Source organism: Lineus longissimus, chromosome 9 (genome assembly GCF_910592395.1).
Source record: "Lineus longissimus chromosome 9, tnLinLong1.2, whole genome shotgun sequence".
Taxonomy (NCBI): domain Eukaryota; kingdom Metazoa; phylum Nemertea; class Pilidiophora; order Heteronemertea; family Lineidae; genus Lineus; species Lineus longissimus.
This window is the reverse complement of record NC_088316.1, coordinates 3,153,198-3,275,093: the sequence shown is the minus strand read 5'-3', so window position 1 is coordinate 3,275,093 and position 121,896 is coordinate 3,153,198. Positions and strand designations below refer to the sequence as shown.

The window sequence follows — 121,896 nt, the reverse complement described above, 5'->3', positions numbered from 1 at the left end:
AAATTTATATCTGTTGATCGGATATACAGTAGAACCGCTCTATTATGGACACCCTCAGCACTGACAAGTAGTGTCCTGAATAGAGAGGTGTCCTGATTAGAGAGGTCAAATTGAATGGAAACAAACCAATTTGGGACCCGAATCAGTGTCCTTAATAGAGAGGTGTCCGCTAAGGGAGGTTCCACTGTATTTGAAAAGGTGCTGGGTAACCTATCTGGATATGCTGGGTAACCTATCTGGATATGCCGGGTAACCTATCTGGATATGCCGGGTAATCTACCTGGATATGCTGTGTAACCTATCTGGATATGCTGGTTAACCTATCTGGATATGCCGGGTAACCTATCTGGATATCCTGGTTAACCTTTCTGGATATGCCGGGTAACCTATCTGGATATCCTGGTTAACCTTTCTGGATATGCCGGGTAACCTATCTGGATATCCTGGTTAACCTTTCTGGATATGCAGGGTAACCTATCTGCTGGGTGATAACATTTGCGATTGTAAAGCGCTTTGAGACAGTAGATAATACAGTGAAAAGTGCTTTATAAAAACTTGTGTTTCTACATATTTTGTTGATGCCTAGTAAAATAGATATAAACGGTACTCTAGTGCAGTTATCATGCACGCAAATGTGCTGAAACTTGGCATTTGAGCATGAGAACCTCAATATAAACAACAACATTGTTGACATTCACATAAATTTCAGCGTTGCATAGACAGATAAGCAAATACTATGCTTACCAAATTTCAGCAAAGTTGCGTGCATGATATCAGCATTACGGCAATGTCAATAACTGCATTTCTGTTTTCCTGAGCCATGTCAAAATACGTCCCCATTTGATAAAAACTAACCCAATTGTTAACAAGTTTTCTCTTTTGTACACCTTGTACAATTTGGAGGTAGGCAGATCCGTCTAGTATATAAAATGGATTTTGTAAACATCATCCAGAGTGATTTTTTCATCAAGCTTTATTTCTGGCTGCTCCACAAGGTTGCAAAAAGGGCGAGAGAGATTACACAGTCACAACAAGGCCGAATTGAAACTGGCAGCTCCACAAGGTTGTCGAAAGGGTGAGCGAGATCAGACAGTCACAACCAGGCCGAATCGAGACTGGCAGCTCCACAAGGTTGTCGAAAGGGTGAGCGAGATCAGACAGTCACAACCAGGCCGAATCGAGACTGGCAGCTCCACCGGGTTGTCAACAGAGCTATAGAAATGGGACAGTCACAACCAGGCCGAATCGAGCCTGGCAGCTCCACAAGGTTGTCGAAAGGGGCGAGAGAGATCAGACAGTCACAACCAGACCGAATCTAGACTGGCAGCTGCACGAGGTTGTCAAAAGGGCTGAGACAGATTGTGTCGTGAAAGATGTTGATTTCGTTTCACTGTCAATGTCAGCCAAGATCAGAGCAAGATCATGACACATGCGACTCCGTTGGCCCATACCATTGATAAAAGAATAATACCTGACTTATTGGCCCATCCCGATTCAAACCATTGTAATGATTGGGGGTGAAGGCTCATTCTTTGTATTCGAGGTTTTAGAGTTGCATCTTGGTTATAAGATACCAAAAACGTACAAAAAGAACGCCTTGGCATTTTCAAACCAACCATTCTGAACACCAGGTCCAACACCATGGCAGTCACGTCTAACAGACCAAAACTTATCCATATCGTTGTGAATTTGCGGCGTGGACATCATGGTCTTATTATTCAAACCCCGGCATACCCCACACATCACGTCTATTTTCTCCTGGGATGTTGAAACCCGAAAATGTTCCCTCCATCTCAAGAACTTATTATAAAGTTCAGAGTCTGATCCGACCTTTTTCAAATACTCCGCCAGTTGTTTTGGTGAGGAGAAGTCGTCTGCGTAGATAAAAGATTCTGGCGGGAGGAGCGCCTCATAATCATTCCGACTGTGGCCGCCAAGCACAACGGGAACTAAACCAACAGCCAGCGCGTTATTCCAGAGTTTCTCCGTGATATACTCAAAACATTTTGAATTCTCAAAAGCTAAATAAAACTTGTATTCCTTTTCAAACAGGTTGAAGTCACAATTATCATTGTTTGGGCAAGGTTTGCCGCATTTTCCGAGGACATCCACATCGATGTGCTTTCGGAGGTCTTCGACAAGGTCCTCTCGTCTGCTCCACGTATGACAATGACTCATCAGAATGAAAGCCGTCTTCGTTTTCTTACGCAATTCTGTGAGACTTTTCCGCAATTTCATCGCAGTACTTGGTATTTTTGCGTATGTACCATAAGGCAGATGGATATCAGAAGTTGACAAATATGTCGCCGTCCAGTTGAATATCCCATTGAGACGATGTGAGAACCAATTCGTCCGCGAAACAGGCTCCTTTCCGTAATAGATCCAGACCTGTTTACGGCGGTTTTTTCCGCCACCCGTGAACAAAATGGAGGGATATAAATCCCAGTGATGGAACACCACAGCATCCGCCTTACTCGTGTCTCGGATTGGGATACAATTATTGAAGGCGCACTGCGCATACGCATCAGATTTCACGTATTGCCTTATCCAAGGTTGGAAAAAGTAGGGCGTGCCGTACGCGACCGTGAAATGCTTTCCCTGCGGGATTTGCACCGCTGTTGGGTAGGTCTGTTGCTGGGAAACAATCATTCCAACCACGAAGAGCAAACCAGTACTCCCCAGGAAGAATACTCGCACCCACTTCTTTTTCTTGCAGGTCGGCCAGGACATCATCTGAAAGAATCGATATATTGATTATCGATAGTAACATGTTGCGAAGATAATTATTCACGGGAGCAGAACATGGATACATCTTATCACCAGGGATAAGGCCAGGTAGAATTGAAAAAATGATTTTCGTCCCCACCCACGTGCACCCAATTCCCAGACACACTAGAATAAAAGAAATCCCAGGAAAAAGTGACTGACTTGTCGTATGTTCTGACGGATTTTTCCTACCATAGTATAGACGGGAGAATACCTATGTTCCCCTATGCCAATTTTCCCCGGTACCTATATTCCCCGCTACCTATGATCCCCAGAAACAGGAAAACCTTCTTTTATAATTACTGCAGAACAGAAAGAAATTCGCGTGCAAGTTATTTTCGCGAATTTCGCGAGTATAGACACGTTTTACCACACCTAGACGAATGGCTATTAAAGAGACAGCGCAAGGTCGCAACTTGACGCGAAAGAGGTTTACGCGTGCACGTAGGCGTTTGCTCTGTGTGGTTGCTCTTGCATTCGCAAAGTGTGTACGTGTACACCTCGGTCAAAAGTAAATGAACTCTTGAAATTTCCACATGATATCTCCTAAAATATACACTTCCCTCCAAAAATTTGGGAACACCTACGCCACATGTACACTGCATTTTGTATTCCCCATACAAGTTATATGGTTCGGTTGGATATCGTAGTTTGGTATGGGGTCAATTAACACTAAACCGGAAAAGCCATAAACTATTGAAGCTTTTACTTTCACCCTTTTGATCGCTTTTTTATTCGTTCTCTGTGTATGATTTTTATTGCATATTTGTGTTGTCTGCTCCTTATTCGGAGGTTTTTTACAATAAATTATTATTATTATTATTATTATTATTATGATAATTCGCCCTAACAAACACAAATTCCACAACTCTTGAATGACTATTGCATAATTATTAGTAATATATACCTATCTTTCTGTGCTATATTGGCGTAATTACCCGACACAATGAGACCTGTTGACAGTGGATTTGAGTTTTATAATATTATAGCCATCCAAACTGCAGCGCCTATTCACTGAGAGCTCAATTTAAATTTCATTGGAAAAAATATCTTAATTTAAATTCAATTCAATTCAAATTTCATTAGAAAAAATATCTTGATTAGCGAAAATATTCTGCCGCGAATACATCGAAAATTTTCCGTTCTACAGTATATAGGGGATCATAGATACCGGGAATATAGGTACCGAGGATCATACCTCTTGGGAGAATATAGGTACGGGGAATAAAGGGACCGGGGAACATAGGGATGACCCCCAGTAGACAGCTAATGGGGGGAAACAGAGAAAAACACGGTTCTCTCCTCCAGTGTTCCCAAACAATGAGAGGAAACGCTAGAAACGGAAACACTCAAAAACGTTACACCGTGTTCCCAAACTAAATCTGGACCAATCGTAGAGGGTACAACTGGTCCTATCTCGAAGTGTACAACTGAACCTGTCTCAAGTAGTACAACTGTACCTATCTCAAGTAGTACAACTGTACCTATCTCAAGTAGTACAACAGATCAAACGTAGTACAAGTGGGCCTACATTTATATCTCATCTCTAGTTGTACAGCGGGACCTATCTCAAAGAGCGCTGGTCCTATATCAAGTTGTCTCAAAGAGTACAACTGAACCTATCTCAGTTAGTACAACTGGACCTATCTCTAGGTGTACACCTGGCTTGTCTCAAAGAGTATAACTGGACCTATCTCAAGAAGAACGACTAGTCTTATAGGCCTATCTATAGCGCAACTGGACCTATCTGAAAGCGTACAATTGGTCCTATCTCAAGAGGTACAACTGGCTTGTCTCAAAGAGTACAACTGGATCTATCTCAAGTAGGGCAGAGACATGTATTCATCCACAGGGGGAAGTGACACATAGTCCGTACTGAACTGTGAAGCTGTGGTAAATGCATGACTGTGATGGGTGAAAGTGGATTTATTCTTCAATCTTTGGTGGATTCTCAATCTACAGAGCCAGGCCATAACAGGGATATACTTTTTGATAATTAATTTAAGGAAATATTGTCTCACTGGCCAGTTTAGAACTTGTATTCTATAGGCCCATATCAGTCCGCGAGTGACGATTTGATGGCAATGCTGTACACAAATCAATTTTCCTCAGGCAATCGGTATTGGAATGTTTTGAATTTTTACTATTATTTTGATAAAATCCTCTTCATAACACATATAAAATTTGGTGGGAATTAAAGCACTGTGTACTTTTTTTCACCAACCTATATTCATTAAAATGTACACAGAATGTACACGCTGGCTAATACAGGTCTCTGGCCAGTAGCACAACTAAACCTATCTCCATTGCCCCCCCCCCCCCCCTTCCCCCGCTCACCAACTACGCCCCTGGCGAGAATGCTAACAGCTAGCAGGACACATTTCCACGTGGAACTATCTCTCGTTCTATAGCCTTACCCCGTTAGGATGTCGAGCAAATGGCCGATTGAAAGCAGTTGGTACTATCCTATCCTCAAGTCTTTGTGATCAGGTATGCACATTGGCAGGTGGCATCAACCATGCGAGAATCGATAAGTCCATGAGCCAATCTAATCGTTGCGTGCCGTCCCTCGACAGTGCGTGCACACCTAATGCTTAGCAACAGTTCGAACGGTTTATTTATTCTCGAATGAGAAAGTCAATAGACTCATGCCAGTGAAAGGAAACTCGAACAAATCTAATACACATTATGACACAAAAGTTTACAATGAACACGTATTACCATCGATAATCAAAGTTTGCCTGGTCCGCCGGGGCAGATCGAGTAAATATAACTTTTGCCCGTAGTTGGCCGGACCTCGAGATTAGAAGTCGCTCTTATCATCGTTCTAGGAAAGCCTTTATTGGCCTTTAAAGAAAAGATATGATAAAAGACGGGCCATTCAATGGTATCATTATCATAACTGATTAGTATGTGGGCCAATCACGTCGCATCATTCGCCGTCACGTGCCATGCGATATTTTTTATTATTCAATGGCATTATTCTACTGATGACATCATCGCGTCATTGTCGCGTTATTCTATGGGAAGAAGCTATATCCGCAGTAGTTCGCGTATGCTCAGGAAAATCTAATGAATATTAAATGAGGTCTAAAAATAGTTTTAGGAATACCATTATTATGACGTCAGCGATGGAATTTCCTGGTTGGACTTCGGAAATTTATGATGAAATGACTAGGACTGTGGACTTGGGGGAGGGGCCGTCCCTTCCCTTACTTCGTTACTTCGTGATTGGCTATAACCACTCACAGTGGAAAAACTGATGATTCGTATTTTTGTCACATTCGCATCATCTGCCATTTTGCTTAGTAAACTAATTAAATATTCATGAGTATTATGGTAATTTATTCATGAGCGTACGCGAACTACTGCGGATATAGCTTCTTCCTTATTCTATGTGGCGGCTGGCCGTCCAGGTGCCGCCTCGACTTAAATTATAATGCGCCGTACTTATTAAAACGGGTATGAGGCAGCCTCGTGAAATAATGTTTTTACCGGACAAATAATTTTGACTATTCTATGGGTTGACGTGCAATATTTATATAATATCAAACACTCTGCAATACTATTGTAAGTCTTTTTTTGTTTTAAACTTACCGCATACTGTTGCGAACTCGTATGTATAAATGTATATGTTTATTTGTACTAACAGGTACAGCATATAAAAATTTCGTGCAGTACATAAAACGACCTGGCTATAAAAATACGCAGCAATTACTGGTTAAATCCACCAGGCTTTTACACTGGCGAAGTTATTTATTGAAGATCAGCAAAGTACACTGCATAGCGATGCCAAGTTGCAGCGAATGGTGGTGACCTCGGGTACTATTCTTTGTCCCACTAGATCTCACATTTTTTTGCTTTTAAATGTCCTGAGGAAAACTCACTGCGTTGAAATATTGCTGACCCCATAAAATACACGTTCGATGTTGCTCAACTTGCAACTTACGAACACATCTCTCAATTAAAATAGTTTCGTAGGGTGAACGTATAATTCGGAGGGAGTCTATCAAATTTTTGAGAGTGCAGCTAGCACCGTTCCCCCAATCGTCACAGAAAATGCCAGGCACATGATAAGGAGATTCTTGCAGCCCTGTAAATAAATAAAAGCAAGTAAATTAAAGGGAGACTATAGGCCGGTGCTGGGAGGTCTAATTGGTGGTAGTCCACAGGAGACGAATTTTCACATTTTAGGAACAAGAAATGTTTTGACTAAATGATACAGATATTCATCGGACAGCGCGGCGTGTCAAAGTGCCAATGTCGTGTGAGGGGAAATAGTAGTGACACCTATCGGTAACTTCCAATACTTAAATCTTAAACCAATCTATCGATAAAAGCAGACGCTTGTTGAAAATGCTGCCACCTGCATGTCCTATTCAACTTACTGAAAACCATTTCGGCCTAATTGAAAATACTTCATTCGAAAACTTGGAGCAAACTGAACATACTTTGGTAGAATTTAAAAAAACAACTAAGTAACAGTTTAGACCATTACTTAATCTTTGGACGCCTTTTGGACGAGGCTAAACTACATTGGGAACTTTGTAAAATAAGGAAGGAAATCAATTTCACCTGGGAGGAATTTTTAACGAAAACCTTTGGGATATCATCATCCTATGCACTAAAACTTAAAGTTCTTTCTTCAAAAATATTTGACTTCCGAAAAATGCATAAACTGCAAATGCCCATTAGACAAGCAATAGATAAGACTGAAATGTTCACATTATTATTGGCACCAAACAAAATAGAATACCGACAATTTTGTATAACAGTTTAAAGCACTTGAACAACATCCTTCCAAAGACCGACAGCCAGACTCCACTACGTTGTTTACTTTCCTTAGCAACGCCAAGAACACCGTGCGGGGCGTTACTAGGCAGCCATTGCAATCAATAACAATGCTCTGATAATGTTCGAGACAGGATACTTGTCCGAATAATCAATAAAGAATAGATCCCTCCCCTAGTGCGTCACCTAGTGGCAATATCTCAAACTCATAAAGACGTTCAAAGGCCCCAAATCCCTGCCCGATTTTCCACCTAATTAGTTCAAGCAATTACCATCAGGTGACACCAGTTCACAGGGTGGTTGATTTAAAATATGGCGATGGATCAAGTTAGGGGATTGAAGAACGTGTCGTCCTTTTTAAGAAATTAAGTCGTTGATACCCGTCTTCATCACCCTATGTCGCGAACACGAAAAGTATGACGTCTAAGGAGCAACCACCGGTCAAAAGAAATCGTGCTAATACAGCAGGCAAGTCAGTACCAGTGTCTCAAGTTGCTAGTTCGAAACAACGTGGCCAAAATGTTACCGGCGTACAGGGCCAAATACATGGTGATAAAGCACAGCAAGGCTCGACGCAGGCTACCAGTACACAAGTGCAGGGTGTGTTTGTGGGCGGAAGGCAATTGTCCCTTCCTGAGGTAATAGCAGACATGTACACCAAATTGAACAAGCTGGATACAATAGAACGCAGTGTACAGTGGATCGAGAACGAAATCTCTACTTTGAAGGCCGATGTCAGTTCTACCTCGAAAAAGTGTGACGATATTGGGCGGAAGGTTGATGTATTGGAAGTAGAAAATCGCAAATTGTATGACACGATTGGTTCACTACAGGAGCAGGTTTTGGATGTTCAATGTCGCTCGATGATGGATAACTTACTTTTCGATGGTGTCCCGGACGGCCAAACCGATACCGAGGACTCAAAGGAAGTGCTGCTTAAAATTATCGAAGAAAGGCTTGAAATACCGAGAAACGAAATTGATATACAAAGGGCTCATCGAATAGGGAGACCAAGGAAACCTTCTGAGCGACCGAGAGCAATAGTGGCAAAGTTGGTGAACCGTGATGACCGAAGGAGGATACAGCGTGCAGCGCCTAAGTTAAAGGGCACAAACATATATATCAACGAGCAATACCCTAGATTGATCGAAGAGAGGAGAAAGAAACTAAGACCATTCGTGAAGAAAGCAAAGAATATGGGGAAAAAGGCTTGGATTAATCGTGACAAACTGTATATTGACGGCAAACCGTGCGAGGACCCACAACACGTGTTGGAAGGGAGGCCCATTCGTGACTATGGACGTGAACAGACTACTGTCATGGAACATTAGGGAGACGCTGAGGTGCATGATATAGCACCAGTACAGCGGGAACGTGACTTTTTTAAACTGTTAAATCTTAATGTATGTGGATTAAAATCGAAACTTATCGCTGAGGATTTTGAGGAGTATGTAAGTGACTTTCAATTTTTGTTTATTACCGAGACTAAGCTTAATGATGTTGATGAAATTTCGGTACCAGGTTTTAAAATGTTTGCAAAAAATAGACAAGTGTGTTCGGCTCACCCATCTGGGGGAATTGCTCTTTTTGTGAAAAATGAGTTAACAGAATTTTGTGAAGCTGTGAATAGTGAACATCAACATATTCTGTGGTGTAAAATTGATAAAAAGTGTCTATCCCTAGATAAAGATCTATTATGTGGTGTCGTATATATTCCGCCGGAAAACTCTAGGTATTCAAGCATAGATTTATTTGATAAGTTAGAAAGTGACATTGTTGATCTGAACGCCAGGTATGATTGTTATTTTTGCATAGGGGGTGATTTTAATGCCCACACGGGCGAAAGCCCGGACTTTGTTTTGGAAACTGATCTGTCACGTGAAGAGTTTGCACTGTCAGATCGTGTGTCACAGGACGTGAAGAGAGTTTGCAATTATGGAAATAGGTTACTCGAACTTTGTTCGGGTCTGGGTATCAACATAGTGAATGGTCGTTCTGGTCAAGATGAAGGTGTAGGAAAAACCACCTGCGCTGATTGTTCAGTCATAGATTATTTTCTCCTCACAACTGATTTATTTAGTTTTGTACAAGATTTTTTTGTCGGCGATTTTAACGGTATGTTTTCTGATAAGCATTGCCCTGTAAGTTTGGTTTGTAATTGGTGTGGCGATTATAGGAATGAGCAAAATTTAGCTACAGAAAGTGATGAAGTCGTTCCAAAACCATGGTGTGATGAAAAAAAGGATGTCTTTATGCAACATTTAGACAGGAGGGTGATAGACGAAATAACCAAATGGACCCAGGATGTTGGTACTGGTGATTTAACTGTTGATCAGATTGACAATGTGCTAGAAAAATATCAGTCAGTACTGATTGGTAGTGCTGTTGAAACATTCGGTGTAAAAGGGAATAATAGGAGACATAGACCTGACATTTTAAAAAGGAAACCTTGGTATAATGAAGAGTGCAGATTACAGAAAAGTGCTTTTAATCGTGCCCGGAAGCGTTTTAGAAATGTTAAGTCGCATGCAAATAGGACCCAAATGAAAAACGAGAGAAAACAGTACAAGAAGTTACTAAAGACCAGTTTACATAGGTATAATCTGAGTAGAATAGAGGATCTGAAACAGTTGAAAGACCACGAGTCTCACAAATTTTGGAAGATGTTGAATGTTAGGGGAAATGAACAAGATAGAATACCTGATAATATGCTCGACACTTTACAAAATCATTTTAAAGAATTAAATGCTGGGAATGTGGCCGACGAAAGTTTCGAGATGACTACTGAGCAGATAAACAGGGGAGATGAAGTGTTGAATAGGCAGATAGAGAGGGGGGAAATTTTGACCCAAATAAGAAAATTGAAGCGGAGAAAGGCCAGTGGAGTTGACGGTATTACAAACGAACTTATCATTAACACCGGGGAGTATTTAATAGATTTTTATTATAATTTGTTTAACAGAATTTTGGACAGTGGATGCATACCGACAAATTGGATTAATGGCATTATAAAACCAATCTATAAGAAAAAGGGTGATAGAACAAAGGGTGAGAATTACAGAGGTATTACTTTATTAAGCTGTTTAGGTAAATTGTTCACAGCTATTTTAAATAGCAGGTTAGACGAGTATGTGAATTTACATGAGGTATTAGGTGAAGAACAAACAGGTTTCAGATCAGGTTACTCTACCATGGACAATGTTTTTGTTCTGAAGTGTTTGATTGATTTGTATTTGAGTAAGGGCAAACGCTTATATGTGGTATTTATTGATTTCAAACAAGCTTTCGATAAAATATGGAGGTTAGGACTTTGGCGTAAACTTATTGGAAATGGTATAAATGGTAAAATATTGAATGTCATGGTAAATATGTATGATAAAGCGAAATCGTGTGTTCAGATTAACAATAATAGATCAGATTATTTTCCGTGTTCCATAGGGGTTAGGCAGGGCGAAAATATGTCGCCACTCTTATTTGCGTTATATCTAAACGATTTTGAAATTTTTTTGAACGACCATGGTTTTAATGGTCCTTCTGATTTACATATCAATAGCCGATGTGAGTTTTTAGACAACTTGGAGATTTTTTTGAAGCTGGCAATATTATTGTATGCGGACGATATGATTCTTATGGCAGATGATCCTAACGAGTTACAAAACGCCCTGAACTTATTGCACGATTACTGTGAGGAGTGGCATCTGATCGTAAATATTAAGAAAACCAAGGCAATGATTTTTTCTCGGGGAAAGCTTAGAGTAAATATACCGGAATTTAGATATAATGGGGGTAGGGTCGAGTTGGTAGACCATTTCACATACTTAGGCGTAACATTCTCATATAATGGAAATTTTGCGAGGGCAATAAAAGATAGATATAATAAAGGTATGAAAGCCATGTTTGGTGTACTGAGAGCGTGTAGAAGACTTTCTCTTACGGTCGAATTGAGTCTAGACATATTTGACAAAGTAGTCACACCAGTTTTGCTATACGGTAGTGAGGTGTGGGGTAACCAAAACACCGAGTTGCTGGACCGTGTACAAGTTAAATTTTGCAAATATTTGCTACGATTACCGTTAAGAACTCCTACAGTAATGGTAATGGGAGAACTTGGGCGACACTCTTTGAAGATTCACATAGCCGTGCGAATGTTATCTTTTTGGAACAGACTCAGAATTGGAAAAACAGATAAATGGGCTTATATCTTTTATAACATAACTAGGGAGCATTTAGACAAGGGTTATTTAAACCAAGGCTGGTGTAAAAGTGTGAAAACTGTTCTAGACGGCTGTGGCCTCACTCAAATTTGGTATACTCCCGAGGTTTTGTCCCTACGAGAACTGAAAATTGTAGTTGAACAGATAATGAGAGACCAGTGTGAACAACTATGGAGAAACGAGGTAAATAACGATTTCAGATGTATAATTTATAGAATGTTTAAACAAAACCTGAATATGGAGCCCTATGTTAAAAAATTACCATTATATCAAACGGTCAGTATTTGTAAATTTCGTACTGGAACTATAAAATTCCCAGAAACAGTAACCAGAATGTATAGAAATGAAACGGCAGAAAATATTTGTGGTCTTTGTGACCAGGTTTGTGTAAGAGACGAACTTCATTATTTTATTACGTGTCCGTATTTCCGTCACATGCGAGTAAGGTTGTTTCCAAACTTAAAAGAATTACCTCAGGTTTTTTATCATGAATTTTTCCATCGCATTATGACTAAATGTTCCCGGGTAAACTTAGACAATATTCATAGTTTTTGTAAAGAATTCATCAGCTTGGTCCACCATATGTAAATGTTAAATCATGTAACCTCTTATACCCGAAAGGGTTTTTTGGAGAGAAATAAATTATGTTATGTTATGTTATGTTATGTTATGTTATGATTTAGCCTTGCATGAACTACAGTCTCCATCTACTGAGAAGACCGCAAAACTGAAGCATTGGAGTGTTAAGCTGGTAATATTAATCTGAAATGATCTTGAATTTCAGTTGATCATGGATATATATTGTGTGAAATGCAGAGCTTTCACATCAAAAACATGTAAAATAACCCGCCATAAAACTGCCACTGGTCATGGCTATGTGACAGTAAATGTGATAGATGTGGGAACAAGAAAAGTAGTTTTGTTAAGAGGTAATGTAATAAAATATCATTATGTAAATATGGAGAGGATGTACGTACCCTTAAAAGAGTATTTTAACAGACATGAGAACTAATGGGGTCCTGAACAGTGTTGGATTTGTCCTAGGGATGTCACTGGTATGCCAATCCGACATTGTCGAATCGGGCAACGTCCTGACGGACAACGTCCTGAGAGCAAAGCTCGAAGTCCTAATGTGCCTATGAGCCCTACCCCTGATGTGCCTATGAGCACATTACCAAGAATGAAACAGTATGACACAAGCACTGAAACTGATGCCGTATTATGCCACAATTGTAAAAGATGGACGAAGTTTTCTTAGGCTATTTGCGCAGATATTATTCGTTCCAGGCGTACTCTCAATTCACATCTACTTGGTTTGCAGAATCTGAAGTGACTCCGATTGTCTTTGTCAAGTGACATAGAACTTACCTGAATTTCTTTGAACACGAGAACACCCCACAGTGCTGCGACCAGACAAGGGCCCTGGAATTTGAATAGGAAAAGAGGTCGTGAAATTAGTGGGATGCTAATCCGGTGGTTTCAATGTTATGCTCACGAGGCATGCTTCCATTGCCTGATGTGCAGGTAAACTTGTAGCCGGTGTAGTATCCGTGTTAGCAAATGCCGCCAGAAGTCACCAACAAATTAATGTGTTTATGACCGTGATTTTGGTCGAATAATTTCAAAAAGTGTCAATCCCCCCCCCACCCCCTCCACTGAAGACTAAAAAGCTAGCTTCACACTTTGTTTTTGTATAAAGTGAGTGTTTAGGGAAACAATAAGAAAACACTGAAAGATGGGAAACACTGAGAGATGTACACCAAATCTACTTACTGTTGTTATAATAGGAAAACTGACTGGCTCGGACAGCGCCGCATTGGCGACAAACCATCCTGTCTGTGCAACAGCCCACATGACGCCGCTAGCAATTCCGGGCAGGATGGCCCGCGGGTAAACGTCAGGTTGATTTTTCTTCACCATACAGTACACAAGGAAGTAAAAGACGGCTGTCGCGTAGATCCCGCAGAAATGGTTGAAGACATAATCTAGGCCTAGAAAAAGCAGATTATTTCTTTTCTTTTTTTCTTTTCTTTTCTTTTCTTTCTTTTCTTTTTTCATTTTCACGATAACGTTTATGCTTTTTTAAACACCTAGTCACTGAAAAAACGATTTGCGGTTTTGTTTCTTTCTCCAGATGGATTTGGGTACCTCAATGTCTGTCCATTGCACACTTCGTAGAGCCGACACAACTGATCATGTACCCGAGATTAAACAAGTCAGCGAAGGACTGATTGCGGCTGCGGGGTTTCTCTACCGCAGTTGCAGGGCACAGTTATCTGAGATGACGCTTTTCTGAGTATCAAATGAGCCTGCTAAGTATAAGAGTCCATATTGTGCATACTTTTTGTTGTTGTTTTCTTATCCACAAACGACGATAATTTTTCGAAAACGATTGTTTTTCTCGAAATGAGCGTTGTGTGCGACTAGCTTTACTCAAAATTTCACATACCATTTTTGCTGGCTCCCTCGTAGTTTTCCTGAACGTAGATGACAGGAGCAAAGCTGAAGCCATAGAGACATCCCGACACCGCCGACAGGAGAAAACCGCTGAAAAGATGGCACGACACCAGAATCAGTGGGAGACTATGTAATAGCCCGGCCAGATTCGAAATCGGCGGCTGAAATTTACGGGGCTACTCATATGACAGAAAACGCAAAAGCCTTGTGACGTCAAACTATTTTTACACCGAGGGGTTTTCCTGTTTTTCATCATGGCTTAAGCTTAAATGCGTTTGGGCTAGACATCCTGACATCCTGATGCCTCTTCGATTTCAAAATGGGCGAAAATCTAAACTTACATGATGCGTTTGGTTGTCGGCCCTATCGAATCAAATCGGCTGACTTCACCTTCCAGTGAGTATGGCTTCAGGGTTGATGTAGACAGGTCCGTGTTCACAGACTTAGAATGAGAATGAGACGCCGTATTATATCAATTATGCATACTTCTCAAACTGAAACGCAAAGCTTGCTCAAAGCGATTATCGAGGGGTCTCTCGACAACGCCCCCTAGGGGGTCAGTTCTTTAATATGGCAGTAAACACTAGCCAGAGTACATGTAGCAAAAATCAAAATGCCAAAAGTGCCAGGAATTGGTCTTTACCCCGTATATCGTGATGAGCCGACTAGCTTCATTGTCTACTGGTAGGCCTGGAGGCTGGGTGTGGCTCGTGTCATCCTTTGTATCATTGAGGGTCGGCTTGACGAACAAGAAGATAAATGCGCTGGAAGAGATGCAGGAGATGCTGTATGTCGTCATCCAAACGAATCGGGAATAGCATTGTTGACGTCACAATTATGACAGCCGATCAAACGTAAGATTTTCCAACTTGTCAAATGACATAGAGAATTGCTATATTCAGTTTTCATTAGATGTAAAGGGTGATGACATATCATCGCTTCGTTGTCGGAATGTTGCGCATCATTAGTCGCAACTTTTTTATTCGGAATTATTATGGAGTAAAATGGCGATGATATGCACAACGTGCGGATGATATATCGACAGACGCTAGGTTTTTACGTCACTCACCTAAATGCAGCTAAGCCAACACCTGCATAGTTCAAGGCTATGTTGTTCGGCACTTCCGCCTCAAGTCCAAACCAACCAAATCTGTAATGAATGCCATGAACGAGTATGATTCCTATATCAACGCCGTTCCATTTTTCAAGGTTAGACCAGTAACCTTTCCAAAATCAACCTGGCAGTAACCGATATTTCCAAAGTAGGCCTACATGTACCTAGCCCAATTTTAGACTTCTTACTTGAAAATCAGTCATTGCACGGACGTACATGTAGAGCAATACATTCGTGGTTATTACATGACCATCGTGAATCCCCGCACCTCATTGGACAAACAACGTCATGTGGTCAGTCTCACTATATTGTGGTTACCTTCCACTGGCCCATCCGCACATCAGATTAAAGGTCCCCCAGATTAGCATCCCAAGACTGAGACCGAGAGACTTCAGGATGGGGACGACACAGATGTTGCCTGAAACGAGACAAAGGGATTAGCATCAAACGACTGAGACCGATGACCATGACACGATACAGATGTTGCCTGAAACGAGAAGGGATTTGCATCAAGCAACTGAGACCGATGGCCATGACACGACACAGATGTTGCCTGAAACGAGACAAAGGGATAAGCATCGAACGACTGAGACCGATTGCTATGACACGACACAGATGTTGCCTGAAACGAGACAAAGGGATAAGCATCGAACAACTGAGACCGATGGCCATGACACGACACAGATGTTGCCGAAACGAAACAAAGCGATTGGTATCCCGAGAGTCTAGATCTTCAAGAAGGACACCGCACAGATGTTGTCAGAAATTGGTTATTGTTACCTGTGGCCCAAAAGACTCCACCTAACATAGCCAGTGGATAGAATGGTGGAAAACCCTGGATGGCGTAGACTACCAAGCCAACAATCCAAATGCCTGTGGTCATGACCCATTGGAAAAACATCCCTGCAAGTAATTCAAAAATAATTTTAAGAACCAATTTGCCAAGGGGAGGGGCACCGGTATCTGCTTCATCGATAGAGTGATCATTTTGAGATGGTCCGCTAAGAGAGGGCAATCAAAATTGTCCCCTTCTATATATAAAGGTCAACTTATCTGCTGGTTCTTCTCAGAATAACAAAGAATTGATAAAGCCTGTCTAGAATACATTATGACAGCAACAATACGTTTCGTTTATTCAAATCTCGAGATGTGCTCATTGCTCGGCTTCGACTTTACCGTCTCCGGTCTCGAACTTCTTGATGGGGACAAAGTTGCTGCCAAAGCAAACGACGGCGATCCCAGCCCAGATGAAGCCCATGGTCAGGGAAGTGGTCTCGGCTGGCGGCCCGGTGGTGACATTGGTCATGTTGGTGGGGTTCCATGTTGTAATGGTGGTTGGAAACATCGTTGTTGTGACATTTGGCGTGGTCATAGTAGAAGATAGGTTGTTCGCTAATCCATCCATTCAGAATTGTTCCAAACTGCTTTTAGTGGCTGGAACACTTCTGTTCTAGAATGAAAAAGAAATATCCCACACGTTGAGCGAGGTCGAATTTTTGAAGTACTACAGTTTTAAAAACCATAATAGACATCAAAATCGTGAAGGCAATTGTTTTCAACCATCTAAAGAAAGAACCCGGAACTGCATTTGTGGTAGTCCTACTGTTAGCGTGCCTGTTTAAATCATACTGCAGTAAAATCACTTTGATATACTATGTACTGTGATCGTCCCTACCACAAAATTCCACACGAACAACCTTATTGTCACCCGGCCATAGTTCAAATATCAATTTCGTTACTTCATCGAGTCATGCTTTGATATGTACGTCACTTACAATCTGATATTGAGCTTACATGAAAAGATATAATTATGACACCGTATATGACCTACTGGCCTATCATAGTGACTTCCTAAGGGATTGATACCGAACTGGCGGTAATAGTGAGTTTTCGCAAATCTCACGAATAAAAATACGAATTACAAATTGCTATTTATCCGAGAAAAAGACCACAAGATCATTGGTTTCTGAGCTGATCAGCGTCCGTTACCCTTTGAAGGGTCACTCGGGATCCAAGTTCTTTCACCAATCCACTGTGTAATTTCTAAGACGCAGCGAGTTTTGGGTCTGTGCAGGCAGGATATCGGATTAACCATACCCAGGGATTGTCCTTGCAAATACATAATGACCATAAAGACCATAATGACCAAATGGCAACTGTTGACATTGTAAGCCTTAGAAAATAGAATCTCAACTGTGACTGTTTTAGTGCTGATCCCAACCAAGCATGCAAGGCATTAACATTACTTAACATTACTTCGCATGTTAAGGTCAATCGTAAGTCATGGCTGGTTAACAGGTTACATTGTGGCAAGAACTTGACTCCTAAAGCAATCAAGAACTCTTCCAGGACGACGTGATGGTGGGAGTCTGTTCTTTGTTTGCCAAAGAACAGCCTTCAAGGTTTTAAGTTTATTTTGAGGAGTTCTAATTGCTGTAGGAAGTCATGAATTCGAGCCAAAACAGTGGCACCAACGGTCAACCCTTAAGGACGTATATATAATCTTACAAATGATCCATCCAGAAAATGGCCCGGGTCTATTAAACTTGGCACCATGCATTGGCCTTTACGGGTGAGGTAGTAAGTGAATAAAGGGAATACCTGCAGTGGTATAGTCCCTACAGACCCTCGGCAAGAAAGGGCATATTCTCCGAGATGTCTTCCGTGCAAGGAGGGGCGTCCATCAACGGAGATGTTGAGAGCCCGCCAGCTTCGCCGCCATACGGAAACGCAAACACCAAACTGATGGAGACAATCGTGACGGCCAGGACTGCATTTCGAAGGGGACTCGGTAGGGGACAGCGCAGAATGGAACTCGTCAAGCCATCTAAGCTTACGGAGAAGGCGAAGCGACGGTGAGTAAACTGATAAAGTATGAGATATAGGGGCAGGCATATAGAAGTTATACACGTTTTATCAGAGGATGGTAACTGATTATATCACTCTTTTTTGTTGTTTTTTTGGTTCGCACCCAACATTTCCCAACACCTTTCTAATCAATAAATTCTTGAAAGACGCTCTGATCTAATCAACTTGGAGAATGCTTGGGAGCCTTTGGGTCGGGGATGAGGCTAAAAGTCAAAACTCTCCAATGACCTCTGACGTCGGGAGTTAAAAAATCGTTTTTTAAAAGCATAGAACCGTGTTTCCAGCAGGTTCCTAATACAATACATAAGCAGAATATGTGTGGTTTGTTTGGCCGACTGCTTTGCAACGCGGTGAGCTCATTTTGGACAGCCAATCCTATGCCAAAAGGAGCATACAGGAAACGAAAACACCACGAGAGAGAGAGGTGTCGCCAATTTGCTGATGGTTCGTTCCAAGCTGGAATTTCTGTACATGTTTACATATAGGGTAGTGCATTTTAGAGGTGTATTATACACCAAATTGCCATACCTGAACGATGGGTCATTGGGCAATGAAATTTTATGACTTAAATGCAGGGCCAAAAACCTTTATATCGCCGGCTAAATGCGGATAATTGCCGAGACAGGATTTTTCACGTGGTGAGATCTTCGCCTCGGAATAAAGGGATAAGTTTAAGTGTTCTACCAGACGCGAAAAAAGTGCGAAATTTTCATATCAGTTGTCTGTTTCATCCATTAATGAGTGTAGCCACCTTTGGCAATCGCGAGACAGACTCGCCGGGCAGTTGGCCTATTAAATGTAATACGGCAAACAACTAAATATACGCGTTTCCTCTTCATTTCAGCTCGTCACTCATATCAGCAGTTTGTGTTGTCTACTGTATATTCTTCAGCGTCCTTGGGGTAGTGTTCCCCATCAGTGGCGCCCTCTCGACTGGCAATGGCGGAACCCAGGATAATCAGACAGAGGTAAATGGCAAACATATAGTTACTGTCCTAAAAGCGTTGCCCACGCCACCTTCCCTAGCGTAGCTCGAGGCCTGTCTGTTAAAAACAACTTTTGTCACCAGCGATTGTGTTAATATAACTTAACTGAAGGAGATAGCGCACTAAAGGATAGAACTCAAATGACGCCAGTGTTTATGTCAAAATTCGTCTCGAGGAACTGGGCCAAGGATTTTAAAAAAATGGTGCTTAAAATTAAGTGCAAGTCCTTCTTGTATTGGAATAAATTACGTATACTGGTGTCGTGTAATTGACATACAATGTAATTAAAAAAAGCAAGATTAAATTGACCAGTTCATTCATCCGCCAAATGTATTATCTTCCATACACGTCCCCCTCTTTTTACTCATATTCGCAAATGCACAACGCATACAGCTCCGCTTTCTTGATTCTTGATTCTTCTGCCAAATGTATTATCTTCCATACACGTTCTCTTCTTATTACTCATATTTGCAATGCACGAAACATATACATGTAGTTCCGCTTTCTGGATTCCCTTTCTTCATTCATCTCCCATGTATTGTTTTCCTTGCATGTTCCCCTCTTTTTACTCAATTCGCAAATGCATTAATGCATCTTTTTCCGCTTCCTGGTGGTGAAGGTCAGTCATCTAATGCTAGAAACCTTGATGTTTCGGTAGGTTTTAGGGTGGGAAAGGCAATTTAAATGGTAGTTTCGACTTGAAGGAGTAATTTTTATCGGACATGTTTTCCTAGTTTTCCTAAACTGTTGGCCTAATTGCGTTGTTGTTTCGATGCTCATTTCAGATTTTTCACTGCATCATGCATGTCACGTCGATCATAATCCTACTGTACATGTTCTTCGTGCTGCTGTGTAACTCCCGGGGGTCCGAGGCGAAGAAGACCGGCCTGTCCTGCGTGGACGGAGACGAGGAGCAGCAGGAATTGCGTGATTTGAAATCGGCGCCCGAGCCGGGTGACTTCCCTGCTATCACTTATACAGGGGAAGGTCTTAACTTATACCTCAGACTCGGTGCGGTCGGTAAGTGTGATCAAAATAATTATCTTGATACAACTGTTCTATAAAAGATCATGACCGTCGATGCCACTGAAATTACCAGCGCGCTCCCACAATAGAGTCCTTTTCCCCCCAGACACTTCTTCCTAAGATATTTCACCCTTTTTTCGATTCCATAAGTTAGCAGTATCTTTGTCCCCTTGCAGGATTTGGCCTGGTCGGAGTGGTTTACAGCGGCTTTGAGATCTCCATCGTATTCAATGGGGATTCTTTCTTCGACTGCCACAAGCATATCTACGGCGCAATCAATGCTGTGGCCCAGGCTATATTCATATTTCTCCAAACATTCTTCATATTCAAATATCACAGAGTAAGTTGTTTGTACGTTATACTACAGTATTTGACACTCTTGAAGTCTTGATTTTAAGTATCGGAACCCTTAAGGTGTGATCAACAGAATTTTAACAATGGCAACAAAAGTGATGTCCTTATAAAATCCTGGCGTAACTAACATCCTACACATTTCTAGAGAGATTTGTGGTAAGTTGGAGACATAAGCACTTTAAAACTAAGAAACCGGCATCATCATGTTACGTTACAGGTTGTGATCAACAAGCACAAGGTTGTCGTCCGATTCTGTTTTATGCATCTTCTTGCGACGAACCTGGCCGTCTGGCTGGCAACTACTACCGCCGAGACCGCCCACGCGCTACGGGAGGCTGCAGGCGAACATGGTGAAGAGGCCAGCCTCGGGAGTGGTCATGGAGAGGAAAGTACCAGCTCTGAGGTGATGGTTGAGGTGGTCACCGGTAGCGTGCTGACCGTGTTTGGCAACATAACCACGCCACATTATTATGGTGAGCTTTCATGCATATTTTGAGTTTATGCTGGCATGGACGCAATTGCCACTGCAGCCTTGTTTTACCGGATATTTGTTCGTCTCTTTCATCGTGTTCATATTCATGATGCCACCATGTACATTTTTACCTCAGAGTAACCATGCAGTCTGGATACTCAAGGGCTAAACTTTCATGATACACTAATTCTTCTTCTTACTTCTGCGTTCGATGTTGGCCATCATGCTCTCAACTCTGTGGTAGTCACAAGGACGACGGTGTGGGCAAGTTCGTCCGGCGATCCCCACAGCTTGTCTTCTGCTCTTACACGACCAGCCCACGTCGCGTACAGAGTGAGAGCCTTCTGTATAGTAATCCATATGTTCTCGGTAGAGTCTCATTGTCTTTATTAAATGGAGAACCACCCAATGCACGTCTTGCAGTGTCAGATAAGATTTTCTCCACATAAAGATCGACGTTGATAAAGTATGAACCAAATCGGGCTAATTTCGGAACTCTGTGATGACTAATCAATGCATGGTGTGCCTGAGATATGGTCCAGAAAAGAGTGTTGTGACGTTTCCTTATCATATTTCAGAGGCTGATGAAACTCTCACCGAGTGCGCACACCGAACAACAATCATACAAGGTGTCTCGCCCTACTTGTACCCCTGCCTCATTGAGTACAGCCTCATCGCTGCAGCAGTTGCCTACAAGATGTTCCTTGATATCGGGAAGGTGCCTGTTGTGATGTTCCACCAGGAGGAAAAATTACTCGTCCAGGCACAGCGTACTGACGACGGTTGCCACAAAGCGAATCGTGGCCTATTCTTAGGATTCCTGCTGCTGATTCTCACAGTCATCAGCATCATCATGTTCTTCGTTTACGAGGAAGAAAATCGTTACACAGCGAAACTAGTTTTCTTTAGTACCGACGCCATCTTGAATACCGTCTGTCTCGGCGCCACCATTGGTGCAATGGTTAACATGCGCAAGCTCTCTTTCGTGCCGCTCGATGATGATAGTTTCGACGACAGTCTCTTACTTCTCGCTCAACTGGGGGTCTATACTTACGATACGTTCATAGTAGTCTCATCAATGAGTGGAATTGGCCAAAATGGCGGCGTGGAAGCAATTCTGTTCCTGGGGTGCGGTATTTTGAATTTCGCGCAGACGACCGTGCAGTCGGTTTTCATAATGACGGGGCTCCGGAAATGTGCTGCATCCGATGATGACGTCAGAAACAAGCCTGGCCGCTTCTTTGTGACTTTTCTGTTGGTTGTCAACCTGGCCACATGGGTTGTTGTCACGTTTGAAATGGACAAGGCGGAATCTAAAAGTATGCATAAGGATTTCTTCGGGAGCATCGGTTGGAATATGATCCTGAGATTGACCCTTCCGCTTGTGATCTTCTATCGGTTCCACTCAACCGTCTGTTTGGCAGAGATTTGGCACAAGGCCTACCGAAAGCAAAAAGATGAATAACGTTCTCTTTGGCTAATAATGATGTACGTTTGTATTTTGCTAATCACGGCATTTTAATGTTTCCCATTTTTAATATGATGACAGAAAAAGGGACAGCAGGTTATAACATGTTCCCTTTCTACTAATCTACTCATACAGAATCCTTAATTTGAGAGCCATCGTCTTATCAGTCTTCTTGTACAGTGATGCGCCGGTCACCCAAGCTTTGGGATTGGGTAACACGTCACCGATTTCTGCGTTGGGCGTCCACTGCTGGTCGCCAATGTAATGAGTACCTTCTGTTTGCCCCCAGCCCTGGGGAAGCTGCCATTTACGGGGCCCAGACATCTGAAATACATCATTTAGTTTTGTAGAGTATGTTTGACATTTTATTCAATTTTAACATACCGGTGATGAATACTTTAAGTTTCCTCTCTAAGAGGACAGTAATCGGGCCTTTGATATACATGTACTAGACATACGCCGGATCATTGACCACGAAGGCCGCGAATACATTGAGTTCACGTTTTCAAATGTAACGTGTGACTGTTCACTTTTCATGCGTGACATGAGGAACGAACACGTTTTTTAAAGAGCGGGCTACATACGACTTTAGTCCTTAATGAAAGGGTGTTCTTATCAGAGAGGTGTTCGCTCAGGGAGGTTCCACGGCCGTAACTTACCAATCCTGTATTGAAATCAATTTTCCTGTATTGCAGCATGATGCCAAGTCTGTTGTTGTATTTGTGGAAGGCCATGCCGGTCACGGCACACCCGTCAGGGATGTGAGTCGCCTGGAGGTGGATGAAGCTAAAGTCGCGTACCGCATGGTAGTAGTCGACGTAGATGACGCCGCCCCAGTCCCTGTTTCTCTGTAAAAATGGATGGTATTTGGAAATCAGGGTCTGCGTGTTCAAAATCCAACTTTTGTCACTAATGCTGGCGTTAACTTAATTTGGCGTTATCTCTGGCGTTGTATAATCGCAAATGGAATTCTGGAATCTGGAAAACGGTCAATTGCATGATGATCTGGAATTTTGGTGTTGTCCAATTTTAGAAAATTGCCCCTTTCATTCACAACGAGTCAACCTCTGAGCCCTTCAAGATCTCAAAATCCTGTGCTACCTACCGTCCATGAGACAGGGGCGATTATTCTGTTCTGTGATTGGGGTGTCGCTTCTGCTATCTCCATCGAGAGGCGTGGGGTGCTGCCGCCTTTTCTGTACATTCTCACCCCTGAAAAGCTCATTGCATGATATGATAAGAAAACGAGTCTGGTTTCACCACGTGAAAATATAAATTGGAAATAAGAATAACGATGGGTTATCGTATCATTCCTCAAAAATCCGCTGAAGATGACGTTTTCTCTGGTTTCATTACGACATTATGATCCATATCACTTTCATGGAACTACATGTACCATCAAAGTAAATAGGTGGCGCATGCCTGCAATACAAACTGTCGACAGATTTCAATATAATTGATTGAAATACTGTTTAGTAGTTCCAATATTACCCACCCACTACGACATTTCCATCTTTTGCCTTCACGTGTTTCAAATCCACTGCATGGTTACCCTCGTACATGTTGTAGGTTGGTGTGCGCGCCTTTGGTATGTACCAGTTGTCAAGCTTATCCAGGAAACTATATGAAGTAAAAAACAAAGATTTTAAGTCACCTTGGTTTCGATGGACCACAGCTTACAATGCATAATCACAGACTGTAGGTATGCCCTTGCATCTCCCTGTGCAATGTACAGTCTTTGGACGCATAATGCACACTGGGCCAATGCACGCTGTGCCTTGTTTTTACGGCACTGCATGGTAAGGCAGCATTGAAGCATTAAAAATCACATTGCGATGTTGAGTTTGAAGTGTTTTAGAATATAAATTGATACCCCGTTGTCGGTATTGGTTGTCTTGGGTCAAACTTCTTTTTTGTCTCCGGTGGAACTGTCATTTTGCCTCAAACCTCGGCCTACATTTTCGTTCCACCCTCGCCGGCGGTGTTTGGTGTGACAACCAATGCCTCCAGTTCGGTATCAATACATCAATGGAATGGGTTTAACCACTAATGGAGTTACTAAATTTAATGAGAGCCGAAGTTGACCTTGAAACAATGTTATTCCTCAATTCAGAGATTACGGATAGTGCGTGTGTGCTGCTCGCCTCGGATGAATTCTGAAATAAGTCGTCTTACGAGATACTGAGGTCCGTCTGCTTGGTGAGTTTCTCGTGCATGATGGTTCTCAATGGATACGACTTCTTCTTCAAGCTGTAGGCATTGGCGACAAGGAGATAGCCTTTTCCCTGGAGCTCAATCAGAGCGCTCAGGTAGTGGTTCACCGTCCATTTGGGGGACTGGCTGACTGACTTGGAGCTGAAACATATCAAATGTTCTTCATGCGTTTTAAAAAGTGGCAGGCAGGCTCTTGTACATGTATATCAAGACTGATTGTTGGATGTTGCAATGAGATGTTTCATGAAACAGGTAATAACTATTAGGTCCATATATAGCGATTTTTGTATATTTGCTTTAAAATACACGTAGTTTTTATAGCAAAACTACTTATCTAATACTTCAGCCGAAATACTTACATGTGCTTTGTCCCGTCAGCCAAAACAGTTACTTTCTGCCAGTAAAAATACTTACTTAGTCCTGTCAGTATGACACTTCTTTATCCTGTTGATAAAACACTTTCTTTGGCCTGACAGTAAAAACACTTACTTTATCCAGTAGTGTCAGTAATAGAGTAAAAAATACTTACTTTGTTCTGTCAGTAAAAAATGCTTACTTATCAGCCAAAATACTTACTTTATACTGTCAGTAAAACACTTACTTGATTCTGTCAGCAAAAGTCTTTATAAGAGGTGGCGATCCGAAGACAGATGTGCCCATCATGATGTCATGAATAACCTCGAGACCGAACTCCACTCCTTAAAATAAACAAGATGCATTCTTCTGGTTCAGCATGTTTTTCTAGTATTTGTTCGACATCGAGACTCAGATTATAAGCCTGAGAGAACACTCCATGTACATTGCAACACATGCTACTTGGTTCTGATTGTATAAGAATGGTTTGGGGTCCCCTTCAATGCCAGAAGTCTAGAGTTCGAATCATAGGGGACACAGGCGGCTCTCCGCCATCTCTCATTTTGGGGCTTTCTGATACATGTATGTGAATGACAGGGTGATGACGCAATAAGTCCTAGAGCTACAGGAATCTTTTATCTCTCATTTTGAACCTTGATTCTAGCTGGGGACCCTAGGAGAGTAACAAAAACTTTGGAAGACAGATCATGGACAGAAGAGGCCAAATTCATGATGGCGTCCAAGATGGCCGACATCACAAAAATATACAAATGGCGAACGATCATTTCACCCTAGATGAATAATTCTGGTGTTTGTACTCAGGTTAAAGGGGTCAGCCTGTCCAATGAAACTAAATACTATATTGAAAATGCATGCCATCATAGCCAAATCCAAGATGGCCCCCATCCAACATGGCTACCGTAAGTAATCATGGCCGAAATCGTGTTTCCGGTCACAGTTTTTCAGACATGTCTGGGCAGTTCCTGTCTTTTTCTACTCCAGCACTGTTTTGTTTTTGTTTATACAGGTAGTCTAGCCTAGTTCTTCCCTACCGTTTAATGGGTCCAAAATGGCGTTGGCCAGTTCAGTTGGGTCATCATCGATTCCGAGCGAGTACAATCTGTCGTAGAGAAAGTCGATTCTCTCCACGTGCTCATGAGCCTGGGCGATGACGCTGTTCCATTGGACCTAAAATGGGTACAATGGGTACAAATGGACCTAAATGGGTACCTTTATTCTGACGACTGAGGCGGAGATTATGTAGCAGCAGAAAACTATGATATTTTGGAAAGTTTAAATGTTGGTCGTGCTACTAGTCAAAAGGTAATCACTGACGTAAAAGCACTTTTTGGCAATCGATAGAGTGGTACAGATTTTGATCCGAAAACGAAAACGGAAACGAGAAGATTTTTTTCTCTGGTTAAGTCGATTGTTTTGTATTACCGTTGCTAGGCATACCTAAGGACAGTTTCATAGCATTTTGGACGACAGGCACCGCGGTATCCGCCGTCAAAACGCCACCTCGTTCTCGTTCCCGGATCGAAATGAGAACCTCTCGATTAGTTTGCCTACCTCTCTGAATATGATGCCCAACTGCTGCATGATGATAGCGTGGTCCATGTGAAGTATATCCAGTTGAGTGGTCATCGCAGACTGTGCCACCTCACCCTGTATCACCTTCTCAACGATACCCGCGAGGCTGATCACAAAACCTGAAAAAGAGATGAATTCGCCTTTGGTTATTTTGAAGACGAGCTGCTTTAGAATATTCACTTAAGGCGGACACAGACTACCATCTATCTAAAGTGTTTTAATTGATACCATCCCTTCAGGTAACTTCCATGGCAGTGTGTCTGGTCCACAAACCTTTCTTTGCAAAGTAATTTGGTACCGGGAGATAATCTGCCAAGTGTTGGCCGCCGAGGGAGACTGCTCTATTCTCATCAAGCAATTTGTTTATCTTGGCCTGTTGTTGACAGGTGTGTTGGTATTAAAGAAGGAACACAAACTTACCAAGAACCATAGAAACGACAGTCCCAGGGTCCGCCATGTTGATGTCTTCCTCTCACTTTCCACCTATAGAGCTCTTCGAGTCTTGAGAGAATGCTAAACTGACTTGCAAATGGTATATTATAAATATAGCGAATCGACTACGAAAATATTAAAGGAGTTGTCTCATGAAACGGCTTTAAGTACCAGCAGTTTAAACGGCCCGTCGAGATTTATCAAACCAGGTAGCAGTCAGCGATAAAGTAAATTCCAAGTGCTGTAATAATGGACTGTATCGCTGTGTATGAGCGTACAGTGCTATACAGAGACAGAAGAAGAGTCCCATTGGTCATTGTATTCTTTGTCTTGCAGCATATAGCAGGCTTGTCAATATCAACTGAATCGGTGCATTTATGAACGATACAAAGGCCTACTATGGTAGTATCGATGATTCCGTATAAAAAACATCTAAGAAAACTCGCAATATTTACAGTAGCACCCAAGGATTTATAAATGACTCTGCAAGTTTTCAGGCAAACACAATATACAGAGGTTTTTCAGCGAAATCAAAAAACAGAATCTCATGAGGTTTTTTTTTACTTTGCTGAAAAAACAATTCTGAGTGCAAATTTGTGTTGGCCTAACAACCTTTAAAGTCTATTTCAAAAGCTCAAAAGCCTTTATTTCTAAGAGTAAGCAAGGGCAGTAAAGCGATTTACGAGATATACGCTTTAATACGATTTTGATAATAAATTTATCAATTTATAAACAAGATTGCTTCCAAATTCACACTTGATATCTCGAAATACGACGCGAGATCATTACCAACAAATGCTAGAGTACCACGAGGATTAACCAGCGAGGTCGCGTGACATCAGGTCCGTTGAACTGGAACAATCTCCGCGCAGCCCATGTTGATCTGGATCAATATGCATTGCCGTTACTGGCACAGACCATCGCTGCTTGGAGGTTCCAGCGGCAACTAGTTTCATCGTGAGGGCTGAGAGAGCAAGTTTCTTAGTTTATTTCCGCGGATTCATTTTCTTTGGGACATCATTTTGCTTCCACCAGCGACTGTGTGAATTGAGCTTTGGGCTTTGTTTCCACGCTCGTCAGGTATAACCGGATGCGCGGGAAAATTAAGTCCAGCACATTTTTTACCAACAATAAAAAATAACGTCTGAACCTCAGAAAAAGTACTTACAAGTGCGTATTTAATGAAATAGGCACAGAATAAATCCTTTTTCATGGAAATGTTTTGGGTCTGCCACATTCAACTTGCGTCAGCTGCCAAGGCACGAGGCCTGCTTAGGTTCATGTACCGGCGCCCGTCACCACTGAGGATTCCCTAACTGATTTACGTAACCGCTGGTTTATAAACTCAGTCCAGGCCTGGTTTTCCACATTACCGAAATAGTACTACTGACTGAAGCATAGCTATCTAAGATCCAACGTAAGTAAAATATGAACAACAATATGGCTAGAAGTGATAGCCCCTTCGATCTGAGTCGCGACTACTTCACCGTTTGGCGAAAGGAGCGTGGATTTCTGCAAGATACAGAAGCTGACCAAGGCCGAGTCTCGGGAAGACGGTCCCCGGCTCCCGATATCGACCCAGATTTGGTAAACAAACTCCTTACTTTGACGGAGACTACGGATGATTGGCAGCCAATTCGAGACTTCGAAACCAACGGTAAGACGAGCGATCTGGTTGAAGAGACCGAGACTGAGATCAGCTTCGCCTTGGCGTTGAAGTTAGCTGAACTCCGTAAAAAGGACATTCTGTGTCCGTTCTGCCGCCAGAATGGTGAAAGTGAGGCGGTGTATCGGAGCCATGCCTTACGTGACGCAAATGGACGCATCAGCTGCCCCGTCCTGCGAAAGTATACGTGTCCAATCTGCGGCGCCACTGGCGATAACGCTCATACCAAGCGGTACTGCCCACGATCGACCTTGGAAGTCCTGGAGTCGAGTACCCAACTGTTACCGAAGCTCGACTACTCGCCACCACCATCTCCGACCCTGTCGCCCTCTCCATACATGCATTACGTCCAGGCGTTTCCGTGGACCTACGCCTGCCACTGTCTGATCTCCACCTCGCAAGTGAATCATGGTCCTTCGTACCCGTCTCCGCCAGCGTCGCCCGTTGCTCCAAGCTTCCCGACGCCGCAAGTGCCTGCTCCAGTCACAAGGCCGAATGACTGTCAGAACGGCCAAGCTGCCACCTGCTGCCGTGCAGTCAATAATACTAGCATTTGGTAAGTAGCAATGCCAATGTGTACTTAAGGTTTGCCAGAAGGCAGCAACACTTTTGCTAGAACTTATACACTGATGTACAATGTACATGTATACATTTATCACTCTATATATTTCCACGTGAATTCCTTTCTAGGTCCTTCAATGAGTAGGATTTTTCGGACGCAACGTGACTCGGGGCCTCGCCTTATAGACGTCTGAGGATCGAGGTTCGTGACCTTCTGTAAATGTGAACATTGTACGCCTGATATGCGAACTTTCGGCCACCCCTTAAGGCCTCCCGCAGTGGCACAATTTCAATACTGCCGATAGCTCCAAAACGACCAGTGATTTTGAATCATACCGTCTGAAAAATAAAAGAACAACACAAATTTGCACACCGTGGAGGATTGCCACCGAAGTGAAAAAAACCCTTGGAACCTCAGAGGATTTCAACCTAAAAACAATAGGTTTTTTTTTCATTTTAGCAAAAACCTCTACGGGATGTATATTTTTGTTGGCCGTAAAACCTTTCAATGTTTTCTTTAGATGTTCAAAACCTTTATTTCCAAGAGTGCAGCTTTCATAGTAAATTTGATTTGATTGTCAAAACAAATTATTAGAAAATATTTCAAAATTGGAGTCGGATTCAGAAATTTCGATAGCCGTGTATAGTAATTAACGCGGCTACATTTACAAACTATCATTTCATCAAATCGTTTCAAAATTTGGACAGAGTTGAGGTAATGAGGGGTATTTGTAACCCCGAGGTAATTGTACCCCCCTGAAAGACCATCAGTTTTGCATTGTCATAAAATAACACATAACATGTAAAAGACTGATGTGAAAACGATTGATGAAATTTGTAATTTATAGTCTATTTATAGCATAATATATAGTATTATACATTGTATTGTATCATCCATGGCTACTTTATTGTATTGCATTGTATTGTATATTGCATTGTATGATTGATTGACTGTCGATTTGCCCGATTTAGTAAATACCGTCCTCCCGTGAGAAGCGAAAACGTTTTGTTAAGTTTTGAAGCCATAGATTGGTCCGGGTTTGTTGTTGGTCATCTGTAAAAATCAAAATGTAAGTTATATTTTTTGGCCTTAATCGTACGGCGTCGATTTCGCTCCTATATTTTTGTTTGGCATTTTATTTTTACTCATCGGTCAGGTGACTCGGTGTAATGCATGCCGGGTAAAGTGGTCGGTGACCCTTCCTTGCGCTATCTTTAATAAGTTAATTTTAGTTTGCTGTTAAACCTTATTATGTGGCAGTACACGTACATGTAGTTCGATATACATCGAGATGGTAAGACGTTATGTAGGCCTATGTAGTTAACAGTGAGGTCAGAAAGAGAGACAAGTGACGCTGTAAAGCCTGACATGAACAAAATGTGTATCGATGCCGATACCTTGAGGGATGTGGTGCAGCAAGTCACTACAACTAGCCCCCCAGTTTACGAGGTCAACTTCTCTGTTAATGGGGGCACCCCCCCCCCCCCCCCCCAGTTAACGAGATCGATTTCCCAGGTAACGAGATCAGCTCCCTAGTTGACGAGGTCAACTTCTTAATAGTTAACGAGGTCATGTTCTTAGTTAACGAGGTCATCTCCCCAGTTAACGAGGTCAGCTCCCTAGCTGATGAGCTCAACTCCCCAGCCTACATATGCATGTAAACCTACATGAATGAAAATCTGACAATACGTTAGAACTTTGAGAAATATTATTGGCGAGTCCTCGTGAAGTCCACCACTGTTACAAGCCAAACTATACTTTCTCCATAAAAATGGCCATGAACGAAAGGTTGCCGTTGTGATGTGATAAATAATATGCATGCCATGCAAACTATTTGCTGGTGTTTCTGTAATGCATCCTTTCAATTAAACTGTATTTTACATGAAAATGTATGCATTTTGATGACCTGTTTTGTATTGTAAATGTTTTCTACATGTATCATTGCGTGATAAAATGTATTACATCCGTTAGTACTGTTTACGTGTAACAATTGGCATGCATTCATAAAACTGCACCAATTTCACAATTATTATCGCGATTTTTAATGTACTTGTTTTACACTTCGTTAATGCAAAAATATGTAAAATATGTAAATAAATGTTGAGTTAATTGCATGAACAGCTATTTTCGTCTATATTTTCTTACGATTACACGACTGCATGGTACCTTAGGCGAGGTTTATGAACGGAAGTGTTTGAACCTTATTTGGTCTCCAACTGGGCACAAGACTACCAGTCTTTCCTGAAACATGACTGTAAATACAGAGGGACAACAGAGGGACAGGTACAGCTTCTAGAACTTTGTCGAAATCTGCATTTTGGCTCCATTTGACACCCACGATAACGTTGTTAGTGATATTTACGAGGGGAAAAGACGGTCACGTTTCTTGCTGTACGTGAGGCAATACCTCCATATCTTTACCTGTCAACTCGGACCACTGGTGATTTTGGCCATCGGAACACCAGATAGCGGGTTTTATCAATAGCGACATGTTTAATCAATAATATTATTTTATTTCACTAAGGCTTCCGAATTGGTCGAAGTAATCAGTGGCCCTAAGTTGAGAGTAAAATATAGAGGTTTTACTCCTCGTGCAGTGAAAACATCATGTATGGGTATATATCTACATACAAGTTTGTGTACCAACACCTTTTTCAAAACTTCGAAAGAACCCGTCTCTTTGCCGTGTCACGTCTCAAAGAATGAGTATGTTCGTTTATCGCTTCCTGACATGATACGATGGTGCCGAGTAGCACCGGGCGAACCCTGTGTCGATCGCTCTTTAAAAATGACTTGGCCATTCTTGTCATGAATGACAGGTGAACAGACATGACAGACACGCGTTAAATTTTAGGGTTGGTTGATATAGGCACCACCTTTTTTGGCTAGAACTTGACGTCCTAAAGCTATTAGAACTGCTTCAAAACAAAGTGAATGCACATTTCAAGGGTGGAAGTCAGCTGTTTGGAAAACAAAGAACAGAATCCCACCCTTGAAATTGGCAAACACTTTCGTTTTGAAATAATTCTAATTGCTTTAGAATTTCAGGTTCTGGCCAAAATGGTCGTCCCTACATGTATATCGTCAACCCTTAAACGCAAGCTCTGTAATAAATAATACAAGGCCTTTAATCTGTTGTAGGAATCTATGCCTATTAGAAAAGTACTCTACAGCGTCACGAATAGGCCCTCGCAGTTGACCCTCGTCAACACGCAATAGGCCTTTAGAGCTTTATGTCCGTAAGCGTCGTAAGAGTACATCGTACTTTTACAAGAGACCAAAATTCGCAGGCCGTCACATAACGAATGCGGGGACAGGAGGCGTGCAGAATGGACTTGATAACAGTTTAGGGTTATGGCATACATGTATTTATTGGTGGATTTAACCAGAAGGTAGGGCAGCTGCTACTATGCTCAGCATCTAAATTCTCGTTTTGAAATATTTCCCCTCGGCGTGACAAAAAGCTGGCGGGAAACCATATCCAACCCGTCTTTCATGCTACTCCAACACATAAAATCACGTGGTATTAAACTGGGACTGGTGCAAAACGCACCAGAATATTTCGAAATCTAGTCGCTTGACATTTTAACTAAGGATTTTTCGCGCCTTAAGCTAGCCTTCTGAACAAGTTCTAGCTGTTTAAGAGTTCAGTTTTGCCGTAGATGGCCAACGCGTCTTTACCCCACCCCTCACCTAATTCAGGTAATTCATTCATTTCTTCATCCCTGCTGGCTTGCCGCCCTTCGGCTTCATCGATCCCGAACGGTCTGGGAAGACCGGGGCTTTTCTCAGAGTACAAGACGGCCAAATGTTGGGCAACTTCATCATTTGTTTTCAAATTCAACTCCTTCCGTATAACTTTCCATATCGCCAGCGTCTCACGCGAAATCCATAGCCGGTGATCGGCTTTTGAGACCTTTTTTGGTCGCCCCATTCTCAATAATAACAAATTGAACTGCGCATGCTCGGGCACTGGGGGCGGAGCTACAAATCTGAACTCGAACAGGAAGTTGGAAGTTTGACTTTCTCGGGTGGTGAAAGTCGAAAAGTTGAAAAAATCGCTCGGCGGTTCCAGTTCCCTTTAAACAGGTGTCAGTGCATTTTCGTGGGCTATGTAAATACATATACCCGGTGTAAAAGAAATGCAAGTCCCCCCGGAATCTAAGTCTAGTCCTTTTGTTAAAGTGAATAGAGTCGCCGAGTTCCTTTGTTGAAGATTATGTAGCTAACCCTAACCAAACCATTCACCACATTCGTTGACAATACACGGCTATTGTATGGTGTCCTGCATATCTAGGACGTCCATTCCCTTTTACACTTGGCGCCGTCCGTTTTTTTCAACAATAGGGCTACCTGAACACAATAGCATTTTTTGTAATGGAAAGACGTATTGGTTCAACCGTGCTGTGTTGCAAGGAAAGAATTACCAAGGTGTTCAATTGTAATTTCGATTCGTCCCAAATTGGTCATTTGGGGACAAAGTCACAACCAGATTGCAGGGACAAGTTCACTTTAAATCGTGTACATGTGAGAATTGAAACAATATATACATGTACTTCATTCGACAAAGTTAGAACTAACAATCATTGTGTGTTTTTGCACTATCATGACTACTGTGATCAAAGGTCTAATCTATATATTGCGCGGGAATGCATGTATGAGCAAAACAGGTTATTAAAGAGCAATTAACTATCAAATTATTTGCTTTCATAACGCAAACTTATGTATCGTTGTATCAGATAGCTTAATTCCCCGCTCAATCAGTGATTTTATCAGATTCTGCACAATCAATCCACTGAATAAACTATGGCAACTTTATTCATATGACACAATTTCTTGAGACAAAGTGTCTTATTTGCTGTCTGGATTACTGTACTATTTGACAACTGGTGACATCCTTTTCAGATGTGACAGGGATTGTAGAAAAGAACCGTCCGATAGCTTCCAACATGGACCTCGAGGCTCCTGATTCTCAACCTGGCTCCAAAACGGCATCCCCGGTAAACAACTGGGTGGAATTCGACGGATACGACCGCGGCAAAGATGGCTTCGTTTCTGATGAAGAGCCGTACCTTCCCGGCCCTCAACCTGAATGGCCGTCCGACGTGTCGGATGAGGGTTACTCCGAAGTTATAAAATTGTCAAAATTGGCTGACGCCGACCCGAATGATGGTGTCTACGTGACGGTTGCCAGCTACGGCACAGGTATGGGACCATCGCGAACAACGGCTAGTCCTTTGTTGGGGCTCAACACGATGATGGCGAATGACCCAAACCTAGCAGTTGACCGGATGCTAGGTTATGGCGCAACGGACACGAACGACGGCCAAGTTCCAGAAACGCCAGATGCCGGTAAGTTTAAGTTTATTCACAGTGTACAAGTGCGTCATAAGAATACCCTGCTATATTACCAACATATGAAGAACATGCCAATGGCCCAATTCTTTGTTGTATTGGGTGGACAAATGCACATTTTGATGCCGCTGGGGTCTAGCCGATTGAAAAAATACCCAATTAGCGCTGAAATATCCTCCATAAGAAAGAATATGATCAATTGACTCCACTTCCGGGAAGTATAGCTCTGGTCGTTTGTATACCAGAGTCAATATCAATAAAAAAATAATCAACAGTGTTACTGAGAAGTTTTCATCCAAACAACTCTCCATCTTGCCGTGGACTTCAATCGTTGTGGCGGAATTGCAAATTTTCAGTGGAATATTACGGGAAGGTTGAAGTGAAAGAGTGTCTTGCGAATTTTGTTGAGGCCCCTAAGCACAAGATGGTGATGATGGTTCGGATGATAATCGTGATGATACGCTTTTGCCAATGGCCAATGACGATGATACGGTTATCATTAGATAATTGTAAATACTTTTGAAAGATTTCACTGAAAGTGTCGCAACAACCAACTGATTTAAGCGGCTTATTATAAACCGCGGGATGAGAAATCGCGAAATCGGGAGATGAGTAATCATTATTTTGTTCCACAAGATTTTCTACTTCCCTGGACAATGACAATCAATCACCATTTCTGATGCTGCTGTCGACTTCTTTCTTCAATGATAGTAGGGCCGAAGACAATACAAAGGCTACATGCAACTGCATGTTCATCTTGACCACAAAGTTTTTTGCAATTTATCAAGATATACTGCGAGTATAATACCACGAGGTTTAGGATGCTGCATGTATCAAGATTATTTTCCCGTTACGCCTGGCGGCACAAGTCATCATACACAATGATTGACCGATAACACAGGGCATGCACTTGGTGAACGTCTGGACATCCCTAAAAATAGCGCGGGATAGTCTGACCATCGGAACTAGCCTATAAATTAGGTAAAAATTCCACACATCGGACAGCGGAGTCTATTTCAATGGGCCAATCAAAACAAGGATAGCTCCCAACTACAGCCTCGGTCTCGTGAATGTTCGCCTTTTCAGGTTTAATATTTACAATACATCCTGTGGCGCATGGCACTCTCCCCGAGGTTGGCATCTCGCGATTTCGCATTCCGCATCTCGCGGTTTATAATAAGCCGATTTAAGCTGCAATCGTATCCTCTTACATACACACACATGCACATGTACATCACAGCTTTGAGCTAGAATTTATTGAAGAAACAGTGCGGCCAAGAACATCTATAAAGACAAAAATGTTAGTAACCTTATGTTAGAATACAAAGCATTCTTCTGCTGTCTTTGAAATAAGGGTCCTTCAAAATCATTCCAGAATTTATAAATGCCTTCAAAAATGGCGAGACTGGAAACAAATTTATCAATTTAATTGCCACATTTTTCGCAGTCTTACACAAATACATGTATTTTGCAACAACAATTCCATGATACAGAATTTCAAATAATGATCAGGAGGTGCACCAAATTCATACAACTTTAAACGTAGTGCACCCAAGTAATTTCCAAAAGGAGGTCAGGCTATAATTTGCTCCGTCCAAAAAGTACGCGACTAAGTTAAAAATGGGTCAGTCGATGGCGATGCTTGGAGATTGGCACTCCACGTAACAGTACCTAGCCTCGCCATTAGTGATTCTTGCACCGTGAACTACAGCGTACTTTGGCTCCGCAGCAAATGCTCGGTATCCTCTCATTGGGAGTTTTCATCATGACACTTAATCATGTGATTGCGTAACATAGCCAATTATTCCAGTCATATATGCATCCGAATATTCCACCCTTGATGCCCTCCTTCCCCCTAGAAAACGCCCCCCCCCCTGCTCTTCCCCTATCCTATAGTGAGGGATTAAGGTATGGTTCTATGGAGACCAACGACCTTCAGAGAGATTAAGTTTATTGTCACCGGGAACGCTATTCTAGGACAATTAAAACTGTTACATCGGCCTCTGTTGCGCTCTGTTATCATTCCAGGAACCCTCTTTGACGAATTTGAAGAATCAAGGTGGCCGTGTTGTGGATGTTTCCCGAAATGGTTCAGGAATGAGCTTTACGAGGTCGTCCATTTGTCGTGGTCGTTAGTAAGTCTATCTTTTTCATTCTTGTTTCCACTGCAGCCGGAAAGGCCGGCTGACGCGGGAAACCGCGGACCCTTCAGCTCTAACTAACTGTCTGTTCCTTGCACTGAAGACACACGCCGCCGTTCGTGTTTATTGTATTTTCTTGTGCCCCAGGTAATAAATACAATGTAATCTTTATATCCGTGATAGAAATAAACCTTGTCTTATTGCCGTTATTATGCACGCAAATCCGATGAAACTTGGCACTCATTGTATTTGTAAATCAGTTGACACAATGGCATTTACAGTGTTGAAATTAGATCCAGTACGAATTTTCACAACATTTTAAACTTTTCGAGCGGAGTGGGCATTTGAAGCATGGCTGTGCACTGTCCGCTGTCGCAGCTCTTCTTATTTGATTATTTGCATCATTTATACAATCCGTTAATCCCCTTCACCGGTTCGGAAGCAAATGTTTGCCATCCATTCGGCTGGATCTGTCATTACTTGTCATTGTTTGAGTCCATGTTAAATATTTGGTCGGCCGCTGGGATCATACTAGAATTATCGTTGTCACTTGTGAGGCAAGACCACCACTGAATAGTCATAGGTTGGAGACCTATTTATTAGACGCGAGTATGTTTTTAGCTGTCAGGTGCATATTTGGAGAGGTATTGGAAAAATCTTTGGTGCGACAAGTCTACAGATATAAAGAAATTATTTGATGAAAAAATGAATTGTGATTTTTGCTAATTTGGCAATAGGGGGCGTTTTTTGAGATTTTTCTGCGATTGGCTGAAGAGTGGAAATATCAACGTCTCTCCAGTTTCTCCAATTATCAAAAAATGTCCGTGGTCAACTACCACTTTACAACGCCACGCAGTATTTGATGCGACGCGATCAGTCTAACATTGACAATTTACTGCTGAAAGGCTTAAAAATCAATGGTGGTCTTGTCTCTTGTAGCATGTCATTCTCAACTGCTAACAAATCATTTTCCGATCTGAAAGTGGGCTACAAAGGATTCACGTGGGGAGGTGACATATGACAGGTGACAACGTGAATCGTACGTAAACCAGGCCTAGTATGGGCCTCTTTACATGGAAGCTCAATACACAATCATACAACAGTTTTTGAAAAGTTCCATTCAACTGAACATACACGTATAAATGTAAAAGATACATTTTGACCCCAACTATCGCTAGACAAAGAAGTCATAGTTCACCCGGCAAAATTATCGAATTGTCCGCTCTTGTGTTTTCGGCTGTGTGGGTAATGTAATCAAATAGAGTATTCTTCAAATTCTATTCTATAGTTTTCATCTCCACCACCTTGCAGACATTTTGGCAGAATATCCCTCATGCCGTAAAGCATGAACTCGTATTCGTAACATATATTACATTTTGTTATGGTCTGAACCGCGTGTTTACTACCTTCAATCTTTCCTACCTCCAACGAAAGAAGAGCTATCAAGAAATTCAAAAGCAATATGACCACAATGAACACAACGTGAAAATGCATTAAGACCAGTGCAACTGGCGCTGATTGGTTTGTTGACAGGTCACGTGTGCTTATCATATTAAGCATGATCAAAAAGGTGGAATAGTAACAATCATATGTATAGCCAATTTTCTCCAGACAGTAATACATGGCCACTGATCTCATGCCCTCGGCAGATGCTATGAAAAAGACAAAAAGTATCAACAAGAAATTCACGAACACACCTAGGCATCTGAATGCAGCAATAACTAAGTGTCCTATGCCTGGTATCAGCTGAACATAGTAAAACATACTCCACCAAAATTGCATCTGAATGCCAAGTCGAAGTGACAGCATGGTGGTGCTCCCCGATCCCGATTCGCGCCACCCTGGCCACCCGAAGTCGACAACGAGATACACGATTAGAAGTAGGTTTCTGAATGTGTACAGCCAAATGAACAAGAACCTTGTCACAACGATGCTCCCTTTTGCCTGAATGTCCGCTGGTCGTTGTAGGTGATTGAATCCTGCTGAGTGATACATCTTCCGCCATCCTCTATACACGGTAGACAAGGTAAACAAACTGTAGATCACGTTTACTGCCAGAGTGAAATAGCAAACGATGTATTTGGTTCTCAGTGATATTTCGATGTTTGTAACATTGCGAGCACAAGTCTCCGTGTGGCCGTAATCATCCATGATCGTTATACCAAAGAGCATGAGAACACTGACAAGACACTCGAGCATTAAGACGGGCAGGCATCTTCTGAATTTCCGATGGACCCATTCCTTTATTACGGGGGACTCCAGCGTCTCAATTGCGCCGCTTTTGTCAAGGTCACCTTCTACGACCCGTCGGAGAAAGTTCAGTGGTGAGTGGAGTCTTCTTTTCTCTCCTCTCGTTTCGTAGTCTGAAACATCGTACTCCACCGTCTGACCGACAGGACATTCAAATACTATATGTTTGTAGATTCCTACTGTGTTAAATATTTCATGCATTATCATAAAATTTCCGAAACTAGCCGCCAACTCGACTGGCCTGAGACCATCTATGTCCTCTGCGTGAAGGAGCCTGCGCTTGTTTTCAGTGGTATCAGCGAGTTCCATAATCCGCCTGAAGACCAGGCAGAGACTTGCCTCACACTCTGGTCTGTAGCCTGCCGCCCAGCATAACGCATGAACAACACCGTCACCCTTCCTGTCAATGGCGTATAGATCCGCGCCTTTCGCGAATAAAATGTTAAGAATTTCTACCTCGCAATGTACTGCAGCTAGAATGATCGGGAGAGTGAACCTAAATCGGTACCGTGAGGTGTTCGCAGATTCCAACGGCGGAGGCGGTGCCTCGGCCAAGGGTTCGTTCAGCAGTTTCGCTACTCTCGTATCTCCAGGAGAATCCCTCATTAACAATTCGACCCCGTTGATGTGACGTTCCTTGATCGCCTTCAGGAGATCCTCCCTCCATTTGGTGACTTCGATGTCTTCGTCGGAAGTCATGATATACTTTTAGGACAGCTTGCTAGACATGCAGAAAGAATACCTTTACACGAAGACCCCGGAAATGTTAGTACATGTGATCTGTAACATCAGTCTGTCTTATTTGGAGTAACCAGCCACAGATATGAAACTTGAAAACACCATTGAAAGCACGCCAAAGTCTATAACCTGGTAAATCATCACAGGAAATACCCTTTCAAACCGACTGCTTTCTCACAAGTGACGGTGTCTTACCAAACATTTGCTGACCTCGCGGTTGTGATAATCCAGCGCGAAGAAAAATCCGTATCCTGCCGTGAAACATTGTTATTGACAGGCGTACAAACCGTGATGATGGACTGAATTTCTTGCTCCTCACTCATATCAACGGTTAATAGATGACATTTTTTACAACTCCACAGCTTACTGCAGATCGCCAGCTTCAGCAGCAAAATGTCCCCCTGCAATGGCTTTAAAATAGTATGTTTACAGATGCTGAGTTGTCCTTTGAAATTTAGTAACACGCAAAATTGCGCTCACCCTAAATTAAATATTTACTGTCCATTTAATATTGCGATATTTCATCCAGCGACGTTATCGGCTGATTTTACATCACAAAAATGAATGTTGATATTGCCATTATGAAAATTGCACCTTTCTATTATGGTTATGATCCGTGTGCCCGGTGTTGATTGGTTGACCAAGTCACGTGTGCTCATCATATTCAGTATGATCAAAAAGGTGGAATAGTAACAATCATATGAATGGCCAATTTTTTCAAGGCAGTAGAACATTGCCACTGATCTCATGCCGAAAAAGACATTGTCAAATAGTTGCATAACCATTCGGTCCATCCCAACCGTGACACGCTACTTGAATCAAAAAAGCTTTGCAAGAAAGTTTACATCATAAAACATTTTTGTACATTGCCTTACTTTAATTATAAACATAAAATCTATGTGAAAAACAATACATTTTTCGTACACAAACTACGGACCTAGATTTGGATAGACTTGATCCCCTTGTGCCAATTCGAACCATCCTACGGAGTGGCCCGTCTCGAACGCCTGGAATCGGTGTGCACTTCAGTATTGGTCGGGTACAGGGATCTCGTCCCCAGTTAGTCCCTCTACAGTTTATAATTACCTAACGTATCCAACTATTTTACTCATTAAACGAGGTGATTCTGGAAAGATATCAGAAGAACCACCACCAAACAAGGGTGAAACAAGAATGAAACTAAGCGGTATCCTGGACACCACTGAACCAGGGATCGGCCAAATCATGGCTAAATTTTAAGAATGCGAACTTCTTTATTTTGTGTTGTTCGAGAATTTGATTTGGTCACGCTAGGCAACAACTCTTCACAATCATGCCCTTTGGGGTGGTATACATTTTTATCAAACGATCTCCCTGAAACAATTGGGTGTCTCAACAGAGGAAATGTGCATTTTGGAACAATGTTACGAAACAAGACCAGTGATAAAATACTACACGACTTACGGTTGACAAAATGAGGTCCAGATTATCATATTTTCCGCTCTTTCTGTTTGTTTTGAAGACGCAATCAAACAGAGTATTCCTCGACCTCTACCAAGAACCTCTCGTCTTCATTCAGCATACATTTTGGTAGTAGATCTCGAATCCCGTAATACATGACCTCACATTCAATGCAAACGTTACATTTCGTAATGGTATGAACCACGTGTTTACTGCCCTCAACCTTTCCTACCTCCCCCGAAAGAAGAGCGATCAAAAAATTCAAAAGCAATATGACCATGACGAAAACAACTTGAAGATGCATTATAATCAGTGCGCCTGGTGTTGATTGGTTGACCAAGTCACGTGTGCTTATCATATTAAGCATGATCAAAAAGGTGGAATAGTAACTATCATATGTATAGCCAATTTTCTCTAGGCAGTAATACATGGCCACTGATCTCATGCCCTCGGCAGATGCTATGAAAAATATAAATAGTATCAACACGAAATACAGGAACACACCGAGGCACCTAAATGCAGCAATAGCTAAGTGTCCTATACCTGGTATCAGCTGAATAAAGTAAAACATACCCCACCACAATTGAATCTGAATGCTAATGCGAAAGGACAACATCACAGTGCTTCCCACTGTCGTTTCGCGCCATCCTAGCCAAGCAATGTCGACTATGAAATACACAATTAGAAGTACAGTCCTTAATGTGTACATCCCAATGAATAAGAACCTTGACACTATTATGTTCCCTTTTGCCTGAATGTCTGGTGGTCTGTGTAGGTGTCTGATACCGCTTGAGTGATAAATCTTCCAAATACCACCATACATAGAAAATAAACTGGCAAATGTATAGATCATGTTTACTGCCATAGTGAAATAGCTAACGATGTATTTGTGTCTTAGTGATATTTCGATGTTTGTGACATTGTGAGCACAAGTTTCAGTGTGACCGTATTCATCCATGATAGTGATTCCAAAAATCATCAGTACACTGACAAAGAACTCCAGCGACAAAACGGGTATACATTTTTTGAATTTCCGTTGGACCCATTCCTTTAGTACGGGGGACTCGAGCATCTCAATTGCGCCACGTTTTTCAAGGTCACCTTCTACGACCCGTCGGAGAAAGTTTAGCGGTGAGTGGAGTCTTCTTTTCTCTCCTCTCGTTTCGTAGTCTGAAAGATCATACTCCACCGTCTGACCAACAGGGCATTCAAATACTATATGTTTGTAGATTCCTACTGTACCAAATATTTCATGCATTATCATAAAATTTCCGAAACTAGCCGCCAACTCGACTGGCCTGAGACCATCTATTTCCTCTGCGTGAAGGAGCTTGCGCTTGTTTTCAGTGGTATCAGCGAGTTCCATAATCCGCCTGAAGACCAGGCAGAGACTTGCCTCACACTCTGGTCTGTAGCCTGCCCCCCAGCATAACGCATGAACAACACCTTCACCCATCCTGTCAGTGGCGTATAGATCCGCGCCTTTCGCGAATAAAATGTTAAGAATTTTTACCTCGCCATGTATTGCAGCTAGAATGATTGGTAGAGTGAACCTAAATCGGCATCGTGAGGCGCTCGCAGCCACCCACGGCGCAGCTGGTGCCTCCGCCAGGGGTTCGCTCAGCAGTTTCGCTACATCTCCCGGAGGATCACTCGTTAACAATTCCACCCCGCTGCTGTCACGATCCTTGATCGCCTGCAGGAGGCCTTCCCTCCATTTGATTATGTCGGTGTCCTCGTTTGTAAAGGTGTCCAATACCATGATATCAGATGCGGAAACCTTGTTAGACATGACACGCCGAATACCCGTGGCGAAAGTAGAATCCGTCGAAGAAAAACAGAAAACTTTATCCTGTCGCTTGTCCTGGCTTACGAGTTGAGTAGAAAACTCCCAAAACACTTAAGGCCAACTACATGTACGTCAAAACCTCATACTAGGGTCGAAATCCAGATTAACAAAAACAGCGGTTTTCCAAGAACGAGAGCGAAAAAATGTGTCTCATTTATCTTCGAACACTTCCACTAAGTTGCAGGTTTCAATTTCTTTTCAAACTGCCACTTGTTAAATACATGTATCTCTTTTAAACACTTCCACAAAAATTGTACTTCATTTCCAAACATCCCATTAGCTTCCACTGAAATACGTGTATGTGTCTTCAAACCCCTATTACATCCTTGTACCCTATTGCATCGCCTTCACCTCTACTGTTGGTCCTTCACTCAGACGGCTAGCTTTATGCTGCCATACGCCGGAACGATCACGCAAAATCCAGAAAGCTATTTGTCTCCCCAAGAACTGAACGATGATTTGTCGCAACAGCCTTGCTACCGACGGTTTCAGCGAATACAACACTTTCCCTCGCGTTATGGCCTTCATGTTTGATATTTGACTCATATTTACCGGAGCGGTCACATATCGTGTAACTGTAGTAATAATGGCCCGTATCATTTGTCTCTTCACGCCAAATATTTGCTATTCATTTGGATATGGTATAATTTTATTCCATAGATTCGTTCATTAGGCTAGTAAATAATTAGATTCGTTCATTAGGCTAGTACATGGTTTTGAAATCCGAACGAACGGCAAAGTACCCAAGGTCTGTGGTGTCTCCATGTCCCATGCTAATTCATGAAATGCGCCACACTCGTAAATCATCTTTTATTGGCCTACTTAGTCTTAGGAAGAAAGGATGAAATGTTGAAAATAATCATCGACAAATTACGTTTCCATTCTTTGTACTTCGTCGTTCGTAAAATCGTATAGCTCTTCGTAAAGCCCGTAGCACACTAGCCGCCAACTTCGGCGTTCACAGGCGTTTTTTGCAGCAAGAGTCCTGAACGCCTGAAAAATCCCTAGTCTGCTACGAACGGCGTCGGCGAACGCGACTTGCCGCCACTTGCCGCAACTAAACGCCAAATATCTAACATGTTTGATTTTTTAAGCGTGTCGCCGCGTTTGAACGCAAGAAGAAGCCAGGCGTGCTACGGATCGCCGCCTGACTTGGCGTCGGCGGCGAGGCTATGGCCAATCAGCTTGCGTCTTGATGTCACATGATTTGAAAATGGCAGCCTAAAGTGGCGGAAAAGACGCTACTGGACGCCGATTCTGGGCAGGTGTGCTCTGACCGGGATCCACTGGCCGCCAACTTTGGCGTCAAGAGGCGTCAGCCGAACGCTTCTTGTCGCCAAAGTTGGCGGCTAGTGTGCTGCGGGCTTAAGTCTTGCGAAACCTGCCTTTGAGGGACAAGTCGGACAATGTCGGATTTCTGTCGGATAAATCAGGAAACAGTTAGAGAAACCATTAAGAAGTCGGAAAAAGCCTCCTACTGATGATACCATGGTTAGCTGAGTGATAACATCCATGCAAATGTTAAAGTAACACTTACACTAATTGCGCTTTCGTGATTGTTTTGCTAAGAATTTTTAATCAAAACAATATTTTTCTTGTTATTCTTTCAGATCGTGCTCTGCATATTCAACTATCTCATCTCGCCTATTGCGATTGCGTTCGTCGGCCATCTTGGAACAAAGAAACTCGCTGGCATTTCACTTGCTTGCACGGTGAGTTTGGCAAAGTGCAGTACCGGTCGTTGCTTTAATCTGATTGAAAAGTGTACTGATGTGGCTCGAAAACTTGTGTCTAGGTCAATTTTGGCCGACTCTTTGTAACATATGGCCGGAGGGTTCACGTTGTCACTTGTCATGATTCACTTGTCACGAGTTTACTAAATTAGGCTTGAAAACTCGACGCAAGAGCGAAAAGTGACCTCGTGAATCGTAAGTAGCCCGCTCTTCGGAAATGACTTGTTCGTTCTTCATGTCACGCATGAAAAGTGAACAGTGACACGTTACATGTGACAACGCGAACTCTATTATAATTGGAGGCGTTTAGCAGTTTGGAGAAGAGAAGAGTTGTCAGACGTGAAGCTGTTTCGTCTCGGCCGCCGATACGTTTAATTACTCGTAGCCTATATTAGAATATAGCTACTCAAAATTAATTAGCAAAAACAACTACTTTAGCAGATCCTTTTGCATCAGCAGTGAAATTAGGCGCTATGCTAAAACATGTTAAACATGGACATTAAAGTGGGTAAAAATAACTATTTCGATAGTTAAAGCAACTAGTTTAGCAGTCGGTGAATTAGGTTTCCAACAATTCATGACTGAGTTATGTTGATTGTGGCAGGCTTGAGGTGCAGCTAACCGCCCCCCCCCCCCCCATACTCTATGAATGCTTGTGTATTTTTCCTGTCAGGTTTTCAATGTCACTGGAATATCGATTGGTATCGGACTATGTTCCACATGCGGCACCTTCTTTACCCAGGTATGTTACCTTTATTCTGATATGTGAACCAGTGCCTTACATCGATCGAGTGCGCGGCTACACCCGTCCCGAACTGTCCGTTATAGAAAGGACGTCCAGGCTGTGTCCGCTGAGGGAGGATCCACTTCTACTATCTATAGATGTCACAATAACTAATCAATTTATCTCGCTTTCTAGTCTTATGCAACAGTGCCCTCCTCACGTCGACAAAGTTTGATTCGTATAGAAAATAGTGCATGCAAATACCAGACATTCCGGAAAATTGCTTGAATTTTGGGTGACATTCTGCAAAATTGCTTGAAATGTGGGTGGTGATTCGCCGTGTTTGCACCTCTCTGTCATGCAGCGCACCTTCAACATCCGCGCGTAGAAGATCGCTGTATGGCGAGCAATTGGAGGAGAAAATACAATTATGGTGATAATTCCGTCGGATTTGTCATTTTTGGCCTTTTGTGTGCAATTTGGTGATTGAAAATACTTAGGCCTACTGTATGAACGATGACTCGGCAGGTAATAACGGCGCTAATAGTGTCATTATAAATTGAAATTAAAAGACTTTAGAAGTTCAATTTTTTCATCCTTTTTCCAGGCCTTCGGAAGTGTCAACAAGAAGCAAGTCGGTGTTTATCTTATTCGGGGCATCATCATTATCGGGCTGTTTATTTTCCCTTGCTATGCGCTACAACTCAATACAGAGGTTTTCCTAGTTTATATTGGACAGGATCGAGAAATAGCAAGGTAATGTATTTCCTAAACATAACATTATTTTGTCAAGAGAAAAAACAGTAAATTGAAATATACGAAAACATTTGAAAGACTAGTGGAAGTCGCTTTCCTGTCCATCCTTACGAGTCCGAGCGGGTCGAATACGGCGAACGGTTGAATGGTATGACGTCACTCCCTCGTTCCCATTTTAAAAGTCAGTCGATTTTAACCGTCCTATTACCATGGTGAGACTTGTAGAAGTCTATTAATACTACGCAATAACTTGTTTTGAAAATGTGATCCGATAGGCTTTAAAAGATATTTGTTTAAATGCATATACTACTGAATTTCATTTCAGTATCGCTGGCGAGTATATCACATGGTTTATGCCGGCACTCCCGGTAAGTTCAGTTCGTATTTCATTACTTCTCCAGGGAGGCTGGAGACACTGGAGGCCTTCAAGTCCAAAGCTTGCCTCCCTCCCCCAGCCTCAAGAGATGGCTACTAGTTGTACATGTAGCTTTTATCCCGCACGCTGGCAAAGTTTTCTATCGCTCCGCAAGCGCACAACACCACGTGATTAAATACGCCCCCAATATAGGAGCCAAATCACTTGGAAGAAGAAGAAGAAGATGGGACTACTGATCTTCCCACTGTATAGGTCGATGATAAATAAAATTTCAGCAAATCGATACCAAGATATATTTCCGTTCTGAAATAGATTACTCCCGCTGCAGTTGGGTGTGTACCACTCATTGAAGCCGTTCTGATACAGACCCTGTCATGGGTCTAAGCTCCTTTTTTCGCCCGAATAAAAAGCACCATAAAACTTTGTCAGCGATATCAAAAAAAAAAAAAATTATTCCTCAGACAAACCGTCATTATCAAAAAGGTTTCAATGGTAAACATATCTTGAATTAAAATGGTTTCGTGACATGCTATCACACATTAGAGTACAAAATGCCCTCTTTTTTTATTTCCAGGCAGTTTTCATGGGGGAAATCCTCATGCTGTACCTTCGCTGCCAGGTAAGATCAAAGTCAGTAACCGGTGAAGAAAATGGATTAATCATAAAAAACGAATAAAGAATCGGCCGAATTTTTTTTTGACGCCCAGTCTAATAGATCTAACAGATCGAATTCTTGTGACATGCTAAAAGATGTCAGAGATAAAGTCCCTGTCTTGCTCGTGGTAGGCTTCGGCCTATTTTCAAAGCTGGGACAAACAGAATGAGTTCAATGTCTGTTTTTTTTGCAGAGGTCAGTGAAAATCCTAACGCCAACAGAAAAACGAACAATCCTGTTTTGGCATCAGTTGCCTGAGGTTGTTTCAGTCTCGGACGCCACAGTGCCCAAAAACAAAACGTTTGCTTTTCTATTGTATAGGCGTATCCTCGGATTGCTTCCTGATTTAGACGATATAAGTCTAGCAGATTGTCGCACTGAGACTCGACACCCACATACTTATACAATTGTAAAAGGGCCGAGTCAAACACTAGATGTATTGGCACAACCGAAATTAACTTTTACAGTATGTTTTGTATGTTTTTTCTTCTTCTTCAGAATATCATCAGGCCCACAATAGTAATAGGAGGTATAAGCGTCGCATTTGATGCTGGACTGCATTACCTCTTGCTGTATGTCTTTGACTATGGTATAATGTAAGTTCTAAGCAGTGGCATGCTGGGGAGGTTTTTGCATGCTTATACCCTCATTATATAGTCAACGGGCTGAATGAAGAAACCTTTGTTTTAACATATTTTTGACAAATCTTTGACCTTGTAGTTGTACCCAAGATTACATGTAGATTTAGAAAAGACTGGACTTCGAAGAAATCGACCCACAGTAGTAGCAAAAAAAAACTTCAAAGAAATCGGCCCAGGAGTTTCCGCACAGTGACCTAAAATATCGTTGTTTTATGGAAAGCTCATTAACCCCAGCGAGGTTTTTACGGAAAGCTTACCGATTTCCATTCCAGAGGTTCCGCTCTAACCCAAGTGGCCACGTTCTACGCGATGTCTCTGATGCTGATTGGTTATATATTCTTTACTGGAATGTATAAGGAAACATGGGGTGGTAAGTCGTGTGATGCTGCTTAAAGGGGCACGCCGTTCGCACTGGAGGTCACGTCCAGGAAACTAGAAGTGCAGTTATACACAATGCCGTAGTGCAATTACATGAATCATGCATACCAATTTGCTGAAACGTGGGTGTTTTAATATCTGTAACCAAATATATTTGTATTCACCGTTGATTTCATTCCTCGCTGGCAGTCAAGCAAAGGTCGAACAGCGATTGTCGCCAATTTGGGCGAAACGGGCGAAACTCCCCGATTCCGCTATTTATTGGAGATAGCACCGTGTCCGCTTTATAGTTAGATCAGGCATGTCAGGGAGTTCCACATAAACAGCTTGACCTAGAGTGTAGCTGTACCGACACGTGGCCGATTGTATACAGCCTTCTACACATATATAAAATATGCGATGTCTCACTAAATCTTACCGAGTGACAACTTGACAGAGAAAATTGGATTTGGCGAAAATCGTTTTGGGGACACCTCGGGTATCCTTGTCTTATTGAAAAGTGAGGATCGAGAGATTGAATTTGAAGTCCTTGGCGCGAATCGACTTCATGATAAGCAAAGGTCGAACAGCGATTGGTTTTGGCGAAAATCGTTTTGGGGACAACTCGGGTATCCTTGTCTTATTGAAAAGTGAGGATCGAGAGATTGAATTTGAAGTCCTTGGCGCGAATCGACTTCATGATAAGCAAAGGTCGAACAGCGATTGGTTTTGGCGAAAATCGTTTTGGGGACAACTCGGGTATCCTTGTCTTATTGAAAAGTGAGGATCGAGAGATTGAATTTGAAGTCCTTGGCGCGAATCGACTTCATGATAAGCAAAGGTCGAACAGCGATTGGTTTTGGCGAAAATCGTTTTGGGGACAACTCGGGTATCCTTGCCTTATTGGAATGTGAGGATCGAGAGATTGAATTTGAAGTCCTTGGCGCGAATCGACTTCATAAAACGACTGTTTTATTTTAGGTTGGACGACAGAAGTGTTTCATGACTGGGGTTACTTCTTTCGGTTAGCTCTAGCCGGAATGGCGATGCTTGCCATGGAATGGTGGGCATTTGAGATAGGGACTGTCATAGCCGGTTTGCTTGGGCCAGTTCCTCTGGCTGCACAGGCCATTGCGTTCCAAGTCATAGCATTTGTGTTTATGGTAAGTTACAATTTTCTGTTCACCGGTCAAGATCGAGTAGAGAATGACGGCGGCTGAGCGGTGGGTGACAGCCGCCCGATCGGGACGGTGATAGCCGCCCGATCGGGACGGTGATATAAATGTTAGGCAAAGTTACCTGACTGGTAAGTTACAACATGCTTTGCTGGCCATGATTCCATGTGTCACAAAGAAAGTTTCGCATCTCTTCGACGTTCGTAGCTCTTTGTATAAGTGTTGTGAACCCCAAAATATCTTAGTTACAAAGTAACATTTTAGTAGCGTATAGTGCACTGTGCCTAGTTTTGGCCGCGGTGCCTAGTTTTTGTTAGACGGCCGTAACCGCTTTGGTTGGTAAAAAGTATTCAAATTACACATATCAAAATCACACCGCAGTGTAGAGTTTGATGTGTTTTCTAATAGAAAGTGATGCATCACTGTCGGTACTGGATGTTTCACCACTTATTACTATTTTCAGTTACCACTGGGTACTGGACAGGCGTGCACGATCAGAGTAGGACAGCTACTTGGTGGAGAAAAGGCTCTCCAAGCTTCGCGGTCAGCGAAGGTTGGTCTATGTTTAATAGGTAAGTGGGGTATTACCGGTATTATTTTTGGGAGACTTCTGCACAAATTACATGTACATATTTATACAAACTGCTAGCGAATATTGACGTTGAAAAAATCAGACTCTTCCTAAAGCCCAGGACTTGCCAGTTCAGGCCTGGCATCAGCGCTGTAGCAGTGCTGAAAAATTAGACTTCCATAAAAACCTCCCTATAAAAGTTAATGAGGTTTTATAGTAAAACCTCGCTACATGTATTAAGGTTAATGAGGTTGACATGAAAATCTCGCTAAGGCTAATGAGGTTTTCGTATAACCTCGCTAAACTTTCATTTCAGCTGTATCGGGCCTCACTATGTCGGCATTATTGGCATCTCTCAGTTCTGTGATTCCAAGATTATTCACAGAAGACGAGTAAGTGTAGCATTTGTCATCTTCTCATCTATAAAATAGGCCAGTGATTCTTAGGAAGAGTTTCATTTGCAAGTAAAGAAGCGCCCGCCGAACAGCCGATCGTCAAAAATCATTCTCTACCGCGGCCGTCTTCAGTCAGTCAGGATCCCCGTTTTGCGAGTTGTCGCTACTTCTGGCTGTCGTTGCTACATTCTGCTGCGCCACTCATGTCCAGGTCATATTCGCCGGAGCTAGAATAGCGAGTTGGCCCAAGATTTGAAAACTTAAGATTTAGCTGTGACTTTTCTAAAAATGGGTTTGCGCAAAAAGTGCATATCTGCTCGTGTCCTTGTTGGTTACATCGAATACCTCCAAGTTTTCTCTGTCAAACAATTGCCGAAAGCTCGCACAGTGGGAATCCTTGCCGGACTGGCGATGTCGGCCGGGTACATTGTAGTGATCATCTGCTGGAAACTCCTCGCTCGACCTATACATGTATAGCTGGTGCCAAATAGGCAGTAAAACGGTATTGCGCAAAAATGCATTGGGGTCACACGTCCTGAGTTCCTGAGTGGTCTAAATAGGGAGTTTTCGAAAATGCCCGAAACAACAACGCGAACGCGACGGGATATTGTTCGGCATCATCATCAGCAAAATGGGATAGGCAGGCGTTCGCGAGGTCGTTTCGGGGATTTGCCTGCCTGATAAAGCGTTTCCGATTAGCTCAACTGGTATTTTAAACCACGTACCTGATCATTATCTTATCTTCTGTTTCAGAGAGGTCATTGCGTACTCTAAAAACGTTATTCTCATGATTACCGTTTTTCATTTCTTCGACAGTCTATCGGTATGTCAACAACATAATTTACACATGAGGGAGTTTTCGGCACAAAGTCCCCGAAACGCAAACGAGAATACCTGTCTCATTGTTCGACGTTTCGGACGCTTTGCGAAAACTCCCTGCGCTACCTGCGCTACCTACAAAGCTCCACGCCAACGAGGGATTCACATCGTAGCAACCTGCGCCAATCGCCGCTACAAATGTATGTGCGACCAAGGATCTCTCGTCTACGGGTAAAAGCCGTAATCGCATGGTTTGATGATAACTGGGAGGTTGACTACCGAAAAAGAGCGATAACCGGTCGCATGTGATTTAAATTGTAATTCGCAGCAAATTAATTGATCGCTTGCGGGGCGCTTAGGTTTATCAAGACCTAGTCCGCACAATTTACCATCAACTGGTGCATGCTAAATTAACCAGGTTTATTCTGAGAGGACTACGGTAACTTGTGATATGCATAAGATTAGGCCTCAAATACAGGACCCACACGTAGCATTTAGCTTCAAATGCCTGGGTCATTCTCTGAAAAACTTGATAGTGTGATAGAATTTGAAAATTTACCATTGCGTAAAAAGTTACTGAATATAAATTCTACGTCATCGTGTACATGTAACTGCAATTGTATTTCCTGAGCAACCAGTGATATGAACGAGCAACCAGTGATATGAACGGCGTACCCCTTTCCCTTTTAGAGGACCTGCGACATCTTTCTTTTTCTTTTCTTTTTTCTATAGGGTGTTATGGCCGGCATTATCCGAGGATGTGGTCAGCAAGTCGTTGGAGCAGTGACCATCTTCATAGGGTACTATGTGATAGGGTTGCCTATCGGGTTCTCGCTCATGTTTCTGACATATTTGGAAGTCATTGGTAGGTGGCCGAGGATAGCACAGCATTCTCCCTAAGCATCTTCCCTCAGTAAAGTCTCTACTCTCAGTATCACCTCTTCTGTCCTCTCTCAGTAAAACGTCTTCTCTCAGTAAAAAGCCAAATTTTGTCTCCTCTCAGTAAAACCTCTCCTGTCTTTTCTCAGTGAAGTCGCTTCTCTCAGTAACGCCTTCTGTCTTCTCGCGTGATCATAACCTATTCTGTCTTCTATCAGTAGACCCTATTCAGTCTTCTCTCCCTAAAACGTCTTTGTCTTCTCTATTAACTGTCTTCTCTCAGTAAAACCTCTTCTCTCTTTCCGCAGTAAGTCTCTTCTGTCATATCTTCTGGCATCTCTCAGTAAAAGTTGAGTCAAAGGTGACAATTGGTTCCCTGCGTTCCTCTTAACACACTTTTTCCTGATGCGCGTGCGTTGCCAACAAGATTGAAGATGGGCGTGGAAGCAAAGCTGTAACATTTGAGGAACTTGGAGTTGTTCAAAAGGACATGGATGCCCTAAGATCTGGTGATGCCACGGAGAGCTGTAATATCCTCTTTCAAATAAGAACGGTCAAAGATCAGTTATTGTACTGAGTACCGAATTACCCTTCAGTCTTCGCCTAACTCATACAATACCTCCTTCTCCAGGTCTTTACATGGGGTTGTCTGCCGGCTTGCTATTCATCGCTCTGGCTTTCGCGGTCTTCGTCTTCAGGTTGGATTGGGACCAACTGGTGAGACAGGTGAGCAGCTCAAAACTGTCTTTTTTGGTAATTTTTGTCGGTTTGATTGGGCGATTTGGCGGCAGAGAAATCGCCTCATCGGTGAGCGGTGTTGGCAACCATGCCGACGCCAGCCTGGTGCCATGAATTTGAAAATCGAACTGTTGCTCGTTACCGTGCCTTGATATAGGCAGGTTTCGCAATCCGTACGAACGACGAAATAGAGAGGTGTCCTGATTAGAGATGTCAAATTGAATGGAAGCAACCAATTTGGGACCAAAACTAGTGTCCTTAACAGGGAGGTGTTCGCTAATGGCGGTTCCACTGCTGTATAAGGTCCAAATATTTTACCATGCGTCAATTTCGATCAGATCATGACGCCTGATATCCAAAGAGGACCCCAGCTCCCGTTCCCCCGCGGTATCGCCATGGCCCGTGAAGTAGCTAGTTTAGCAGGTTCCGATGGAAAAAGTGGTCTTTCTTTTATTGTATGGTGCCGGAATCTGCTTGACACTCTCGAAGATCCCTCCCACACCAAGCCTTATTAGTTTCTTACTCGTCACAAGGCTATACATTTATTACTGCAGGCCATGGAGAATGCGGGAACAGCTGATATGCTCCCTGAGGAAAAAGTGTCTTTGCTTGGTGGAGGAGGAGAGTACAGCCAGGTCGATACCACATCGGATGGAGAGTACCTTAGCGCTGGGGAAACCAGTAAGTCACAGGAATCTATAAACATGGGAGTGTTGAACATCCAAAGAGTCAACAGTATTTAGTGGGAAAAGTGTTCAATGATAAACCTGACACGACATGTTGGGCATCATCCTGGCACTCGTGGTTTTCAATATACTCCGCCTCTCGATATTTTGTAATGAGGAAGGAGGGAAAAAAACTAAATCTCAGGATGGTGGGGTACTTGAAACTGCTATCAGGTTAGAAGGCATTAAAGCTGGATAAGCCTACACGTCTATAAAATTGTATTCCTTTTACCAAAAAGAAATGAAAATCAGGTCATCGCTTAACTGATCATATTCACAGGCTTTGATCGCCGATCATATCAGATATTTCTTACTCTTCCAGCTGTCCTCATAAAGCGGCACCGTCGCAGAAGCAAGCGAAGTCGTCTTCGTCACGGTCACCACATGTCGAGGAGCGCCAGCCTAGCCAGTGTTAGTGACCAGGGACTTTACAAGTCATCAAGGCCTACAAACCAAGAACTCCTCCTTAGACGCTCAGCTCTAATTCTCATCATGATAATGTTCTTTGCAATAGGATTGTTCGTCAAATTGACAGTCGAGCTACCACCTATGGAATGGACTGAGTTGTGTCTACAGAGAAACTCAAGTTTAATCTCCAATTCTACTGGAAATGCTACATTCTTGGCGATTTGTCCCGAGAATATCAATGTGTCATCGCCATTGCCTTGATACTCTGCCCAACAGTTTGGTTCTTCTCATGCCTCTCCTGTCGTCTCCAGGCAAGACTATGGTAAAATGGCCGTGCTCAGAACCCATGGACAGTCACAATCAGGACATCTCTACTGTTGTCTCCACAATGAGACACCATAGGTATAGTCACAACCGCTATAAATCACGTCCTCTTTACTTGTCACTGCTGGACTGTAATGGTCACCGCCAAGAGACAGTCACAACATGGAGAAGTCTTCACTTGTCTCTGCAAGGAGCCGGGCTAGTTTGTAATACGCTCAGCCAGAAGCCAATCACAGCCTTGCACTTCACTTGTCTCCAGAAAGAGATGAGACTAGTCTTTGATTGTCAGAAGCAGAGGACGATCACCATCTTGAGAAATCGTCTCTTCGAGGAGGCAGGTTATTTTGTTATAGTCTCGGCCAGAAAACAATCACAACTTTAAGAACTTTCGACTAATCTCAACAATAAAGCAGGCTAGTGATAGTAATAACCTGGTGACGATCCCAATGGTCTGTCACTGAGTAGTCGACGCCACAAATGTAACCATAACCTACGGGAGTCACAATCGGAACACCTCTTCACTGTCTCCTGCAATAGGTAAGGCTAGTCTGCAGTAGTCACAACCTGGAGATAATCGCAGCCTTGAGACCTGTTCGCTTGTCTCAACGAGGAGGCAGTCTTTTTTATAATAATAACAACCTGGTGACGACCCCGATGGTCTGTCACAGAGTAGTCGACGCCACAAATGTAACCATGACCTGCGGGGAGTCACAATCGGAACACCTCTTCACTGTCTCCTCCAATAGGTAAGGCTAGTCTGCAGTAGTCACAACCTAGAGAGAATCACAGCCTTGAGACCTGTTCGCTTGTCTCAACGAGGAGGCAGTCTTCTTTATAATAGTAACAACCTGGTGACGATCCCAATGGTCTGTCACAGAGTAGTCGACGCCACAAATGTAACCATGACCTGCGGGGAGTCACAATCGGAACACCTCTTCACTGTCTCCTCCAATAGGTAAGGCTAGTCTGCAATAGTCACAACCTAGAGAGAATCACAGCCTTGACACCTGTTCACTTGTCTCAACGAGGAGGCAGTGTTCTTTATAATTGTCACAACCTGGAGATGGGCACAACCTTGAGACGATCCAGACAGACTGTCACAATCTGGAGGAACACCACAAATATATATTGGTATTTCAATACGTATACAGAGAATAAAATTCCTATCTGCTGTTCTGTCTGCCCTCGTCACAAATGATAATAGTCCACATTTCATTACATGTAGTAGTGTACCTTCCAACATTTCAAATACTAAAATGCGTAATACGGGATTTCCTCGTGAATACCAGTAGCCTATCCTTTCTGTACTATAAAAGTAGGACCATAAATTTCGGAGGTCCACAAAATTTACCAGTCGGACTAAATTGGTCCTGGTACCTCCTTCATTGTGATTTGTCATGCACAATCAGCAAAGTGCCGCTTCCCATAACCGCCCTGGAACATTGACTGATAAAACATTAGAAATACCCGCTGGTGTGGCTTACAGATCTTGTCAATGACTGTGACGACCTGTGCATACAATAACATTCATATAACACTGTTTGTGAAGTATAAATAGCGAATTATAATACATGCAATATACATGCTTCCCGAAATTGGTGGCTTGCATTGGAACTAACTTTTTCCCCCTTGGACGTCATTAAAGGCATTCAAGTGTGTTGGTCAACCATGACCATCTCCTTTGTCCCTCCACCATAAGGCCTAGTTTCCCCTTATGACATCACTATTTCGGACACTCAGCGCCCCATTTCTGGAAAGGTGTATATGGCACCCCAAGAGGCCTCTTCAAAATGGCACCCGATACCGGTATTCATGAGGACAACCTGTATCACCCCAGCTGTAGGGCTGTACATTCCCATTCCGGTTAAATGTGTACGTACAAAATGAACAACTGAAATGTACTAACAACAACACATTATTGTAAATAAAGATATATTAACATCATATTTACAAAACACGTTGTTTTTGCAAAATAAATACATGTACAATAAGATAGAAATTACAATGGACGGACTTCTGAAAAAAATTTGACGGGGATATGATGGAAAATCATACGCTTCCGGAAAACAAAAATTGAAAGTGCATAACTTACAAAGCCTATCGGTAACAATCTAGATTCATCTAAAATGATTATTTTCCAACTCATCACAGTAAAATGGACGAATGGTGTGTCCATGTCCAAGTCAGTCTGTCAGTTCTTAAATTCCTTAAACACACTAAAAATCAGGCTGACTTTATTATGACTGGTGTATTAAGTAAATTGAGTCCCCTGGGAAAAAGTCCTGCCCTATTGATATGTGCTTGATTAAGGGCTTTATCAGAAGACACTGACATACATGTAGGTCATTTTTCATATAATAGTATATGGAAGTTTAAGAGCCTCTGAGTGTAGTACATGTACATGTAATCATAGGTCAATCTCTAATCTCCAGTTCAATGTTGGACACCTGCTTGTCTTGCAAATTAAACAAACAACAATTTTTAATGGCCTGCATAATATAATCCAATCTGTCAGGCCAAACAAAACATTCCTTTGGTTCAGGTCAAATGGGTTGACAAAATTAGGGAAGTTATGTCAGCAGGGCTTTGAGTGAGTGTATTTCAGAACCAATCCAAAGGCCTACCAAGGGTGGATGATTTTTTAAACAGCCCAGAGTCTCGCAAATAATATATCTCCCTTTATTCAAATTCTCTTCCTCAAAGTTTCTTGTAATTTGATGCTTCTATACTGTCCGTTTTAAGCAGGCTGCCAGGTTCATGAATCAGATCGACGATGTAATTTTTCGGTGGGAATTTCGGGTTGCTGGACTGAAAACGAAAAGAAAACGACCTATTACAAAAAACGCTCGTAAAAATGGGAAATTTCCAATTGCCCAGTAGGCCTACAATATCACAGGAAAGAAGAAAATGGCTTATATTTATAAAGAGTAGTAAATGCTTTTACTACAGTTTTCTACAGAGATGGCTAGTGTAAATGTACATGAAGTTTAAAGTAAAAGCATTTACTAGTCTTTATAAATATCAGCCCATAGGTGTCAAGTTTTCTAGGTATTGGCAAAGTACGGGAAGCATTTACTAGTCTTTTATAAATATCAGGCGATGTGTCTAATTGTTGCATTTTCAGTGCCATTTTCTCATGAATGGACTGCAGTCTTCATTCAAGGATAAAGACATCTCCTTATTTCAGTCCTCAGGCCGGAAATGATATTGTCAAAATGCTTGTTCCTTCGTCAAATTTGACACTTACCGAGTCACTGTCCTCAGCTAGTAAGACTTCATTCCAGGCTCGGTTGTACTCGCCTCGAACCAGGGAGCAAGGCACTGCCAGTCTGTCAGCCAGAGCCTGGAACAAGAACCATGAAACAGTCAGTCACTAGATGAAATTCACACCCCGTCAGTTCGTGCGTGCACACCTTGGCTTTCCTCACCCTTCTCACACGGACCCCATCTCTAAATGTTTTCCCAGAGCCAACTTTGACAACCTTCAATAAAAATTCATGTCCGTTTTCCTCACAGGTGTGAGGAGTGCCAACATGTGCGAAAATATCCTCTCTGAATTTATCAATTTGAATTTTGTCTATACCTAGCAGTGTCTGCTGCATGCTGATGTTGAAAAAAAGAGATGTCAGAAAGAGCTATCATACCATATAAGACAGTAACCAATGCTATTCACCACATTACCATTCAAGGTCTGTCAAGGTATGGAAGCTTCCTGGTAATTGCCGCTAAATGGAATTTAAATTGCATGCAACAAGAATTGCTCGTTTGTAGTGTCATCTCAGGTCACAGTAATCTTCGAATCAATGTCAAATGTAGGGATTACCAATTTTATCTGCAGACAAGTGATTATATTGCCGTGCAGAGCAGCGATTATAATCGCAGGTATCTGCAATTTAAATGGCTCTGCACAGCGCTTATCAAAGATCCACCTACCTTGAAGAGCAAAGCCCTGTGGTAGTGTATGCCAGTTGTAATCATGCCAAGTGGAACGACGTTCGATTTCAAGTTGAACTTGATCTGACTGATCGGAAGCTCAAAGCTGAAGTTGGACACCTGGCCACGTTGGATGCTGCCGCCCATTTTATCCGCTACAAACCTGAAACGGGATTAAATCGGTTGTACAGTAGAACCTCTCTATTAAGGACACCGCAGGACTGACAAGTCCTGTCCTTAATAGAGAGGTGTCCTTATTAAAGAGGTCTATCTGTGAAAATAAAATGCTTACAAAAATTAGGTGGTATCGACCTGACTGTACTCTCCCCCTCCACCAGGCAAAGACACCTTTTCCTGGGGGAGCATATCAGCTGTTCCCCTATTCTCCCTGGCCTACTTACTCAGCCAGTCCAACTACTTGTTCCTTCGTCGTCGGTAGAGGCATCACTTTCTCAATCACCTCCTCGATGTATTTCAGAAGCGTCGGATCTGCTGGTGGGGTAAACACCTCCTTTTCGGAGTGACCCTCCTGCTGTTCCTCTGCTATTTCCTGTGCCTTTTTCTGCTCCTCAGCCACTTTCTGTGTCCGCGATTTGCTGAAAAAGAAATCGAAAAGAAATGACGAGAAATTCTTTAATTTGTAAAATTGTGACCCGTCACAGCAAAACCAGGCGCATGTCGCTCTGAGCTTGGCAGGTTGAGACAGACTGTTTGTTCATTTCTCTATTGTCTGCCTTTTGTGAAATATGAGCACACCTATTTCTTCCATTATCTCCTGGTGTCATTTAGGCTCATCTTCTGTGCGACACACGCCTGGTTTTGCTGTGACGGGTCACAAATGGTAGTAGCCTGGCCTTTACCATATAAAAAGACAGGCTCAGTTCCCGGGGGAGAATGTGGGGTCACTCTTGAAGAAGGGGAGTCAGTGAGGGCCTTCAATCCACACCTCTTCATTTTCAGCAGGGTGAGAACAACAATCTTTTTTTGTTTTTTCTGCCTCGAAAAAAGACTTTGCCAGCTTTTTCCCGGACACGTATACATGCCTGCCCTTTTCTAAGGGAGTGACCCCCTGGGCTAAATTCCATTAAGTCTGAACTTTTCAGGCAGTGGTTGAAACAGACAGAGACGACACAGGACAATATCTTTTCTTTCCCAACAGAGACGTTTCTTAGTGCTGAATATGCTGAAGGTTTCATCACGACCAGGACTCAATTCACACATCACCACAGCAAAAACCAAAAATGGAAAAGTCAAAGCAAAATGATAATTTCATGTTCATATATCTATTTCCCAGGGGATTGAACTTAGAAATGAAACTCGGGCTTTGAATTACATGGACTTCACTACGTTTCAACTAATGCTCAAATTAGGGGGTCAAATAACCAAATATCCCCCCAAACACCAAAGCATTTTTTAGACATAACAGTGCTCAAATCTATAAATAAAGGCCTTAAAATATATCGAAAGGACAAATGTTTAAAGACTATCACAGAAAATACAATGTCACTATGAAAAAAGCCTGCACCGCAATTAGAAGTGCCAAAATGTTGAAATACAGGGTGTACCAAAATTCATGAAACTGAAACCCTGAGTACACACACAGAAAATTAAATTGTGATCACTCGCAGCAGTGTCATATAAATTCAATACCTCTGCTACTCACAGAATTGATCGGAAAGGATTTGTCAGTAGGATAGGTCTGGTGAAGGAGATTAGTACATTTATGATTGGTGAACTACTGGGGAGAGGAGCTAGGTGTCCACCAAGTGTGCCCCAGAAAAACTATGCAACTGAATTAGTATTTAAATACAAGTGGTTTCATAATCTGCAAAACGTCGCTTGCATTAGATATCTTCTGAAAATGATTATCAATGTCGCGACAGTGATGCTATCTTCGCCAAATTTTCAAAGAATTTTTTTCAACACCTGTTCTTCCTCAGGAGTGAAATTGTTGCTCAGCAGAGGGTTAAAATGGACAGATCTAGATATCTAAAAACTAATGTTGGGAAATAGTGCGCTAAGGAATAAGGATTTTAGAAGGATAATGTGAAGAGGTAAATATTCGCCAAGGTCTATCAAAATCACGACATCCTGCTCCCGTACTTTGCCATTACCTAGAAAACTGAACACCCATGGGCTGATATTTATAAAGACTAGTAAATGCTTTTACTTTAAACTTCATGAACATTTACACTAGCCATCTCTGTAGAAAACTGTAGTAAAAGCATTTACTCGTCTTTATAAATATAAGCCATTGTCAGCTCGGACTAAATTGATCCCAACTATGTAATGTATTTTGATATGTAGGCCCAATGCCCATGCATTGAGCTGTTTCTAGGAATAGCTGTTTTGATTAGGATATAAAGCTACATCCCAGTGCTATTTTTAGCGACTACCATACCTGACAGCAAAATCAGGTGCATGTCGCACAGAAGATGAGCTTGAATGACACCAAGAGGAAGAAATTGATGATCTCAGATTTCACAGAAGGCAGACAACTGTGAAATGAGCAAGTCCATCTCGACCTGCCAAGTTTAGCGGAACATGCTGTGTCAGGTCACATATGTGATTTTACAAATCTACCAATGACATGTGTTCCTGTGAATAAATCAACGCAAACTTTTGTCTTATTTCAGCCTGGCGAAAGAAAACCTTCCCTTTCAACCTCGCACCAAGCCCCTCTTGTGATAGGGACGGGCATGACTAATCAAATTAAGACTGGCAATCAGGATCAACTTAATCTGAACGACTCTTGAGGGAACTAAAGTGTGACCTTATATTATGAGAGGAGGAGTGATAACCACACTATGATTCTGATGAAGCCGCACAGATTAACTGCTGGGACTAGTTAACTGCGGGAACTAATTAACAGCTGAGATTAGGAATGGTAATCACACTGTGATGTGACGCAACAGCACTAATTAACTGCTGCGACGGTGTGAGGCCAAAATCTACATAGACTGGTGATTGACACATAAAGCTAAATTGAATTGCCTTGAGTTTGGATGTTCTACTTCCCTGTCAAAACAAAAGTCAAAGCTGGGCTAAATATAAATACCGGGAGTATTTTTCAAACGCAAAACATTGTAAGGAGCAAATCTGTAAATTAACTAATTAATTAATTAATTAATCATCTAAAATTGTATTTACAGTAATGATTTACACTTGGTTAGCATGTAATAAAGTAGAAACGAACTGGACCATTCAATTAAACAATAAGTTGCACCAAATCTAAATGTCAAATTTTAAACAGAATGTGATCGAAAGAAATGGTAATGAAATTTTCTAGTCGCAACCTATTGACATGACCATTTGTAGGAAAGCTCTCGATTAGCACTATCCGGAGGTACCATTTGTACACCTATTGACATGACCATTTGCAGGAAAGCTCTCGATTAGCACTATCCGGAGGTACCATTTGTACACCTATTGACATGACCATTTGTAGGAAAGCTCTCGATTAGCACTATTCGAAGGTACCATTTGTACACCTATTGACATGACCATTTGTAGGATAGCTCTCGATTAGCACTATCCGAAGGTACCATTTGTGAACCTATTGACATGACCATTTGTAGGAAAGCTCTCGATTAGCACTATCCGGATGTACCATTTGTAAACCTATTGACATGACCATTTGTAGGAAAGCTCTCGATTAGCACTATCCGGAGGTACCATTTGTAGACCTATTGACATGAACATTTGTAGGAAAGCTCTCGATTAGCACTATCCGAAGGTACCATTTGTAAACCTATTGACATGACCATTTGTAGGAAAGCTCTCGATTAGCACTATCCGGAGGTACCATTTGTAAACCTATTGACATGACCATTACATTGTAAAGCTCTTCATCAGCACTTTCCCACTGCAACATTTGCAAACCTATATTAACATGGCCAATTGTCCAAAAGCTCTTCATCAGCACTTTCCCACTGCAACATTTGCAAACCTATATTAACATGGCCAATTGTCCAAAAGCTCTTCATCATCACCTTCCCACTGCAACATTTGCAAACCTATATTAACATGGCCAATTGTCCAAAAGCTCTTCATCAGCACTTTCCCACTGCAACATTTGCAAACCTATATTAACATGGCCAATTGTCCGAAAGCTCTTCATCAGCACTTTCCCACTGCAACATTTGCAAACCTATATTAACATGGCCAATTGTCCAAAAGCTCTTCATCAGCACTTTCCCACTGCAACATTTGCAAACCTATATTAACATGGCCAATTGTCCAAAAGCTCTTCATCAGCACCTTCCCACTGCAACATTTGCAAACCTATATTAACATGGCCAATTGTCCAAAAGCTCTTCATCAGCACTTTCCCACTGCAACATTTGCAAACCTATATTAACATGGCCAATTGTCCGAAAGCTCTTCATCAGCACTTTTCCACTGCAACATTTGCAAACCTATATTAACATGGCCAATTGTCCAAAAGCTCTTCATCAGCACTTTTCCACTGCAACATTTGCAAACCTATATTAACATGGCCAATTGTCCGAAAGCTCTTCATCAGCACTTTTCCACTGCAACATTTGCAAACCTATATTAACATGGCCAATTGTCCAAAAGCTCTTCATCAGCTCTTTCCCACTGCAACATTTGCAAACCTATATCAACATGGCCAATTGTCCGAAAGCTCTTCATCAGCACTTTCCCACTGCAACATTTGCAAACCTATATTAACATGGCCAATTGTCCGAAAGCTCTTCATCAGCACTTTCCCACTGCAACATTTGCAAACCTATATTAACATGGCCAATTGTCCAAAAGCTCTTCATCAGCACTTTCCCACTGCAACATTTGCAAACCTATATCAACATGGCCAATTGTCCGAAAGCTCTTCATCAGCACTTTCCATCAGCGATAGTACCATTCATGTGATTTAGATGATTGGTAAACAATTTGTTTTGAATTCCAGATGTTTTTTGCCCCAAAAGTCGGCCCAGAATTCCGTTTAATTCAAACAAAGGAAAAACAGGCATGACAGGAGAATCTTATAAAGGCCTACGCCGTTCGTTAAAAATTAGGAATTTGTATTTGAATTTTAAAATGACCAATTGTGGAAATACGCACTAAATATAAATTTCAACATTGCCGTTGTGTAGACTGCTATACAATTACTATGAATACCAAGTTTAAACAAATTTGTATTCACAATAACTGCACTACGGCATTGTGTATTAGTGGATTTCTATTTAACTGGACCACAAGTATTACCAACGGCGTACCCCTTTAACTGTAAGTTACAACAATATTCACACTTTGAAAACGTGACAACGTTGATATTTTCAAGGATACGTACGATTTTGAGTCGCGGCCGGTTCTTGATGTCTTCCCCGAGACAGCGCCTTTTGATGATGATGAGGCAGCGACGTCTGCATCTGATGGTTGAGGAGTTGGCGGCTTACTGAAAGTGATGACGCCGTTCGCTGAATTATTCCCGTTAATTCTGTTTGATCCAATGAAGAACACGTCATTTCTAAACATTATCGAAGGGTCACTATAGGCAGCAGCTAGGTAGGCAAGATAAAGTTAAGTGAATTCGCCAATAGGGGTCTCTCCCATCTCTCAGGAGGTCAAAACTATTCACCATTGTACGAAGAATGTATTAAGTGCTGTTTCAAGCATGACCCAATACACTTGCTGTGCATATCAGCAACCCAAAGGTGGCCAAGTTGACCCCCTGCTTCTGCCTATAGTCCCCCTTTAAGATAATCTAAGCTAAAATGTATTCATCCGAAGCTGGATAATTCATATTGGACTTTGACTCAACGCCCTCAGGAATGGCTCAAGCAGTAGGACTATTTGTCTACTCTCTTGTCTATTTTGAAATCAAATGTTCTAAAAGCATTTCACCTCGATCTAAAAAATATAGCTGTAAAAGCAAACATAACTCAGTAGAACCTCTCTATTAAGGACACCCTCGGGACGGACAAGTGCTGTCCTTCATAGAGAGGTGTCCAGATTAGAGAGGTCAAATTGAATGAAAACCACCACTTTGGGTCCAAAACTACCGGTAGTGTCCATAATAGTCCGCTTTAGGGAGGTTCAACTGTGATGTAGAATCTGCTGACACATTTTTCCAAGAAAACAAATCTAAATTAATAGTTGAACAGGCATGTGGCCAAATTGTCTATGACACTCTCTAAAAAGAAGCATAAAAGAGACTAAGTTCGATTGCTAGGCCTGGGAATAGGGACAAGGGTAAGGTCGAGCCAAAGCGGACAGATCAGAAAACCGTCACTTCAAATACATACTCTGGTTTGGGCTCAGGATTCCTGTGAGAGAGATATCAATTAAAAACGTGGAGGAATTCTTCAAAATACATGTGCATATAAACATCATTCTGAACCATTAAGGTCTGTGTCCACTTGTGCGTTTTGCGCTGCGTTATCACGGAGCGTATTACGCATAGAAACTGCGCATTGTAAAGTTCAATGGCTTTTCAAAGAACCCTGTCCTTTTGTGCATGACACGGTCTGCACTGCGCTACGTAATACGGCCCATAAAGAAATTTTCTTTATGAAGTGGATCACGCAACGTAGTTCTGGTCCGTGTTATGTGATCAGCGAATAGAAACTGACCATAGGCCTAGGATATGAAAGGGTGGCAATATGTGCAAAGGGATCAAGGAAGGCATGCGGACCAATGGACATAGTATTACGCCCGTATTACGCAACGCGTTACATATGCGCAGTGTGCTGCATGATAACGCACGTAATAACGCACCCAGTGGACACGGGCCTTTAGAGTTACTCGGGAGTCCGGGTCGGGGGAGTGGATCCAAGGCTTGAGGGTCAAGATGTAAAAAAATAGGCTGAGCCAAGGAGGTCTGATATGGTTCAAAGGAAACTGGTCGATTTGGCAGCAAGGGGAAAACTGTAATTTCGAACCTTGCTTTCAAACCCCAAACAGTCCAGTCAACAAGCTACCCGGTACATGTAAATCTACGCTGGGTTGTGCTAATTATGTGGGAGGAAAACTACTTGTACTTTAAATGAGGAACCGGCGTTAAGATAAATGCCAGTGGCGGCGCCACAATCAATCGTACCTTCTGACGCCATGACGTCATTTTCTGGTCTGTTGACGTCGCATGAGGTCAATCACGGGAAACCATTGCGTACATTTTTGCACAGGGTTTCAACAACAGAAAACGTGCCCAATAACTGGCATTGCGCATATTTTCCGCAAAATTATCTTCAGAAACTGATAGCTCAATAGATTTAAAACAGGAAGATGCAAACGTCGCCGAAATCGTTCGAAAATAAGCGATCGTTTTCGGGCTCAGAAATAACATGATAATGCATTGGAAATGGAGAGTTTTGGTGTGATCGATTGCAGCGCCACGTGGCGGATAAATCACGCCGGTTCCTCATTAACATCCCAGCAATGCTTGAATTGGGATCAGGTTGAAAAGCAATGGCCGTTTGTGGCCGGTGTACATTGTATTCAGACCCCCCAGGGTGGTGAATTTTGGCTATAGCAAGACTGACGACTGTTTGTCAGAAATTGACAACCCTAAAGTGTTTTGTGCAGACTATGATGACCAATTACTTGAAACTGGATACCTTCCGCTTTCATCCTCAATATCAATAGGTTCCGGACTGGAAATTAACAGTTCAAGAAAGCAAAATGTACACAATTATGAGGACGGTTGGAGGGGGGGGAAATTATGCTGGAACGGCTCAAGAAAACAAAATGTACAAAATTATCAGGAATAATTAGATGGGGGTAGGGGGTACGCTATTCTGGAACTATGCAACAGAGGAAAATTCATTTGATTATGGATTGTGATTCAAAATCAAAATGAAAACTGATTAACACTCGGTCTGTACCACAGGACCCAAGTTAAATGGTCGTATTCCCACAGTGGTCATCAAAGAAAGACAACAGTAGGCCCCAGCAGTTTGATAATTACCAGCTTGAGTGGTCATTGCAGAATCTTGAGGATAATTCCGTTTTCCCATGGTGGAGACCCAAAAGGGAAAACATCCCACTGGAAACAGGCCTCTAGACACAGACAGGACCAAGGACAAGGTTTGCCAGGCCCCTACATTATGGATATGGACAGTAAAAAGCAGAGCTATTTTTATGCTTGGTTTTCGTAGCCAATTAAAAAATTGGCCGGGTCTATTTGGCAAGCCGCTAGCCGAACAGGCATCTTTTTTGTCCTGTTTGGAGAGCCGCTTGCCAAACAGCACTAAAAGCCACCCTGTTCGGCCAGCCGGGCTTGCCAAACAGGTAAAAAATCTACCCTGTTTGGCGAGCTGGAGACTTTACTTTAATATTAATGAGTTCGGCTCTCTATTCAGGACAAGAAAAAGTCGCTGTTTGGTAAGCCGGGCTTGCCAAGTAGTCACTTCCTAAAAAATTATGATTATGATTATCTATTATGATACTTACAGTGGTTTGGCATTGATGAGTAGAATGGGCCGTTTCTGGTTGACAGTCATCTTGCAGTAGTCTTCTAGGGTGACGAATTTACTGCCTTGTCGAAGCTGGCCGGCATCGAAGAAACCATCAGTAATTATGTTGTTTGGACCTGAAATACAGCGGAACCTCCCTTAGCGGACGCCTCTCTTTTAAGGACACCCTCTTGGTTAAAGAAACTACTTTTGGTCCCAAATTGGTTGCATCCATTGAATTTGACCTCTCTGATCAGGACACTTCTTTATCAAGGACAGGATACATGTACGTCAGTCTGAACGGTGTCCATTGAATTTGACCTCTCTGATCAGGACACTTCTTTATCAAGGACAGGATACATGTACGTCAGTCTGAACGGTGTCCATTGAATTTGACCTCTCTGATCAGGACACTTCTTTATCAAGGACAGGATACATGTACGTCAGTCTGAAGGGTGTCCATTGAATTTGACCTCTCTGATCAGGAAACCTCTCTACCAATGACAGGAAACATGTATGTCAGTCTGAAGGGTGTCCAAACAAATATTTTTATTCTTTGGAAATATCAATCATATTAGTCAGATTATTGAGAAATCAAAATATCCATGTGGGCACAGTCCATATGGGAGGTATTTGATCTGAAATGACACATTTTCCTGTGCTGTATTCGTATCATAAACTGTTGGGAAGCATGTTTAATAGTATTAATAAGTTGTCAATCCTTACAAAACACTCCAATCGAACAGAAACTGATCACAGGAATTAACTAGCTCACCTAAATACCCCGATAAGGCATACTTGGCCGCCAGATTACAATCGAGCATTTTACACATAGCAGCATCGGTGAATCTGTTCGCCCTCGTCCCCGACATCTGTATCTCTTGAAGGATCTCCAGACATCCGAGTTTACTGAGCTCCAAGGCGGTCGGCTCATCGACACAGACGACCGTGATCGCCCATGATGCACTTCTCCGCACTTCGTCATTGTTCGATTTCAAAAGCTCGGTCAGTGGTTCGATTCCATTGGCCAATCGGAACTCCTCTCGGGCATCGGCGTCCGATACGAAAGCTGCAGTGGCAAGAGCAGCTTTACTTTGAATCGTGCAACTCCTAGAAATTGAAAAAATATATTTCAAAACGTTGAAAGCGTACCGGTAGACAACTCCAACTCACTTCAATTCCATACCTAATACACCACAAGTCCATATTGGCTTTCATCCAAGCATTTATGACAAAAGGAATATTTTTTTCCGAATGGTTGGTCTGATTTCAAATAGAACTGATAGTCAGTATGCGTTCTTAAATGGCTTTTATACTACTATACTACACGGAGCTGAGACCGTCGGAACACATCCTGACAATATCAGGTTATTTCACTCGATACATACATACTCCCTCAATGAAACATGCATAAGGAGAAGTCGTGTTGTAGGCCCTGTTTGCCAGAGGATGGTCAGAACACTGCCGTTCTCACTACTAGCATTAGCCCCTCGAGACTTAATTCCATTATCAACTTACTCAGATTTGAGAGGTCCAATCAGAGCGTTGATAATTCCCAGCCTCTGTACCTCAGACCTCATCACCTCGTCCAGGGCCAGGTTTGTCAGCACACATGCGGCATTGGCAACGATCGCTTCGTGACTATCAGCCAACAGATTGATCAAGGGGTCGACACCATTTCTGTTCACAACTTCCCTGAAAGGAGAATAGCGTTATGTCACTAGGGCGCTAAATAGCATTCTAAAACACCAAGATTACAATGACCTACAGTTTGCAGAGTGTCAATTAACTACGCTCCAACTGTGCCTTGTTTTGACGGGAGCGCTTGGCTTGGTGTAAAATATGGAAGCAGTCACCATCAGATTTCATTGTAAGGTTCAAGGTTTTTTGAATGATAATGAACACCTCACTGTCGGTATTGTCTGTCATTTTACCCAAAATCTCGGCTGCTGCCTTGGTGCGGTTTTAGCCTACATTTTCGTCTTGTTCCACTCTCGTGATGTTAGCTGAGACAACCAATACCACCATTTTGGTATCGATTCCTTAAACCAGTAACCACGTGCAGCACCTCATCACAACCACACATTGGGTGATATGAATAAAGACTAGCAAATGCTTTTATCTAAATCTCCATGTACATTTACACTAGGCCTTTCTGTACAAAACCGGAGTAAAAGCATTTGCTAGGCTTTATTCATATCACCCATTGGCAGGATGACATGTCACATCCTGTGATTTGACAACATTGATGCAACTCATCAAGATGTGATGTCTGCTATCCACTAAGATCAACTCTGCAACAAGCCCAATGCAGTGCACAGAGTCTTCTCAAACAGTGACAGCATCAGATCCTTACACAGGAGAAGCATCCACTCTATCTCTCCATTTTTCACCATTTTGATACTGAAAATTGGTAAATGAGACATGTGTTTTCTATTTCCCGAAAACTGACGGTCAATGTTGAATGAAAACTTACTGGCAATTGTTCATATTAGATGTAGTCAGATTGGCCAATGCAAGGGTGACAGCCTCCCGCAAATCAGGGTTGTCTATCTTCAGCAGTTTGATGAGGGGATCAAAACCCTCTGAAATGGAAACATGGGATGGATTAGAATTAATAGAAAATAAGAGGTCTCGCCGATTTACTGTAGACCGTGAAATCAACGTGCCTCTAAAATTTGGCGAATTTGTCCATTTTCACAAGATGACTGATTGAAAATTGCGTTTGTTAAGATCATGTGAACAGGGTTCTTTGTTGGTATCAGTTCAGGCCTTTCAATTACGTGGAGACCCCTACACCCTGTATTTTTTTAGCCTATTTTGGGGACATGTTTTTTTGCTTTTTAGCTTAATTTGGGGACATTTCAACGCGCCAATTTGCCTGAACAGCGACGTCATAAATCAAAGTTAGTGACTGATATCACCACATACACCAGAAAAATCATAATTTTAGGGTAAAACTATAAAATTAGGCCATTTGGATGAGATTTGGTTATGTTAGGGGTCAAAAAACGCTTCAGGGGTTCATATTATTTTAAAAAAAAGAAAAAAAAAAAGACCTAATTTGGGGACATCCTGTACGGCCTACACCGTTATACAGTGTAGGAATCATGTAATTGAGAGGCCTGCAGTTCCGCTTGGTATGCTCACCCCATTGTCCAATGGATTCGCTACTGGACATATTCTCGGCCATGACAGCCAGTGCCAGGGCAGCGGCGGCCTGGACGCTGTGATCTTCGTGCCCCAGCAACAAAATCAACATCTTCTCCGTTTCCGTTTCGTGGAGGAGTTTACGATTCTCGGCTGAAAGTCAATGATACAGTTGTGAAAAGCAGTGAAAGCGAAACAATTGGATAATCAAAAAATATTAGTCTTAGGAGTTGACGTGAGATTATGAAGACTTTCATCGCCAAGTGACAGATCCATTTTTGCCACTTTGAGAAAAATGATTTCAAACAAGGATTCATATGAAACTGCTTTCAGGTACATGTATTTTGATCACAATATTTTACTGCTGGCCTGACGGCTAAGAGATTTTGAAGCCAGGTGGGGTGTTTTAATAATGGGGGTTGGGGGCGGTATAGCCCCCCTCATAGAAAACTTAGGGTAGGGGCTAAGCTTACCGTTTCTTGCAGCCCGGGCGATAGCTTTTGCAGCATGTTTCTTGACCTCTGGGAGGGTATGTGACGGCTCACCAGCCTTGTGTTTATCATCTGAAGTTAAATTTGGTATCTTTAATAGTATATACACAACGGCAATGCTGAAATTTATGTTTAGTACGCATAATACCCAATTGTAACTTTTCAAATTCAATAAAAATTTTCAAATTTTTTACGAACGGCATACGCCTTTAACAATGTACAGTAGAACCCCTCTATTAAGGACAGCCTTGGGACTGACAAGTGCTGTCCTTTATAGAGAGGTGTCCTGATTAGAGAGGTCAAATCGAATGGAAACAACCAATTCGGGAGCAAACCAAGTGTCCTTAATTGAGAGATTGTCCTTAATAGAGGTGTCCTGATTAGAAAGGTCAAATCGAATGGAAACAACCAATTCGGGAGCAAACCCAGTGTCCTTAATTGAGAGATTGTCCATAATAGAGAGGTGTCCACTTAGGGAGGTTTCACTCTAGTCCCTTATACTTACCATCCTCTTTTTCGCCCTTCTTTCCCTTCCTGCTGCCCGACTTCTCCTTCCCTCCCTTCCCACCTTTACCAGTCGACTCCTCCTCTGGTGGAGTCTGGTCCGTCACGAAGGCAATCAACTTCACCAAACCACCTGTCTCTTTGATCAACTGAAAGTAGAATGCCAAGAATTCATCAAGTCAAGACAGGGTGACTCAAAAAAATGCAATGAATGAACATGTCGGTAAAATCTACAATCACGCTTGTTACAACTCCAACTTTTAACTTTATTTGCACATCCGTTAGTGTCTGTGAACTATTTGAATATGCTATCTATCCAGTTGTAAATTTCACCTCTCGATTGTGACTGAAATGCTGTAGCCATTTCTCAGCTGACAAGCTCACTGATTACAACTTCAACTTTTGCACGTCAGTTAGTTAGTGTCTGTGAACTATTTGAATACACTTCATGTACCTATCCAGTTGTAAATTTCACCCCTCGATTATGACTGAAATGTTGTAGCCATTTCCTGGCTGATAAGCCCAGACTTCTTGGTTAGATTTCGGTGTTTTTCTCTCCTCAACTGGTTACCAGGGCTGAGGAGGCCAAGTTCCCCAAGATCAACAGTTTAATAAAAATAATAGGTGAGATTTCAACTTTTAGAATTCAGACAAGTCTTACCTGCATACTTTCCACATCTTCCAAGCAGTTTGACAGCACAGCGAGAGCATGGACATGGAGATCATTCCATTCTGGATGACCAACAAAGTTGACAAGGAGAGTCAGAGCTTCAAGTTCACGCAGGGCGGAACGATTCTCAACTGGAAGCAAAGACAAGGAAAGTTAGCCAACTTGAAATTGGTAACCAGCAAAAACATTACAGTCTGGATTGCTACTGAACCAACTCTATATACAGATGTCTAGAACAGATACTTGGCCCAAACATTCTCTGTGATACACTATAGAAGTGGGATTGATACACTTTGGAAGTGGGATTTTTGCTTATTGCCAAGTGTTGAAGAATCAATCTATCTGTCACCAGATCACGCGAGAGGACTGATTTTCTCCGGTCTGAAAGCTTGAGACCGCATTTGACACTGCTTACCATCTTGTGCAGCTCTGGCCAAGGCAACAAGTGCAAGTTCCTGGATGACGGCATACTCCGATTTGGTAAGGTCTAGGATGGGCTGAAGGCCATTCAGTTCACGGACGGCATTTCGGCTGTGGTAGTCCTATAGAAGACAGAAAATCAGTTAGCACCTGCACAGTCGCGCTTGTTAAACTATTAGAGACAACTGTTTTATTTCTGCCTTTAAGATAAGACCAAGCACATCATATTGTTATCTCAAAGTCTTGCTTGGCCCCCTAAACAGGCACTTCGAGTCATTCAGGCGAACATCTCACCTGACTCAGTCATACTCAATTTTGTACCCAAAGGCAGAGATAGAGGTATCCCTCTAAACTCTGCAGTACAGTGGAACCTTCCTCAGAAGAGACCTCCGATCTTCATCAAGGACACCCACTCTTAAGGACACTGCATTTGGTTCCAAATTGGTAACTTCTTTTGAAAGTTACTGCTGTAATCAGGACACCTCTCAATTAGGGACATCATTTTCTAGTCTCAAGAGTATCTTTAATAGAGGTTCTACTGTACACTTAATCCCCTATCATGAATTAAAAAAAACAAATAAGGGCTTCAATTTTGCCATTCCTTTCCATGGTATGTTCTGTTCTGAGATGGTCTCAAGAAACTTGACCAATAAGCCATCTAAGAGCTAAATCTACCAACCTGCATTAGGAGAGCCAACGACTCAATTCCATTTTTCTGAACATCAGGGTCGTGGGAATACAAGCACCGAATCAAGGCCTCCACTCCGTCTTGCTCGTAGATGGCCACCTTACTGCTGAAGTCGCTGCACATGAAACTCAAGCAGAGGGCGCTGAACTCATGGACTACTGTGTCCTCTGAAAAAAAGTGATCAAAAACCCATCTTAATCATAAAGTAGTAAGTAATAATTGTACATCCTGCCGCACCGTTTTAATCCGTTCTAGAAATCAGTCCGACCGCAACCACCCCAGAACAAGGCCAGAGGTTACAACATGGGAAGATTTATCAGTAATATCACACAAAATTTCTACATTCTTGGAGAACAATTGCAAAAATGAGAGCAATTATATGCAACATTTCTCAACATCGTGGAGCAAACTATAAGTTCACATTTTTCGACGTCTGCACCTCTTCATGGGATTGGCAGAACAGGTCCAACTTTCTTACCTTCGGGAGCAAGCAGTTGAATCACTGATGGAACACAGTCTTCCCGCTTCCTCAGCAACTTGCGGACATCGGCTGAAGATTTAGAGGATACAAATTGCAATCATAGTCAACCACGGAAGTAAGACAGTGAACAAAACACTATGCTGACAACAGTCTTGTCAAGCAGAAGGGTGTAATCTGCACAGCCCACATAAAATTTATGACATCTTATTCTTGATAAAACAGTAGGCCTAAAGGGTACATTAACTGCTTCTAATTTTAGCTCTCAGACCCCTTGAAAAAGCATATTTGGCCCTTGCATTTCTATTTTTCCGCAAAAGATTCGACGAACCCTCCTTAGGTCCTGGATCCCCCATTCAGTGCTCTGTGGGTGGGGCTGTACCCTCCTTTTCAAAATTCTACTCTGCCACTGAATGATCACGTGTCTCATGCAATAATGGTCACAGGTCGCTGGAACAAAGATCTCTTGTTTGCCGAGTGAAAAATTCCGACCTACCGTGAGCTGCCATAACACCTAAAGCCATGCAGGCATTCCTTCTGATGATCCTGTCCTCGTTCTGAATCAGCTTCAGCAGCTTATCAACAGCCCCGAGGTCCAGAAGTATTTTCTTATTCTCGTCACCTATCATGACAAATTTGTCAGGTCATGTAAAGCATAGTAAATAACAATTCTTATAGCTACCTACTGGGTCACCTTTAAAAAAACTTTCACAGTAAAAACCCCGGCTCAGCACCTATTACCCAAACTTTTGGGCAAATATGTTTTTTTCAGAAAGGCAAGTTATGACAAACAATTTTATTTCCTGTCAATAGTATCACTGTTCTCTCCTTTTCCTAAAGATGTTATCATTTTGTAATTTTTTTGTTGCCTTATCAATACCGACACTGTTGTAAGTTTTCTTTACTGATGTGTTCTCCAACTCACATTTGTCAACAAATTTGTAAATGGCTTCACAAGCCTTTGCCAAGACGTCATCCTCAGGGCTGTCCAACATCAGAACGACGGTAGCAGCTTGTTTGGATTCCACAAGCAGAGTGTCAAACTGTAAAGAAAAACAAACTATATTTATTCATCGTTAAAAAATTGGCTTATACAGCACAGCCAGAACTTAAGGAGAAGACAGCGTTCGTCTGGTATTTTTTATATCTGTTTCAAAACTTTGACATTTTATGATATGGGGCATGAGAGTTGAAATGATGTTGTATCCTGATCACCCCAAGAGAAAACAGATTCAATCTGGGTGTATGAGTAACAGCAACTAACCGACTAGACTCAGCACTGATTGTCATTAAAATACAGCAAATGTAAAGAAGTTCTACTTACCACGTCATCAAGTTGTGGCTTGTCATCCTTCTTGATTTTCTTGCCCATGTTGGAAATTTATTGTGGACCGGGGACAACCTGAAAAATAAACTCATGATATCTAAATGTGTACATGGTATCCACCAGCAATGTAGCTTTAATTTACGCCCAAGTCATCTAACAACATGCTCAATAATGCTTATGAAAGGTTGTTGCCGCTGGTCAAATAAATGAAATTCTTCAGTCAGGCCCCTAGCCTAGCCTAGGGTAGGCTAAACCACGTTTGAGGTAGGGCCCACTGAGTCACTTGCAGAATCCCTGACAAAATCCCAGCTAACCCTAACCAAAACCATAAGTGGCAAAACTGCTGCACTCCTGCAAATGCTCTTGCATGTAGATGTATACATACGATCGGCCCTATACGATTATCATACATAGCCATAGGCCTAGGTGACGTACATGTAGTATGTACATGATTGATACGTCTGATGATACGATACGATGTACGCGAATGTAAATTTTTCACTTTACGACTTGCAAAACTGCCATTTATTCACTTATCCTTTTAAGGAACGACACAGGCGCGTTGTTTATGATCATCTTCCTAATGTAGAAAACATAGTTCACCGACAAAATTGAAATATTTTACCTCAGATAGAGTTAGAAAGGGCAAAAACACCACGAGTTTATGATTTGTTTCGATTGTTGTTGTGAAGTTGCTAGATGACGTCATGATAAATTGTGTACTTTGTCATCAAAACTTGGATTAGGAAGCGCCACCTTTTGTGTATTATTAGTTATGCAACAGTAAACAAACGCACGTGCTCAGTATAGAAATGAGCAGTTTCTCACTGTTTCTGGCCGATTTAGACGGTTTTGGTTTGCTTATGTCATGATGTGTCATATGAAATCTAATTCTAAGAATCCTGGCCCTCGGACAGCAGGTCTGAAATTAGTGTGGCCAAATATCAGAATGGCCTCAATGACAATGGATTGGATGGGGCCGGGGGGGGGGGGGGGGCTGACACTTGACAGCTAGAGCTATAATAGTGTATACCTCACTGGCCACACCCTATCCCTAAGAACCCAGTCCCGGATGACGCATGTGATGTCTGACACGGGGAGTAATTGCCATGCCATTTTAAGGCCCTAACTTGCGGTGTTGAGCAACCCGCCTAACAGCATGCAGCGTACGTGAGGGGGGGTCACGGGTAGCCCGGCTGTAGCCGCCCGATTGAACAACAATAATGTAGGTTAGGCCCAATAGAACAAATGGTGGTATCAACACCAACATAGCAATAGGCCCTATCCTCGGATCCTGCATGGGCTCATTGGCCCGGGCCATGGACGATTTCGAAGAAGTTCATTTGGGCGCTGACAGTGTGACAAGTCATGCATTTCACCTGGAACAAAGGGTCACGTGGCTTATGGTGTCGCCCAAAGTTGGCTTAGGCCTTCAGATTCGGACTGGTTTGTGAGTGACATTTTTAAAAGTGCGACCAAAACACAGAGGGCCTAATCGGCACAGGCGATCATCCCTTCTGCAAGGCTGTGCCATGGTCCAAATGGCATAGTCTCCCGTTCTCAGTCCTATGGTGCAATTTTTAACACTCCTTCAATTTAATTTCAACAGTGTTTGGACAGTAACATTATGGCAGAAGACGACATGAAGCCGACGTCAATCTATTGGTTCAGGAAAGCCCTTCGTCTCCATGACAATCCTGCATTACTAGAGGCAGTTAAGAACTGTCGGGAGATGAGGCCGATATTTATCCTTGATCCTTGGTTTGTCAAGAATGCTCACGTCGGCATTAATAGGTGGCGTTTCTTGATGCAGTGTCTTGAAAATCTTGATGTCAGCTTGAAAAAAATTAACAGCAGGTAGGCTTTAAAATACGAGTAATCTGAATCTGATAGCCACCTTGGACATTAAAGGCGTAAGCCATTTGTTAAAATTTGAAATTTGTAATTGCACTTATTTCTCTCCCATCTGTCCTAGGATTCAAATGAGCCCGCACAGGATTCACCAGATGAGTGATACTGGGCGCTGCCGATGGTGCAAGCTTGTGTCATGATTGATTGGATTCAAACCAAACTAACTCAGTGATTCAATCCTCAGAAAAATGTAGATTTGATCAGATCTTACCAAAGTTGGTCTGTGACTGACATGTCATCCACTCATCTTCAACGAAATGATTTGACGGATCAAATGAGGAAATCCCCGGAGTCTGAGGCAATGGCGTTTTCTCAAAATATTTATTATTAACTCTTATCTTTCTAGATTATTTGTGATTCGTGGCAAACCTTGTGACGTCTTCCCAAAAATCTTTAAGGAGTGGGGCATAACCAAATTAGCTTTTGAGACGGACACGGAGCCGTATGCTAAGACTAGAGATGGCGAGGTTGAGAAGATTGCCAGGGAACATGGAGTCGAAGTCATTCAGAGGGTTTCTCATACTCTTTATGATGTGAATAGGTAAAAACCACCCTGGCGAATCTATTCACCAGACTGGCAAAATCAGGCAGGCCTTCCACTAGCCGAGCTGGCCTGGTCTGGGAAAGGAAAAAGTTATTCAATATGGAGTATAAAAAACTGTGTTGTTGCAGTCTTTCAACAGAATATTGCTGTGTTCATCTGGTAATTGGGTTCATCAAGCATGATTTGCATCATATACAGATAAAAATGAACTGCCCATTTGTCCTATGAGGCTATCGATAGCGAACAAATTGGAAAAAATTGCAGGGATCGATTTTTTGCGTGCACCACGTCGTCTGGTAATTTAGTATATATGATGTTATTTTGTTGCTAGAAATCTTTGTTTCTTTTCCAGGATCATTGCGAAGAATGGTGGAAAGGCACCACAGACGTATCAAAAACTACAGTCATTATTATCACAGATTGGAGCTCCACCGAAACCAGTCGAGACACTCGGTATAAAACATATGAAAAGTATGTGAAAATCAGTTTAAGTTCTTGCATATACATGTACCATACCAGTTCAGCCATGAAACATCTTCCAAAACCAGCCAAAAGATATAGACTAGATCCTTTCCAGCTGGATTGTCACTTGGATATCTCGCACTCTGGGACACCCAGTAGCTCACTGCCCTAGATGGAAGCATTGTTGAATCTTCCACCCAGCGAACAGTGCATGCTAGTTCCCCCATACAACAGACCAAGGTGATGCTGGTGAAAATGATCTATTGTTTTTCTTCAGACTGTGTCACACCAGTAGGAAATGACCATGACGATGTCTACGGCACACCGACATTAGGGGAACTAGGTGTCAACCCTGACGATTTGGGAGATGACTTGTTCCCTGGGGGTGAGACGGAGGCCCTGGCCAGGATGGACAGGGAGTTATCAAGAACAGTCAGTATCATTTACGATAGGTTTGCATAATAGGCCGACAGTAGGCTCAATATAGCACTCAAAATATGATAGATACAATTTTATGGTGGTTTTGTGTGGTATTGGGTCTTGTGAACAAAATATCAAAAGTTTAGGAAAATCTAGGCCCCAGAAAGGGTCAAAATGTCACATCAAAAACAAGATAAGCGCCACATCATATTTTAAATTTTCGATGATTATAGGTTATAATATTCTCCTAAAAATGGCCTCTAGTGGAAAATTCAAAATGCATTGAGGAAATCTGCAACCAATTTTAATATTAAGGTGCACTCAAACATTTTGTCAAGAGCCGACCTATGGATAAACTGAAATTTTTGTCAAGATAAAAAAAGGGGCGAAGATTAATCATGTCTGAAGATATTGAAACATACTACATCGCTTATTTGATTGCTGAGATGGCTTTAAAGCCCATGTCGTTTCTGTTTGCGATGATCTAATACAAAGATAAAAGGCATAAATGAATGTTTACAGTATTTTCTTTGTAATTGACTTCACTCAACTTGTATGCTGTTTTCCAGGGATGGGTCTGCGCGTTCGAAAAGCCAAAGACTGAATCAAACACTCTAAAGCCCAGCACTACAGTATTGAGTCCGTATCTCAAATTTGGCTGCCTTTCTGCTAGGACGAAATATTATGCTGTAAAAGAGGTTTATCAGAAGGGAAAGGTGAGCCAATTGTTCTTGTCACCTGTGAGTGATAATTTTTTCCAGCCATTGGTGATGACTTTTCAGAGTTTCATAAAACTTTAAATTGCTTAATCCACCACTAGGCTATGCTGACAGAAATTAGGTATTTCTTGTCAGGGTAAAGCAGCATTGACTCGACAATATAAGGTAAGTTTTCACAATGTTGATAGTCTTCATACCAAAATCAAAAGACGATTACAAACCTACTAAATGAACAGCCCCTTCTTCTTCGGTTCTAGAAGCACACAAGCCCACCAGTGTCACTCGAAGGTCAACTTCTCTGGAGGGAGTTTTACTACACCATCGCCTCCGATACACCAAACTTTGACAAGATGGTTGGTAATCCTGTCTGTCGGCAGATTCCCTGGGAAAAAAACCAAGAGTTTTTGGATGCCTGGAAAAATGTGAGTAATTTGAATTGATGGTGATTTAAGCCCAGAAAATAATAGGGTCGAAAATCTTCGCGTGCGTTTTAATTTTTGTTTTAGTTGCGACCAGCAAAATATACGAAAATAATTTCACATATTTTTGTGATGCCAGATGTTCATCGTTCACTTCTCTCATCATTCGAAAATTCACTCGATTTGAGGAATCGACTCAATCTTCAGGACAAATCCACCATCGATGATGTCATTGCGGACTGATATTATTATTTCAACCCCAAATCTCATTCCCTGGTTAACCCTCTAAGGTAACATTGTCATTTTATATTTTTTTGGTTCTATCTAACTGCAGGCCCGGACGGGTTATCCTTTTATTGATGCGATCATGACACAGCTGAGACAAGAGGGGTGGATTCACCATTTGGCCAGACATTCTGTGGCTTGTTTCCTGACCAGGGGAGATTTGTGGGTGAGCTGGGAAGAAGGACAAAAGGTGAGTGTAAAAACATCTGTCAGGCATCTGATGAAAAACAGGTTATGCTCAAAGTCTGGGTACAACTGATTGGTTGCTAGCTATAACTGTGCATAATACAGTCCAAGTCACAAATGACATCCATTCTGCTTCGCGTACACACGTATTCCATGCCAAAGACGCACCAGTGATGCGCTTATCTCTATGTTGTGCGTAAATTATGCGTGTCCTACGCGCTGGGTAGCATGCCAATGATGCGATTTTATGGGATGTCAATTGTGATCTGGACTGTAACTGTACTACAGCATTGCGTATAACTGCATTTCTATTTTCTGAGCCAACAGTAAATATAAATATCATACCCCATAACATCCATGAAGAAAATGTCAGAGTTTTCTTTTCTCTATTTTAGATTTTTGAGGAGTTGCTCCTGGATGCTGACTGGAGTTTAAATGCTGGCAACTGGATGTGGTTGTCAGCTAGCGCATTCTTCCATCAATACTTCCGGGTATATTCGCCGATTGCATTCGGGAAAAAGACAGATAAGAATGGCGATTATATCAGGTGAGCATAAAGTGGGCAAGACATTTCTGTGGCGACAATGGACGGCTGCTTTCCAAAGGCAGTCCTTTTGCTGTCAATGGAAAACCGTCGTTACAAATCAGAATTTTATGAGGTGAAAATGTAAGAGTGGTAAGTACTTCTTTGAGGCCTTTTTATAATCAACACCATGATAGCAGAATAGGGAACAAGATTTCCAGATTTTATCTTCACTAGAAAAGTTTTCGAAGATTATGAACCTTTCGTTTTCTAATTCTAGGAAATACATTCCGCTCTTGAGCAAGTTTCCAACCCAGTATATCTATGAACCATGGAAGGCACCAAGGGTTGTGCAGGAGAAACTTGGGTGTGTGATAGGCAAGGACTACCCCAGGCCAATCGTAGACCATGACGAAGCCAGGCAGAGAAACCTCAAGAGAATGGCTGCTGCATTTGAGGCAAATAGATCTGAAGATAAGAAAGGTTGGTGTGCCATCTTTGCATGATTCTTGTTGACCCTGCTTTGGCCTAACCCTCAGACTTTTCTTTAAAAGGTGGTCTATTTTGAGAGAGAAAAATCGAAATCTTTATTAACCCTGGATAAGTTTAACCCTCCTTTTTTGGCAAATAGATCTGAAGATAAGAAAGGTTGGTGTGCCATCTTTGCGTGATTCTTGTTGACCCTGCTTTGGCCAAACCCTTAGACTTTTTTTGAAAACATGGTCTATTTTGAGAGAGAAAAATCGAAATCTTTATTAACCCTGGATAAGTTTAACCCTCCTTTTTTGGCAAATAGATCTGAAGATAAGAAAGGTTGGTGTGTAGGCCTAACCCTCCTTCTTAGCAATTTTTGTGTCCTGCCCTTTGCAATATGCAATCAATCTGGCCCGAAAAGGCTTGGGATTGTAGGTCTAAAGCCTGCACTACACGGTGAAAATTTGCGTGATACAAGTGACACGCGTGCATGTTGCGACAGGCAAATTCTCACTGTGTGGGGTCGTTTTTTGCTGCGTATCTTCCCTCGCGAGTCGAGACGCAGCCGATCTAGCATGTTTGATATTTTCTCGACACGCGAGGAAGTTAATCACCGTGTGGGGGCTACCTGCAGCAAAGTTGCGCGAGTTCGACGAATCACAACAAGCAGATCGGTCACATGATTTATAGGTCAGTCACATGATACCAAAATGGCAGCGCCCGGGAACTGTCAAATCCTATGAGAAGTATTATGGACCAAGAAGACCAAATTGCCCTTATTCTCCTGCTGTTACTCCGTCGGAGGCGGCGGCGGAGGCGGCGCCGCGTGGACCGTAGTCTTTGGACAAGGCCATGGATTCAGAGAAGAGAGGATAAGGGGGCCTATGCAAATCTAATTGCTGAATTGCGGGAGGAGGACCCCATGAAGTATCGCCAGTTCCACAGAGTGCGGGTCGAGGAATTTCAGGAATTGCTCGAGATGGTGGGGCCGCAGATACAAAGTGACTGACCTATAAATCATGTGACCGATCTGCTTGTTGTGATTCGTTGAACTCGCGCAACATTGCTGCAGGTAGCCCCCACACGGTGATTAACTTCCTCGCGTGTCGAGAAAATATCAAACATGCTAGATCGGCTGCGTCTCGACACGCGAGGAAGATACGCAGCAAAAAACGACCCCACACAGTGAGAATTTGCCTGTCGCAACGTGCACGCGTGTCACTTGCATCACGCAAATTTCACCGTGTGGTGCAGGCTTAAGGCATGTCTGCATTGTGTGTGCGTGAAAATTGTAAAAAAGAATCAGGTTTATAAGTTTGGAGGGTAGGCCTAAGCCATGTGCATAGGTGAGTTTGTGTACATGATAAAACAAACACCAGGTTTATAAATTATATGAAATCCTTGGTGTAAAATCAGTAACTGAATTTCTTCTGTATTAATTGTTGTAGGAGGAGGCAGTAAAAGAAAACAAGACATTCTGGACACACCGCCAGCAAAGAAAGCCAAGAAGGCTACCACCAATAAAGGTTCTGGCAAGGTTAACAAGAAAATGACTGACTTCTTCCAAAAGTCACCTTGAAAGCTTGTAAATATTTGATATGGCTTAAAGGGAACTGGAACCGCCGAGCGATTTATTCAACTTTTCGACTTTCACCGCCCGAGAAAGTCGAACTTCCAACTTCATATTCGAGTTCAAATTTGTAGCTCCGCCCCCAGTGCCCGAGCATGCGCAGTTCAATTTGTTATCATTGAGAATCATGTGAGAATCACGTGAGTCATGCGATCTTTCATTCATGAGTTTTCGTAGTAAATTCCATAGTAGTGACGTCACTCAATGATTGACAGCTAGGCGCCATGTTTCATTCATGCCTCGTTCTGATCACCCGATACGCGGGAAATGAAAACGAGGTCATACGAACTGGCTCGGCGGTTCCAGTTCGCTTTAAGTCACCTCGTGCAAGCTTTGCCGATTTACATACAGAGGTGTTTTTGCTTATTAGTTGAAGCATTGCAGTGGGGGATGATCTCATTTCTAGTCAGATCCGATTTGGTTCCTAACTAGTCTGTTCCATTGCATTTAACCTCGATCTGTAATCGGGGTTCCTCTCAATTAAGGACTGTATGCAGTCTAAAGGGTGTCCTTTGATTGAGAGGTTCTACTCTATAAGAGTTAAATAGTTAAGCTAAGCTGCCTCGTTAAGTTAAGCTGCCGAAGATTTGTCAGGACTTTTAATAATGTCATTGTCAGCAAAAGGATGTCAATTTGACAATGTCGTATTGGATGAAATTATTGGATTTGTCTTCAACTGTAAAGTTCACCAGCTGTTAGATAGCAAAGTTGACAAAAGTTAACAGGGTCATGACAACAACGGCCATTTTGTTTTTAAAAACCACTCTTCAGCTGAGCGCCAGGCCCTTGGGCCTCTTATTATGTCTACTGAAAGGTTCTTCCCAACATATCAATGTGCGGATTAAAAGTTACGACAATTCGTAAATTGTTGATGAAATGCTTGTCAAGTTCAGAGAGGAAATCACTTCCATTTTGATGTGGTGTCAAATCTTATCCTGTGTATATGACAGGATCTCATTTTCACAGATCTGTTATCTTTATTTTATACATTGTCACTGTCTCCATGTCCGTGGAGAGACTATATTTTGAGAGGATAGGCCTACTATAAGCTGAGTACGAAAACAGTTTTGATAACTTTTATTGCGAAAATAAATTCAGGTAATTATTCAATTATTGGCTTTTGTCTACTTCAGTTGTGATAATGGAAACGATAATGGCTCGAATTGCCAGTAAATGCATCCTGAGAGTATCAGGTGTTCTTAGCGCTAGATCCTACGTCCTTGTGGTGAGAGAGCAACGAATCCTAAAATTTCTGATATTCTCAGGATGAGTAAATGAGTGGATGATGCCATGTGGGCAGCAATCACATGGCATGGACGTTAAGACAGCAATACAACATACAAAGTCATAATAGTGTCGCGTCCACTACATAAAACGCCGGTGTTGGTCCGGAGTTTTTGCGCTTACACCTGTTAATTTTCCCCTCGAAAACGCCTGCGCTAGAAAACGCCGGTGTTTTCTTGTCACGGCGATGGATTCAGGGCTAAATGGGGGCTAAATTAAGCACGGCGTTTTAAGTAGTGTAATCACAAAAACTCCGGTGTTGGTTAGTTGTTACCACTGCGCATGCATGAAAAGGTAACAGTGCAGAAAAACCATGCTATCTGTCGCCGTGTTCAGTAACTACTTTGTATGTGGTGTAAGTCCTCGCCGTGTCTTCTCCGGGCTTTTTCTGGTTCGGAGTATCCCCGGGGTTTAAAAACGCCGGCGTTTTCCATGTAGTGGACGTACTACTAATATGTGTGTTAAAATGGCATTGTGGATTATTCAAAGAATTAATACGTACCAATTAGATTAGTGGGCCTAGTTTTTTTAGTCGAGGGTATGTTTGGGTACCGGTAGACTGAAAATGCAGTGGATGTGATTTGACGTGTCCCCAGGCGACTTTGAGTACAACCACCTGGACCGACATTAAGGTAGCATTAGGTAACATTCGTTAGGTACAGATAGGGATTTTACCTTATTTGACAAGGCTGGCGTGAAAAGTCGGAAAATGTCAAGACTGTACATTCCGGGAATGGACTGCTCCCGTTTCATATAAAAGGTCTCGTGCGCACGCTGATTTGAGAGGCGGCATTTTGAACTAAGGCCCCTAAGATACCTACGTACTGGGGTGAAGTAGGGTGTGTGTGTGGGGGCGGGGGGGGGGGGGGGTGATTCAGTATCGCACCTGACCTGCTGACGCGACCTCTGTATTTCTCCTCGAGGAATAGTCTGTCAGATGAGTAACGGGAAGATGACAAGATGATGGAAAGATGATGGAAAAGGAGGAGGCTGAACGCTATATATCTTATAGTAATTGTGTCAATAGCGTGTTTAGTTCATTTGTAGTTATATTTGATCATCATCTCCAGTAGGCCTATACCAGTCTTATGACGACTGGGTATAACCTGAAATGGAAGCAACCCCCATCCCCGTCTTCCTTTGTCATGCACGGTGCCTTTATTGCCTAATAGCATTCCGCGAAGATGACGTCACTGCAGCTGCTGCCCTCTATTTCCCCATCGCTGAATTACAGGCAATGTCGGACAAACATGCGGTTTCGTAATGGATTCAGGCTTTCTAGGTCAGTTAGATTCAATCTGGCACATGTCCGAGTGTTGGAAATACTACATAATTGTTCTGAATATTTCTCTCTCTGACTATGGTATCATTCATGCTAAAAACAATGCAGGGCCAAAGATAATTGACTTTGAAATAAGCTCAAATGCGTAGAAATAAGTGTCGATGTCCGACTGTCACGTGACTAAAACGTCATCAATATCTTATGCAAATGACCTTGTGAGCTATAAATAATAACTTCACGGAATGCTATTGCGTTCGGTCCTTATTCTGGCGGATTATGGTTGTCATATATGGTTGTAGAGACGCCAGGATCGTTAATAACTCAGAGATCAAAGACGCATAATAGAAATCTTTGTTCCCGGACATTCTCAGTATCCTAGGACTTTTCAAAAATGTCCCCCTGGAAAAAGTGCCTGGCCCTATCGTATTTTGGTGGGTCATATTATGGTGTAATAGTTCACTAGAGAGGCCGAACGTCATCATAAATCGTCGTTATCCGATTCCCCTTAGACATGTAACGTGATGTGTCAACAGAGGTGTGATCAGCGGATGTTGTCTCGGCAAAGAAGATGAGACGATGAGGCCGGCGGGAATCGGTGATCTGGTATACCAGGTGAAACAAGGCAACAGCGTCTCAACCGGACCCCAGCCTTTTTAAATGCTGTGAGCAAATCGTGTTTGGTCGCAAAGCCAAGATCGTCAATACAAAAGAGAAAGGGCAATTGATAGAGTGCAACCAGATAAGTGTATTACATGCACGTCACACTACCGATTATTGATAGCGGTTTGATCTTGTGAGCACCTGTCGGCGTCTCGGGACAGTACATAAGCTGAATTGCTTTTGCATTGCACGTTGGCCTATGCCTTCCACTAGTTTTTCGAATTATTTTGTTAATTTCAAAAATGTTTGGCTACAAATAGAGTGTTACCAACCACGCTTGCAGGGTTTAGACGTGCGAACATGGTTAAAAAGCGCCCCACAAGCGAGTGATTTTTAACGCTGCGACCTGCGATCTCGTTCCTCACCATAAGGAGAGCCAATTGGGATGATGCAATGGACTGCCCAGGGAGTCCACCTGCGATCACCCAAATATCTCGGTCGCAGATACAATGCCGAAGGATATACCAGCATGGAATAATGGTTTATGCCTGTTTCGCCTATTCCTGTTTCGCCTATTCTTGTTTCGCCTATTCCTGTTCCGCCTATTCCTGTTTCGCCTATTCCTGTTTGGCCTATTTCCTGTTTGGCCTATTTCCTGTTTCGCCTATTCCTGTTTCGCCTACTTTCTGTTTCGCCTACTTTCCAGTACCCCTACAATAAATCGACTCTCCCACGGGGAACCTTAGGGATGCATGTCCATTTTATGGGGAAAATGTGAGGGGACAATTGGATGATGTTAACGATGTGATGACAATTTGACTAATCAAATGCCATCAACTTTGTTAACAAACCATGCCATGACCGTTTTGAAAGAGTCACCTTGAAACCGGGGACAGTCCGGGACTTATTTGACCATAGGACCATACTGACACACAGTAAAAACTATAGATTAAGTAGAGTAAAGCAGTCGTTTATTTTATAAAAACAGGAATTCATGAGGTTTTGATAAAAATACATAATACTGTACATTCTCATAATTATTTGATCAAAATCAGCTGTAAAACCCATGTCATAATATACATGTAGGTACAGCACATATCAAGTCAAACAAGGTTGAAAATACATATCATGATATATGATTTCACGTGCAGCTTATGACGATATCGTCATTCATCAGACCATTTATTGTCGCACCAAAGGGCATAGCACAATGACAAATAGAACAAAACTTAAGGATTATCATTCGAATTAGTGAATTCTTTAGGACTATAGTAAGGGACGGTTCATATTCCTACGTCTGTGGGGAGGTTAGCAATACATTTGAATAGGCGAAACAGGAATAGGCAAAACAGGAATTAGGCGAAACAGGAATAGGCGAAACAGGAATTAGGCGAAGAAGGAAGTAGGCGAATCAGGAATAGGCGAATAAGGAATTAGGCGAAACAGGAATAGGCGGAACAGGAATAGGCGAAACAGGAGTACACCGGAATAATACCTCCATGGATATTGGTATATCCATGGAGGTGTTGCCGATCACGACTCGAAAACTAGGTCGACAGTTTCCGGTACTTTCCGACTGAACGCGCTCGGCCGTCCGGGGTAATTAATCAGCGAGGTATTTCGAAAAAACATAATTTATTGCTGTGCAAACATCGGAAGGATGATTGTGTCCCGATCACGACTTACAAAGGCCGTGGCCTACATTGTACATGTATACTGCTATATTGGATGACTTTGCGCCTGTACAAGAGGCCTATATTATGCGTAGTAGGCCTATGTGAAACAGACGCAGCTAAACCGGCAAAGTAGCGCTAGCTGGAGCCTTGAACTTGCAACTACATCACTGGGCGCTGCTGATGCCAGTCTGTCAGACTTCCAATAACCATTCATTAAGTTCCAGGCCTATACATAAAACAACATGGAGAGATGGAGCGGACGCGTGGCTCTTGTTACCGGTGCATCGTCTGGCATAGGGGCGGCTATTGCCGAGAAGCTGGTCAAAAGCGGGATGAAGGTATTTGCTTGTGCGAGGAACATCGGCAAAATTGAGGTGAGTCGTTTGACGCATAAGTAGGCCTAGGCCTATACTGTACTGTATGCCGTACAGTATGCCAGTGGCCCTACTATTAACAGGAGGTTTTGCATGAGAATAAGCCAGGCTCGTGTGACTCGTGCACGTAGTGAACCATTACATAAAGACTGGACCTACTTTGTGTAGGTTTTTTTCCACTCAGTAAAACTCTGTTTTCTCAAGATGATGATGTTGTTATCTCTTCGTGATTTGTGTTATGGCCTCAGATAATGATTGGTATAAACAGGTGCACTGTCACTTCAAAGCATTATGCTGATAAAAACGAGTACCGGTATTGCTTGTTGAGAGGGGTTATAAATGTTATTTTAATTGATTCGTTTAAAACCATGTCGCCAGGGTATCATGTCGTGACGGCTGAAAGCAAACTACATTTTACATTTGTCTATACAACAACACAGCTGTGTTAACGATGATATCCGAATACCGGTACATACTGATTTGATATTTCATAATTCGAGTACCGGTAGCTGAATACGTCTTGGGCGGCCTCTACTTTAGTTTCTTTCAGGAGATGAAAAAGACACTCGCCAAAGACACCACCTGCAAGGGCACTTTGTTTCCAATCAGATGCGACCTGACCAAAGAAGAAGATATACTTTCAATGTTTGCTACAATCAAGGAAACGGCTGGAGGCGTTGATGTCTGTGTGAACAACGCTGGTCTCGGTTTCGCTGGGGACAACCTGATGAACGGAAAGACGGATCATTGGAGGACCATGCTGCAGGTATACACGTGGTGCTCTGTTGAATTCCACTTCAATTTTCAACTTTTGGCCCGCATATACAGTGCATGGTTGGACGGCTCTAGGGAGTACATGTATAATGCATCACTCCTCCCGTTCATAGCACCTTATTGCGTCTGTGACATGTTTCTCGGCCATGCACCTATCAACCGACAACCACTTTCGGCGTTGTTTAACTTCGGTGACGGGGACGAACGCTCCAACTAAAAACCCTTCAAAGGAAGTTCCTGTAGTGACTACTGTCCACGTGTTTGCTTTTGCAGACGAATGTGCTTGCTTACGCCATTGTGACCAGAGAGGCCATTCAGTCCATGAAGAGCCGGAATGTGGATGATGGACACATCGTGTATATAAACAGGTGCGCGTACCAGAAATAACCAAGTCCATATAGTTAAAAGTATTTCACCAAGAAAAACACTGTTCGGCAATATGTGCTGCTCGGCGGTCATGGTGGTGCAAGTTTGGAACATAATTCCCCCGGCGTGAACACTGGATAAACTTTACTGCTAAATGTCAATGATTTCAATATTTCCGACAGTCAATTTTTTTCCACAGGGCCCTGACGTTCTTCTTGTAAATGGGGTGGGCGGGGGTTCTTAATACTAACCTTCATTCCAAATTAAACGCGAAATGAGGTCATGAGAAACGCTTTTACAGTGGTGTTTGCTTCTGGCTTAAGAATGTTCAGAGGGCGCAAAGGTCTGGAAGCAGGCCCATTAGTCAAATTTCAACTTTATTTCCAGTGATTCGGGGTACTACACACTAAATGATCCGACCTGGCACTTCTACGAAGGTACGAAGCATGCTGTGACGGCGCAGGCCGAGGGTTTGAGAAGGGAGCTAAGACTCGCAAACACCCACATCCGTGTGTCGGTAATTATAAGTGTACTTATTTAAGTTGGTCGCGGTGGGTAATTTTGCCCTGTGGCTTGTTTTATGTGAGTAGTGTAGTATTGGACTCAATCACAAGGCTAATTGATGATTCTGACCCATATGCAGAGATTAACTCAATTTTGTCCCCATTCAGCATCCAAATTGCACCGTAAGCGGTGAGGGTTATAGTGCCGCCGATTAGTGACGAACTTCGCGACCTGTCATGCAAATTACTTGTATAGCATAGTGATACACTTTGCCTCATGTGTTTTGACAGCATGCAAATTATAGGCATTGCCGTTACAAACGTTTTACCGTTGTCAGAATGCAAACATAAGGCAAGCAGTGTAATGATAAACTTTTCGTCAGTCTTGTCAGCATGCAAACATTAGGCAAGCAGTGTAATGAGAAACGTTTCGCCTTGTCAGCATGCAAACATTAGGGAAGCAGTGTAATGATAAACATTTCGTCTTGTCAGCATACAAACATTAGGCAAGCAGTGTAATGATAAACGTTTTGCCTTGTCAGCATGCAAACATTAGGGAAGCAGTGTAGTGATAAACTTAGCGCCTTGTCAGCATACAAACATTAGGCAAGCAGTGTAATGATAAACGTTTCGTCTTGTCAGCACACAAACATTAGGCAAGCAGTGTAATGATAAACGTTTCGCCTTGTCAGCATGCAAACATTAGGGAAGCAGTGTAGTGATAAACTTAGCGCCTTGTCAGCATACAAACATTAGGCAAGCAGTGTAATGATAAACGTTTCGCCTTGTCAGCATGCAAACATTAGGGAAGCAATGTAATGATAAATGTTTCGCCTTGTCAGCATGCAAACATTAGGGAAGCAGTGTAGTGATAAACGTTTCGCCTTGTCAGCTTGCAAACATTAGGGAAGCAGTGTACCCGGTAATGATAGTAGGCCTACTGTTTGCCCTAATCGGCATGTAAGTATTAAGTTTGTGTAAGTGATCAAGCCAACTCGGTGTCTGGAATCCTGACCATTTCTTTTATTTTCTCTCTAAAATAGAATTGTTGTTATTTTCTCCAGCAAGTTTCGCCGGGTTGGGTTCAAACAGAGTTCGCAAAGCGGGCAGGCGGTGAAGAATTCCACAAGCAGTGCTTGGAGGCAGGGAACAAGGTAAATACCAGCACCTCGTAAGACAAACCCCACCGTGCCACACAGTTCCGATTTCATAGTTATTTTGTGACTTTGTAAGCAAATATAAATGGCCGGGTCTATTTGGCAAGCGGCTCGCCGAACAGGCATCTTTTTTTGCCCTGCTTGGAGAGCCGCTTGCCAAACAGCACTAAAAATCAACTCTGTTCGGCAAGCCGGTGTAATGTTTTTGAGTGTTTCTGTGTTTGAGTGTTTCCCCTCATTGTTTGGGAACGCTCAAAAATAGATTGACAGGTTTTTCTGTGTATCCCCCCTATTGAAAAGTCGTGGTCTCTAGCTGCCTATTGTTTGGAAACACTGACACATGGGGAACAACCACAGATGTTACACCGGGCTTGTCAAACAGGGCAAAAGTACTACCCTCTTTGGCGAGCCGGAGAGGTTACAACATGTTGGCCAATCCGAGAGCAGTGACGTCATATTCGAATTTATATGCGCATATTTAACAATGGCCGACTTCCCGCTCTCGGTTCAATTTCTGTTACTGAACTCGGGTTTTTGTCAATAATCCATGAAGAAGCATGTACATGTACATGACTGTATGGATTTACAAAAAAAGTCATAAACGTGATTTAACTGATAAGCATGTTAAATGCATTAGTGTGCATTTCTAAAGGCGTTTCACTGTAACTCCAGTGTTGCTGACCGTGTTGCCACGAATGATAGGCCCCTAATGAGCTCATGGTTGAATATGCATGAGTTCGGCTCTCCATCTAGGGCAGAAAAAAGGCGCTGTTTGGTGAGCTGGGCTTGCCAAATAGTCACTTCCTAAATACATATTTAACGTGTTTCAGCCTCTGCAGCCCGATGACATCGCCGATGCAGTAATGTATGTTGTGGCAGCTCCACCTCATGTCCAGGTACATTCATCTGAATTGTTTCGATAATGCATTGCGTTTATCTGCCCGTGTCGGTTATGGCCTATCGTCGAAGAAAAGCTGTGGGGAACACAGCCGGACCTTCGGGCGACAAGCCGCTTCATCTCCGCCACAGGACTGAGGTTATAGTTTTACTTAGGCAGGTTGAACGCTGAAGAAGAAGAAGAAGGTTATGGCCTATCGAGCCCCATAACAGGAGTGTGCGTGCGGGGGGGGGGGTCGATATCAAGATTTGCCCTGATAACCCTTGGAGAAGACAGTAGAACAATGGAATTTCAGGCCTAGGTGCTAGCTGGCTTTGTTAAAAGAAATAGACCGTGTATATATAGGGCTAGGCCTGAATTCTTTCAACTGTGGTGGACAAAAATGCAAATAAGTATTCTGGCAACTGGCACGGCGAGGAAAACGTTAGGTATAACATGACCGTGCTATACAATCGTGTACAATATGTTAATAGAGAAATGCCACACAATGTTCTTGGATAATCTCTTGGTCTGCAATCATGTTACACAAACTTGGCCGTGCGTCATTACGAGTACCAGTGCAGTCTTTCTTACTTGGAATTGCAGGCGAACCCTGGCGGTGATTTTGTCGCACTACGATCTGCAATTTTTATCGCAGAACTTCAAAAAATGTATTTTGCGCAGCCAGCTGGCCGTACATTTTAAATTTCGTCAAAATGTGGTTTATAAAGTCTTGATCATTTGCATGTACTTTTGCAAATAATCCTCATGGTTTTTTTATCGCTTCAGGTGTTCAATATGCTGATGTATGGGACTGAAGAATCGGTTTAGCGGTTAACAGAAACATTATTCCCGACAGCCGGAAATTCAGATTGCCTTATTATGTATTCGCCCTTTTGAACTGTAGCGTAATTTATCAACGTTGGCACTAGGCAACACCCTCATAGAATTAATTGTCTTTCTCCCGCTCCTTATCAATAAAGTAGTGGAACCTCTCTTAGTGGACACCTCTCTATTACGGACACCCTCTCTATTAAGGACACTTGTTTTGGTCCCGAAGTGGTTTCCATTTAATCAGACATCTGTAACAGGACACCTTTCTGAGGACAGCATTTGTCAGTGCTGGGATGTCCTTTATAGAGAGGTTCTACTGCAGTAGTGTTTTAAAACTACCAAAAGTCTTCAAATTTGCTTTTCAAAAGCAGAGATATGGCAATGCTTGCAGAGAAAAAGTCCTTCGCACGTGTGTTATCAGTGGTGGTACATAATTCGACTCCTAGAACGGAAATGACCAATATGGGACCAAAATTAGTGTCCTTTATAGAGAGGGAGTCCTGCCTACTCAGTTGTCAGCTAAGAGAGGTTCAACCGTACTTCTCATAAATGTTTGTTATCCGATTCCCTTATCTGTGGACACGACAGATGTGTCGACAGAGGTGTGATATGCTGATGTCGCCATAGCAAAGAAAATAAAGCCGATGAGGCCGCGGGGAATCAGTTCTGATCCCCTGCATGGTATCGACCCTGGGCGGAGTCTTTCAATAAGCTTTGTAAGTGCGTTCTCATCAATGTAAGTAAACAATTTTATGTACAATGTATTTGTCACTCGGCGATGTATACCGCATGCGCTGAGGATGTTTTTCGTTGAATTATTGGTCATTTTTATCATCATTCTTTTGCACCTCGGCTCAGTTTGTAGCGAGATTAAAATTGGCTTCATCATGGCCTCCAGTAAATTACTCGAGAGAGCTATGGGATCTTGCTGTGACCAGACTCTTTATTGGAAGACTCGGCTCTGGGTATGCTTGGTGAGACAAGGCAATGGGGAGACAAAAAGGGTAAATGTCTGCTTGGCGAAGCAGAGCGTCAGGCAGGTTGATATTCTGCCCGAAGTCCAAATGCATGTACTGAGTAGACGCTATTCAGCCGGTTGAAGGGCGCCTGCACAAAAGGCCTATTTAACGAGGCTCTGGTGTAAGATGATATCGTTACAGTGTACGATTATCTCATCAATCGGTCTAGCTTGTAAGGACAGAATTAGAGCCTAAGTCCACTTATCCCGGCTTAATACAGTCAAGCACTTAGTAACATGCCAGACATCAGCCGCACTTACACCACCTGAAAATGGACCACCAATCTTGGTTCGGGAACCAATGCCGCACCATCGAAAATCCACCAAGCGCTTACACCAGCGCTGTAGCTAGTTATAAAATCCGGCTACAGATGGCGCGCAAACAATAAGCAGAACGCAGAAAGCCTGGGCAGAAAGCGCCATTTCGAAAGCGCCGCCTGGAGCCGAACCATCTAACTAGCTAATTGCCGATCCATTTGCGCTTACACCACGACAAAGCCGAGCTTTTAACAAGCCGGGCGAATTTGGACCATCAAGCTTGGTGGGACAAATTCGCTCGGCAATTTGTATCGGCAATGGATTGCCGAACCAATTTGTCGCGGCAATGTGGTGGTGTAAGTGCAATTGGTCCACCAATATTTCGTGGTGTAAGCGCAGCTTTAATGACCAATATGAAAGGCTCGATTTAATCACAGACTTTCGTGATTTAATCCAGCATCAGGTTGCCTGCCTCATCACAGTGTGGCCATCTCAACTGCCAAGCCGACAGGGTTTCGCACGTCTGTTTTATTCGTATTTCGCGAACTTTTCTGAAAGAGAATGAAATTCTCAGAATATTTTTCTTTCGGTTTTTCTTATAGAATTAATTCATATACATGTACTTGTAGTTCAATTCGCATTATGTACTATATTTGTATGTCCGGGAATATGAAACTAACACAAACATTTGGCGGCAATACATATTATCGCTGATCACGATTATTTGTATATATTATTGCCCGCTAAAATAAAACGAACGAAAAGAAATGACGGCACACAGTACAAATGTACGTGTATGATCAAATAGGTGAATATATCATGTAGATGAGAATCTTAGGCTCCTTTCGAGGCCAGTTTTGGCCACCCCAAGATGCCCTCAAACAATCATATTGCCAAGGCGATATCAGTCTTGGGGACAATCGATTCCCTCTCTTTTATCATTATTGACCCCCGGCAAGCCTCACAAGCAGTCACCTTTTATTGGATATCGGAGTGAAGTAATATATACAGGGACAACAACATAGTCACCATCCGTTTATTAATAACAGAGGGTAGACTGGTCGATATACTAGTGTAGTGTAGTATTTAAGAGTATAAAAGGAGCGAGGGAGAATTAAATTGGCTGGCCTGACCTCATCATCAGCCAAGTTATCGATAATAGATTCTTCTTAGCTTGATCAGCGGTTTGTTTGGAGTGATTTATTGCTGTTGTGACTATACGACATACACCAGCGACCAAGCGTCATTGCTAGGATACATCTCGATTGAAGGCTCTGTGTACGCCTCGGGAACTGTCAGTGGATAATCCTGATCATCAGCCTCCCTTTGTGGAATGCGGGGAAAAAGTTTGCTGACAACAGCCTCCTGAGATTCATTGGGACTGGTTTGTTGAACCGAACAGGTCAAATACAGATGGCTATTTGTCCCTTTTTCCGTTGAAACAACAAAAACAACATAATCATGGTACGTACGTACGAAAAGACTCGCCCAAATATCTGAATGTACGTAGAGATTATTACATTGTAGACAGGAGGAAGTAATGGGAAGTGAATAACGATCTAGCCGTAATGATTATAGACGATCGTTGTTCATTCCTTTGCCACCTGATTCGTGTGTCGGAAATTGCTTGCCAGATTCTTCATTGATTGTCAAGGCAAATGTCGATATTATCGGTATCCTAAAGAAACTACCATCTTGAAAGATTCGCCACCGATGAAAGGCAGCCCGACCTAGATATTTGAATCCATCCGGTTAAGAGGCAGTGATACTTGGTGATTCCACTATCAGTAATTTTCTCAGTTTTTTTTTTTAACTTATCCGAGACACAAAAAACCTAAGATCAAAAGCTTTGCACCATTTGCCAAGATTTCTCGAAAATATCCGCGAAAAAATCTAGCCGTAGGGTTTACCGTAACGTAATAGTCATTTTAATCGTCTAACAATTTCCACTTTTGTTTCACTTACAATTCAAATAGTGCTTCACTGGCCTTCAGTTCTCATCTTGTCTGATTTATCATCTTCTTCTTCTCGTTCGCTAGACAGTCAACTTGGACCTGATGATAAACTCGGCGGTTCTCTGCAGGTGTTCTTTGTCTCTGGCATTACTTAGTCATCTCACGCCACACTCCGCCAAGACATTGTAATCACAATCCTGCAGTGTGAACGCCATACAAATTCGCGCCAATTAGTCTCCCAGTGAAAATCTGGACCCCTCTCTATTAGGGACATAGTTCAGTCCTAAGGGTGTCCTTAATAGAGAGGTTCTACTGTATTGTGGAGAACACAGAAGGAGAACAGTCAAACTGCATTCCCAGTGCCGATTTGTGTCTCGAACTTTTGAATGCCGCGTCTGATTAGTTTATATCATTATTGTCAAGAGATCCTTGTTCTCATCAATAACCCCGAATAGTTGATTAAAAGTCTTGTAGGAGAAATTTGATTACGGATACTATAATAGATGAGACGATAGGGCTAATATCCGTTCTTCTGCTCTTAACATGTTTAGGTAGTTATACCGAAGTGGATATCTTGCTGTGCTCACCCTGCTGGTATAGACAAATCTTTAAAAATGGTCGGCGCCATTATGAACATATGCGCAGAAAACGCTGGGTCTATAGTTCATCTAAAAAAATATTTGCCCTTATCCATTTTATGAGAATTGAGCCCAATGAAGGCTTCTTTGGGGGTCCATGTTATCAATATTTGGCCTGATAACCCTTTGATAAGAGTGTAGATAGAACGATTGGAATTCAGGTGCGAGCGGGCTTTGTTTAACATGTTTATAGACATTAGACCTTGTATTGGGCTGGGCGTGAATTCCAGTTCAACTACTCGCCTAAAATAACGTAGGATGTCGCCAAGCCTAGTGTCTAGTCGTCTGATACGCGAACCACGTACTGCGAATTTGCAAATTACGCAAGTGCCAACATTCTCTATTTCGTATTCGTATCTAGCGATGTCAATGAAGACACCATTCAAACTACCCAAGACGGGGAAAACGGACGATAAACAACATTTTTTCTGACCTAACTTCACACGACGATCAAGTAATCAACGAGCTCCTTCCTACCGGTGTAAGAGTCTGCTTCCTAATCATTACCTAACAAGGGTGTAAATGAGATAGACAAGATCCACTTGGAAAAAGGATGGCAGTCGCGTAAGTGCCATTATTGATAGGAACCTTGAGGGACGCTATTTGCGCTATTATTATAGTATTCGAGATGTCGTTTATTGAAACTCTCCTAGAATGAGAGTTAAGTGACTTGGCGCACGCTAATTTTTCAATCAAAAATACGCTGTTTTAAAATCAGCATATGATTGCCAGCATAGTTTCGCATCAGTAACGTCATTATCGCGCCAACTTCCTGAAACATCACGAGCCAAAACGGAAATTGGAAAGTTGAGCAGGTGCTCCCTATATTTTCGTGCAAACGGAATTGATTTTCTACCAGACAATGAAAACAGGAAACACGAGTGTCTCATAGAAATTGCCTCTGAAAGTGCGAAAAAAACATTGTACCATGATAGAAATGTCACCCATCAGTCTTGTCTCCTTCACGCAATGTTTTACATTCTAAAGTTGTCAAAGTTATGGGGTATGAGTTCGTGATGGAGCCAACTTTTCGGCGGATAACATTCGGTGGAAGGGCATTGTGACACTGGCCCTTGAATATTGAACGCTCTGCCGAAAAGCATTAAGAATTACTGCCAATAATAATAATAATAATAATGAGTCTTTTATATAGCGCAATTCCGTGACACTATAGTTCTCGCTCAAAGCGCTTTGGGATATCATATTATTTCCCCGGTCTCCACAGAAATCAATCAGGGGTTTCAAGGAGCAACCAGAAGGTGCTCACTTGAACTCTACCAGTAAAGGAACCCACGAACTCCTGATCATGAGGCCGACTCTCTTCCACTGCGCTACCGCTGCCCCCATCGATAATTTCCAGACCCTTCTCAAGATATCCCTCTTTAAACGACACTTAATGTTTGACTTTGTTTTCAGTGGTGATGTGACTTGTTCATGAGCAAGCGATTCATTTGAACACTGGTCAATTTTCCGTGGAAAGAGCGCTATATTAAGCGCTATTTTCAATCAAGGTGCTTTCTTCCTTCAATACACTTCCCCTCGAGCTTGACTAATGGTGTTGCTGATGATTTGCAAATCGACAAAGCAGAACAGTCCTAATCCGTGAATTAGCAGCAGATCACTTTGCCGATTGTCTGTCTCAGAATGATCATTACGATTTGAGACAGTTACATTGTACGTCTGTGCGCTGTTCTTTGGGGTTTTTGTTCTTTATCTTCTCCCGGTAAATAGGGGTTTTAGTATCCGCCGACCTCTATCGCCGGCCTCGATCACGGGGATTTGATTAGTGTCGTGCCGGTGTGGCGGGGATAGTAGTCCTAGGGCTGATAGTCCGTGTAACAATAGCCCGCATTGCTAAATGTTTTGGTTAGGGTTAACGGTACAATAGATCATGCTGCTCAATTGGTCAAATACAATGCTACCGGACTATGACTCCAGGGGGACTATATCCGCTGTCACACCGGCCTCGATCTCCGCAATGAGAAAAATAAAGTGGTTCGAATCTGTTATGGCCGGGCCCGAAATCATATTGAATGTGAAATATGCATGACCTGATGACGCCATGTTCGATGCAGCATGTTTAAATGTTGCTCTTTGGAAAACAAATGCAAATGTTGAATTTTGCCATTTGGAGAGGGTCGTCTGCAGTTTCATTCACTTGTTCGTAGTCTTTGGTGCCACGGACTAGGACGCCCTTTAAAAGGATCGCTTAAAGTGCAATTATTTTGGGCAAAATCGCTTCATTCAATCTACATTATATGTACGTTTTCGCCAAATGCCTACTCTCCCACATGAGGATCATTTTGAGGAATCGGAGGGGGGGGGGTCAGAAGAAGAAGCGAATATCAACCCCTGATTCCCTCAGGAGGCAGGAGGATGGACAGGTAGGTAACATCAGTCCAGTCGTCCGTGTTGTAAGGTGGAACGGGAAGCAAGGAATTCAAAGCGAAATGGAAACGAAACATGTACATCGGTCGCCCAGTTTTGCCATTTCACTATAGACGTGTTCCTCGCATTGTGTTATTCGTAGAGTTCATGCATGATAAATGCGGAAGTGATATCTTCACGGCGGTAAGCTGTTTGTTGATATTGATAGCTGACGTCGTTGTTTCCGTTTCGCCGGCGTTTTACGTAACGACAGGTTGGTCCTTAGACATTGTACGTCAATAATTTTCCTTGTGATTTGTGATCATGTGGTAATACTAGTTATGACATGATTTACTTAGAACTATGATATGCAACGAAGATCATGCGGTAGTGACTCATGATATGCCACTGTACTTCCTCTGTACTACTCTTGAAAAAAAATACCTATATCTCCCATGCTTACCAGTCTTCCTGAGAAGACTTAGAGTTTCGAAGTATTCTGATGGATCGTTTAAAGTATAACGAGGTAAGTGTTCAATTTGACATAGTTTGCTGTCTGTTCGCCCTGGAAAAAGAAGTTGGTTTCAAGGTTACTGACGATCCCGGGCGATTTAATTGAAGACCAAACCTCTCTTTGTCAGCACTTGACTATTCGGGAATACATGTGCTACTTTGTACGAGTAGAATCAAGTGGCATGGGACAAGTTGTACATAGACATGCGAGCGTTGGAGCTTGACTCCGATGGCTTGGCTCTTGGTTAGAATCTGTTGATCGTCTAACGTTCCTTTCGCTTCTATTCTTGCAGAAAGCATCCTTACTAAACAACATGGCGTCCCATAAGCCCGTCTACATCGCCCTTATTGTCGTGTCGTGGCTGTTCTACATTGGTGCCATCATTGCCGGGACATCGACGAGGTTCATTTATGAAGCAGGTAGGGAAATACTGGCTTACACTTCTCCCCACCCACACTGTACCGTCCAATTCAAAACGGAAGGCGCCGTATTTTGTGTTCAACTGTAGTTCCGGTTCATTTCTATCGAGTGACAGAATTCTGAATGGAAATTAGATCCAGAGTGCCGCTTACCGTCATTCTCATGGTTTGCGAACTCTGATCTGGGAGACCTCATGCTTCATGACATCGTCTGATGTGTTTTTAAGACGTAATGATGGCAAAGCCTTGTGGTCAAGCTGCCTACGAAACCGGTCGACCAGTTGAACCAACTTTGCTTGCTGCTTGCAACAATATGTTCTTCCATCACAGCTAAAAGCTGTCTCCTCGGAAGAGGAACGAGGTTTCAGAATTGCTTTCTCTGTGAAAAGCACAAGCTGGGATTCGAGAAATGTGGTATACCTCGCCTGAGAGTCATGCATCAAAGATTGTTTGTGTGTGCTGTTGTGCACATAAAGCAAGGTTACATGGACAGAATAGTCAGGATCGGGGTTAAAGTGAATTACATGTACGAACACGTTAGCACTGAGGTCCAGATGATAGCTCAAGGATAACTAGAATCGATGGTCAATCAGTGGCCACCAGTGACTACCAGTGGTCGCTTTTCCCTCCCGCGTTCATCAGTGAGCCACTAGTGGCTGCCGCTGGCCCTCTTTTCTCTCATCACCATAAATGCCCCTCTTGTCTATGCTGGTAGGAATCAACATCCCATGTACGCTCACCTCCCGGACTTACCGGTACATTAGATACAATGACTTCCTTCTGTTGTTGCAGCTGATGCCAAAAACGAGACGAAGAACGTTACCTATGATGACACCCTCATCAACCCTGCTCCCTGGACGTTTGGAGTCGTCTGGTCAATCATTTTCCTCTACCAGGGCATTTGGATTATATACGTCACAGCCTCCATCTTCCGACGTGGAAAGATCACCAAAAGCTACGTGTACACCATGGAAGGAATCTGCCCTCCGCTAACTTACGTCTTCTTCATTCTCGGCTGCGCAGGCGCAATCGTCTGGAGCGTTGTTTTTGTCTACGAAATTCTGCTGCCAAATTTGTTCCCGTTGTTGTTCGCATGGTTTTCCCTCTATGCTGCTTTGATCATCTGCTACAGGGATTCCGAGAATCATTTCTTGAACGTTGTCAAAGATGGGTTGTTAGTCGACGTGGTGCTAGTCCGTGCGTTCATTCACAATGGACTTGCAACCTTCGCAACCTGGGTGACCTTGGCCTTCTTCGTACAGCTCTCAGTTGTTTTGAAATACGTCACAATGGCGGACGAGCTCGTGTCAAGCATCGTCATCCTTGCAGTAATTCTCGTTTTGTTGATCGTCTGGTTTGCATTCAACAATTTTGTCTTCCCGAAGTTCTGTCAGTTCACCTTCACGCCTTATTTTGTCGTGTTGCTTGCAACTGCTGGGATCATTACCGATGGTTTCGATACATCGAATGCCGCCTTACTTTTTGCACTTGTCATTCTCATCGTTGACATTGTGTTGCTCATTGTTACGATTGTTTTGGTGGTACGTCGGTTTAAGTCGAAATCGTTGGTTGGCCTTGCTGTTCCAAGAATCTAATATAGAAATTTACCAAACTGTGTACATGTGTTTGTGTTGCCTGTTTTATAAGTGCAAACTGATGCTATCAGACAAGGTTACGGCAGTATAGTACGGCATGATACAACGTTTCATTCTGCGTGGTCTTCTCTGAGTCGTCCCGGGCCCTTTTTCTTTATAAAAAAACATGTCATTGTGCATTGAAAGTAGAGCCCGCTAGGCTGTAGACAGCTATGCTGTGTGGTATCATGTATTATACACCAAGGACATTTATATCCATGTATCTTTCCATTTGAATGACAATCGTTGTGCAAATGTAAAATCGAGTTGCGTTGTCTTTTCCAAATTATTGGAGAGAGGTTGAGATCAGTGAATTATCGCAGATCCTTATAAATGTATTTGTATCTGGAATGAGGATCGAAATTTACACAAAGTCCGTCCTCTTTCTACATGCGATAAGTCGCTGTTCCCAACCTCCATTACAGACTGTCATGTCCGATGCCAATTCTATACGTTCGGATCCCTGCCTGTCTTGAAAGCAATGAGCAGATGATACCGGTATTTCTGATTGGAGCAATTCAAAAGAAATCATCCTTTCTGATTGGTCAATTGAAATGAAATGACGTCATGTGAGAGAAAAAAGACTTTGATGTCGGATTGGTCAAGGCCTGGAATCTCTCAGACGTGGCCTCAGTTCTTAATCATGTTATCAAGAATTCATAAAGATTAAGAATTTGGATACAATACTACAGCATCTTAACTCGCACTGGATTCAAATTTTGACAATAGGGGGCTTTTGCAAGATAATTCGTCTTCCATTCAATGGCTATCACTAATATTGACTGGTTGTTTTTGTCACAAAATGCATGACTCAAATAGTGTAACTCGTTTCGTAGCGCTTATTGGGCTAATAAGGAAATGGTATTTCAACGAGGTTCTAAAATCCCTCTGAGACAAAGAATGCCCACCATCACGCCATAGCACGGGAAATGAAATAATGAATTTTGTTTCTTATATATTAGACAAAATGCTCTGTATCTCCTATATCATTAAGAGTTCAGAGCTGAATAAGGTATCATTTGGTTCGTCCTGGTAATATCCTTACAATGAATCAATAACATTTAGTATTTGAGTTCAGGAAACGTTTACCCACCCTTTTGAAAAAAATTTGAGGTTTTTTAATTTCTGAAGTTCCAAATTCTTAGTCTTTATGGATTCTTGATGTTATTGGTTGTGTTCGGTTGTTTCCGGACCCCTGGTAAATTGACGGCACTCGAATAATCCCAGTTTGCCAATAGAGTAACGAACGCTCCAACAGTCAGCCTGGCGAATGCTCAGCACGACACAGTGGACCAAGCTTTTTGCCTTGACACTGGCATAAGTTGTTTTTGGCTCCATGTTTATGGCTTTAAACTCCCAACCTGAAAGAAAAAAGGTGAATTCGTAACTTTATTATAGTTGTTATTGAGTAAAACCACCTATGTCAGTAGAGCCCCTCGGTTCATGCTCCTGCTGGTGATGTACCATATTGAACTTCCAGCGGTATTGCCTCTGGGGCAACCGTATTGTCTGAAAGCTGAGCAATGTGAGGTGAAATAACAATAAAAGCCAGTGAACCAGACGGGTAAAGTAGTCGCACTCATGACTGTCATACTGTAAGACCATCACTGTAGGTTGGCTATGGTAGCGGGCGTGGTGAATGCAGCCCAACCCTTGTTCGGTTTAACAAATCTAAATTTTTTACCTTCCTATAATCAAAACTTAGATTAGATAGAGATAGATTGTCTTCACTCCATACTTGTTATATATAATCTTACCTATAATTATATTCAAATACTTCCCGACATAAAGCATCTCGGACTTTGAACGCAACGAACTGCTGAATCTTCCAAAAGCTGATCCAATAATGACTAGTTCATGACTGAATTCGTCTGATAGATCTAAAACATACAAACGGCCAGTCTCATCAGCTATATCTTGTCGGGAATGGCGATCCAGTCCGTTTTGTTTCTTCATGGAAGATTTTTGTTTGCTGACTTCATTTGGGCTGCGCGTCTCTTCCTCCGAGTAATGGCCGACTATCAGGTGATGGTGCGAATAACACGCTCTTGGTCTTTCCAAACTGTACACCATCCTCCAAACTCTGCGTTCTTTTTTCCGATTCCTCCACTCGCCGACAAAAGTTAACGGTTCGGCATTCTTAAAATTCATTAATAAGCGACAATAGATACTTTTTAAACCGGAATCTACGCAAGCGTTTCTCATGCACAACGTCCTGTTACCAATCTCGTGAATGTTGCCAGGACCCCGAAGGTCAATTGAATATACAACCTCGTACCCGTTATCTTTCAAATAACCTGAAAAACTATTGAAAGACAAGGAATGTGTTTTTGCCGGCAACCGCACCTTGGTGAATTCATACGTTACTTTAGCCCATCCGTCGCGGCGTTCCTCGGCTACTTTGGTAGTCACTTTAAACTCTTTGAACGAGACTGAACGTGTATACATGATCACATCTCCCCATATAACCGACTCAGCGGCGCTGGTCACCTACAAAATATATCAAATAGATTACCCGTAGGTGTATAAACATTACAGTTGTCTTATGGCGATACATTAAAGAAATTCAGTCTTGATATATATTGATGATTTAGATTAAAGGAAACCTATAGCAAAACGCTTATGAAAATGGGGAGTCTTGAACGGCCCGGTTAAAACCTAAGGCGGGAATCAGCTTCCATGATAAATGTTAGCAGTTTTGAGAGCTGCACAAGAAGTAATCACCAATTTAGGTACTTTTACTGCGTTCAGCTAGTCTAAATAAAGACTTGTGCCACGACTGGATCTCTATCCGTAAATCCCTTGGTAGCCCTGCTGCATGGGCTGGTCAATCGTCGTGGCGGAGACCGGGGCAGATTCAATAGAGTTTCTTGGAGGAAACGAACGATGGAATCTATCCTTGAGGTAAAACGCGAGTACGGATCAAATAAAACATCTTACCATTAAACTGAATATGACGATTATCCCACAGCCTAAAACAAGAAGACAAGACGCTGGGAAGAGGCTGTGTTGTTTCTCTAGTGTGCCCATAACCATGTAAGTCTGCGAAATCGTGCCGGTGTGACAGCGGATATAGTCCCCCTGGAGTCATAGTCCGGTAGCATTGTATTTGATCAGTTAAGCAGCATGATCTATTGTACCGCTAACCCTAACCAAAACATTTAGCAATGCGGGCTATTGTTACACGGACTATCAGCCCTAGGACTACTATCCCTTGCACACCTGTTATTTGTATATATTCTGAAACGAATCAAATTTCATTCCAACTCACGTTGAGTTTGTAACTCGCCTAACCCAGTGACATAACTGACCTCAGACTGGACAACCGATTTCAAATTTGAATGACAGACTGACACAAACTGTACGCAGGTACATGTAATTTCACAGCTCGCTGATCCAGTCTCGCGTTGCGGTATCGTAATGAGCTGCATCCATGTTCCAATTCCTAAGGCAAAGGTAATATTTTCTGTGTTCATTGTCCAAGAGTGAACTTCATACGAACCAGCTACAAAAGCAGAAAAAAATGGGCCGTTTATACCCTTTGAAGTAGAACTATTGGCAGGAGCTAGGTGGTCAAATTGGTCTTCAGGTCGTTTGTATGCACACTTAATATCGGACTTAATCATCGTGGTTGATTCAGCATTACGTGTATTGCATGTATACACACGTGAATAGTTTCGTTGCAGTGTCTGATCGGAGAGACCTGCATGGCCTCTATTGGCAACTTTGTGTAAGCTAAGTTGGCCTACCTTAGGCTTCCCTTTAAGTGCTCCACAAATTGCTTTTTATCTTCAATTTACATCAAATTGCGTTTCATCTCCAATCTTACACAGCAGCGCTATAAAAGGAAGACGTACATTGTACACGAGAACGGTTAATGGCTGTTGCTGTCCTTAATTTCGGACCAACACACAGTACATGTATTCAAATGGAGGGTTTCACACTGCACGGACGTAATCATTCTCGATGCCATGGGTGAGTTGTATGCTTCTCTTCTTGCACGCATTACTGGTGTATTATCGAGTGAAATACCCCTGAAGCCGGCTAGAATGAAAATATTGCATTATTCTCAAGATTGGTTGAATTTGTTTGCAGCTACTGCGCAATGTCCGCAGTCTACCAGCAAAATAAAGCGCCAAGACTTATTTTGGTTCTCTTCATATGATGTGAATTTGATTCATTCTTCTCCAATAACACAATGAAGAACCAAAAAAAGATAAAGTTTAGCTGTTCTTGCTTACGGCGTCAACGTTAATTATTGATTCTACAGATTGGGTTGGAAAATTGCCTTTGTCATTTGGACAAGGTCACAAAACAATAAGAACTGAAAATTATTTCAGAACAGAATCGCACTAAATATACACAGGCGTAGCTAGCTTTTCGTCTAGGGGAGCAAGGGGTGAATGACACTTTTTGAAATTTGTCGGTCGAATTCATGGTCAAAAACCCACTTATGGTGACTACTAGGTGGGGCATTTTCCCGCGCCCCCTCCCACCCCTCTAGCTGCGGCCCTATGAGGCCATGCACGCAAATGTTTGACAGAGCAACTGATACATTAGATAAACGTGACAATTTCTCCTGAATATGAAAAAAAACACGGCGAAAGAGATAAGTTCATGTCAACATGGCTTATAAAGAAGCCAGTCAGCGGTTGAAGAAGAACTAAATGCATTAGACCTGAGCTGCACCGCACCAATATAATCCTACAGATGCGGAATCGCCCGCGGAGTTGCGTCAGCAAATTTGCATTTACTATTTAAACATTCGATGTTGAGCTTCAGTTTCCTTTGCCTTGTTTGCAGGCTGTTTCTTTTTCTTTTTTTGGTCGATCGATCTGTGGTATTTGCTGGGTTATTTGCTTCACTGAGTGGAGAAAGTAATAGCCCAACCAAACAATCATGGAAGTGATCATTCTGGGAAACGACCCTTGGTACTTTCACCATTCTAAGTAAAACAATACTTTTCTAAGAATGAAGGAATAACTCCTAAAAATAGATTTACCATTAACAGGATTTTTCTTCGAATCATAAAATACAGGATTTGAAAGTTTCTTTTTAGGAAGTGACTATTTGGCAAGCCCGGCTTACCAAACAGCGACTTTTTCTTGTCCTGAATGGAGAGCCGAACTCATTAATATCAAAGTAAAGTCTCCAGCTCGCCAAACAGGGTAGATTTTTTACCTGTTTGGCAAGCCCGGCTGGCCGAACAGGGTGGCTTTTTAGTGCTGTTTGGCAAGCGGCTCTCCAAACAGGACACAAAAAGATGCCTGTTCGGCGAGCGGCTTGCCAAATAGACCCGGCCTTCTTTTTATGTGTCTATAGCGATTTTCACTGTCTGCACTCTTCGAAATATTTTTTTCTAAGCTTTTGAAAACCCTTTTGCGTCCAACGATTATGCCAACTCGCAACCGGACATCGCCTGTAAAAATAGACTGGTGCGATCACATGGGGGCCATGCGATGGGTCCTGCTGAATGTCCATAAACCTAGAGGCGATTCCCGAACGGCTGGTGTCAATAATTGGCCGCCACGGATTCTGACTGATATCCTTGGTGGGTAACCAAGGTGGTGGGTAACTATATCGCCAGTGAGCAAGTACTCTGCATGGATCGACGTCATCAAATATTCGTAGTTCCGAGCATCATGCGCTATAGGATGACGCGCAACCACATCCGAGGTAGTACCTGCATGGTGTAGTTACCGCAAGAGTGATCGACAACTAACGATTGCATTGTCGATAATGTGGCTGGTCAGTCTTCCGCGGATGATGACAGATTGCATTGTCGATACATTGGCCGTTCACTCTGCAGATGATGAATCATTTCGTGACCAAATGCGCCGATGGTAACAGTAATCATTACCCCCACTTGTTCAGTAATATCCAACCAAAAAATGGTTCTCGAATTGATGATGAGGCGTCCATATTTGATCATATTCGCCATTCACCACACCTATTCACCTACAGCTCTACGGGTTGACCTGGACATTGACATAGTTTACCCAGAAGATCATCAATCATTCAGTGACCCCAGCCTATAGGCGCTCCGCTGACAATGAAAACTATTACTTCCTCGGCCAGCATTAAAACTAAGAAAGAATTTCGAGAGATCATATTTATCGTTCCCCATTGTTGTTACCCTACATCCAGTGTACAGCGTAGCAAATGATGCCATCTTTGGATAATATATGAAGTGCGAGACTCGGGTCTTACGTTCGATCAAAAAACGATACAGATCACTCTCACTGTGGTTGATTATCATTCAGTGACTCGAAATCTAGACGCGCTTCTTACAATCCCTGCTCCAATATTCTCCCAGTCAAAGAGTTAAGACATTCACAGCGATATCTATTGCTCAGCTTATGGACAACGCGCGTCACGGGAGGCAGTAGGCCTACCGCTGGCGCTCAATTATTTGATCAATAATCTGAAGAATTAAATGTTCGTTTCGTTTAGTCAGCTACCAGATCATAGAAAACAGCCTGCACTGTGAAATGCGCCATGTCCTTTGAAGACATCGAGTTCTCCTTTTTGATAAAAAAACCCGCTATCGTACCCTTATAAGCAAAGACACTTCTGCTTCTTTGACCAGCTTATTCTGCCCACAAAAACTGTCCATAATCATGGCCACTTCTTGCTACAAATCAAAGTGTCCTTCTCCAATTAGTGTCCTCACCGCGCCTTGTTTGATGGGAAATTATTGGCCAAGTCACCCGAGAACTATCTCGGAAACCCTCCAAGGCTTCCCGGAGCTCAATGGAGAAATCTGTTTGGTCATTCAAGCTATTTGCCGGAAATAACCTTGTTTACCGAGGCACATATTGTTTGTTTAACGATATTTTGTCCACACGTTCAGCCGCAGTTTTCTCAGATCAATTGATCCGACTTGACAGTTTACATGACCCCGGGGCTTCCAGCGACTGTTTTCCTTACCGCAATTATACAAAGCTGGGGAAACCGGTCGATCGGTGATAGTTATACTTTACTCATACATACACTGTATAAAGGTTCTCGCATTATTCCTCAGGCAGAAGAAAAACTCATCATTTTCCAGTCCAATAGATCCGTGATCAGATCTTCCTGAAACAAAAATTGGCCTTCATAGAAACCACCTTCGCTTTTGCCACAAATCAACGACGGCCGCGAAAACATACGTCATGTCAAATGAACACTCACACAGTAGTCTGCAAAAAACCTAAACACGGCGTTATGAAATGGCATTGATCATGTTGCGAAAGCGCTTCTTCTTTCCAACATTCTCGCTTACTACAAAAAGGTTCTTCGTCTTGCGCTAAAATGGCTGTGAGGCCAAGTTGTCAGTTTTAAAAAATGTCAGAGGTTCCAATGGTCCTCTCCTTTCTATTTGAAAGACTGAAACCCAATGCTGTCTTAAGAATCCCGGAACTCCTTCCAGATATTATTCCAGGGTTCCCTGCTGTTCAATGAAAAATGTTGTTTGGTCAAGATGTTCGGGGTTCGCTCCGGAAATCGACCATGTTATCGGCGAGGGGTTCTATCGGAGATGAAAGTTGTTTGTAGAGTGCGCGTATTGTCCTTGGTCCAGCTGCACACTTCTCAAGTTAATCGTTTTTTCCCGGTATCAGTATTCCAAAGAAGTACATCTTTAGGCCGTCGGTGATAGAGGTTGAAGCGTATTTTCTACGACAAATATAATGGCCTTCCATCAAAGCATCATCAAGCCATACGCAAGTTACTGAATGGGACCCTATTGTCCACAGTAGCATATACCCGTGGCGCGGGCTGTTCGAGGTATAAAAATCGGATTGTGTGGGTGCTTGTATGTTGTGGGTTTGGTGTAAATGGGTTGCTGGTTTGTGAGTAACACTTTTTTTCATGAGTGTAATACTTCTTGAAAACGGAACTATGTAACCATGTACAGTCCTTCAAAAAAGTAAATGGACACACAAAAATCAAATTTTCTTGAAAACGGCTGGTGATAAATCGATGCGGTTTGCTGCATTTGATAGGGCATTTAGTTGTGCATCATGATATCTACCACTTGGAAATTTGCTATTTTACCTATAAGTCAATTTTTTCGATTTATGAAAGGTCCCAAAATCAACTTTTTTATCACGCATTTTTTGGGGGCAAATTTTATATTGACTGGAAGCTTCTGTTGAGTTATGAGTGAATATCTAAGAAATTCCACAGTTTTCACTTGAATCTGCAACTTATTAACCCATTTGTGCAAAAGGGTTTTGTTACCCGGTCTTCTACTGCGGAGATGCCCCCTTGATATTATTCACCTGGCCCAGACAACCGGAATCATGTCACTATTTCAATGGCCTTGTTTAATATGCCTATGAATAGCTCTCCCAGGCCTGGATTTGGCAGCTGGACAATGGGTTCACCAATATTACTTTACCCTCGCGTTTACAATACATCAATGTTAACAACATTTCCACCCCCATTCAAAACCTCAGCCAATAAGGAATTAACACTCGGGCTGCATGTTGAAACTGACATAATTGGCTATGGTCGACTTCTCTAAAGTAATTCCAAAGTCAATAAACAAGGTGCAAAATTTTGACATAAAATGCTGTTTTCCCACCAATTAACACAAGATATTTTCATCACCTTGATGGGGACGTGGGTTTTTCATCATGGTGATTCATCCTATCAAGAAAAAGTACGAAAAAAATCGGAAACGAAAAAGTTGATTTTGGGGCCTTTTGTAAATCAATAAAAGTCGGTATTAGATAAAATGGCTAATTTTTATGTGGTAGATACCATGATGCACAACTAAATGTCCTATCAAATGCAGCAAACCGAATCGATTTATCACCAGCCGTTTTCAAGAAAATTTGATTTTTGTGTGTCCATTTACTTTTTTGAAGGACTGTACATGATGTACAGGCGTCCACAATGCTAAACCACTTCTCGGAAAACCAAGATGGTGCAGACTGGTGATATACTCGACGCAAGGGCCCAAAGCGCCGCGTAGCGGCAAAAAAGCGAAGCTGGCGAAACATTTATAACGGGTCACCGTCACTTATTATTGGACTTATAGCGCATTTACGGGGTTGCAACTATTTTGCTTTATAGTGTCACCAGGAAAGAAAAGCATGCGACCTAACGCCGATCTATTTGTATAAAGTGATAATTGGAAGGTATATAGTAGGAAATATCAATAAAATAATCATTCCATGTCGTCTTTTGAGAGCATTTTTTATTGTAAAAAATATATGTGTACGTCACCGGAGTCTCTGCAATGACAATTTTATCACAGCAGTCTCGCGCAAGTAGAAGTTCTTTACCTATTAGTTCTTCACTTATTAGTCTCAATGTCTGGCGCAAAGCCAGACGTTTTCCATTACGATTTCACTACGATGTTTGACAAGAAGGAGCAGTGCGCGAGATATGCTAATGAGCAGATTTCCCTCGCTTGAGTTTCGGAAGAATGTTCCATATCGCGCTAAGCTGACCACTGCTGACCATGACAGGCGTGCATTGGACTGGTACAGGTTGGAACTGAACATTGAATATGCTGGTGGTGACGCTTTCTGATGAAAAGTTGGTCGTGACTGATGCAGTATCCTTGGACTTGTCCACAGCATCGTTCAATCATTGCTCTCTGAGCTGCCTTGATTCTGTACTTACCCAAATACTGAGACCAAATGCCTGTTGACTGTGCTTTAAGAGAGACTGGCGCCATGCCTAGTCTCTCTTAAAGCACAGTCAACAGACACCAACCCCCTCAGACTCAGAAACCACAAACGCCCAACCCTTCCTGCTACCTTAATACGTGTACTTCTGGATATCAGCCAGCGATCAGCGCCAGAATGGTTTAAGTTACCCCTGTGTGTGTCTCCCGTTGGGTACATTGCGTCCTAAGATGAGCTATTTGTGAATAAATGGCTGTCTCGAGGTGGAAAAGCAGCATTTTTCCTTCAGATATGGGCGCCGCCATCTTGCATGCTGGCGTCAGTGACGTCGATTTTGTTTGGTGGATGATGCGCGCATGGAAGGGACCATTTGAACAGGACATCTGATTGGTTGATAGCGGAGGTGGGAGGTGGGAGGTTGCTCAGCAATTTTCGTGACGGTAATAATGCAGAGAGATTACTGATGGACTTCTCGGCGAAGAGATTACTTGGAGCTCTCCAGTTGACGTCATCTCCACAAAGTTGTTATTTATTCCAAAACCACCAAGATATTCGACGTATGACACCCTCAGTGACACTCTTACTTATGATCCACACCTACGAAGCCAAAAGTTGCAAGAATTCGACGCATTTCCGAGGCCCAATTTTGAAACAAAAATCGCCTCCTATTTAGCGGCCACAACGCGCATTATAGTATAGATGTTCAACAGGCCTGATCTAGCTAACTGATCTGCGCCAGACTTATGAATAGGAAATTAGACTGTTCATTTTCACCGCCCGAGAAAATGTGAACAGTTGGCTGAATCGTTGGTGTACGATATCCCCTTTAAGATGAATCTCCGACTTCGACTCTGCTTTGAGACTGAATCACAGTCATTTCGAGACACACTCCTTCAATTTTTAAAAACTAATTTGAAGGACGATTTTGTTGACTCTGGTGGACCACCTTTATTTGTACATGTGAGATTATAATCCTAACATTATAATTGGAAGTGTGCATATAAGCCGCAAATATTAAATGAAGTCGTATTCCAACTCCGATTTTAATAACGACTTCATTATGTTCGCCTTATGCTGAGGTCCGGGTTACAATTTTATATATTTCTGTGGACGAAGATACAGTTCATCAATTTAAAAATGTTCTTCAGTATTAGGAAGAGGAGATAGTGACGGTATGATTGGGACTCGCCATGCGCACTGGTAATTACTTCCCGGTCTGTTTACCCCAGACCAAGTTATTGGTGAGAGAGCGATGTCTTCGGTCATTCCCCAAATGAGGCTCGGGTTTGAACACCTGTTCTGTTATCTCGTCCGTTGGGATCAGACGGTCGGGGTATTATTTTGGTGACTGAACATGTCTAGCCTGTAATGAGCTTGAGGGGTGTTAATCAGTTCGACGAACATGACCAAGAGATCATGATATCTGCACGCATGGTATATTCATTCGGAGGGTGTGTGGGCGATTGTGTCTTGAAGCGAAAACTGACCGGTGGATGACAACCCGAGTGCATTATTGGAAGTCCCGATCGTGCCGGCGATCACTCTCTCATCTTTGCGCATTATTTTGATAGATAGTGGTGCGTTCTTTGATCGTTTCCGTCAAGCCAGTCGTGCAAAACCGATGAAACATCAAATGAACTTTGACAATTCCTGTTGTTACTGACGACTATGGTAATGATTTCTTTTGAGTTACAAAAAACGTATCCATTCTTCTACGTTTTGCTCGCATCGTTTTGCGCTCTGGAGCGTGAACTACCGGACGGTCAGATTTCTTCGAAGTTCTGGGGTTCGCGACTGTCGAGATTTTCATATTTGCATGTAAGTTACATGTACAATGACAAAGAACATTTTTGTTGTATGCATTTGTGTACATTAAACCAGTGCATTCGTTTAGTTCGATGAAAGGCTGCGGAATTAAAACATTTTTTGATTATACATGTAATTCCTACTCGTTATCACCGGTGATATCTGTGCGAATCGATGTATTGTCAACACGAATACAATTAGTCAGCGACGGTTCAGAAAAGGCTTCTCGCTTTTGACAGTGACATAGCATCTGTCAAAGATAACGTTCAGCAACAATTTTCAAAGCGTACATTGTGTACATTGATTATAAAATAATTCGCTGTGGATTTTTACTTTCCAATGGCTAAGGTTTGAAAAACACCATGCAGGCAATAATATTATAACCCTCGTCAAAGGGTTTAGCAGCCAAAGAGTTTAGCAGTCTACCGGTACCAGGTACAGTAAGACAACATCAACGATATTAAGTTAGACGACTGAAAGGAAAGCTCATTGATGTACAAGTCGTCAGAGGAATGCGATAACCTAAAGGCCAACGCCCTTCTTTAAAACTTTCGAAATTTGTAATTGAATTTGAAATGTTCGAATTGTGTAAATACATACTGATATATAAATTTCAACAATGCCGTTTTGTAGACAGATATACATATACTATAAATACTAAGCTTCAGTTAATTCGTATGCATGAGTGCTGCCCTACAGCATTGTATGAACGCTGCACTACTACTGCTTATGTATAACTGAATTTCTATTCTTCTGGACCAGCGGTTATTACATGCCAGAGAAGCATGGTGAAGTTAATTGTTCGTTAATCCCATAGTCGAAAACCAATGTCTAAGTTGACACGCATACAATAATATTGCAAGTTTCACGTTGGCTTCTGTAAATAGATGAACGTGTATAGTAATCCTGCCAATATTCAGTGCCACGGTTTAGACTAATCTATTCACAGAAAGCGCTACTGAACAGCGCATGCATATGAGAGTTGAGGAAATTGTTTCGACCACTGTGTATTTTTAATTTCCACCACACCCTTATGAACACGGTTCACAAAAGTATCTCTAATGGTAGTTGATAAAGTATGGAATTAGTGAAACCTTGGAAACACTGATAAACCTTGTAATATTCAATGTAAACCATGGAATCACTGTGCAAATAGCGCGGGAAATCGGGTGCGTTCCTTCCACGATTTATACCCTCCCAACTGACAGTCTCGTCCCAGCTGACTTTATTGATAGCAATTTGCCAGTTAGTTCAGAAGCCAACATTTTTAATGTGGAGGATGACGTCATCAATTGGCAATGCGCTGTGGTCGTTAAAATATTTTATTTCTCTTCAATGGAAGCAAAAATTAGTTTTTATGATTGTTTTGTATTCCATAGACGATAAAGTATTATGCTCGGTACTAGATGCACGAGATCATAGGACAAACACACACGTGAATAAAAAAACCGCTTAGAACTGGTGACGTCACAAAGATCTCTGCATCCCTCGATGCGTACTGGAAGATGTAAGAAATCGCTCACGGCGAAGGAAATTTTCATCCGCAAACTTCGGTAATAAACATACATGACTAGGCTTCTTTTATTCATCGTTTGTTATAAAATATCAGTCAATCATAGACAATTAGGCCTAGACATAGTCGTCAACCTTATCCATGCATAATGCATGACAGGCCCCCAACTTCCCAAGCAACTCGTCTGATCGAAAAGACCCCGCGTGGTGGTGGCGTATTTATAAGCGGAGCGCTATTGGTCCATATTATGGGTGTGTGGTGGGCGTGTCTTCCCATATTTGGGAGATCAGTGCTGTACACTGGAGGCGAGGTACAACTGGGTTGTTTTAAAATATAGACTATTGAATCGGATATACGACTGATTTCTAAACTACCGTCAAATTCCGATCTGATCATGTAAAAATAATCTCCAAATATTGATTCGTAACCACCTTAGGTTCCAATGGCATTATTTCATGTTTTTGTGCATTTTTAGGACTGATTCCAAGGTTTATCACTGGTTCCAAGGTTTCACTGATTCCAAGCTTTATCAACTACCATCTCTAATTGCCTTGTCACAAAAGCAACATAAACGTCGGTATTGACCTCAATTGAAAATGCCAACCAGGTGCAAGAACCGGTTATGAGTTTCACCACGAAGTGAATCATAAAATGTGGTCACAAGAGATTTTCCATGATTGAAAATCCTCGTCTGTTGTTATTAGATCGTCAACTTATCGAGTTGTCTGGGGAAATCTTGAAACTTGTCGCAAGATTATCAATGTCCTGTGTGCCTCAGTATCGGGTGAAGGGGAATAGTGTAACTGATTGGTACGAGATTAGCCTTTGTTGTGTATGAAAGTAATAATGTGGGCCGAAATTCCTGGGGGACCAATTAAAACGCGAACGATGATTTGATTGCAAAAATCAGGATCGACCGCTCAGCGGAAAAAAAGTGCCCAGCAAAAGTTGATTCTGTCTGGAGGGTTGATGAAAATGGGAATGTGAAAGAAATGATATAGGTAAAGCTATAAAGAAGTACATAGCGGGGGTTCATGGTTGCTTCTGCTTTTTAGTTGTGGTATATACGTCACTTTCTGTAGGTGGGTTTTGATTCGGTCTGTGAGTTCATACATAAAGGGGGAGGTCCGGGAAGTACTGAGAGAAGTTCGCTGATGCGCTTAATCCGCCGGCTTTTGAGCTCGATTCTAAATTGTTTTTCATAAGCACCATCAAACGTTAAAACGAGTCGTAAATGTATATACTGTATCAATATCGCTGAGCATACGATATACATTGTATTGAGAGAAAAAAACATCCAAAGTTATATCGAAATGTGTACATGTACAACTGTTTATTTGGAGAACTATTTTAGCCAATTCACTCGTCCACCTGTGCCGTGACGACACGGACTGAATTTTCAATGTCGAGCGACGACGAATGGAATCTCCCAACCGCGTCCCAATTACACACTCTAGTTATATGTAGATGCCTGTAGAATTTGTGTGTACATTTTCAGATGTTTGCCGTACTTTCCATCTATAGTCATTGACACCCGTTAGTAATTCCCGGTGTAACATCTGTGGTTGTTCCCCATGTTTCAGTGTTTCCAAACAATAGGCAGCTAGAGAGACCATGACTTTTCAACAGGGGGGATACACAGAAAAACTCGTCAATCTATTTTTGAGCGTTCCCAAACAATGAGGGGAAACACTCAAAAACAGAAACACTCAAAAACATTACACCGGCACTATGTATAAGAGCATGCGATGTGTACATGTACTTTAAACACAACCAACTCTTAGTGATAATCCGTTGTTCCGATGCTTTGAGTCTTTGATGGGCATGACGAAGGTTTCTATTATCTTCCCCCTTAACTGCGCTAACACAGAAACTGAACATGTCATAGAGAACTTTAATGGTTTCAAACACGATTTTATCATTAACTTTGTAAAGAACTGCATTTCAAGAGCACTGTTGATAAGGTCTTTGAAACGGTTTACTGAGACGGGATGTAAAGATATTGCTCTGGAAGTTTAATCAATTTTGATGCCAGTGACAAATAACCGATAATAAAATATTCGATATTAAATGAAATTAAAATGCTTTTCATGTGATTGGAACGCTGTCAATTTGTCATTGTTTCTATTAAGCAAACATGCAAACAGATGGAACTTTCGCTCATAATTTTTTTCTACTAAAGTCATGAAAATACGAAAGTTTCACCAGTCGATCGTGTGAAAGATCGTCTGGGAAACCCGAACGCATTGGCATGCTTCGATCAGGGGTATAGCTAGCTCGAAAGAGGGCGGTGAACGTCCCCAACGGGTCACCAAAACTGTCTTTTTGGCCATGATTTTCACAAAATGTGTAATTCCCCCACCCCACCCCGACAGACTTTTGACCCTTACCACCCCGACCAAAAACTAGCTACGCCCCTGTGCTTGAAAAGGAAAATAAAACGCCAACAAAAAATGTACATCTTCTATTCTGCTGCGTCGATTAGCCTTTGTCGTAGATCATCAAGAGTGGCAAAAAGACAAGGCCAAACATAGAAGTGCGATGTATCTGCTCACTAACACGACCAAAGAAGGAGTATGAAATGTCAGTTCTTTGTAGAAAAAATGCCAACGGGGTGTATTACGCCTTGCCAAAGAAGTTGTCAACATAGTGGAGAGGGAAGTTTGTCTGACGTTAGTCGATCCGGAAGAGCATGTTATCGGCGAATGGTGAGAGATGAAAAACTCAGCTGCTGGCAATCCATGGAATGGCCGCGTATACGGTGTTGCTGAGGCAAATTTGAAGATGGCTGAGTAACTCTGAGTCCCTTTCCAGAATGATGCCCATCGTGAAAGAGGGAATTTTCGCAAAGCCCCCACAACGCCAGCGCGAAGGCTTATTCCATTGTTCTACATAGTTTTCAGGTCAAACAAAAGGATAGGCGTTGGTGTTGACGTTTCAGGGGATTCGCGAAAACTCTCTAATATGGTTAATACGCCCAAAGTGATGTATGAAATACACCGGCAAGTGTAAATTAACTTTTAATGTGCATGTACATGTAGGGATTGTGCAACGAATGCCATTGTATGAGTTTCTCTGGAAGACTAAGGTTACGTAAATAATCCAGATCTCGACGTGTCCCCATGTTGTAAGCTGGCGTTTTCCCATATTTGGCGTCGCCTTTATAAATATAACATGAACATTCGCCCAATACTACATGTGAGGCCTTTATTACTATTTGCCTTTAACATATCTGATATCCTATAAATCCCCATATAAATATATATTGCTTCTGCCCCAGCGATCAATTTCAACGTGGTGGGTTCAACGCAAATACATCTTATATCGGATTCTCTCAAGAAACCGATGTTCATGTATGATTGATGAAAGCCATGATAAATCAAAATATTTCGTATCTGCGATTCGTGTCATCACCGAGCGCAGGTAATACGAGACGACTCGTTTCATACAAATTCATCCCGGATACTCTCGGCGAGAAAAAACGACGCAGCAAGCCTTTCAGTGAAAACTCGCGAGAGCGAAACAACATCTCCTACGCGATTATTAATTGAAAGCTATTGTCGGCATGGCATACGGGCCGGACTCGTCGCAAAATTGATTGGAAATCGACGAACGGCTGTGGTGATGAGTGTAGTGTAGGAAATGTTGTTTTCTTTGGAAGGAAAATTCAGAACATTTCCTGATTAGAGCCACACAAATATCCGATGAGAAGACAGCAATCAATTTGTGCAATGCTCCTGACAACTTGCCAGACATGCCTGATTAGGCCGAGTATGCCGCGCGTGCACTCATTGCTTACTGGATTGGCCTGTGTTACAGGCTTAGTTTCCGCTTAGTGCGATTTACTACATGCATTACAATATTTGCTTTGTCTGTGTGCAGTGTGGCGTGCAAAGGCAAAGAGACAACAATTGCATCAGTGTTTTGTCATTTCACGCTCCAGTACGGCCAAACTAGAGGCGAAAATCGCATGCGTCGTGAAATACAACAAGCGAAATCGCCTCTAATTGCCTTCTGTGAAATACCAGCTTACACTGTAGGCCTGTGGGAATGAATGTAGATCATTAAACGCCTTTTTATTAAGACATTAAATTTTAGACTTTTAAGAGAAAACAAGTTCATACACCGATGGTAAGATTGACAGTTGTATCAGAAAAAGTTTATCCCGTCTTATTTTGTTTATACCAGGCCGTTTCAATCTACTAATATCTATAAAGCCTTTGAGTGGCAGAAAACGACCGGCCTTTGATATTCTAGCTACTTGTACACGCACTTCAGACATACTCATCTGAGTGATGTTTTCCAGAGACATTGTCATGATTGCTAAGAGAAAAATAAAACTTTCAAAGCTTTCGGAAAAGATTAAACAATATTCAAAACTTTGAAGAATCAACGAGTAGGCTAGAGGTCATCCATTAGTGGAGAAAGGTTCGCCTTCAAAGGCGAGCTTTGTTTTTGTATAATGTTTACGAGTGAACCGCTAGTAATTACAAAGATCATTGGCTGTAGTTCGCCGGCGCTTCACAAGCCAACGCGATGAAATAAGGCTAAAAGTCTTGTGACGTCATGTTTCTTCATGATCGGTCTACTTAACAGCACTTCTGATTCATATTCAATGCGTATTTATGAAGTTGAAAAAACTTTTAATACAATTTTAGATTTCAAATTTGAACGATGTATGTTTGGCCTTTAACAAGGAAATATCCTGAGGGAAGATGATAATGACTTGCTTTCAAAGATCGTATTTGCGACCTTGGGCTATAATCTAACAACCAATTAGATTCAAATTTCGTTATTAAAGCGTTGCTTTGAAATTTGACAATTGAACTGACATTCTGCATTAAAATATCAAAATATAAATTTCTCCTGAGAATATTAAATTTAGCAGTTCTCTCTTTAGAACCGTTTCAAAATCGAAATAATATAGGGGGGAGGGGGGGGGGGGTCTACGCCAAAGGAGAATTTGTATTTTTATATTTTAATGCAGAATGTCAGTTCAATCGTCAAATTTCAAAGCAATGCTTTAATAACCTAATTTGAATCTAATTGGGAGTCTCCGCCCAAGCGTGCGTGCAAGTGGTTTGGGGAGTTGTAAAAAAATGTGCGCACGTAAGTGACAATACTAAATTAGCGTTTTTTTATCTTTTTAAACTCGCAGTAAAAGCGTAATTTTAACTTTTTTTCTTCAACATTTTGTAAAACCTTGGCCGGGTTCCCTTCCAAATCCACCGAGTTTTGAAGAAAAAAAGATGGCTGTCCGAATGTCGATAATATCAACGGCGAGTTCAGGCAGATGAGTCCACGTTTTTATTTTTCGTATGGATTTTACACGTCATTTTGATATATGGGGCACTGAAATTGGCAAAGTGGCCAAACAGTATTTAAAATCTATGGAAAGGTAATTTGCACTTCGCTCCAAGATATTAAGGTTTTTGAGATTTCGGAGAACTCTTAAAGGTTTTTCGGCGAAAAAAAATATGCATCTGTTCGGGCTTTAATGTCTTAATCTAAATCGGACCATCAACATTGATCGCGGTTGTCGGAAAAAAAATCTCCCATAGTATTATTTACACTTCATTTCATTCAGAGTTCTGGTTATATTTCTTTACTAGGCGTCGTTTCAAGGGCTGTAAATGTACATGTACATTGTATAAAGAGTAAAGGGGATACATCGAGAGATTTGTATAACCAATTTCGTAATGGCCGGGTAAGTACAACAACAGTTAGATTAAGAGCATTCAACTGGCTATGAATTGAAATAAAAAAGCTCCATTCCAAACATCAAATACTATATTTTTTGAAAACACCATAAGTATACACACGTATTACTAAGATTCTCTGCATCATCCATATTCGAACGCTACGCCTGTCTATCACATCATGGGTACCAAGGGTCGACCAGTCATGGCCTCATGGCAAAATTGTCTTCATTACCTTTTAAAACAGTACATCCAGAATATTAGTGTTAAAGGGCGACGCCGTTCGTGTCATTGTACACGTATTTTCTCATGCCTCAAACATATCTCGTGTACCTTTCTAACACCAGGCGACGCCAATATCAATAGCAGTATTATAATGCATGTACGCGTTGTGCATATAAAGTTGATGTATCAAGTTACCGATCGTTGCATACATAAAACCAAACTACATAAACGGCGTATATAGGCCATCAACATTTGCCAGAAAAAGGTATACTCGGCCCTTCGATCGACTTCAGGTCAAGATACTTATAATGAGAAAGTAATCACCCCGATTAGCTATGCATGAGCGAAATCGCGTAGGAATAACATAATGTTGTCTTTGATCGGAGACCGTGGTAATGGCATCGCGATTTTGTATGCACCGAATTCCAATGACGAGACACTTTGCCTTGTATGCACCGAATTCAAATGACGGGACACTTTGCCTTGTAAGCACCGAATTCCAATGACGGGACACTTTGCCTTGTATGCACCGAATTCCAATGACGAGATACTTTGCCTTTTTTATCACCCCCCGCCCGCAGTACATTACCCAACCATTGGTGTCAGGTCGATCTTGACAGCCGAACGAAAAATGATTCGGTGCATCTCTTTATACCAGTAACTCTTTCGCTCAGCACCCAGCATTTACCGGGGTGATCAGGGCCTACCTCACTTAAAAATCCTTCAGTGATTCCAGCCTATGTCCGAATTCATATACTATATATAGAAACACATGCTTGGAGGATAGCACCGAATGCACTTAACAAAATAATATCCATGACAAGACCAGACAGGGCGATGTCCATAATGAATCTTTATCAGCACACAATAATCCTTCGTATTTCCTTTCGTTCGAAGTATTCCGGTATTAATAAGTCGATAATAAAAGCACTCCTTCGTCATAACAAACCGTCAGGGTTTTTTAACATGACGGTAAACACTCAGAACATACACCTGGAACATCCAACGAATTATCATACATTTTCGTTCAAATTCAAAATCCAAGGAATACGTATTTTCCAGACCATTTGCGAAGTGCATGATACCACGAATGTATAGCTTGTATACATGTAGGATGTACAGCCGAAGTCGCTGATTCAGTGCTATGCATCGGTAATGATACTCAGGAAAGCTTCTTTACAAATCACTGTGACTTTCAATTGCTTCAGTTGAGAGATATATTGCGGTATCCTGCCCACATGCTTCAGAGATTTAGACCCAAAAATATCGGATTAATTAGTCCTGCCGCAGATCCGTTTTTGCAAGAACGCAATATCAGAAGAACAGCTTTTTGGCTCATTATTCCGTGCTATCTGTTTTTTAATGACATGAACCGCACTGCCTAGCGGTTTCCCCAAGGCTGTGCACTGCTGCACGCGGCAAAAACCATCGACAGTTAGATCTAAATTCAGGTAATGTCTTGCAAAATGGTCGAACCGATCCTTGAATGATTTTAGACTGTAGTAGAGTGTTGACTATGGTATTCATGTTACATTTGTCGATATCTTCCTCTGTCAAACAGAAAAGCATTGTCTCCGCAGCACAATGAGAAGAAATTTTAAGTGTACTTAAACTTCAGGCTTTGCCAGTATTTTCCTGGATCATTCTCTCGAAAGACACAACTAAGAAAAGTTAATCTCAGATAGCAGCATGCAACACTGGTATCTAAAGAACACTTTTCTATTTTCTGTGCTGGGCACTCCAATTCAAACAAAAATACGAGAGAGATTTCATCACAACCGGGTGTTTTTCAACAATGTTTACAGGCACTTAATTCCATCATGACCAGATTTTCCGCAGCTGCATGGTCACAGCAGATCCGATGGCGTGCCCGTTGTACACTGAGTGTCCTATTACACACTAGTCATTCGACGGCCTCGGAAAGAAAGTGTGCATGGACTACATGTTGAATGTACGAAATATGTATAGAATCCGTCGACAGATGTTTATCCTGGGGCAACAATAAATATTCCTTCCACCGCACTCATTTTTTTAATGTGATTTTTCAATATAATTTTCAATAGTTGTGTAGCCACTATCACTTTTTTCTCTTATCTACATGAGTTTTTTTACCGTTACTCCCTCCCAGGCACTTTTCAAAACAAATCATATTTTTGTTGAAAAAACATGACATCAAGTTGGATATTCACACAGCTGTATAGCTGTTGTGCTAGCACTCTCGCACTCAGTTCGGTAATTCTTGCGAGAGTGCGAGTATGACATAATCGCCTTATACCTCCTGCCACAGATGTGTTGAAACGTCTCATTCAAATCACGACGAAATCTACCCCCGGTCGAAACGTATAGAAAGAAATTCACACTTGAGTTAAAGTTCATTAGCAGGATGGAGAGATAGTTCATGATATCAATGGAAAGTAGCGGGATGCAACAGTCGTAACGCCACTCCATCGCCAGGATCATATT

General features: G+C 42.2%; 11 protein-coding genes across 22 annotated transcripts in view; 5 read left to right on the top strand and 6 right to left on the bottom strand.

Moving 5' to 3' along the window:
• Nucleotides 1–840: 840 nt before the first annotated feature.
• On the bottom strand, nucleotides 841–5,576 carry LOC135493783 (4-galactosyl-N-acetylglucosaminide 3-alpha-L-fucosyltransferase FUT6-like). Of its 2 annotated transcripts, none has more exons than XM_064781349.1 (2): nucleotides 5,488–5,576; nucleotides 841–2,733 (listed from the first exon to the last, which is right to left on the bottom strand). In XM_064781349.1, the coding sequence occupies exons 1-2, from the start codon at nucleotides 5,488–5,490 to the stop codon at nucleotides 1,564–1,566; spliced, it is 1,173 nt and encodes a 390-aa protein (XP_064637419.1). In that variant the 5' UTR covers nucleotides 5,491–5,576; the 3' UTR covers nucleotides 841–1,563. The 2 variants fall into 2 exon arrangements, with proteins under 2 accessions (XP_064637419.1, XP_064637421.1); XM_064781351.1 differs by lacking the exon at nucleotides 5,488–5,576 and adding an exon at nucleotides 5,184–5,477.
• Nucleotides 5,577–6,387: 811 nt separating this feature from the next.
• Nucleotides 6,388–17,056, bottom strand: LOC135493667 (transmembrane protein 144-like). 5 transcript variants are annotated; one of them, XM_064781158.1, is made up of 11 exons: nucleotides 17,018–17,056; nucleotides 16,519–16,792; nucleotides 16,123–16,245; nucleotides 15,661–15,760; nucleotides 15,298–15,378; nucleotides 14,872–14,992; nucleotides 14,570–14,670; nucleotides 14,221–14,318; nucleotides 13,545–13,762; nucleotides 13,140–13,193; nucleotides 6,388–6,859 (listed from the first exon to the last, which is right to left on the bottom strand). In XM_064781158.1, the coding sequence occupies exons 2-11, from the start codon at nucleotides 16,745–16,747 to the stop codon at nucleotides 6,776–6,778; spliced, it is 1,209 nt and encodes a 402-aa protein (XP_064637228.1). In that variant the 5' UTR covers nucleotides 16,748–16,792; nucleotides 17,018–17,056; the 3' UTR covers nucleotides 6,388–6,775. The 5 variants fall into 5 exon arrangements, with proteins under 5 accessions (XP_064637228.1, XP_064637232.1, XP_064637229.1 ...); XM_064781162.1 differs by having other exon boundaries at nucleotides 16,519–16,787; nucleotides 17,018–17,041; XM_064781159.1 differs by lacking the exon at nucleotides 17,018–17,056 and adding an exon at nucleotides 16,903–16,992.
• A 941-nt stretch (nucleotides 17,057–17,997) lies between these two features.
• LOC135493534 (proton channel OtopLc-like) lies at nucleotides 17,998–22,513 on the top strand. The gene is made up of 6 exons (XM_064780932.1): nucleotides 17,998–18,197; nucleotides 19,055–19,178; nucleotides 19,982–20,216; nucleotides 20,399–20,562; nucleotides 20,794–21,049; nucleotides 21,627–22,513. Exons 1-6 carry the CDS (start codon nucleotides 17,998–18,000, stop codon nucleotides 22,511–22,513), a joined length of 1,866 nt encoding a protein of 621 aa, XP_064637002.1.
• On the bottom strand, nucleotides 22,163–23,720 carry LOC135493533 (uncharacterized). The gene is made up of 3 exons (XM_064780931.1): nucleotides 23,622–23,720; nucleotides 23,176–23,364; nucleotides 22,163–22,840 (listed from the first exon to the last, which is right to left on the bottom strand). Exons 1-3 carry the CDS (start codon nucleotides 23,718–23,720, stop codon nucleotides 22,640–22,642), a joined length of 489 nt encoding a protein of 162 aa, XP_064637001.1. The 3' UTR covers nucleotides 22,163–22,639.
• A 10,451-nt stretch (nucleotides 23,721–34,171) lies between these two features.
• LOC135493583 (multidrug and toxin extrusion protein 1-like) lies at nucleotides 34,172–55,787 on the top strand. Its single transcript, XM_064781005.1, has 17 exons — nucleotides 34,172–34,689; nucleotides 36,721–36,827; nucleotides 44,721–44,822; nucleotides 45,517–45,585; nucleotides 46,175–46,323; nucleotides 46,649–46,691; nucleotides 47,274–47,318; nucleotides 47,853–47,950; nucleotides 48,268–48,365; nucleotides 49,334–49,515; nucleotides 49,991–50,099; nucleotides 50,415–50,490; nucleotides 51,247–51,316; nucleotides 52,045–52,177; nucleotides 52,823–52,917; nucleotides 53,484–53,610; nucleotides 53,977–55,787. The coding sequence occupies exons 1-17, from the start codon at nucleotides 34,287–34,289 to the stop codon at nucleotides 54,321–54,323; spliced, it is 2,253 nt and encodes a 750-aa protein (XP_064637075.1). The 5' UTR covers nucleotides 34,172–34,286; the 3' UTR covers nucleotides 54,324–55,787.
• Nucleotides 55,788–56,329: 542 nt separating this feature from the next.
• On the bottom strand, nucleotides 56,330–75,163 carry LOC135493210 (armadillo repeat-containing protein 3-like). 6 transcript variants are annotated; one of them, XM_064780297.1, is made up of 22 exons: nucleotides 75,090–75,163; nucleotides 74,462–74,539; nucleotides 74,063–74,180; nucleotides 73,634–73,759; nucleotides 73,138–73,209; nucleotides 72,651–72,826; nucleotides 71,967–72,093; nucleotides 71,543–71,682; nucleotides 70,883–71,030; nucleotides 70,360–70,449; nucleotides 69,887–70,039; nucleotides 69,213–69,321; nucleotides 68,255–68,431; nucleotides 67,512–67,846; nucleotides 66,735–66,873; nucleotides 65,900–65,935; nucleotides 63,634–63,738; nucleotides 61,314–61,337; nucleotides 58,721–58,915; nucleotides 58,320–58,482; nucleotides 57,634–57,729; nucleotides 56,330–57,194 (listed from the first exon to the last, which is right to left on the bottom strand). In XM_064780297.1, exons 2-22 carry the CDS (start codon nucleotides 74,507–74,509, stop codon nucleotides 57,084–57,086), a joined length of 2,688 nt encoding a protein of 895 aa, XP_064636367.1. In that variant the 5' UTR covers nucleotides 74,510–74,539; nucleotides 75,090–75,163; the 3' UTR covers nucleotides 56,330–57,083. The 6 variants fall into 6 exon arrangements, with proteins under 6 accessions (XP_064636367.1, XP_064636368.1, XP_064636369.1 ...); XM_064780298.1 differs by lacking the exon at nucleotides 65,900–65,935 and adding an exon at nucleotides 64,589–64,609; XM_064780299.1 differs by lacking the exon at nucleotides 61,314–61,337.
• An 86-nt stretch (nucleotides 75,164–75,249) lies between these two features.
• Nucleotides 75,250–83,129, top strand: LOC135493358 (cryptochrome-1-like). 2 transcript variants are annotated; one of them, XM_064780661.1, is made up of 11 exons: nucleotides 75,250–75,384; nucleotides 76,074–76,321; nucleotides 76,722–76,916; nucleotides 77,272–77,390; nucleotides 77,659–77,813; nucleotides 78,371–78,517; nucleotides 78,778–78,942; nucleotides 79,274–79,414; nucleotides 79,806–79,957; nucleotides 80,214–80,416; nucleotides 81,856–83,129. In XM_064780661.1, exons 2-11 carry the CDS (start codon nucleotides 76,092–76,094, stop codon nucleotides 81,984–81,986), a joined length of 1,638 nt encoding a protein of 545 aa, XP_064636731.1. In that variant the 5' UTR covers nucleotides 75,250–75,384; nucleotides 76,074–76,091; the 3' UTR covers nucleotides 81,987–83,129. The 2 variants fall into 2 exon arrangements, with proteins under 2 accessions (XP_064636731.1, XP_064636732.1); XM_064780662.1 differs by having other exon boundaries at nucleotides 75,256–75,268.
• Nucleotides 83,130–86,920: 3,791 nt separating this feature from the next.
• On the top strand, nucleotides 86,921–92,314 carry LOC135493754 (dehydrogenase/reductase SDR family member 11-like). Its single transcript, XM_064781305.1, has 7 exons — nucleotides 86,921–87,253; nucleotides 87,804–88,019; nucleotides 88,301–88,395; nucleotides 88,781–88,910; nucleotides 89,961–90,050; nucleotides 90,884–90,949; nucleotides 91,720–92,314. The coding sequence occupies exons 1-7, from the start codon at nucleotides 87,122–87,124 to the stop codon at nucleotides 91,759–91,761; spliced, it is 771 nt and encodes a 256-aa protein (XP_064637375.1). The 5' UTR covers nucleotides 86,921–87,121; the 3' UTR covers nucleotides 91,762–92,314.
• Nucleotides 92,315–98,403: 6,089 nt separating this feature from the next.
• On the top strand, nucleotides 98,404–100,908 carry LOC135493666 (uncharacterized). The gene is made up of 3 exons (XM_064781156.1): nucleotides 98,404–98,526; nucleotides 98,807–98,933; nucleotides 99,726–100,908. Exons 1-3 carry the CDS (start codon nucleotides 98,503–98,505, stop codon nucleotides 100,526–100,528), a joined length of 954 nt encoding a protein of 317 aa, XP_064637226.1. The 5' UTR covers nucleotides 98,404–98,502; the 3' UTR covers nucleotides 100,529–100,908.
• A 555-nt stretch (nucleotides 100,909–101,463) lies between these two features.
• On the bottom strand, nucleotides 101,464–103,687 carry LOC135494021 (uncharacterized). The gene is made up of 3 exons (XM_064781762.1): nucleotides 103,508–103,687; nucleotides 102,325–103,057; nucleotides 101,464–101,928 (listed from the first exon to the last, which is right to left on the bottom strand). Exons 1-3 carry the CDS (start codon nucleotides 103,601–103,603, stop codon nucleotides 101,732–101,734), a joined length of 1,026 nt encoding a protein of 341 aa, XP_064637832.1. The 5' UTR covers nucleotides 103,604–103,687; the 3' UTR covers nucleotides 101,464–101,731.
• A 16,261-nt stretch (nucleotides 103,688–119,948) lies between these two features.
• LOC135493796 (FMRFamide receptor-like) overlaps nucleotides 119,949–121,896 on the bottom strand; it is a 4,102-nt gene continuing 2,154 nt past the window's right edge. The window contains exon 2 of the mRNA XM_064781372.1: nucleotides 119,949–121,896. This exon is cut by the window's right edge and continues 394 nt beyond it. Within this exon, the coding sequence (XP_064637442.1) occupies nucleotides 121,606–121,896 (291 nt within the window). The 3' untranslated portion in view covers nucleotides 119,949–121,605.

What these genes read in the sequence shown, in the direction of transcription:
- LOC135493666 (XM_064781156.1), top strand. Translation starts at nt 98,503, where the DNA reads ATGGATCGTTTAAAGTATAACGAG. An exon ending in ATCGTTTAAAGTATAACGAG is followed by an intron (nt 98,527 to 98,806) that starts GTAAGTGTTCAA and finishes CTATTCTTGCAG; the next exon opens with AAAGCATCCTTACTAAACAA. An exon ending in GAGGTTCATTTATGAAGCAG is followed by an intron (nt 98,934 to 99,725) that starts GTAGGGAAATAC and finishes CTGTTGTTGCAG; the next exon opens with CTGATGCCAAAAACGAGACG.
- LOC135493534 (XM_064780932.1), top strand. Translation starts at nt 17,998, where the DNA reads ATGTCTTCCGTGCAAGGAGGGGCGTCCATCAACGGAGATGTTGAGAGC. An exon ending in ACGGAGAAGGCGAAGCGACG is followed by an intron (nt 18,198 to 19,054) that starts GTGAGTAAACTG and finishes TCTTCATTTCAG; the next exon opens with CTCGTCACTCATATCAGCAG. An exon ending in TCATATTCAAATATCACAGA is followed by an intron (nt 20,563 to 20,793) that starts GTAAGTTGTTTG and finishes GTTACGTTACAG; the next exon opens with GTTGTGATCAACAAGCACAA.
- LOC135493533 (XM_064780931.1), bottom strand. Translation starts at nt 23,720, where the DNA reads ATGTACAGAAAAGGCGGCAGCACCCCACGCCTCTCGATGGAGATAGCA. An exon ending in TCGCCCCTGTCTCATGGACG is followed by an intron (nt 23,365 to 23,621) that starts GTAGGTAGCACA and finishes CCATTTTTACAG; the next exon opens with AGAAACAGGGACTGGGGCGG. An exon ending in TTGATTTCAATACAGGATTG is followed by an intron (nt 22,841 to 23,175) that starts GTAAGTTACGGC and finishes GATGTATTTCAG; the next exon opens with ATGTCTGGGCCCCGTAAATG.
- LOC135493210 (XM_064780297.1), bottom strand. Translation starts at nt 74,509, where the DNA reads ATGGGCAAGAAAATCAAGAAGGATGACAAGCCACAACTTGATGACGTG. An exon ending in GGCCAGAGCTGCACAAGATG is followed by an intron (nt 71,683 to 71,966) that starts GTAAGCAGTGTC and finishes CTTTGCTTCCAG; the next exon opens with TTGAGAATCGTTCCGCCCTG. An exon ending in ACAGGGCTTTGCTCTTCAAG is followed by an intron (nt 57,730 to 58,319) that starts GTAGGTGGATCT and finishes TTCTTGTTCCAG; the next exon opens with GCTCTGGCTGACAGACTGGC.
- LOC135493583 (XM_064781005.1), top strand. Translation starts at nt 34,287, where the DNA reads ATGGACCTCGAGGCTCCTGATTCTCAACCTGGCTCCAAAACGGCATCC. An exon ending in CAGGATCGAGAAATAGCAAG is followed by an intron (nt 46,324 to 46,648) that starts GTAATGTATTTC and finishes ATTTCATTTCAG; the next exon opens with TATCGCTGGCGAGTATATCA. An exon ending in TGCTGTACCTTCGCTGCCAG is followed by an intron (nt 47,319 to 47,852) that starts GTAAGATCAAAG and finishes CTTCTTCTTCAG; the next exon opens with AATATCATCAGGCCCACAAT.
- LOC135493667 (XM_064781158.1), bottom strand. Translation starts at nt 16,747, where the DNA reads ATGGATGGATTAGCGAACAACCTATCTTCTACTATGACCACGCCAAAT. An exon ending in GGCTCATCACGATATACGGG is followed by an intron (nt 14,671 to 14,871) that starts GTAAAGACCAAT and finishes TCTCATTCTAAG; the next exon opens with TCTGTGAACACGGACCTGTC. An exon ending in CGAGGGAGCCAGCAAAAATG is followed by an intron (nt 13,763 to 14,220) that starts GTATGTGAAATT and finishes TGCTTTTTCTAG; the next exon opens with GCCTAGATTATGTCTTCAAC.
- LOC135494021 (XM_064781762.1), bottom strand. Translation starts at nt 103,603, where the DNA reads ATGGTTATGGGCACACTAGAGAAACAACACAGCCTCTTCCCAGCGTCT. An exon ending in TCGTCATATTCAGTTTAATG is followed by an intron (nt 103,058 to 103,507) that starts GTAAGATGTTTT and finishes TATATTTTGTAG; the next exon opens with GTGACCAGCGCCGCTGAGTC. An exon ending in GTATTTGAATATAATTATAG is followed by an intron (nt 101,929 to 102,324) that starts GTAAGATTATAT and finishes TTTTTCTTTCAG; the next exon opens with GTTGGGAGTTTAAAGCCATA.
- LOC135493754 (XM_064781305.1), top strand. Translation starts at nt 87,122, where the DNA reads ATGGAGAGATGGAGCGGACGCGTGGCTCTTGTTACCGGTGCATCGTCT. An exon ending in GGAACATCGGCAAAATTGAG is followed by an intron (nt 87,254 to 87,803) that starts GTGAGTCGTTTG and finishes AGTTTCTTTCAG; the next exon opens with GAGATGAAAAAGACACTCGC. An exon ending in GCTTGGAGGCAGGGAACAAG is followed by an intron (nt 90,051 to 90,883) that starts GTAAATACCAGC and finishes AACGTGTTTCAG; the next exon opens with CCTCTGCAGCCCGATGACAT.
- LOC135493358 (XM_064780661.1), top strand. Translation starts at nt 76,092, where the DNA reads ATGGCAGAAGACGACATGAAGCCGACGTCAATCTATTGGTTCAGGAAA. An exon ending in ACAGGGAGTTATCAAGAACA is followed by an intron (nt 77,814 to 78,370) that starts GTCAGTATCATT and finishes GCTGTTTTCCAG; the next exon opens with GGATGGGTCTGCGCGTTCGA. An exon ending in GCTGGGAAGAAGGACAAAAG is followed by an intron (nt 79,415 to 79,805) that starts GTGAGTGTAAAA and finishes TCTCTATTTTAG; the next exon opens with ATTTTTGAGGAGTTGCTCCT.